General features: G+C 38.7%; 9 protein-coding genes across 9 annotated transcripts; 4 read left to right on the top strand and 5 right to left on the bottom strand.

Moving 5' to 3' along the window:
• The first annotated feature begins 28,828 nt into the window (after positions 1 to 28,828).
• On the top strand, positions 28,829 to 38,455 carry mier3b (mesoderm induction early response 1, family member 3 b). The gene is made up of 12 exons (XM_062417465.1): positions 28,829 to 29,079; positions 29,358 to 29,503; positions 29,857 to 29,979; positions 30,089 to 30,212; positions 35,186 to 35,259; positions 35,377 to 35,449; positions 35,583 to 35,731; positions 35,953 to 36,034; positions 36,669 to 36,763; positions 36,863 to 36,990; positions 37,139 to 37,293; positions 37,495 to 38,455. Exons 2-12 carry the CDS (start codon positions 29,405 to 29,407, stop codon positions 37,968 to 37,970), a joined length of 1,578 nt encoding a protein of 525 aa, XP_062273449.1. The 5' UTR covers positions 28,829 to 29,079; positions 29,358 to 29,404; the 3' UTR covers positions 37,971 to 38,455.
• Positions 38,456 to 39,419: 964 nt separating this feature from the next.
• Positions 39,420 to 44,519, bottom strand: elac1 (elaC ribonuclease Z 1). Its single transcript, XM_062417709.1, has 5 exons — positions 44,311 to 44,519; positions 43,209 to 43,415; positions 42,906 to 42,964; positions 42,438 to 42,648; positions 39,420 to 41,891 (listed from the first exon to the last, which is right to left on the bottom strand). The coding sequence occupies exons 1-5, from the start codon at positions 44,465 to 44,467 to the stop codon at positions 41,413 to 41,415; spliced, it is 1,113 nt and encodes a 370-aa protein (XP_062273693.1). The 5' UTR covers positions 44,468 to 44,519; the 3' UTR covers positions 39,420 to 41,412.
• Positions 44,520 to 44,958: 439 nt separating this feature from the next.
• Positions 44,959 to 62,335, bottom strand: me2 (malic enzyme 2, NAD(+)-dependent, mitochondrial). The gene is made up of 15 exons (XM_062418093.1): positions 62,230 to 62,335; positions 56,077 to 56,231; positions 52,577 to 52,710; positions 52,248 to 52,397; positions 51,950 to 52,025; positions 51,419 to 51,580; positions 51,106 to 51,319; positions 50,744 to 50,841; positions 49,978 to 50,091; positions 49,703 to 49,814; positions 49,449 to 49,591; positions 49,185 to 49,287; positions 48,955 to 49,025; positions 48,368 to 48,466; positions 44,959 to 48,073 (listed from the first exon to the last, which is right to left on the bottom strand). The coding sequence occupies exons 2-15, from the start codon at positions 56,188 to 56,190 to the stop codon at positions 47,912 to 47,914; spliced, it is 1,752 nt and encodes a 583-aa protein (XP_062274077.1). The 5' UTR covers positions 56,191 to 56,231; positions 62,230 to 62,335; the 3' UTR covers positions 44,959 to 47,911.
• A 3,793-nt stretch (positions 62,336 to 66,128) lies between these two features.
• mapk4 (mitogen-activated protein kinase 4) lies at positions 66,129 to 78,587 on the bottom strand. The gene is made up of 8 exons (XM_062417803.1): positions 78,221 to 78,587; positions 77,710 to 77,885; positions 71,577 to 71,721; positions 69,444 to 69,526; positions 69,114 to 69,192; positions 68,539 to 68,758; positions 68,168 to 68,333; positions 66,129 to 67,076 (listed from the first exon to the last, which is right to left on the bottom strand). Exons 1-8 carry the CDS (start codon positions 78,585 to 78,587, stop codon positions 66,129 to 66,131), a joined length of 2,184 nt encoding a protein of 727 aa, XP_062273787.1.
• Positions 78,588 to 89,644: 11,057 nt separating this feature from the next.
• tspan36 (tetraspanin 36) lies at positions 89,645 to 96,206 on the bottom strand. The gene is made up of 7 exons (XM_062417492.1): positions 96,047 to 96,206; positions 92,683 to 92,874; positions 92,267 to 92,341; positions 92,043 to 92,138; positions 91,210 to 91,359; positions 90,861 to 90,944; positions 89,645 to 90,637 (listed from the first exon to the last, which is right to left on the bottom strand). The coding sequence occupies exons 1-7, from the start codon at positions 96,104 to 96,106 to the stop codon at positions 90,560 to 90,562; spliced, it is 735 nt and encodes a 244-aa protein (XP_062273476.1). The 5' UTR covers positions 96,107 to 96,206; the 3' UTR covers positions 89,645 to 90,559.
• A 4,451-nt stretch (positions 96,207 to 100,657) lies between these two features.
• Positions 100,658 to 101,531, top strand: LOC133979100 (protamine-like protein). Its single transcript, XM_062417538.1, has one exon. It carries the CDS (start codon positions 100,734 to 100,736, stop codon positions 101,286 to 101,288), a length of 555 nt encoding a protein of 184 aa, XP_062273522.1. The 5' UTR covers positions 100,658 to 100,733; the 3' UTR covers positions 101,289 to 101,531.
• A 2,870-nt stretch (positions 101,532 to 104,401) lies between these two features.
• Positions 104,402 to 107,640, top strand: mpeg1.1 (macrophage expressed 1, tandem duplicate 1). The gene is made up of 2 exons (XM_062417680.1): positions 104,402 to 104,959; positions 105,331 to 107,640. The coding sequence occupies exons 1-2, from the start codon at positions 104,507 to 104,509 to the stop codon at positions 107,023 to 107,025; spliced, it is 2,148 nt and encodes a 715-aa protein (XP_062273664.1). The 5' UTR covers positions 104,402 to 104,506; the 3' UTR covers positions 107,026 to 107,640.
• Positions 107,641 to 109,395: 1,755 nt separating this feature from the next.
• On the top strand, positions 109,396 to 112,549 carry prf1.5 (perforin 1.5). Its single transcript, XM_062418068.1, has 4 exons — positions 109,396 to 109,665; positions 109,870 to 110,141; positions 110,883 to 111,024; positions 111,368 to 112,549. The coding sequence occupies exons 1-4, from the start codon at positions 109,396 to 109,398 to the stop codon at positions 112,253 to 112,255; spliced, it is 1,572 nt and encodes a 523-aa protein (XP_062274052.1). The 3' UTR covers positions 112,256 to 112,549.
• An 825-nt stretch (positions 112,550 to 113,374) lies between these two features.
• smarcad1a (SWI/SNF-related, matrix-associated actin-dependent regulator of chromatin, subfamily a, containing DEAD/H box 1 a) lies at positions 113,375 to 129,328 on the bottom strand. The gene is made up of 23 exons (XM_062418070.1): positions 128,891 to 129,328; positions 128,174 to 128,300; positions 127,949 to 128,078; positions 127,287 to 127,356; positions 126,957 to 127,045; positions 125,851 to 125,958; positions 125,284 to 125,362; positions 124,467 to 125,170; positions 123,119 to 123,315; positions 122,730 to 122,820; positions 121,459 to 121,558; positions 121,046 to 121,105; positions 120,738 to 120,813; positions 120,485 to 120,620; positions 120,156 to 120,287; positions 119,592 to 119,687; positions 118,570 to 118,687; positions 118,364 to 118,479; positions 116,497 to 116,685; positions 116,270 to 116,388; positions 115,896 to 116,078; positions 115,401 to 115,510; positions 113,375 to 114,746 (listed from the first exon to the last, which is right to left on the bottom strand). Exons 1-23 carry the CDS (start codon positions 129,000 to 129,002, stop codon positions 114,685 to 114,687), a joined length of 3,204 nt encoding a protein of 1,067 aa, XP_062274054.1. The 5' UTR covers positions 129,003 to 129,328; the 3' UTR covers positions 113,375 to 114,684.
• Positions 129,329 to 144,179: the final 14,851 nt, after the last annotated feature.

Below are 144,179 nucleotides of genomic sequence, written 5' to 3'. Positions count from 1 at the left end.
TTAACTTTCCCAAAAAGGAGTATTTTTCAGACTGAGCACTGCCAAAAATTTGTTTCCAGACTATAGTGCTTTTGCTGCATATACACAGGGAGCAAGAACGACTGGCATTGTGTGGCCAGTCGTTCCTGCTCCCTTACCCTTTGCAGACTGCTCTGTCCTCTTAACGAAATGGAGTGACATGTAATTACAACCAGTTAAGCTGCCCGGAATCCTCTCTAACTCTTCAGAGAGCTTGAAAAGATTGTGCTGCTCTTTCTAATCTACGGTCTGTCTACTAAAGGTCACACGTTCTGTTCTATGTGTTCCCTCTCTCGTCCATCTTTGTTTTTTCCTGTCTTCACTTCCTGCATAGTAACAACACCATAGTGTGTTTGAAGACTGACCTTTGTTGTGGGTAGAATCTTATCATGTTTTTATCACTACAACATCGAAGTAAACTTTTTCCCCCTTCATCTTACAGTAGTTGGAAAGCTACCGCAGCCAAATGGTTATTGTTTAAGAGACAACTTGTTTGACATGTTTATTTGCCGGCAAACTGGTATGTGGTTGACCGTCAGTGATACCAAACTGAATCAGGTACTTTCTGATGTGGTGAACTTTCCTCCACTAACCACAAGGTTCAGGACAACAAGCCCCTGTGTGTTGTCTAGCCAGCTGCACTCTATGTTTTAATGAGGACACGCGTAGCTCTGTAAACAGAGGTGGGAGCCAGATGATTGGGTTGAGGGTACAGAGGCTGCTCTTTCTCTCTAGTGCGTGGGTAAACACGACTGTGAGCAGGTCTGGATAATGCAGGCTCCATCAGGCATAGTAGGGGACAAATATTTACAAACCTGAGCTGAATAATTAATCAAAGAAATGAGCTTGCACCAGGAGAGTACAATAATAAAGCTATGTGGGATGGGGATATTGTGGGGATGTCTATTTCATTTCACTTTTTGTGGATTAGACATGCAACTGCTTAGAGAGATCTGAATAGATAATGCAACATTTATGTTATTTTAAAAATAATAATTTAAACAATGAAATATCCCACTGTGTTGGGTTTTCTATATCCATTATCCATGCCAAAAAATAAACAAAAACGTTATCCTCTCACACTGGCACACAAAGGTTATCCCATATTTTATCCAAGGTTGGAGTATTTTTTAGACTGACATGCTGAATGCTGTGAACAAAATGAATCAATCTGCAGTAACAAAAGTGCCTTTTTAAATGACAATTTAAACCAGTTACAGCCCATGACTAAGCATGATAGACTACAGAGAATAGAACAATAACAGGTTGTGACAAAGTGAAAATAACGACACACTTCAGTGTTGATCGCCCCGAACATTGCACCCTCCCCTCTCCCCCTCTCTCCACAATAGTTATCCTTGATGACTCAGAGCGACCGGAAGCTCAACTCAAAATTGAGGGATAATAACAAGAACACTGACTGCTAATAAGCTTAACTTCAGCTGCTGGTGATTTCACTTACATGTGTGGCTTGCAATGTCAGTGAAAGGACCACAGAGAAATATCTCAGAATATCTAGACTGTTGCATCACTATTGCACACAAGCAATCATTATTATTAAAGAGGCAGATATATAGAATAGTGGGTTCACACCATAACGTGACATTTATCCTCTCTGATTATTTATCTACAATGTATGCAATGCAGTTTGTGCATGATGTGAAGAGCAGCCATGCTAGCAGCTCTGTGAGGCTGTAATTACAAATAGCAGTGCTTTGTGACTACTAAAATAAGCATGCTATCATGCTCTTAATGATAATGCTAAAATGATGATGTTTAGCAGCTAAAGTTGACCATGTTCACCATTTTAGTTCAGCATGTCAGCATGCTAAAAGAAAGTACAGCTAAGGCTTATGGGCATTTGTCATTACTCATGCAGGTATTTGGTAATTTTTTTTTTTAGCAAAAACAAAAACTAGTCAGCACATTGAAATTTGGATGTGGTAATGAAGCTAGATGAAAGGTTGGGGGAAGTTATTTGAATTAATTCTGAGCAGGGCACGACTCTGTACACATTTTATGGCAATCCATCCATTATGTGTTGAGGCATTTCACTTAAAATCACACATATTAAACTCATGGTGGCACTACAAGGGCTTCAGCAAGGACAGTACTGTAGAGTTCCTTTTCTTCTGGGGACTATAAATGTCTTTACCAAATTTTACGACAATTTATCTAGTAGTTGTCCACTAGTTGATGAGACATTACGTTTTGGACCACAGTTGTGGACCAACCTGGAGCCAACCTGGAGCCATGCTAGTGTAGGCTACAGCTTTCCTCTTACCCTTCAGTAGAAACAGGTCTTGAAATTTGTGAATTCTGTTATCAAGATAGTTTCAAGTGATGGTTCTTCTTAAACACAGACTGTCATATCATCCTGCAGGTACTACAGGGAATTTTCCCGAGGGAGTGGTCATGTTTAGTCCTTTCACTGTTTGTTTCTCATTATTGTTTCGCTCCTACAGCTGCACAAAGTCAGTGGGAACCAAGGCCTGGAAGGTCCTCCCCTTCCTCTCCTCCCTCTCCTCTTTTTAAAACCAGCATCCCATCCCCCTTCCTCTGTGTTCAAAACATCCCTTGAAGAAAGGCCTCTTGCCTCTAAAAGTTACCTCATCCATTGTTTTGTGGGCTTAATGCTACAAATCTGTAAATCATTGACACATTAGATGACGTCTACTTTTTGCTTGTAAACAGCCAGAGAGAAAACCAGTCAAGTTTGTTTGTATTAAACATGCACTCAGTCACACTATACCTTGACCCAATTAGAAATGAAGGTTTTAGACTCAAGTTATGTTTGAATACAAACACAGCAATTCAAAATATTTAATTGAAGGATTTGTGAATTTTAAAATGACCCGGAATTAAATAGTGGTGATGCACAGCAATATTAAAAAAAAGTCTGTAGGTCAAAAACTGGATAAGCCTTTTTGCAGTTTTATTTCCCAAAATAGCTTTCCTGAGAAAAACAATTTCCAAACACAAAAGTCCATTTACCAAATTCTCATCCTGTTTTGTTGCAGGAAATTTTGACTTTCGCTATTACAGAGAATCATGAATAGGACCCTGGAGAGCCTGAGGGAAGTGAGTGTCACAGAAGGATTTGTAATACAGCAACTGTCCTGGCATGCCATCATTTTAGATTTTGTGGTGAGCAGTGTTCAGGGATTGACTGATATATTATGACAACAACTACAGCTATAGAATTATTAGTCTGTAGTTTGACTAGCATTTGCATGCTCTCTCCATGTACAGTATTTAAAAAACAAAACAAAAAAAGTGGGTTGCATACTCTGGGGTTGTGGGACAGAGGCTGTTTATTTGAGATAGGCTAATCACATCCCAGACCACTTTCTGCTCTGCACACAAACAGATACAACTGATATCTTATCTGACTGTGTGCTTGATGGCCAAAATAGTGCATTTCCTTCAACATAATCATAGCTGAACTCCTAGCAGTGTCCTGCCTGTTTTTGGATTATAAGAGAAGGATGGATCAGTGTTGGGATATAAGTCCTCACTGACATTTGCCCTCACTTGTTCTCAAAGGTAAAAAATCATTACAGAGACAACACAGGAATGACAACAATACACGTAAGACATTTACTGAACAGTCTCTTCTGTAATGCAGCATAATGTGTTAAACATGTCAAACTATTTTAGTCCTATTTTGGATGTTGTGTATTAAACATGTGCTGATGAGACTGTTGATATTGCTTCCCTACTTCCACTACCCTCCTACTACTTTCTGATCAAAATTGTGAGGCTGTCCTATCATTGAAGGCATTATGGGGTTTGTAGCTAAAAAATATTATACATGTGGGAAATACATTTAGTATTTTATTGTATATAATTTGATGGTTCTACATGGTGCACTATTCTACAAATTTCCAGAGCAATTCATTTTCGACAAAAACTGGGTGGTGAGCACACTTCCGGTTAAAACAGGCAACGCCACATTCAGCAGGCTTAAGAATGTAATGCCATTGTATTACAGTGATGCAATTTGAGTGACAGTCTTCATGCCACACAAAGGTGACTCTCCATTCACTTTTTCAATGATGGAATGCAGTTCTGGTTAACCTGTAACACCCAACACTCATCCATAAAGCAAAATGGCATTGTCTGTTTTGAAAGGAAAATTATTATGCACACTACTTGACATATTACTAGCCAGTTTATCACATGTTCATGACATACAGTATAAGTATTCAGTATTGAATGTATTGTATGTTGTTTGTACTGTATGTTCCTGGTTAAACTCAAAGTTATGTTCTTGAGCTTTTAGTACTTCCTTTCTATGTGCTCTCATATTTAGCTAATGTTGGTAATGACATCAGAGGGTTTTACAATTTTGGCTTGCCTCTACATGGGCATACACAGGTGTGGGAAAACTACACATTCACACATATGGTGGTTTCAAGCCATGGCACATTCACAAGGACATTCCCACACGTGTGAAAAAAACAGCATAAGTATCACAGGGAACATGTAAAGTAATGTTTAAAATATGTAAGGTCGTGTAGCTATTGCTAAATGTCAGAAATGCAGATAGGCATAGGTTTTCTTTGCACAAGCAGCACATGTTTAAACACGGCCTTAACAGTAGTGTTCTTTTTCCACTGAAATTCACATCTTTTCACTGGTGAGCCAGACCTCAGAGCAGACAAAGCTCCCGGCATTCATTTTTAATGAAGCTAACTCTGAAACTGGCAATGGGCCACTTGCTTCAGGTTATTTACAGAGAGTAGGCATTCTGGTGCTGCTTGACATGAGTGACCCCAACTTCATCCAAACCTTTTCAAACCCCTGACTTCCTCACTTCCCACCTTAAAGGTGAATCTTCCCCTGCAAGAGGAAGTTCCCTGGCTCTCACCTATTCACAGTGTGGGAGAGGCTTCCTCTGGAGCTGTTAAGGGGGAGGCCTCACCACCTCGTGCGTTCATGGGATCCCAACGATGATTCACTGAGCTTGCTTGCTCTCGAGCAAGTTATCCTCTCCTCTCTTCTCCTTGCCTGAGCCAACCAGTATTTCACACTCCACCTCCTCTTTCCCCTTAGTCAGAGAGCCGCTTTTTTCTCAGTGAGTCACAAGCAAATCAGATATAGATGGCCTGTGTGGGAGGATGGTGCCCCCCGTGCTCAACTGCTGTTATTGCAACTATGAGGCTCATCCAGCCTCCTTTAGCAATGAAAAAAGCTCACCCACATTGTCCTCATTTTAAGTGAAATATGTTTAATGTGAATTGTCTGTGCAAACAAACGAGATATTGTTTTATGGATGGAATCACTACACACCAATACACAGATTCATCTTTTAATAAAATGGTCTGGTCCCTGGACTATTACAGATAAAAATGTATGGCATAAAATTCAGGCTACATTGCATAAGATTAAACCCACAGGGGAATTTGATAAAGCTGGTTGCAATATTGAGACATCACTTTGTCTCAGAAGTAATGTGCCTCTAATAACTCTGAGGATTTAGTATTGAGGACTCCATTTCTCTGTCTGTAGGCTCTTGTATGCACAAACACACACGCATCCACAAACACTCACGCACAAAAATGTATAGGTGAACACCTTTTGTTCTCCACATTGAGATATGATGAGGACTTAATGTACTAATCAGTGCATTTATACTTCACACCCAATCCGGACTTCACAGTTGAACTTGACTGGGCGATGGGTTTAAAGTGAGGAAAGGGTGGAACCTCCAGAGTGGAGGAGGTGTGATGGCATCCTTCCTTAAAGGAAGCATATGGATGGTGTTCGAGAGGAAACCAGCTCCTCCAGAGGCTAAAGCAGAGGATATGGAGAGGAAGTCTAATTAATTGCTGGAATGTGAAAGATTTATTTACATTCTTTGAGTAAGCAAGTATCTGAAAGACAATATTTCTCTTGAGACACTCTTTTTGGAGGGTGTGTTTGAGGAATGTGAAATACCTTGAGGCAAGTTTTATCTTTGAAATGAAGAATACAAGAATACATTTTATTATATTAGTCACTGGTAATGCTTGTCATCGGATACTGCCAGTAAAAGTTGGTTAATTTGGAAAATAAACCAAAAAATAAACTTTTTTTAGGAGAAAATATCTTATATTAATATTAAATCTGAGGGGAAAGGGCATTTTTCTATTTGTGACGGTTTCTGTCTAATTAGCTTAGTTATAATTTGTCAGCTTTTGAGAAAACAAATGTGTGTAGGAAACAGGAAGAGAGTGATCATTATAATCATAATGAGATCCCACATATAAGTTTATGTTTTACATACAGTTACATGGTGGCATTATTGCCAAGATAGAAAATAATATGGTAAATAGTAAATTTCCTGTATGAAATGTACTTTCTGCAGCTTTTTCTCTTCTATGAGTAATCAAACATTATAGTCAAGGACAGCCTAATGAGAGTCTTAATTAACACCAAAACTCATACTGAAAGATCATTAAAAGTATGTCAAAATCTAATGTCAAAATCTAATGCTCCCTGTGTTTCACATGGGTTTTTTCCAAATCTCCTCCCACACTCCAAATCAGATGGATCATCTCAATTGTCCATAGGTAGATGAGAGGGAGTGTTTTCAGGGTTTTTCATGACCTGGCAAAATGTCCAGGGTGTTTTCCTGCCTCCACCCAAAAGCATTCAGGGATGGGCTCCAGCTGCCTGTGGCCTGGAACAAGTATGGACCAATTACATTGCAATTTTCATGTATTCAATCATGGAAATTTGTTCTAACAGGCTCCAGCAAACTGTGAATCTGTGAGCATTTCCAAATGATTTGTTTCTGGAGGACGTGTTACATGAGTGATAATATGCAGCAGATTGGTAACCCGGTGGTGTATGAAGCATTTGGCCTGCTCAAGTGTCTGGAAACCTTTTCAGTTCCAGCTGCTCTAGCACCCATTGACATCGCGCACAGACAATCTTGGAAGCAAAATTCATTGTTTTTGTGATTAGTGAATATTCATTGGTCAAATCTATCAATCTTTCTATCTTACTAGCTGCATGCTTAGTAAGCAGACTTCGGATATGCTAAATAGCCACAAGATTATCACTGTGCAGAAACAATAACCGGTGCAGATAAGATTACGTCTCATAAAATTATCTATGATGTAATTGTTAATGTCCAAATAATATCAACATCCATTGTTAAGGACTTTTTTCATCATGCAGACATAAGGGCATCAGCCTAGTAGGGGACAAGGTCATTAGGTATTTTCCCACGCTTGTATTATCGCCTACAACTCTCATTTATGCTATGGAAGAGGAATCCTGGGTTGAGAGATGAGGCTGTTTGCATGGCAAACAGAAAATTACTAATTAGTTTAAGAACAAGCTACTGGATAAATTAGGCATGAATGCAACTTGAGACAAATTATTGGTATATATCTTGCAAATAGTGAAAATATTTGAACCCTATTAGTCAACAGCATGAATGTGTTTTATGTTTCACTTATTCTGGTACATTTACCACAGGTATGTCTCCTGTTTGAGCTTGTAAAAAATGCATCTGCTTTATCCGTATGTTGCAATATCCTTGAGAATTGAAGAATATGTTATACACAAGCAACTAACATACATGCAGGGATTTTTTTTGTCTTGCTGAGGAAAGCAGACGTGCTCTTTGCTTCATCCTATCATCCCTTGGGGTCATCTCCACATTAGAGAGGGGCATCCTGAACTCAGGCTAAGGGGAAGCACGAAGGAAGAGGATGTGTGTTGACTGTGTGTGTGTGTGTGTGTGTGTGTGTGTGCCTGCAAAGACTCTTTGGTTCACAGTGCTGGGAACAGCTGCAGGCAGGACTTCCTGTTCTGGACAGGAAACAAAATGGCGGAGTATGGGAGGCCTGGAACAATGCTGTGAAAGTCGGCCACCACCCAGGTTAGAGAGCGAGGTGCTTGTGAATCAGATGCCAGTGAGGTGAGCAGAGCACGTCCCACTAGTGCTGCAGGAACCACGTGATGGAACACCTTCTCTCCCATGACCTTTGTGTAGAATCCAAAGCTGTCTTTTTCCATGGCAAGTATACATGAAAGTAAAACTATACAGATAATTACTTTTGAACATGTTCTAAACTCTTACTCATCTATTTCTAAACATTTTGTTGTTAAAGGATAGGCTCACAATTTTTCAAGTATGTCTTAAAACAACAGTCAGGTACCAGTATGAGCACTGAAAGATTCCTTGTCGTAATCATTACTCCTGTTCATACTGGCTATTAAAAACTCCCCTTCAAATGTGCTTTCAATGTAAGTGATTGGAGCCAAAATTTTATTTGAAGCTTATATGAGGCTTCAGCAGTCTGACTTAGTCATATCAAGAGGAGATCGGTCACATTTACAGTCTGTTTACAGTCAGTTTTTCAAATTCCCTCAAAGTTTCCCTGTTGAGCTTTGGATGAAGTATAGTAAAAGAGGGACTTTGGCACTAAAAAATATAGTATTATTATATTGAAAGATATCTAATTGATTGAAGCTTCACATTAGCTTTAGATATACTTTTAAATATTTTTGCACAGAAGGAGTCTTGTGGATTGGTGGATACAGTGGATTGGTGGAACAGGTGTCCACTGTTCATTTGGACACTGGAATAAGAAAAACTTGAAAAATTGTGAACCTATCATTTAAAGAACCAGTGTGTAAGATAAGATGGATCCATTGGCAGAAATACTGGCAAAACTGGAATATAATATTCCTAAGTATGTTTTAATTAGTGTATAATCACCTAAAAGTAAGAATTGTTGTGATTTCGTAACCTTAAGCTGCGTTCACACCAAAAGCGTCTGACGCGAATTGAGCAGCAAGTCTACATAGAAAATCAATGTAAATGGCGCGATAACACGCGATTTCATATCAGGCGGCGAGAATGAAGTGAATAAAGCGTCTGAAGCAGCGCGAATAAAGTTGGAAAAATTGAACTTTTCAGGCGACATCGCGCCGCAACATCCAATCAGCGGCGAGTTTCTCCCGACGTCACATCCGTGACGCAAGCGTGAATGAAGCGATTGATATTTATGATCAAGCGGCGCCATACAAGCGATTCAAGCGATTTTTTTTCGCGTCAGACGCTTTTGGTGTGAACGCAGCTTAAGAATGAGCCCTTTATATCTACGTAGGGAGTGGGTCCTCTTCCACAAAGGCCATAACGTTGCACGACCATATTTATAAAGTAGCTCAGAACAGACAAACCAGACACTGGCTCTAGAGAGGGTATTTTATTTTTTTGTGAGTCAGGGAATAACAACATTTCTTAATAGATATTATTAAGATCTTCATCTGTCATTGCTAATACAGCAGGTGTTCTTCCTGAGGTGCCAAAACATGAAACGTGAAAATCATATATTGATGTGAAATTCAAGTACAGTAACAAATTGCAGTCATCCTCATTCAATGCATGAATCATAGTTTGCACATGAGATCACGATCAAGCAAAACCATGATTAAAAAAACAAAAAACAAAACAAGAACAGATTACAGCAAAATAATAAAGCAAACAACAACAACAAAAATAAATCATACACATTCACACATATTTTCCTTTCACAGCCACTTTATGTCACAGAGAACCTAAGACCTGTGCCAAAAAATCTACAGTCATGAGCATTCTCACATTTCCAAACAGTGTAATAACAAGGAGGATGCAAGTTTACAACTACGTCTTTGTTTTCAGGATGTTGCACAGGCACTATATTTAGTCTGTTGGAGATATAATAATCGTTGTGCTTGTTTTGTATCCTTTGTGGATGTGTTTAGGTAACTGTCTTTCCTATTCGCCACTTTTCTGTGGCTGGAGACTTGTTCTTAAATAATTGACATTGATAGAGACTGAAAAAGAGTTGCTACCTTTTAGAGCTGAATTTGAAGCATAAATATACCTCTTTACTTCCAGTAGTGCATTAGGGATGGAGTCGAGGAAGAGATGGAAGTAATTTTTAGCTTAGAAAACCGAGCTACTGCGTAATGTATTACTGAATGCTACTCCACCAGAGATTTTACACTATTTTTCTTTTCCAATCATTACCACCTACGGTCTCCTGATAATGCCCTCTAAAATAGAGTTGTGATAAAGACAGGATTAGAAAACTCAGGGGGAGGTTACTCATTTCAAACATTATATCTAACTTCAAAGACTCTGCTTTTTAGAGTTATCAATGAGTTCTGATAAAAATAGAACTGTAATGTTATATTTTCTGGTAGACGTTATTATCAGTGTTTCACTTTGTTCACAGGCCATTGCAGAGATAATCAATTGGTTGTGTATGCTAACACATTTGGAGCCATTATCCTTATCCTGAAAACATTCCCTTGTCATTTCTTCACTCTGTTTTCTTCTTCGCAGTTTTACTGATTGTAAAACACAATCTCAAACTCCCTTAAAAAGTGACAATATAGCAGAGGTATTTTGTCACATAATCTGATATCTGTACAGCAAAATCATTCCCCATCAGACCTCTTTGTGAGTGAAATAATGAAACAGACTGTCAAAAGACTGCTGCACTGTCTCCCTTGGCTGAGAAGCCCAGGGGATACATTTTTTCAGGTGAAGAAATAGTTATAGACACTTCCTTGTTCACTTATCGCAGCTCACAGATGGCTCACACTTCCAGATACACACCTGTGGCTGCATCTAAGTTTTCTTTTTACATAACTGGCCTCCTATTCAGCATAGATAAGTGGGATTTGACTGTTGAATTTAATAGAATGTGTCACTGTGAAGATAGTTACAATTATTGCTGGTTCCTTTAAGGTCAAATGCATATTTTTCTAAAAATTCATCAAGCAATGCAGTACATTGATTTAAGTTCAACTGCCAGTAATAAGACATTAGTTTAAGTGAACTACAATGACAACCATCTATGTTTTTTGTTTAAAAAAAAAATAAAAGCCCCATCATAGCTTGGCTTTCATCCTTTAATCATAAATTTACTTCCAAAGAGAGCCAAAAGGCCAGACGTAAAATGTTATGTCAACCAGAACTATTTATTGGGTTAAAATTAGGCCAAAATGTTCTCTTTCACTATTCAATTTGCATAACTCCATCCTACATTTGTTTCATGGCGTTTTTAAACAGAATTATAGAAGCTCACAGTAGTTTTATACAATGTCCAATAGGTAGTATTCTGATATTCAGACTGGGAAATGTTGTATTAAGCATGCACATATACTGTAAAGTACAAACTTTAAGAAGCTTCATGCGGAACAATTTTTATGTCACACAGTTATGGCAATAAGTTTATCCTGGTCATGAACATGATTTAATGTTTACTTATTGTGTTATTTTAGTTTATGCAGATGATCTGACACCATGTCCCACAAGGAGATCAGGATAAGATTGACAACACTGAGCATGACTGAATAGAGCAACAAACTGATGAGAGCATCTGAGGAATCCAGATTCCAATATTTGTATTAGCTGAAGCGGCACAAACAACAAACTTTTCTGTACTAAACCATCTAAGTATGAAATGTATGATTGTGGGAGTGAATAATGCTTAATGTGTGCACACAGGGAAGAATACATTATGAAAGGGCAGTGACAGAATAGGAGAAGCAAAGGAGAGAGAGCACACACAGTTTCTCTCACTTAACCGACATTGGCCATGTTAACCTTAAGACATACTGAGTCATGCAGATAAATTCTTTGTACAGCTTGTTTTTTTTTCATGCATGCATTTGATTAATCCAAACAGACAGTAGTGAAATATTTGACTTAAATTACAACGTCAAGATTCCTAGGAACATGTCAGGTCTCTTGCAAGGATTCTTGGCATTTGGTTTGATAATAATTTAAGTTTTGAGCAGCACTCTACAAAGCCTTAGCAATTATGTCTATGTTAGAAATATTTCAAAATTAAGATCTTTTTTTTTAACTAATCACATTTTAAGACACAGAGACCAATTCACATGCCTTCATCTCATCACACCAGGATTACTGCAAGAGGTTGTTTACACTAGCCACCCAGTATGTTTTAAAGTTGATTTTAAGATCTTACTGATTACTTTTAAGGCTCTTCATGGCAGTTTCCCTGCTATTTCTGACCTCTGCATGCTCTGAGATCCTTGGGCAGAGGTCTTTTATCTATTCCAGGGACCCAGCTGAAAATTAAAGGGGACAGAGCATTTGCAATCAGGGCCCCAAGGCTCCAGAATGATCTGCCAGAGGGCTGAGTCAGTGATTTATTTTAAGTCTTTTCTTTTAACATACTTTCAGAGCTTTTCCTGAGCTTGTATTATATTTAACTGTCTTTTATTTCTGTTCTTATTTCTTTCAAATTGTATCTATCTTACACTAAATTGGGTTCATCTGTTGTTTTTTTATTCTAATGATTTTAAGATTTGTCTGTTTTATTTGCTGAAGCATGTTGCAACATGGATCTATAAATAAAGATTATTATTAATATTATTAACAGCCTAAACGTGCCCCAAAACTCACCAAAACTTGCAATCATGTCCGAAAAATTTGATATTTTAAGGATCGCGGAAATGGGCGAGGCAAAATGGATCAATAGCGCCCCCTAGAAGATTTTAAAAAATCAAGCCCCTCGGCTCAGATTGACGTAGACAAACGAAATTCGGTAAACACATGTATCGTGTAAAGACGCACTAAAAAGTCTCTTGGACCCATGACGTCACTCCAACAGGAAGTTGGCCATTTTGAAAAATATGTGCGATTTTGGCGAACGAACTTGTCCTAGGGATTTCATCCGACCGACTTCAAATTCACTCAGAATCATCTTGAGACATTGGAGATGAAAAGTTCAAAAAAACGTTCTGATTAGGGATTCAGTTTGGGCGTGGCGGTGCCGACAATTTCCTTCGCCATTCCATCCTTCGCCAAAAAGCAGGAAATCCTTATAACTCCTACAGACATCGTCCGATCTACACCAAATTGATCACGCATGTAGAGGGTCCTGCCCTGAACACGTCTATGCATCAATACTGTGTCATGTGAAGACACAAATGGCAGCATAAGTCATGGCGGCAGCGGCAGCGGTAGCGTAAGTCGCGTGTCTCCTTAACCCTCTAAGAATTGAAAATGGTGCTGTGATTTAGCTTCACTTGCGCCCATGTCCGACTCGATAGTGGAAGACGAATCCAAGTTGATTTTACGCTCGGGCGCAGTGGTAAATAAAATCATTGCAATAAAGAAACCTGCAAACAAAAGCTCCACCAAACAATTTGCAGCGGTCACTTCCCACATGGCGGACCAGAAGGACTTAAAAGATCTGCTGCTTGATATGAAACTTTCACTCTCAAAAGAAATTAATGACTTCAGAATGGACTTCAAGGTCTTTCGGGATGAAACGGTGAAAGATATAAAGATAATGATGGCGCAAATGACGGAATTACGTGTCGATCAAGAAAAAACAAGCGGCAGATTGGAGCAGGTGGAGCACCGGGTCGGTGAGCTACATGACACAGAAATATTGCACCATGAATCAATCAAATACTTGGTGGACAAAGTTTCGGCGCTGGAAGAGCGCACAGATTACCTGGAAAATAAATCCAGGCAAAATAGTGTGCGTATCTTCAATATAGAGGAGAAAAGTGAAGGGGATAATATGACTGCCTTTCTCAAAAAACTGTTCAATGAGGTGCTTAATATACCTGGCGATTTTAATATTGTCAGGGCGCATCGTGTGTACAGAGAAGGCAGTGATCATGCCAGACCAATAATTGCCACCTTCTTGGACTTTGAAACAAAAAAAAAAATATTACATGTGGCATGGAGGAAGAAGGAATTAATCTATAAAGGGAAGCGCATCTTCATTGATCACGACTTCTCCCCACGGGTGAAACAGCAGAGAGCCCAGTACAGACCTATCAGGGATCAACTTAAAGCCAGGAATATAAAATCGCATATCCTGGCCCCGGCTAAACTGAAGGTGTTTAATGAAGATGGAAGCTCGCAGATCTACGGAAACGCACAGTCGGCAGCCAAGGAACTCTTGGAGCGAGGACTTCTCTCCACGGCCCCAGAACTCCAGGAACCTGCACACCCAGGGGCGCACAGCGGGCGGCAGCAACGATGGGAGAGGAGCAAAAAACAAGGGGCTAATCGGAGTGTGCATGATCTGGTACAAGAGGCAGAGAAGAACCTTGTGCAACGTGAGTGATGAACAATCTAACAAAGACTTGAGTGACTTGAATTGGATGTGAACTTTCCGACGTGCAGAGTTGAGACGCTCTCGCTCTCTCTCTCGCTCTCTCTCTCTCTCTCTCTCTCTCTCTCTCTCTCTCTCTCTCTCTCTCTCTCTCTCTCTCTCTCTCTTCCCCCCCCCCCCCTTTTCCTCTGTCCTTATTAGATTTGATTTATTAGGTTATTGTTTGTTCTATTTTTTTCTATTGCTGTTTTTTTTTTTCTCTCTCTCTCTCCTTTTTTTATTTTATTTTTTAGGACTGGGGGGGTGGGGTGGTTCGAGCGGGACATGAGTCAGTGTGTGTGGGATTGGGAGTGGGGGACTGGGAGGGTTGGGGTTGGGAGAGGTGGGGGGGGGGGCTGCTTATGTAGCTGGGTTTTGATTGTTTTTTTGGTTTTTTTTGGTTTTGTTTTTTTCCGGCTGGATTGACATTATTAACCCTTGGGGGGCATTAATTTTTAGCCCCAACTCAGTGCCAATAGTGTACTAGTGATTTTTTTTTTGTTTTTCCACCATTAGACATTGATCTAGTAGGAGGGTTATAGGATGGCGCTTATGCTACCTGTGGAGGAATGATTAGGGAATACAGGCTGGTGTTTTTGTTTTTGTCTATGTATGTTATATGTATGTTAGTTAATGTCTTTTATGTTGGATGTATGAATTCAGGCTCCACTTTGGCTTACAATGGGTCCTTTTTGTTTTTGTTTGTCTCTGTTCTTTTCCCAAATTAAAGTATGACAAGTTGTAGTATCGGAATTGCCACCTACAACTGTAATGGTTTAGCGAATTTCCCCAAAAGAAATGAAATTTTTACTTGGCTGCAAGATAAAGAAAATGTTAAAATTTTCTGTTTGCAAGAGACGCACTCTCAGCCAGAAAATGAATCTCAGTGGAGATCAGAATGGAATGGGCCTATACATTTTTGTCATGGCCTTAGTAATAGAAGAGGTGTTATGATTTTAATTAAAAAGGAAGTACAGCACACAGTTCATTCAGTTTTAACTGATAAAGTGGGAAGATGGATTATGTTAGATTTAACGGTAGACAGTCTACGTATAAACATTATGAATATATATGCTCCTAATGAGGATAATCCATGTTTTTTTGAAGAAATACATAATGTTCTATCCGCTCAAGAAAATAATCAAAATATCATAGTTGGTGACTATAACACAGTGTTAGACGTAAGTAAAGATCGTACAGGTATGCATACATTTAATTATCATCCTCAAGCACTGATAGAAATTAAAGAACTTATAGCATCTTTAGATTTGGTGGATATCTGGAGGTTTCAGAATCCAGATTCTATTAGATATTCTTGGCGGAGAGGACAACAAGCTAGTCGCATTGATTATTTCCTCATCTCCTTTTCCCTACTACCCATGGTCTCTAAATGTAACATTGGTGACCGCTTTAGATCTGATCATGTAATTATCACACTCCAGGTCACCACAGCAAAGTATCCACGTGGGCGTGGCTACTGGAAATTTAACCAGTCTTGTTTAATTGACCCAATCTTTGTTGAAAAAACTAAAGAATTTATTGAGTATTTTTTTGAAGTTAATGAAAATTCCTCTAATCCGCATAATGTTTGGGAAGCATTTAAGTGTGCTTTTAGAGGTCACGCTATTAAGATAGGTTCTTGGAAACAAAAAATGTACTTGATGAGGGAGAAGACCTTAATTGGTCAAATAAATGAGCTGAATAGTAAATTGGATGAAATACAACAACCTTCATCTGAAATGATTTGTTTAGTTAAGGAAAAACAATTGGAACTGGAAAACCTATATTCTGAGCGTGTCAATGGTATCATTAATAGAGCAAGGGCCAACTGGATGGAAAAAGGTGAGAAATGTACTGCCCATTTTCTGAGGTTAAATCAAAGCAATGCAGTTAAGAAAAATATAATGAAGTTATATACGACGGATGGGGTTTCACTTATGGCGCCACAGGACATATTGCGTGAAGAGGTAGATTACTTCAGAACAATATTTTCTTTGGAAAAGGAGCCAGAGCCACTCGGTGGCCAGAATGTTAATATATTTTTTCCACATGCTTGTGATTATGCACTTTCGGTACATCAACAACAAAGTTGTGAAGGTGCAATTTCAGAAGAAGAACTGTTAGACGCTATTAATTCCTTTTCCTCTGGTAAATCACCAGGGATTGATGGAATTCCTATTGAGTTTTATAAAGTATTTTTTGAAGAAATTAAAAAACCTCTGTTAGAATCTTTTAATTTTTCCTATAATCTAGGATTTTTGTCTGAGACACAAAAAGAGGGCATCATTACGTTATTATTAAAGCAGGATTCACAAGGAAATTATAAAGATCCGGGATATTTAAAAAATTGGAGACCTTTGACACTTCTCTGCGTTGATACCCGAATATTATCAAAATGTATCGCATTAAGAATAAAAAGAATAATTGATCAAATAATTAAATACGACCAAACAGGTTTTATTAAAGGGCGTTTCATTGGTGATAATATACGGCATCTCCTTGACACTATAGAATATTATGATCAAGAGAAAAAACCTGGACTTTTATTTATTGCTGATTTTGAAAAAGCCTTCGATAAAGTAAGATGGGACTTTATCCAGAAAACACTTTGCTTTTTTAATTTCGGGGTAAGCCTTGTAAAATGGGTGAAGGTGTTATATAATTCACCAACTAGTCGAATAATTAATAATGGACATCTATCTAACCCCTTTACCCTTGCTAGAGGAGTTCGCCAGGGGTGTCCACTGTCTCCATATTTATTTTTATTTAGTATTGAAATCTTAGCCAATCGAATTCGAAATAATCATTGTATTGTAGGTTTAAAACCATATGATCTCGAAGCAAAAATAACTTTATATGCAGATGATGCCATCTTTTTTCTGCATCCAGAAAAAAGCTCCTTACACGCTTTGATTGAGGATTTAAAACTTTTTGCCAGATTATCTGGATTAGAGCCTAATTTTGAGAAATGTACTATCATGAGGATAGGCACATTAAGAGGAACAGATTTCAGTTTACAATGCCCTGCTCCAGTTAAATGGAGTAACGGCGCCATTGATGTACTTGGCATTCATATTCCTGAAAATCCGAAAGATCTAGTCAAAATAAATTATGAACGAAAAATAGAGAAAATAGAAAAAGTATTGCAACCGTGGAGAGGAAATATTTTGTCCCTACAAGGAAGAGTAATATTAATTAATACGTTGGTAATTCCCCAGTTTATTTATTTGATCATGACACTTCCCTCTCCGGAAGCATCCTTGTTTAAATTTATTGAACAAAAAATGTTTAAATTCCTTTGGAACAATAAACCTGACAAGATTAAAAGACAGTATGTATATAACTCCTATGAAAATGGTGGATTAAATTTGAAGAACATTGTAGCCATGGATCTAGCCTTGAAAGCATCTTGGGTTAACAAAATCTACCACAATACTCATTGGAGAATAAGCCGAACGTTAGCTACAGTATACACGTTTTTTGAGTGTAAATTGTTTCCTTTTTTTCAGTTGATGCCGCAACATGTGGACTGGCTACTAAAAGAACCACTGGGTAACCTTTCGCCATTTTTTAAAGATGCAGTCAAAGCTTGGTTAAGTTTCCAGTACTATCCCCCAAATTCATTAAACGAGATCCAGTATCAAATAATATGGATGAATTCTTCATTGTTAATTAATGGAAAACCTTTCTTATGGAAGCATTTCCAGAGTAAAGGAATTATTTTTATAAATGATCTTCTTGATAATGCAGGTAACTTTCTTTCATATGAACAGTTTAATAAAAAATATGGACAATTATGTGACAGTTATAATTTTAATCAACTGCTTTCTACAGTGCCATTAAATTGGAGGAGGAAATTAAAAAATTCTAGCAACAATCAGCAGGTTAGTGCCCCAGTTCAAAAATCTCTTAAATGGTTAACAAAAATTAAGATAAATAAAATGATGTATAATTTTTTCTTATTTAGCAGATGTCTGTCTCTGTTTCCACACGCAGCCTGCTCCTTTTGGGAAGATGAGTTTAACACTTTGATTCCCTGGAAAGATTATTTTAGGTCCATTTACACAAGAACAATTGATTCATATTCTAGAATTTTTCAAATTAAGATTTTCTATAGAATTACCGCCACAAATAAACAATTAAATATTTTTAATATTAACCACTCTCCATTATGTAAATTTTGCAATGAAGAAGTGGAGGATCAGTTACATTTATTTTTTTATTGTACACATGTAGTCAGATTTTGGTTAGACATTCAAAAGTGGCTAAGACCCAAAAATATTCACTTCGAATTTACACCATTAAATATTTTGTTGGGAGTACTGGAGATAAACTGCCCACAGATTGTGAACACCATCATCCTTTTGGGGAAAATATTTATTTTTAAGACCCAAACAAAAACACTTCTGAATTTGGCTTTTTTTAGAAATAAAGTGCGATGCCAATTTCTTTTGGAAAAAATTATCGCATCCAATCAAGACAAGATAGAAATGCATAACAAAAAATGGGAAAAACTTACTTTTGAATGAAGGTATACTAAGTAGTTACTGTTGATATAATTTTAGTAGTTTCACATCCTTTTTTTGTTGTTGTTGTTGTTGTAGTGTTTTGTGTGTTTGTCTTCTGTCGGTTTGTGTATTGGTCAGTGTATTGTCGGTTTATACATTGTATATGCCTGTTCCCATTAAAAAGAAGAAAAAAAAAAAAAAAAAAAAAAAAAAAAAAAAAAAAAATAATACTGTGTCATATACACAGCACCACCTACTGGACACAGGAAGTCAGCCTCATATGACAAACATTATCCAATTTATATGAAATTTACAGGATGTGTTCTCCACATCACATACTACAACATGACATATAATTGGTGGGTGCTCTCTAGCGCCACATAGTGGACACAGGCAGTGATATTTCACCACATCATGCGACGTCAAATAAAAGCCTGCGAATGAAGACGTGTACCTGCGCGCCCTCCGACTGCGCCACAGCCCGACATGCATGGGGGGGCGAGGGCCCGTTCATCGCTGCTTGCAGCTTTAATTATTATGAGTTCTGTGGTTGGTTTTACACAAAGGTATTGTTGTACCATGACAGCTAATGATTCAAAGGATTTCGCTTGTCATCTCATTAAAAAAACTTAATTGGCAACATAATAAAACAAGAGAGACGACTGTCTAATTTTTGATGGCCTAACTATTGTATGAACTCATTAAATGCCACAGTCTCTTTTTCTTTAATAGTTTTGGAAGCTGATGTGTAGGTGTCTAAGAGTGAGAGCAATTCTTTGTTTTTTGGCAACTGTAAGAATGTCTTTTTAAGAATGGGAGTTGGATGTGTGACATCTGAATTCATGTGTCTCAAAAAAAAGGGAGAATGTTCAAAGTTTTCATCCTCTACATCCTCTATTCTCTATCTTCACAAACTGTTCTTGTGGTTACCATGGAGACAGAATCACCCACATGTCTCGTCATGAGGAGCCTCTTATTCATGACAACACAGCTGTTTCCTCTACCCTTCACATTTGGTATGTTGCTCATCATTTTGCATTTTCTGCACAGTACTTGAATCAAAGGAGCTTCAGAGCTCTACATCCTGCCTAAACTGTTGAAGACCTTTCACCATCACTGCTATGATAAGTGGTTCTGAGTATTGTCATTGGTATCAAAAAATGTGTGAGTGATACAGCAAAATGCTAACAGGCCTTTGCTGCTTAGTGGTTGAGATGCAAACAATAGAATATTTTTAAAAGGGTCCATCATGTAAATGTGCCAGATATAGCCATACAGGTTAATCTTCATCTGCAGTCCATGGAAGGTTAATAGCATATATAAAAAAAGAAAAACATTATAAGAAAACACACAAGTGCAGATTAGCACACATAAATAGTAAAATCATGACATAACCACTACTCCAGATTATGACTGCATGTGTGATTGTCCAGTAAGCACTGAAAAATTTGATTCTGTGGGTATAGTGTTCCAGTGCTGCTTGATAGGCAAAGGCTTTTTCTATGTGGTATTTTACAGTCCTCTCTGGTAGAAGCTCAGGTGGATGTGCTTTGCTTTTGTAGAGTGGAGGGGGGCCAGTCAATGAAACATGTTATACTCAAGTATAAAAAATAAAATATCTGCAAATGTGGTCATCCCTGTTTAGGAAATCATATTTTGTTAAATTCTAAAAAAAGATTATAAGTATTTGACTTTTTATCCAATGTTTTCAAAGCCTGCTTATAAAGTCTTTTCCCTGCTACTATAACATTTGGGTTTGGCTCCCTATTTGAAGATTTGTAAAAACAAAAACAAAACAAAAAAAAACAACAACATATAGTTTTGCTAACATTGAGATGTAAACATTTCACTTTTCTCATAAAGCTGTATATAGTTGTTTGAAGTTCAGCCATGAAACTTCAAGCTGTTTATTTCTTTAATTGTATTTTCAAGATTGATTAACTGACTATTTAATTTAGGTCATCCTTTACCTACACAGGACAACATTTGTTTATGGTAAACAAATTGATGGGAATTTCATTTGTCAAGGTTAGGATTTCTTTGGAAACACATTCCAAGTGTTAACTTTGCATCATTTCCGATTTTCCACAGCTGCTGTTGAAAACAAGTCATTCAAAGAAGTAATCTCAAATAAAAACATGTGAGTGCACAGCATGACGCAAGCTACGGATATATACAAACACCTACACAAGAAGATACTGCGTCTGACTACAGAAAAAGAGGAAATTGCAGTGCCCACACACTGTTACTCCGCCTTGAAGTGAGCTCTCGCTGCTCAGTGTTCCAAGCATGTAGACAAATTAACTGAGCAGAGCCGGCACTGGCTTCTGCCAAGTTTTACTACAGGATTTATACAACATTTATGACCCCTTATACTGGCAGTACACTGATAAACAGTGTAGTAGGATGGATTAAAACACATTTGTCAGGCATTTAGTGTTTGTAGAGAAATATCTATCTATCTATTCTATCTATTTTAGTATTTTAATTTAGTTTTCTTTGTGCAACTATACAGCATATATGTAAATGTGTTATTTGTATCTCTTGTGAAATCCAATCTCTCTTTTACATTCCTTTTAATAACCTGGTTCTGCAGAGTGGTGGTGGTGACCTGCTCTCTAAAGGCCTTCTGTTGGCCTGGCAGCTACAGCCCATACAAGGAATAGAAACATCACTTTTCAACTTGAAACTCAATGTAATACACTTATTTTTTTAAAATCTATTTTGAGCAAAATTGTAGCATTGTAACAAATATATTTTGATTGAGAATTGCACATTCACTGTAGCTGTTACAGTAATAGCTTGTATGTACTGACTGCTACTATTATGCACCACAATAACACACCAGAATTACTTCTTCACAGTCTGAATAGGTGCATTTAAATTTAGACAACTATGTCTTTTTGGGGATCCGACATATGATTTCTGTTGAGACAGCAAACCATCTCATGTTGTTAACAAGAATAATGTGACATTATGGAAAATTATATGCTAAAACACAATTAGATATATATGTATGTATTTTAACAAGCAGATTCTGGCTGCTACACATCACTTTTTTTAATCGTGTAGTCACTATAGTAAACTAACTGTATATAATACGTTTACTGTAAACTTTTATATCTTAAGGAAACAGTGTGCTTTGTCTTTTTTGGGAATTCATTACCCTATTTTGTCCTTATCAATGCATCAAGAGCACCTGTTTTTGGTCATATTGTTGTCACATCTATCTTGGAGAGACTGCTAAGTGGATTATGGCAGCACTGACTCACTTTTATACCTAATAATAATTCAACCAAACACTCAAAGACCCAAAATTGGAGCAAAACATGTGTGTGCCTCTTACAGTAAATATGAAAATGTCTGACTTGGACGTGAGAAATGAGTAACAAAGAGCTAACTAAGACATGACCTTATTCACTAATAGACTGTTTCACGGTAAAACTTCTTCTTTCATTGTTCCTTATAGAAAAGATATATAGAAGCATTGTAAAATCACAAGCATTTATTTCCTATTAAGCACAGCAGCTTGTGTTTGTTGCTCATCAACTACGTAATACCTAAAACTGGATTTATTCTGCCCGGAAAAGAGCCATATTTACGTCACAGCTGCCAAATGTTTACTTTTATTCCATTTTCAGTGTAATATAAACATAGATGTGTGCAAGCACCTTATCATGCAAATTGCTTTATCTTACAACAGCATGTTTATTTTGCTCATCAGTAATATAAACTTCAGAATGGCTTAGCCTTCTAGGAAGGTTTGTTGACACCATATACGACTTGCTCTGCAGCTGCTGCCTGTTTAGTGATCCTTGTGAGGGAATAAATACTGTACTTGTAAACACGCACAAATCTGTGTTACTGCACATGTTGGAGTTTCACATGATTCGCCCAAGACTATCAACACAAAAGACAGTTGACGTTCATAGTCATTGTTGCAGGCTGACCAAGGGTGGTGTTTGGAGCACAGAGGAAGTGGAAAATGTTAAAGCTGAGTCATGAAGAACTCAAAGCTATCACACATTGCCATCTGGTGGCTTTTATACTCTACAAGGAACAGTCAGGAACAGTCTTGTCTATGTAAAGTACACTATGTTTTCAACTTCACTTGACTCAGTAATGGCACACAGTATAAGAATACTAAAATATGATGCAAGTATGCATTATGTTTTCAAATACTTAATACAAAGATTAAGATGTAAATAAGTTTAGATGTAAATGAGTCTTTAATGGAAATTAAACTGCTTCACAGGTGCCACCAGTATTTCATTAGTATTTCACCAATGCATCTGTTGTTCATTCTGTACATTGGGCTTTTGACTTAGATCTCTAGCTTGGGGTATTATCAATATCTCAGCATTATACAGTTATTTGTTTTCTTTATCCGCTCTTAATGTGCACAAAGACAGCAAATGTCCTCACGCAGAAAAGTGTTTTCCAACAAGAGTCCATACAACACTGTGACTCAGTTTCCACATCTTTGTATGTGCTTGGTTAAATAATGCTTTATTAATGTACTGATACATCAAGGACAATATCCACCACAAATACTAAAATGTTCTCAAGATTTCCAATTCACTCAGTGTGGTAGCCTGCAGTGAAACATCATATGAATGATCAATAGACATGCAGCTGATGTGTCCATCTGGCCTGAAAAATTATTTGAAAATTATGAGGAAGTTATTAGGAGTTCAATGTGTTTTCTACCTCCTCAGTTCCTCTAATGGCACATCAGCTGAGTGGGCCGTCGTTGGACAATCAAAGAACCAGTGTAGGTGTGGATGGGCCAATGTTAATCAGCCACATCCGTTTTAACACTGTAACAATGGACAGTGACCCTTTCTCACCCTCCTCTCCATTATGTACGTCAGAGGATAACTTGTTGACCTGACAATTTCGCTCATTAGGTGAGGGCCCACGTCTTCCTGACTATATTGTTAAGTAAAAGCAGGCTTCAAATGGGCTTTCCATTGATTGAGGTAATCATAAATTATCCGTGGAGAAAAGAAGCATGAGAGATAGATAGATAGTAATGGCTGCTTTTAAGTTACACTGCTTGTACGGAAACACAACGACTATTCATAAGTAGGAGAATACTTTTGCTGGGTCAGCCGCTCAGCTTAGATCTTACAAGTGTACAGTGTATGCTTGAAAGTACTTTTATTTGCTCCAATTTATGGTCCTTATTAGGGTACAACTAAGGACAGGTAAGAAGTCAACAGATGTGGCCTGCAAAAGGGGATGTGCTTCTGAACTACAGTGACTCATTTGTTTGGAGAGTCCTTCAAACGAAGCCCACGCTACATTTCCTACGCCTTACGGGGGACTGTTTTCCAAACACAGAAGTGTTTACTTGCTGCAACAAGATCAAAATATATGATTCTAGTGACAGATTAAATGGGACCAATATGTAAACAACAATAGCTTGTGACTCCTATGGTTTAACTGAAGAGTTGGACACCCACCACTTGAAACTCATGAGTCAGCATTGCTGATAGTTATATATTCATTCTGGTCTACATCACAAGATGAATATGTGTTTATATAAGAAGAGGCTACAGATTCAACAGTATACCACTTGCTATGTCTCTATATGTTTCTGGATGTGAATCTATACATGTTGAGTGAATATGAGCATTTTGGTCAGACAATACAAAATTGTCATTACAGGTTCAGCATCTGTGATATCTAGTACAATTCTGTCAGTCACCTTGTTCCTGTTTGTCAGTTGAATATTTTAAAGGAACCAGAATGACGCTCCCAAAACCAAAAAGCCCTCACCAACCTTTTGAATACACACATTGACAGCACATGTTTAAAACAAATGTATCCTGTTAGCAATAACACATGGATAACAGTTTTTTTTTTAAAGTTATGCTGCAGGAAGGATACCTACCTCTTGTCTTGAATCAGGCCAGGAAGCAGTTTATCACCAGCGCCCTGTGCACAGACATCTGCAGATCCTCTGACAGTAAAGCAGCTAGGACTCATCTTGTACTAGTAGAAATCTTTAGGTGTCTTTAGCTTTGTCTTTCCACTGTATACCATAGTGGGACTATTTCAAGAAGATACATAATCTAAAATACACAACCAAGCAATGAAACAGCAACAGAAGATTAGAACATTTGTCTGCTGCTAATGTTTTAGAGCGAACACTGAAGTCTTTTTGGATATTTAGATTTTGCAATACTATAACTGGGTCTTACTTCTACCTTTAACCCTACCTGCCCAAACTCTCAACCTGTTCCTACATGCGACTACTAGAGTATATGACAAGATGTTTCACACTGATCTATTACAGGAGTGGAGGGAGAAGGGAGTAGGATGTGAATAATGTGGCTGGAGATACCGTTTTACATAAAGTGTACTTTTGCCCCCTGCTGGCCTGTACGTTAAAACAATCCCACAACTGTAAAAACACACAAGAAAAGCAAAAACAAAAAGAAAACAAATAAACAAACAAAAACACTTTATATTATCTGAAAAAAGATTGCTGTATATCTTTTTAAAAATAAAATAATAATGATTAGATTAATTATTTTGCTTAATTTATCTTTTTTTGTATTTCCAACCCTTGCCTTAAAGGGATTTTTAAAAAACTTTTTACATGAAGTACTATGAGTCACTCACTGTTACTATTTCTGTAATTAGCTGAAGCTGTGGACCCTGTGGATGGATTTTTTTTTCAGACATTAAAGGAGTTAGTCAAATAAACATAATTTAGAAGTTGCAAACAACCACAACACAATGCAACATATAATATCTCTCATGCTTGATTCCGCCTGCAGACCTCTATGTATTTCAAAGCTAATACACAACGCAATATGTTTATCAAATATTTTAATAACCAGAACTGTTTTTGGTCTTTAGAATAACCAATTCACACATAGCTCAAACGTGTGTTTACATATAAATAGAATAGATATTTTGATGTAACAACAGCATTTTATAGAGCACCATATCCTGGAAGTCATGAATACCAAATCAATATATAAGACAGACTTGCACATGGACAAAACATCAATGAAAAAAAGATGGTTCTCTGTGAATACTGTCATCATTACTGTACAATATTCTGTCTGTACTCAATATCTGTCATTTGACAAATATCAGCTTACTAAATAAATTACATTTAATGACATTTTGATGTATTTTTACCCTGTTGCAACCATCCTTGATGATGATGCAGCTGTCTCGCATGGTTGGAGACAGTTGCAATATCTGACTTCTTCCATTCAAATAGATATTGTTAATGATATGTCACATAATCATCTTTAAATGGTTTATGTAATTAGCAGACAGTTGGCTAGTAGTTTATTTAATCTATCTGACGAAAACAACAAAAAAATTGTAGGCCTACTAAATGAAATAACTAAATATTATTTATTTAATATTTAAGATTTTTTTGGCAGAAAAAGGTGCTTTGTATAAATCAAAGTAATTCTAAGCCTAAAAACTAGTGTCCCAGATTTCAATACAAACTGAACCAGATGATAAAATCCACAAATTCTGAAACAATTTGCCACAAGGAACACTAATATGTGTGCCATTTTCCCTTTGAGTACAATATTTAAAAATTATCTTCTAATTTTAAAAAAGGAAACATCGTGGGGATTTCATAATAATATTATTTATTGATGCAATGTATTGGATTCATATGTAAATATGGTAAACAAGTCAGAATTGCAAAGTTTAATAAATATACATTTGTTTGTTCTAGTCAAAATAGTCTCTGAGTAACTGAGAGAAATGCAAGCATTCAACTGTCCCTATAGTCTCCCCTACAGTTACTTGAAATAATGTTTTAAACAAATGTCTTCATATACATCTGAAAAATGACAGCCAAACAAAATGATTATATAGAGACACCAGCCACTTCATTAGGTACACCTCTGCAATCTAATTCAATCCAATACAACAGTTTTGCTATAAATTCTACTTTTTTGAAGTTTTTAAATTTTCAGTTTTTGTTGACATTGTCATACTTTGTTTAATATTGAGGTCGTATTAAGCGGTGGTGGTTAATGGGGTGCATTATAATGACTGGTGTTCCTTAAAGTTTTGCCCTCCTCATGTATGTTAATGGAGTGGACAAAATATTAGGAAAATCATTCAATATAATGCACCCTAATACACCACCATCACCCACTATGACCTCAATATTAAACATAACATAGGATTGTCACCTTCTTCCAAAAACGGAAAATGTGTAAACTTAAAAAAGTAGAATTCATAGCAGAGCTGTTGTATTGGATTTCATTAGATTGGTGTACCTAATAAAGGGTGAGTGCAAAACCAAAACCAAAAAAAAGCCCATGGAACTGTACAACTGAAAATATATGGATCCCATTCCCATCCCACAGTTCCATTTGAAGACATTTTTCACCACAGTGATAAGTTCAAACAGCAATATAGATAGTGTTGGGAAGTAACTAGTTACATATAAAAGTGTTAAATCATTTAATTAAAAAATAAATGTAACTGTAATCCGTTGCCAAGAAAAGAATGTGTAATTAAATTACATTAACTTATGAAAATGAAGATGATTACAAAGGGGTTACATCAAAATTCAGACCTTTAAGATTTTGCTCAGGAGGAAGTTGTTTTCAAAAAACAATAAAACAATATAAGCTTAATCTTTTAATATTTTATAAATAAATCATGACGTGGGCTTATTTGGAGCACACATACTGTAAATGGTGTCACAGTACCAATTAAGCCCATGCCTGACTTTTGACTTTTTTCATAAAATATCTTTATTCTATATTCCAAGATATGATCTAATGATCATGAACATTATCTAATGAATACATTTTCAAATGAGAGCTAAATCTTGCTTTATAAGAAATGATCTCCCTTATATATCATGTCAGTGCTCATGAAAAACACCTGAACTTAAAAAGATTTTGGTGGGCTTAATGGGTACACTTACCCTAACAGTTGAAAACATTTGTTAGAAAATTAGAAAAGTAATCAAAATGTAATCAAATGTAATAACTTACATTAGCCTAGTTTGATTAAGTAAATGAAATAGTTAGCCTACCTGCATTTTAAATAGGGTAACTAAAAATCTGTAACCTATTACATTTCCAAAGTAACCTTCCCAATCCCAACCCTGAATATAAATAATAGAAACACTGATGTAAGTAACAGCGAGCTTTAAATGCCATAAATGTGATCTACTATCTACAGTACTGAGGACAGCAGGAAATCAGCTGAGATGGTCCGAGAACATTCTGGTATTGTTCCAGCAAAATATCATTGTGTATGAAACATTTACTGGGTCGGCATGATATTGGTGGGTGCATGTTAAAATAAGAAATCGTGATTATGATCTCTATATGGTTGTGTGTTTTTTATTTAAATGTTCATACCGTGGATTTACCGATTATAAATGGTTCCCGTTAGTCTGATCAGTGGTTGGTTTGAATGGCGTCACGACTAGAACGGTCACCTGGAGCTCTGATTGGCTGAGAGCGCTGATCCGGGTACTGCGCTAGAACGAGCCCATTAGCTAAAGGTACCAATATGGCGGAGGTAAGAGGGAAAACAGGGGAGAAGCAATCGATCTTAAATCGATATTTTTAAATGTTGTATGATGTATTTTTTATTTTTACGTTATCGATTGGAGAGATCGTGTTTTTTGCCTTTTGTATAGCGTGTTTCATGCCATAATTGTCATTTTTATTCCTCTAAAATATCCCTGAATGTCTGTACCGATCCTTCACTACAAGGCCGCTGCGCCTTCGCTCTCTCAGCTGCTTTGGTGTAGCGGCTGTGTAAATTGATACGTAAATTTAACGTTAGCTTGCTGGTTAAAGGAAATAACAGATTAAACCGTGTTTGTGGTAAATGAAAAAGAATATTTTTTTCTCGTAAAGGCTCAATTCGTGACACCTATGCTGTAACTGTTAAAGATATCTCGGCTCAAACGATTGTAATACCGCGCAAACGAAATTAGTGTTTACATTTTTCGATGGATAACGTTAACACTTAGAGGCTTTGAGGTTAGCTTACGGGCTAGCTCACTGTTAGAAAAGCCGACACTGCCTCAAATATACTCTTTTCCCTCGGTTTCCCACCTTAGTTTTCACTTCGATGCTATGTTACGACAGGAGCGGGTTTTTAAAACTACACATCGCTCACAATCCCAGTGTGTAGCTCTCATCTGCGGTTAATGTGTTAGCCACCTACTGTATTTCGTAGCGGTAAATGTAGTTTTCTTGCACATCTATTTTCGCTGCTCACAACACAGATCATTAAAGGTTTTTTTTATAAAATAAATCTGCCTAACTATACTTATCGTTTAAGTATATGTTGTAATAGCTGCATAATAGTAATCAAGTATTGGACTAATGTTTCCTCTGTTTTTAATATTTTTCAGGCTTCCCTAGGGAGTTCAAGTCCAGGTAAGAAATCGTAAATGTGTGTCAATTACTAGCCTTACTTGTTTTAATTAATTATTAATTAATAATTATTCTCACATAACCATTAAGATAACATTGCATACGTTGCACAATGTCTAATTAGTTTATAGGTAACTGCTTTGAAGTGTAATGCTTCTTTTAACTGAAACGTACCAGTATTAATGTGTATATTTAGATATTGGAATTTGTTCCTCATTTGTTTGCTAAGTTTAAGATTTTCATGTGTGTTTTCTCTTTCTCTCTTTCTCTCTCTCTCTCAGTTGGCTCTTTATCATCAGAGGACCATGACTTTGACCCAACTGCAGAAATGTTAGTTCATGAGTATGATGATGAGAGGACTCTGGAGGAGGAAGAGTCTCTGGATGGAGGCAGGAATTTCAGCTCTGAGATTGCAGATCTGGAGAAGGTAAATTAATTAACACTGAAAATGTTCTCAAACAGTGTTTACATATGTTGTTATGGTTTTAAGTAGTCAAATGTGAACTTGTGCATGTTTTAAAATGTGTTTTCTTTTGTAAATGTTAAATCAAAGTATTATTAATGCAGTTAAGCAGATAATATTGGACCTGTATTGCCAGTAAAACAAAAGTAAAAAGTTGGTAAATTGCAAAAATAAAAATGTTATATGTACACACACATACATACATACATACATACATACATACATATATGTGTGTGTATATGTCCGAGCCACCTTCTATAACTAAATTTAATCGGAAAAGTTTTTCATTGTTATTTCCCTCTTTTTTTTTATACCAGGAGGGTAATATGCCTTTGGAGGAACTGTTGGCCATCTATCGTTATGAGGCCTCAGCTGGTTCTAGTATAGACAGCTCCTCTGGTGACCTGACGGATGAGCTTCCTGACATGACTTTGGACAAGGTAAATATCTGTTTTAATGTGGTGATGTTACATAGGTAATTAAGAGATTTGAGAGAAGTTGGTAATTATAGAATTAATTAATTGGTCCCCTTTATTTTATTCATCCTAGGAGGAAATAGCTAAAGACCTGTTGTCCGGGGACTACGAGGAAGAGACCCAGTCTTCAGCTGATGATCTCACCCCTTCAGTCACCTCCCATGAGGCCACTGATTTCTTCCCAAGAACACTTCGATGTAAGTGACAGGTTACACATATTTTAAAAAGTACTTCTACTCTGTAGCTTTGTGGGATTAAGGCTCACCATGTATCGAAGTGGTGAAAAAATAAACCGCTGCATTAAAGAAATTAATACAAATATAAACATTAGGGCTGTCAAACGATTATTTAAAAAAATCACAATTCATTGTTGAATTTTTATAGTTTATCGTTATTAATTGCGTTCTTTATCACGTTTAAAATTATATTATTTTGCATTTCACAACAGTTTTTAAGTTCATGTTAGCAATGAAAAGCAATTCTACAACAACAGTGTGGTCTTGAGGTAGGAGACAACTACAAAGTATTTATTCTGTGAAACACTTTTTTTTTGCAAGGATTACACTGTTCCACATTGGGAAATATGCAGAAGTGCATGCAAAAAATGTTTCGTACATATAATATAGAATATAACAAACAAAAAATACTCTGGCGAATCAGTCATCACTGTGCAATAGTTTGCTCCAAGCAATTGTAACGGTCTGGCATACAGAAGGACGAGACTATGCAGAAACATGTGCCCAGCACTTCCCTGAAGTTGCAGAGTGATGGGAAAGATAAATAAAAACAACACGTTATGCTCGGCCCTTAATCGCATCAGGGATAACGCTGACAGCTTATAAAATAAAATATAAAATTGTCCAGCTAGACAAGTTTTTTTTTCTTTTTTTAAATGTTAAAATAGAAAATAACAACAACTTAGTACTTAGTACCATACCAAGTATTAGTACCAAGTATTTCGATAATTGGTCCAGGAAACCACACACAGCATTCATGTAGTAACAAAACGGCACTTAATTTCCAGAATAGTTTTTTAGTTCTCCCACCAACACAGTTTCTCAACTTCTCTTAATTGACAGCATAAGATATCAAAGAGTTCCACAATTGAACAGAAGGAGAATAATCCCCAACACACTTCATTATTACAGCCTTTCTATCCAACATTAAGAGATATTAAATAGTTTATTTGTGTACCCTCAAAGAACGGCTACGTCGTGATTGACAGGTTGATTGATTCACATTCAATCAGCGGCAAGTTTCTCCCGACGTCACAAGCGCGAATGAAGCGATGATCCAAAAATTGATATTTATGATCAAGCGGCGCGATAGAAGCGATCCAAGCGATTTTTTCGCGTCAGACGCTTTTGGTCTGAACGCCCCATAAAGGTGACTCATTTTACTTTGCGCATCATTAGGCTTCCATAGCTTCGCGAGACAACATTCAGTCACGGCACAAGATCTTGTCGCACCCCTATCTTTTACACATAGTGCCTGACTTGTAAATATTTGTAAGTCTTTGTAAGAGAGTCTCTGTACACTTTATCAGCAGAAAAAAGAAGCACACACTATTATATTAAAAGTACACACAAATGTAGGTAGTAATGTTAATTCTACTTTACTGATAAATCTGGATTATCCACCATTTAACGGGCGAGTTTTATTTAAAAATGTCCTTAAGCTACTCCAAGTCTTTATTATGTTAGTGATTAATAGGCAGTTCGCTAACTCGCTTGTCTAATACATTTCCAGGGGAAAGGGGTTTAACAGATCATTGCATCTATTGCAAGCCAAGCCAGTTTGTTCCACAACCCATAAATAAATAATGCAGAGATTGATAATACATTTCCATCTTGGGTAAACCCCAAACACCGTGTTATTTTGGGTTTCCTGCCTTCCCACACACAGTCTGACATTTCTTTATCAATGACTGGTTTTAAAATTACAAAAAGCAAAGATACTGTGTACTAGCCTGGCTAACGCCAGACCCTACCCATTTGAGGTAGGGTCTGGCGAGGAGCCGTTCATTTCCTCGTATTTAAAGTGGGATCAACGAATGTCCATCAAATGCTTCTGTACGCTACTGGACAAACTTACAGCCAATCATATCAACGATACACAATGACGTATTCAGAGCCTGTAGGGAGCAGCGCGAACACATCCTTTTTATGAAGGAAAAATCATGTAGCGCAAGTTTTTGTTCTATTTTCAAAGTGAACTTGCCTTCCAATTTATTTAGCACACAATCTACTGCTGCTTCAAACAGTTGCTGTGATTGGTTCCCTATCTCAGGCGAAGATTTTGTCTTGGTGGCCATGCTAACTTTCTGAGCGAAGTGGAATGTAGCTCGAATGATAGCATGGGTATGCCCAACTGTGTACATTATTTTAGGAAGAATTGTTATCTTAAGACAAATAAATAAGATAGATTCCTCCATTTCTTTAAGATGTTTTATCGAAGGGTTCACATTTTCAGTATACAGTTTATTACTTTTGATGTGATTTTTATTCCCAGATAATTAATCCCTCTAAGGACTGGCTTAAGAAAATCAGGTTCAACATGTCCACAGCTACCCAAGGGTATTATTTTGATTTTGCAATATTAACTTTTTAAGCAGACATCAGACCAGACTCTTTAGCACATTTTAGAGTTGGTACGGAATTAATGAGGCCTGTTAAGGTCAGGAGGAGGAGGAGGAGGAGGTGGTGGCCTAGAGGTTAGAAAAGTGAACTTCAGTTTAGTCCCCAGACTGGCTGGATAAATCTGGCTGGGTGAAGTGAAAAGGCATCGCTTCCCCTCATTACCACCACGGAAGCACCCTTGCGCAAGGCCCATAACCTCAACTGCTCCCATGGAGCTGCTCATTGGCCGGGATATCAGACTGTGGTTGTACTGGGCAGCCTCCAGTCCTGAGTGTGTGTAACTGTGTAAATTTGATCAGGGTTTTCTGCAAAAGAGAGGTTCAGTAAAACTCCCCTGAATAAATAATGGTTAAAGGACATCATCCACATATAATACAATTTTGTTGTTTTGTCACTATTATTGCTCCTTTTTAATATTTTGACTTTGTCGAATATCTATTGCTAACGGCTCTACAGCCAGAGCAAACAGGAGTGTGGACAGTGGACTTTAGTTTTAAGACCATTTGTTAAGACAGAGGCTGTAGGTAACTTACTAATAGTAAAGTTAAACCCAACGTAAAAAACATATTGTGTATTCCCATTCAATTTGCTGTTTTCAGCATGCGTAGATACCATGGCTCCAGGGACTTGACAGTGATTGAGATAATGAATAATGGTTAATCTTGTATTGTGATGAGACACTTTTTAAATCAGTATGATCTGCATCCACAATATCAGTCATCACATGCTCTAACATCTAATAATACCCTGGATAATATTTTCATGTCTACTCCAAACAGACTGATTGACCGATATGAAGAACATAACTCTGGGTTGTTGTTTTTTTTTTTTACTATCAACGTTATATTAGCCATATAGATTTTGCGTTTTGAATCCATATTGGATTTATTGAAAACTCTTCATAACAATTTATTAATCTTGCCTTTCAGTGCTTAAAACTCAACTGGAAGTCTGTTTGACCCTGGGGATTTTCCATGATTAGAGTGAGGATATAGCTGTATCAATCTCTAATAGAGAAATTGGGCCTTCCAATAAATTTCCTTGGTTTTATTTGTGATAAGGAGTTCTTTTTTAAGCTTATCTAAGTCAATCTTTGAGCTATATAATTGAATATAATACAGATTTATAGATATAGAATTATAGATTTTAAGTCTTAAGGGGCGTTCAGACCAAACGTGATGAACGTGAATTTGTTGCGCGACAAAACGAGAATCTGTCGCGCTATTGCTCGAGTTTCGACGCGTGACCATAATTTTTTTTCACTAGATAACAACAACATTGCTTCTTCAATCATCAACCATGGCTGAGATCACTTACCTTTTCTCTCATATATGTGTCCCTGAGGCTCTTCCATTTCCTGCGACATAAATCAACTGACAAAAACACACGTAAATTAACTGTTGAATCTAGTAAACCAGTAAATTTATGCCGGGAAAGCCAGCTATTTTTTTTTTTTCTTTCTTTCTTCGTCAACACTTTATAAGGGAAAGCCAGCTATGCTAACAGGAGCTATACGTCAGTGACGTAAGTGATAGGCTGTCCCGTCACGGCGTCACACGATGTCGACACAAAAGTTCACAATTTTCAACTCGCCCGGCGCGAATTCGCGTCTTTGCATTGACTATACATGTAATCTCGACACGCAACATTGCGTTTAGTCTGAACGCCCCTTTATATTAATTTGATGGTTATTCATTTGGCGTGATTATTCTCATTCGGTATAACAGGGGCATTATTTGCTAATTGTGCCAACAGGTGATATGGTGTATTGCCAGTTTCAAACTATCTTTGTCAAGCAAATTGACATCCTTTTCTGCTTTTCTTGTTATCAGATAATGCAGAGTGATTCTGCCTTTAGTTCAGTTAAAACTTCATCTGATTTTATTATATAATAGTTTTCTTCTTCTAAAAAAAAAAAGGTTTTATTTTCTTCTCAATTTGTTCAGCTATGTACTCTTCTCATGTGGCTTGTATATGAAAGAATCATGCTTCTCATATAAACTTTATATGTATCCCACACAATTCTTGGGGCAACCTCATTTTTGTTTTAAAAACAGGTCTGTTTGTTTTTTCCAAGAAGCAATTTGGCTATATCCGAATGTTCCATTAAATGAGTTTAACATCTTGATACAAATATGTAATTGATGAATGAGGCTGAGAATGAAATGTGTAACTTTTTGAAAACAGAATATAAATCCCTCCAAACATCCAACAGATCAAATTCCTTAGTAATTTTTGCATTTGGATTTATTACTTTGGGCTGGGAATCTGTCCAATATAGGACATAAACTACAATTAAAATCGCCTCCTATTATCATATTAAAGGAGTCCATTTCAACAAGGTATAGTTCTGCATCCAGTATGATGATTGGAGTAGAGGCATTTGCTAGATCACATATTACAGTACTAAATTTGACTCCAAGTTTAGTAGTTAAAGCATCAGGCCTTAGCAATTAACATGAGATCTGCTAATGGATTTAAATTGATATTAAAGGTATTTATCTGTTGTTGTTGTTTTTTAATTTTGGCAGCCAACACTATCTCTGACGGGGATAAAGAGTCAGAGTGTGATGACGATGGCCCGAGCCCAGAGGACTCCAGAAAGGTAAATGACACATTTCATTTTAGAGCACATTAAGACATGGACTCAGTACTAGTTTCCTCTTGCATTTAAATGTTGAATTTTGTTACAAATGATGTGTTTTTAAAATTTTTATCATAGGAGATAATGGTGGGAACACAGTACCAAGCAGACGTTCCTTCTTGCCTCTGTCACTACAAAGATGGGGAGAAAGGTGAGTGCTTTGTTTCTTCTTGGCACATGCACATATATATTCTTTAATTTGATTGTTTACAATGTTACTGTTCATGCACCTAAAGAAAAGATCACAAGGAGACTAATCTTACATTGATTTGCTTTACATGCAGTGTATGAAGATGAAGACGAGCTATTATGGAGCCCAGGTGCATTGCCAGAAAACAAGATTAGGAGTTTTCTGTCTGAAGTGTTGTCACGGACAACGGATGAAAAGACAGGATGTGACAAACCAGGGATGCACATCCGAGACAATGAGCAGGTTGGTCATTTATTCAGACATGTCTTTACTCACCAGTTCTTTCATGTTGTAACACAGTGGTATTGAAAATGTATGTGAGCATATACAGTCTGCTTAATTTTATTGAATTTAATTTTACCAAATCCTTTTGTAGCTGTTCTTTGAAGATTAAGATGACCTGTTTCTATAGAACAGGTGATTCATATCAGCTAGTCTTGACCGCTTCTTTCTTCTCCACATAGGCTTTGCATGAGCTTGTGAAATGCAACTACAACACCCGTGAAGCACTAGAGAGATACTGCAGCCGCATAAAATCCTCAAAAGGTAAGCAAAGGAAACAGCTTAGCCATGCCTGCGGTAGGAAACGCATCAATTCTTACATGCAGCAAATGTCATTGATTTTTTTTGATAGCAGTTAATACACTGCTCATTATGTAAACCTAACTTCTACTGTATGTTTGGCAGAGACAGTTACTGCAATACAACAATAATCACCAGATAACATTCTGTAGTAGTAATGGGTTAGATTTGTCTTACCAACCACAGTATCCAACAGATCTAATTTAATCAAATTTAACAAAAAAAACAATAAACAGTATAGATAAAGCCATACTGTTGTGTAATATCTCTACCTGTGTACTTTTTACACTGCCTACAACCCAAAAATTATCATGTTTCTAATATTTTATCCACCTTACTTCACCCAGGTATAAAATAAAGACACCACTCATGTACACAATTCAGCAGTAAACAATCCAACAACAAAATGTATACCTTAAAATTGCACACAAACTATAAAAAATTATAAATACTTGCAAAAAGAATATAAAAGCATCAAAAAAGATCCAGTTGTTGTCTTAAAGTCCAGTCCGGTGTTCTGTCTAAGCTTTTAAAAAAAACATCTGGTTCATTGGATTTTACTCCCAATACTGTATTTTTAAACTGGTTTTTATTTCAGAAAAATCGCCCCAGTGGTCCGAAGAGGAATGCAAGAACTTTGAACACGCACTACAGATGTATGACAAGAACTTTCACCTCATACAGAAACACAAAGTGAGTCTTATTTCATGATGGCAACAAGACGGCCACTCAAACAAGCAGAAAGGATACTTTACACACACTCACCCCTTTTTAATGATTCTTTTTCCTCAGGTCACAACACGAACAGTAGCAGAATGTGTGGCATTTTACTACATGTGGAAAAAGTCGGAGCGCTTCGACTTCTTCGTACAGCAGAATCGGTTCGGAAAGAAAAAGTACAGCAGCTATCCTGGCGTAACGTAAGTGGCAGAAGATTCGGTGAAGCTGATTGCATTCCTGTGTTTTTTGCATTTGTTTTAACATGATGAACTCTGGTGAAATGGTAAAAGTGCACATAATATGGGAAAACAAACCCCTTAACAGTGAAACATGTCTCATTGCATCCAGCGACCTGATGGACAGGCTAGTGGACGAAGCAGAGGGACTGGCAGTGGACAGTTCCTCCTCTGTGTGCTCAGGAGCAGGTGGCGGAGGAAGACTGGAGACCACCACAGACCAACAGCTCAGCTTGCTCAACTCCATCACTGCCAGCGATCTCACAGGTCAGTAATGGCAATTAATTCTGCTGTCATGAAAAATAAATGTAAATGTCATTGAAATGTATTATTTTATTCATATTTGTTTCTCTTCTTTAAAAAAAAAATGTTATGCTGTTCTTTCCCCTCAGTCATCATGTTTTACCCTGAGTCCCTTTTTTTGCTTTAAGTTATCAAATGTCAATTCAGTGTCCTGTCTCCTCTCAGCTCTGAGTAACAGCGTAGCAACAGTGTGCAGCCCTGCGGAGGTCAGTTGCCTGGACTCCTACACCTTTCCTCCCATGGAAAGTCTACATCGCGGTTCCCTGAATCACGAGGAATCCCTCGGCTTCCCATCCAACGGTGCAGACCCCGACTGCCTAAACATGCTCGACGCAGGCTTCTACCACTCGGACCTGGGTCAGCTAGGAGGAGTGTGTGTCAACAAGGACTGCGAGCGGCCTTCAAAGAGACTCAAGATGGCGCTGCCTGACTCCTTTATCAATGACGTCTCTGTAAATAACCTCGGAGTGGACTTTGAAGGGCGACGGAAAACGACGCACCACCACCGAATCACCGGCGCCAAAATGGCAGTGTCTGTCACAGACTTTGGGAGCTTGGCTGGCAGCGGTGAGCCTAACGGGTTCCTGGGAGGACATGCACGGCACCACACACAGCACACTGCAGCACTTCAGTCAGAGTGATCTTCCTTGTCTTCTTCTCTTGTTCTTCCCTTTTGAAACCCCTTTTCCTGCTTGTACATAAGACTGACCTCACTGGAGAATCCAATTTGTTTAAATTCTATTATATATATCTATATATATATATATATCTATATATAGATATATATAAAATATATGTATATGAATATACTTTTTTGTTTTCATTTTTTGTGTAATATGACATCAGTGATGTCTATCATATAAAACTAAAATCTTGATTTCTTTCAAGAGTTTATATAGCCATTTATTTTATTTTTGTTTTGCGGTCTTGAGATGTGTAACGTCCATGTACAGTGGGGCCCAGAGGCTGCAGTAGGAGAGTTGTGTATCTTCCTCCCTCACATCTAAACATAACATCTTTCAAAGCTACAGTATGTTATCCTGCCATACTTTTCGGCTGCCAAAATCATCTTACAGTAGTTTTCTGCCTTTAGTGTTTAGTTGCTTTGTTGTTTGAAGTGGTACTTCTTTTTTTTTTTTTTTATAATTTTTATTTAGTGTTTGGTTTACAGGTACTTTTCAGTAACCAGGCTGGTGAAAATGGTTTATATTTGTCCCCAAATAAACCTGGTTACATATTGTATGAAGAGCAACACTAGCATGGAGACGAGCTTGGAGACCAGGAAGTGTCGCAGCTACTGCGGCCTTCCAGTTTGCTTTTCTTTGCTTTTTTTCTCTCTCTCCTGTGGAAGCTTGTCAGTAGTTTGTCTGCTTGTTTACCTTTAAACTGTTAAAAGTGGCCAAACTGGATTACGTGAATGTTTGTAACAGTTCATTTTTATCCCACTTAGTCAAACTCAAATTATAGTCCCAGATTTATTCTTAATCTTATATTTTCTATCACCTTTTTTCAATAAGTAATCAAGAATACCTGTGCAGAGTAACATCATCAGAGTCATTTTATAGCTGGATATCATGTTTTTGATATAACACATATTCTAAAGGAGGATATCAGACTAGCAAACCATGTCACAGCAATATTGCAATGTAAAATATATTAGTTGGGTTAATAGCCATTGAAACACAGACGTACGGCACAGTAAAGTATTGCATATTATTTAACCTTTTTTGGAGATTTTGTTCAATCCTTTAACGCTTTAACACATGCTACTCTTAGGAAAAACTAGCTGAAAATGTTTATTGTAATAGAAATTTTGTTCAGAAATGTTTCTAAACCACATAGCGCCATTTTCAGACCACTTAGCAAGCTTGGGTAAACCTGCTAGCAGTATTATGTTTATTTAAAGCCACTCTGATATTGTATCCAAACCTCTGCCTCGCCTGTTCTGACTAGATGCTTTTGTTTAATCTGGTTGACAATTTCTTGGCGTCTAGTAGCAGATTTGGAACTGTTTCTCTTGACTGAAGTCCATATTTGTGAATTGTAAAAAACCAACTGACGATGACCCGCTAAACATTTAATGTTTAGCGGGTCATCGTCAGTTGGTTGGATGCAGTAGTTGTGTTTACTTAATTTATCTATGCATTGTGATATGAATACTTAATTTGTTTCAGGGGTACATTATGTTTGTCATGTCCATAGTTCTCACCATTGTGTGTGTGTGTATGTACAGACAGGATTCATGCCTATAAACCATAATTAAGTTTGATCAAGTAATTCAGTTTCCAAGCCCAGCATCAGAAAAGACGATTCACTTCTGCGTTTCATGTAAATAATTAGCAAATAGCCTTTAAAAAGTCTATTAACTGACCTCTTACACTTGTGAATCTGTGTTGATACAAAGGTTTAATTTTTTTCCTCCCCTTGTCCAATGGCAATAATTTGTAGATATGTACAGATATTTTGTGTTTTGCATTTGACTGGTTGACTTGGTATTTGAATAATTTTTTTTTTCTCCTTTTGGAAAGTCATGATACCCAGACACCAGGACGCAGCTGAAACCACGCATGCCAGCTGCGTCCCTTTCAAGTGTACCACTGAAAAAGGCTTTACCTGAAGACGTATTGATATTAATCAATGTTGCAATTTTACATTCAAAACTTGCAGCCATTTGTAAAAGACGCTCATCTTTCTTTCCTCGAAAAAAAAACCCAACTTTTTACATGTCGTCGTCTATATTTGTCTTGATGGTAAAGGGATGGCTGCTGCTCTAAGTATGTGGAGAGCTAGTTTCTCTTTTAATGCAATGTGCATAATGCAGTAGGTCCTCCAAGCTCTTCTAGCTTTAGCAGTGCAGTGATATTTATTTCACCTGTGGTTTGTACAAAGACTCAGAAAAACTGTCAGAATGTAAAGGCCATTAAGTAGTAGAAGTAGGTTTTTCACCACCCTGTGAACTCTCGAAAATGTGATATTTTATTGATATCTCTGGTATGAGACGTGTGTGCGAGAAAGCACTAAACACATTTATTTTCTATTTTGTATTGTTTTGAAGTTTAAAAAGGAGAAGAAAAACAGTATAGCAGTTGTGGTTTTGAAAAAGAAAACGAGTTCTTTGATGAAAACAAAAACACCTTTGTGAATAAAAAAACCTACAAAACTTAAATGTATATCCAGAAATATAGACAATCAAAAACTTCACTATGAGAAATGTTCAAGAAGCTATCTTTATTGTTTATAAGAATTGTACATAAACATTGAGTTGTTTCTTTTTTTCCCTTTGTTAAACATTATTTTGTATTTTCTGTTGTACTTTAATACCTTGTGTACAGATCCAGAAATAAAGCTCTGGAAAAGGTTCGGAGATGATCGCATGGTCATTACTTGTCATCATTCAGCAAACATCTTTTAAAAAACAAAAACAAACATCTAATTCATTCATCTTTAATTTGTTTGAAGTATGTAGAACCTGACAAAGTTAACGAGACCACTTAAGAAACTTGAATTGAATTAATAAGACTAAAAATGTGGTCTAAATTTTGTTTGGTATTATTTTGATTATCACCAATTACTGCATTATGGTGTGATAATTGTCTGTGCCTGCTTGACTTGTCATTCAGCTTTGCCGTTCACTCTGAAAACAGCATCTGACAAAATAATCTCAGCTCAAAGCATAGTTGCTTTTTCTGGAGCTTTTGACCGTTCTCTCAGTCATCATTAAACTGCAGTTTTCTTTTTTCTGAGCACTTTCAGCAGTTCGCATCCATGTCGCTTTAAAAATTGAGCTTCACATAACATCTGCTGATGAAGACAGTGTGATACGAACAAGTGAACCCCCAGCTGAATCTTTTAAGGCACAATGTTTGACTAATTCAACGACAACAGATGATCGACCAGATTAAGTGCATCTTTAAAATATTAGTGTCCATACATTCCAAATCATAGGATAGTAAAACAGGAAAGCTTATAATGGCCAACATGGTAACAACTGCCAAACGTACTGTTTAAAATGTAACCGTCCAATCAACAGAGCTGCTGTGTTTCAATCAGATCTACTATCAGTGATTTCATATCAGTTCTTCATTACCTTGGCCTTCTGAGAGGAATAGGTAGAGTCAGAAAGTCCTCAGCCAGAATCACCTCTACACCACTGTCCTGTAGAGCTTCTTCAGCCTGTCTCTTGAGCTCTGAGACGTCGTCCTCATCTCCTTCCTTCTTCAGGGAGCAGGGTTTGTACCTCTGACTGAAATGGTACAGCACCAGTCTCTGTGCACAGCAGGCCCGTGCCACTGCAGCCGCCATCTCAGGTGTGCTGTGTCCATGGTCCACCGCTTTTTCTCTGTGCTCATTCCCCAGGGTGGCCTCATGAACCAGAACGTCTGCCCTGTTGCAAAACCTTGGTGGTCCCTCCCCGAGCACTGAGCTGCAGTCCCCTAAAATGCAGACTTTCCTCCCTGGAATGGCTTCTTCCAACACCTCACAAGACAACACCACACGTCCGTTCTCCAGGGTCACCGACTCCCCTGCTTTCAAGCGCCCATAGAGAGGACCTGGTTTCACACCTTAAGAATAAAAAATGAGATGAGTCGCAGCAATCCACAAGTTGGAGAACCCTTTTTTCCTGCCATAGTTTTGTGTGACCTCTGTTTATTTGTTTATTTAGTCTCAATCAGACTCTTAGATTTGGGCATGTTAGCACCTCATTTTGGCAAAAAAACCCCACATACTACAAATCATCTTCCAATACAATTAGAACAACAATAAGCAATTACATGCAAAGTTTTACTTTGGCAAATGTATCAATAATACTTCATACAGTGAAACACAAACTATTCAAAATGTTGTGTCTTTACCTATTTTTACAAATTGTCTTTTAACCTATAATTTTAATTTTGACCTGCTTCTCACAACTGTATTTGGCTTGTTTTCTGAAAACAGTTTACACCGCTATATTTGCACGCCCAATAATATCACCAGACATGGGGCACTTCATTAGGGAACCACTTACAATATGTAACTGGTACTAACAGGTACACCTTTTTGTCTCTCTTTAACAACTGTTCACATCAACAAACAGGAGATATTAAAGAGGCATAAAGCACATTTACCGAGTTCTTTCAGTAGTTCTGTCTTAAGTCTTCCAGGTCGATCGTGCTCCTTAATGCAAAATCCAAAAGAGGGGACGCGGTGGAACAACCTGAAGGCCTTCACCACGAACTTCTTGTCTCGGAAGAGGGTGTAACTGTCACCGGAGTCATCCAGGTAGATCGTCCTTCCTGGCCGCTCCTGTGGGTGCAGAGGACCACACTCTGCTGTCATCTGAAGAGAGAGAAAAAAACATATAAGAAAAACCTTTAAAAATACATTGCATGAACTGGAAGCTTTTGAGTGTGAAATCTGCCAATATTCTATGGAATACTAAATGGAATCCAGATGCGATTTGAAAACAGGCTAATAATGCATGACAATTCAATACATCTATCAGGGTTATTGTACTGTCGTGTTAAGCACTACTGATAGGTAAAGATGATGTATTCATGTTTTACATAGAATTTATCACCAAAACCATCACACACCTCCAGACTGAGCTGCCCCTCTTCTGGACTCTGGTCAGGTGTGGGCTCCAGCTCATGTACTAAAGCAACATGCACAGTGTGGATGAGATCAGAGCAGAATATTAGAATTAACAATTAAAAACCATGAGAAGAATAAATTAAGTAAATTAGATTAAAATGCAGTTCCTGTTCTGACATAACACTGACATTATAATAATTTAATTTACACAAATCTATATCTGGATGAACTACAATATTCAGACAAAGCTGTCTGAACCAATGATTAACTTCAAAAGAGGGTTAAGACACACAGTCGCAACCTACCTGAATAAGGGAAGAGCAGTTGCGACCCTGTGAGGCCCAGAGACACCCTGAGAAAGTGCCGGAGGCCCCGGGGCCCATAGATGTCCACACAGCTCAGGTTCTGCTGGGGGTCTGGGTTGGAGTTAAGACTCACAGTGCAGAGAAGACCAGGCAAGCCAAACAGGTGATCTCCATGCAAATGGGAGATGAAAACCTTGGTGATTCGCCCTGAGTGGAAAACAGGACACATTATTGATGGAGTAGCCACTCTGTTTTTTTATTGTTCGCTGCATACACTGTTAGACAGTTAGACTGTGAAACAGCTGTTCACAAGAAGATTGTTAACATGATCTTAACAACTATTTAAAGTTATTTCATTTGCAGGTAAGCTGCGAAAAAGAATGATTATTTTCTATTATTGCTGGATTAATTGCTTAGTTGTTTGGTCCATAAAATGTAAGAAAAGTGTGATAAATGTCAATCACTGTTTGCCACATTCCATTAAAGAAACTAGAAAATATTCACATTTAAGAAGCTGGAATCAGAGAATTTGAATATTTGCTTTTAAAAAATGACTCAAAACTATTCATTTATTATCAAAATGATTAGTGAGTTGACAGCTCTAAAAAGGACTTCTTCTAATCTGAATTCAGAGGGAACAATGAGCTCATATACCCTAACCCTAACCCTAACATTTTAGAGGGCTTTATCAGACTGTCCTGATAATATCTGAGTGACACACTGAGGTGGTCTGCTGTCATTCTGAATTCTGAAGTCAGGTTGGTCTTTGGAAATGTCTTATTTATTATCAAGTTTCTTTATTATGAAATATACGGGAGGCAGTTATTATTTTTCTATTATAACTCTTATTATTTCATACTTATTCATATTACTATAGAATACATATTGGATATTTGTGTATTTTATTTATTTATTCATGATTGACAGACTGTAAAACTCTTACCGTAATGCCTAGTACATACACGCACCGCAAAACAACGTGGGGCTAGTTTGCCCGTTTGTTGCTGGCTTGACTGCAGTAACTTTAAATACATGGTTTGAGTTTCCTACACACTTGTTTAAAGTAGACAGACTTTATGAGGGGCAACAGTGAAGCACTCACCGGCTCTGAGCTGGCTCTTCATCAGCTGGGTCTGTGTCCCCTCTCCGCAGTCAAACAGCCAGCACTCCCCCTCTGTCCGCAGCACCAGAGCCGAGGCGCCGCGGTGAGGAGACGGGTAGGCCGAGCCTGTCCCGAGGAAAGTCATGTCCATGGTCATCTTCCCAATAGTTACAAGGAAACCACAGAAAACCCAGCTCACACTGGAGCAGCATGTCCCGCTCCCTGTAATCAGTCACACGGAGATGACGAAAGACGAGCGTCGGTGCGGCGTTCAGGTCAAGTCGGATTTCTTAGGACTTGTGCCATAAATTACATGGTTTAATTACATTGTTTTATTTGAAAGGTTACCAGCTCTGATTTGATTTGAAAATCCGTTTGAAACTCCTCTACTTGTCTTAACATCTTATCTATAACTGGCATACTAATTTAGTCATCAGGAGAAACTTTGCAGACACATTTCCTGTTCTTACAGTAAAATGTCTCAGGTTTAATTACATTTATTAGCCTAAATATATGCCATGTAAGATTAGCACCGGATTACATCAAATAGTGATTATTTAACAGCAGATAAAGCAAGCATCTGCCTTCTGAATACTTTGTTCTGTCCCAGAAAATATGGAATTAAAATCAGCAGGCAAGGGTGCATGTGTAAAAGTATTTATTCTGCACTTTTATCAGCACGTAAGTATTATTCAGCTGCACGAACATGCTGCTCTCTGCATACAAACGTAAGGCAATTTTACTGTCTGACAAAAATAAATTTCGGAAACAGACACAAAGTACCTAGCACAGACAGAATATACACTTGTGGAGAAATATGGAGGAAATTTGGGCACAGGAACTATCACATGACCAAACCAAGCAACAATTTCTTATACAAGACAATAAAAAACGCATACTGGATGATTACAATCAGTTACAACAACTGGATGAACACATAATGGAGTATTTAAAAAACTTTCTAAATAGTTTCTTTTAAATAAAACTATTTTAAAAGTTATGAGTAGAAAACTTTGCCTTCAACACTATACAGATGTTTCAGGCAAAGTTGAAGCTGCACAGTTTATCAGATCAAAAGCTGCATGTTGGATACTACACAATTATTTCATTTTGTACAATACAAACTGACAGCAGTGTTTATAATAGCAGTGCGTTCTGTTTTCCATCTGCTCTGCCTGCAGCATGCTGTGAGGTCTAAATCAAGGAGCATGGAGTGATTATGATCAGACATCACATCTTGTGCAGGCACTTCAATGCAGATGGTTGCAAGCTCCTAGTACACTATCCTGAGGTCAACTTAGACAGTGGCCCAATTATTTTCTCTCTCATAGATACATATGTAGTTTTAAATGAACTGGCTAACTTTGGAAGCATGAAACACATTTATGTGAGGGTGTGCGTCTGTGTTCAGTTTGAGGTCAGTTACTCAATTCTCACATTTTACACTAAATTGCAGGAGTCTGTTAGAACATGAAGCAAAAAATAAAGATTTTATGGACATTTATGGCATGGTCTGCCTACCACCGCTATATCATGTATGATAATTGTCACAAAAACAGTAGTATATCAAACAGATATGGATGTGAACTATTTGAAAAATATAACTGGAAAATAGTTAAGTTGCTCTACTTTCAGAATATTATGACCTTGTAAAAGGTACTATGTGCTGTAATGATACTACAAAAAAGAAATATCAGTATTGATACTTGATAGTTACGACTGACTTGTTACCATTATTAATGTGTTGCTAGCCCAATCTATCTGCGTAGCTTGTAGCCACCATTGCACTTAGCATTAAGTACATTAATAATGCCAGTATGGGTCATTGAGTCGTGTATTAAGGCGTATGAGGATGAAAACCGTATTAAAAAGGTCAAAATGTTTTTGACCAGTACCACAATCTGACATACAATATCCTCAAATTCTGAGTTGCCCACAGTATTAATTAGGAGTAAACTATTTAGCAATCTAGTAGAATGTCTCCTTTTATCTCCTTTTAATACCTAGATCTAAAGTTAGGAAAAAAAAGAATCTGTATTGTAAGTTATTATGAATAACATGAATAATTATGGAAGACCAGAACAGAGAATAGAAGCTGAGTCTGTTACCTTGTTATCTGGTTGAATATGTTGGAACAAGACTAACACACGAACCTACACACATAGACATACTTAGTACAACTTTATAAGTACTCTTTTAGCAGACAGTTTCCACAAAAGGTGCATAAACAGTTAACAAAATATAATTCTAATAGAAAATAATGTTTCTCCAATCATTTAATACAACACTTTGTTTCCTTAAATATTTAGGGTATGGTTTCTATTCAATTTGTATTCACACTTAAGCAAAAGTGTTACGTTTTAGGGATGGATACTTCTACCACAACTCATTAAAAAGGAGTGTTGATGAATACATAGCACAATGGCAAAACATCTAAATACATCCTCCAAAAATAAAATAAAATAAATAAAGTGTGACAAAAGCCTTCGAATAAACAAAATGTTGGACTGGATGCTGGTTCCTCAAGTACTGTGTAGCTGCAAGATTCTTTCAACATTTTTAGATATAATTTTCAATAGATTTCCCTTGATAAAATCTCATCATTTTCCATTAAGAGGTCTTTGTTTAAACAGCATTTAATTTTCTTTAACTTCATTTAACCCCTGAGTTACACTGTTCCCTCTCTTTCTTTCCTAGTTCCTAGCTCTTTAACCCTCTGCACCACTGCTACCTCTGATAACCACTGTCACCAATATATAAGGATGGGTTAAAAAAAAAAACCTGATCAGTGGAGCCACCAGAAACCCACCTGATGCCAGAAAAGAAAAGTGTAGAAATCCATTTGAAAATATAATAAAGGTTGACAGTAAGTGAAATGGTTATTGAATTAAAGAAGTTCATTCTTTCATTTTCTAGCAGAAGTTCTCTATCAGGAGTGCACAGGAAAGTAAAAATATTATCAGAGTCATCTTAATATTAAACATGGAGTGAAACACTAACTCTTCTAACAAATGTAACTTTTATAACCATTCATAACCATTTTAAGCAGCAGCAGTGTCACAGATGTTTTAAACATGTATTGTAAACAATGCAAGATATATTATTGGATATTAAATTCTTACGCAAGTTTGAGTTTCTGCTTGCCAGAGTATACTGTATGGCAATCACAGAGTTTCTAGTATATATAGTATAGCATATATCTCACTTAGGTAAGTTTATGAGAGGACAGAGAACTATTATGTATCTAAAAAGTTAATCCTGATTTCTACACTGTTGTTGTCAACCACCAGGTGGCCCCCAGGTGCTGTGCAGGTTTACATGTGACGCAGAGGTGATAGAGCTGAGATGTGAGGAGAAAATAACAATTCCCATTCATGTGCTACTTTCCACTCTATCTTTTCACACAGACTTTATAAAGACTGAATGAGTGCAAATGCAGTAACATGGCAGCAGTATGGAGCTATTATAGCCTATTTTCATAAGCTGGTGTTTGCACTGAGATAACTATGGTCATTTTAAAGATTATGACTAAGAGTTAAGTGGAAAACAAAGGAAGAGAGTGACATCATGACTTGGGACATAGTGAGGGTTTGTTGTACTTCTACTCAGTCTTGGGGCTGTAGCTGACACCTGGCCAGTCATAGGTGTCTGGCTCGAAGGAGTCATAGTTGGTGTTCCACACAGTTGCTCGTACAAAGCTGTCCTTGTCCAAAGGCTCAGGGTAGCGGAATGCCATGCCTTTAGCATAGACATACTCAACCACCTATGAATAGAAAAAGACTGTTTAGCATGGTTTAGCACTCACACTAAGAAGCACAGAAAAACAGAGATGACATAGAACAAATACTACAGAATTGAGATGTAATGTTATGGTTTACTTAGTTTGTCAGGCTGATGTGGAACAAGATCATATATTTGTAAAATAAGATAACGATAGAAAAGGCTAAATTAAGGCTCAGACAAGCATTAACAGGTTCATCATAAACAAAATCATCCAACTGAAGTTGAAGCTTTCAGTTTTGCTGAGAAGAGAAATGATTATTTCAAAGAGTCTTGCCTTGACAGCCATCTGGAGCGAGACCTCTCTGATGTGTGATAGAGGAGGGTAGAGTCTGCCTTCATCAAGCTCTTTATCTGTCACCTGCTCTGCCAGGGTCTAGGGGAGTGAAAATACTTTTAGGCTAAAGATGAACTTATAGGGTCCAACACACACAGACAGATCACAATAAGAAAACAATGGCAAAATAATATTTATAATAAGATCAGAAAAGTGACAAAAGACTGAACCACTACCACTATTAATGACAGTATGTTCTTCATGCAAAGCATTTCATTATAGAATAAACAGTGTTGGAATTTTGCGCCTGAGATTAATTTGCATTGGTTATTAAGTCAAAGGCAGCACAGCAAATGAGGGAAGAACACAGATAGAAAAAGTGCAAAGCAGGATCAGCCTTTTAAAACTCCTCATCTTGTTAGCTGCTATGGCAGAGTCTAGAAAGAGGGAACAGGAGACATCAAAGGGTTAACGTGGGTTTTAGATGAGCGTTAGCAAGAGAGTGCAGACAGGGTGAGAGTGAGGCAAAGATGAGTTCTAGCAAGTTTGAAGAGGAGATGTAGAGATAGTTAGTGAGGACTTCAAACCTTGGCAGCCTCTAAGAATACAGTGTCGCTGATGTGTCGCACTCCACTCAGGATCACAGCCAGGGCCACACCTGCAATGCGCATAGAGCATAGCATGTGTTTTTCAGACTGCATTATGTTTATCATCTAATGACCTTTGCTAACAGTGAAACAGTCAATGTTTTATTACTTTTTAAAACTATAGACTATTGGTAGTCATCATTTTGTTTCACTGTTTCTTTTCTCTTCACCTGGAAAGATGTAAGCATTGTTCCCTTGTCCAGGAGTGTAGACACGGCCGTCACTCAGAGTCACCGGACCAAATGGACTGCCACTGGCAAACAGACATCTACCCTAAGAGGCAAAAAACAAAGAAGAGGAGTGAAGAGAAGAATCAAACAAAAAAAAAGACAAATATTGATTTGACAATTATTTCTTAACAATGTATTAATTTACAAATTAGACAAAAAGAAATACAGAAAGAAAGATACAACATATAACAAAGAATTGTGTACATCAGTGAGTGTGTAGGCATCCTCTGCTGTGCACTCTGCTTTAGTGGTTGGGTTACTCAGGGCAAAGATGATTGGTCGTTCGTTCAGGGCTCCCATGGTCTTGATGACATCATGGGTGAACAGTCTTCCAGCTCCTGACACACCTGGAGGAAGGTGCAAGAGACAGGAGACTTGTAAACTTGCACTATATTAACATGTGATAATGAGCATGACATTACAGCAAATGAGAAGAAAAATGTGTACAAGCCCTTTACCAATGATAGCTGTGGGTTTGATGGTATTGACAGCATCTAGGAAGCTCTGTATATTGCCTGGACTGTCGTGAACAAATGCCTCCTGGTTAGTGTCCGTTCCCTGCGATCTTCCCTGGAGACAAATACAGTAAACGATGGCAACAACAAAATCAATAACAATGCAGTAAAACCTATGTTCAACAATTACAAAGGATACCAGCAGTGAACCAGACAGGAAGCCACACAGACAAATACTGTATGTTCTGGGTCCTTAATGGGTTCTCACTCACACTGACCTTTACTAGCAACCCATATTTGTCGAACATCCAGATCCTATCTTGAGCATCAGCTTGGCTCATTCCTGACTCCATCATAGCCATGACAATAAGGTTGGCAATACCAAGAGCAGCCTGTAGAGAAAAAGAACAAATTTAATCTAGAAGTACTTACCCAATATAATGCATAATAAAACGAGTTTATCTGAAGCTAGTTACAGCACATGGCACATAACTGCGATGTCCATGGTCTCTCTTTCTCCCCCAGTGCCTCCTGTCTCTCTCCACTGACTCAAATGAAGGCAAAAAGCCCAAAAAATGATCTCAAAAAAGGTTTGTCTGAAACTAAAATGTCCAGTGAGTCAAGTCAAGTAGATATCTTTCAATGTTAGTCTTTTTATTGCCAAACTGCCTCTTTCTGTTACTATACTAACTATTACGAAGCTCCAGACAAACTTAAAATACATTGTTGCCCAAAATGACTGCTTGCATCCACACTGTGGATTTTGGCCTCTATCACTTACACTGAACGTGCATTTCAAGGGAATCTCTTTAATTGTTCATTTTTCATTGTTCAAGAACTGTGAACTCATTTTTTAAGTAATATTGAACATTTTTTAATCTGTATTATCATATGTGGTCAGTAGGGGGTAGTATGACTCTTACTGTGGTCCTGCTTATTTATTTTGATCAGGGGGATTTTCACATACCAAATTGTAAAGAAGACAGAGGGAAAAAACAAACAAAGAAATAAGAAACCAGGACTGACTGATAAATATTATCTTACCTCTCCAGCTCCCAGGAAAAGCACCCGGTGTTCAGTGATGGGTTTGCCAACAGCTCTCTGAGCTGCTAACAGACCTGCTAGGGCTACAGATGCAGTACCTGGAAACATGCAGAATAACATAACATTTAACAATGAAGCAGACCAGCAGCTGCCTGGAAGGAAGAAAATCTAAAATCTTATTTAAAATTGGCTTCCAAAAATAAACAATTATGAGGAAAGTAATTTGTAGGTACTTTATGGGGAGTATTTTGGTGGTGCTATTGTCCTCCAAAAATGACACCAGACTGAAACTGAATCATGTGTGCAATATACACATAATATAAGACAACCCTCAAGTGCTGTGTGAAGAGTTAGACAAGAACCTTGGATATCATCATTGAAGGTGCAGTACTTCTCCCTGTACTTCCTGAGGAAGCGGAAGGCATTATGGTTCCCAAAGTCCTCAAATTGGATCAGCGTGTCCTGTCCATATTTTTCCACCACAGCCTCCATGAACTCATCAATCAGATCATCATAGGCTTGAGAGCGGTCTCGCTTCTGATACAGGCCCATGTACAGTGGATCCTTGAGGAGAGTCTGGTTGGACAGCAAAGACAAATATATAAAGGGTGATAAGGTGTTCTACTTTTCCTGAAGCATTTATACACATGTTACAGTATAAAGAAGCCTTCCTACCTCATTGTCTGTGCCAACATCTATCACCACAGGCAGACATCTCTCAGGTCTAATGCCAGCACAGGCAGTGTACAGGCAAAGCTTTCCAACAGGGATGCCCATGCCGTAAACACCAAGGTCCCCTAATCCTAAAATGCGCTCTCCATCAGTTACTACTACAGCCTACAGAGAGAGAAGAGGAGTGAAGGAAGAAGTACATCAGTCAGCAACATTGTGGATAAGTATTTTAAAAGCACACAGCTAAGAGCAATTACTAAACTCGACTGTGGCAGGGTAAATGGGAGAAATGCAGAAAGTAACAGTTCAATCAACACATCTTCCCCAGACTTCGTGTGATATTCAGATTTACATTCATAGTTTTATAGCCACAGAGTCCATAAGTGAAGATATTCATATTCATGATTCACTTCTAAGATCCTCAATCTGCGGGTTTTGAAGGGATGAATGGCTCAAGGAGTCTCTTGTATATCACACTGTGATATAGATTTTAGCTGAGAAGGTGATACAGTGGTATAGTGTTATGGTACTCACAGCAACGTTGGTCTCTGGCCAGTTATCCAGTATAGAGCGGACGTGTCCTCTGTCTCGAATGGAGATGAACAAGCCTCTGGTGAGAAAAAGAAGATAGTTTTCTAATTAATGGAACACTTTAGCATTATAGCTCAACTGATACTGGATCTTTGAGACCGACACAGATATTACAGAGTTAAAAAACACATACATGTGTATCAGCCATAGCAACTATAAATACATAACAAAAACAAGAAATGTAAATCCTACATTAAGTAGGAAAGTTTTGTAGTTTATTTTTGATAATCAACATCCTTACTTGGGTCTTCTAAAAATGTGTCCATAGTGTGTACAGGCCAGGCCTACAGTGGGAGTGTAGACTATCGGCATCAGTTCCTCTATATCTTCCATCAACACTCTATAGAAAAGCCTCTCATTTCTTTCCTGAATGCCCATCAGGTAGATGTACCTGTAGAGAAAAGGAAGAAACAGACAGGAGGAAAAGAGGAGAAGTGACACAGTATATATTTGAGTTGAGTGGGAGGAGGAGGAGGAGGAGGAAGGATGAATAGAAAACAATGAGCAAATTATGACGAGACCTTAAAATATCTAAAACAATATCCAGCTTTGAGCAAACTATGTCCTTACTTTTGAAGGGGGTCACTCATTTTCTTGAGATTATTCTGGAAGCGCATGGCCTGAACGTCTTGTGTTTCCACTTTGGGAGGCAACAGACCATGTATCCCCAATATCTGTCGCTCCTGTAAAGTAAAGGCCATACCCTGAGGAGAGACAGAAGAGATGAATGATTTTGGAAGACCTAACAGATTCAATGCTGAATCCTACACATTTTTTGTAAAGAAGATAAGGGTCTTGTCTGGTTATCTATGTGTTTATTCTACATATTAGTCTAAATTAAATAATGGTGGTGCATGAGTAGATATCTCTGCTAACAGGGCATGAAAAATCAAACCTTATAAGCGTAATACGAACTGTGGCAATGAAGTATTTACTGAAAGTTGGTCTCATAAATGTTAAATATTTTAACCCTGTCTTCCCCCATACTATAATAACAGTGTTGTGTGCAACATATGGACATCATTTTACAAGTATTTCTGTCAGTTTTGCTTCCAACATGTACAGTCTTAAAGTTGTATACTTAGAATTATTAATATTCATAATTAAAATAAAATATTCTGAATCACTGTGCAAATTTTCCCTGCTGCAGAAAATGTTCACATCCTCTAGTTGTCACTAGAGGGCACACTGCATCACTAATGAGCCTTTAGATCAGGTTGCCCTAGTGACCCTTAAAATGACAGCTGAGGAAAACGAGCAGACCACATGAAGCAATTTTGCTGGAGGGGAAAGTAAGGAAAGGACGTAAGAAGCCAATAAGGACGACTGAAGGCAAAAACTCCCCTTCTAAGAAAGAGAGGATGGGTGGGGGGTGAGACATGTTTACATGTCTGTGTGCATGTATGTGTATGTGACCCAGCCCTCAATGAAATATGGGCATAACACATGGAAGCCATAATGTCTGGGGCTGGAGAAGGGGCTGATTATATTGTGAGAGCATTGAATGCTGGGGGCTCCCCTGTCAAAATGCTGAGTCATGCTGATGGAGCATTTCACTTCACTCGGCTCTGGTGCTCAATTCCTCTCAACAAAATGTAACATGCTGCAAACCTCTGAAATCTTTTTTTTGTTCCCTTTCTAACTTGATTTGAATGTTTAAACACTTTTACTGAAATTGCAGTTGAACAATTATTTGAAAATAGCGATTTTTTCATTAATTGATTGTAAGGGCTATAAAAAATGTTTTAAAAAATAGTGAAAATGCCCCTCACAATTACCTAAAGCCCAAGATGACATGCTCAGATGTCTTGTTACGTCTGACCAACAGACCAAAACCCAAAAACCCACAGACCTGCAAAAAATGCTTCCAAATAACTGAAAGCTGTAATATATTTGGTATTTTTGTTATAACAATTCAGTTGGTTGCAATCTGCAACCTCACACCTAGATTCCAAAAAATCCTACACACTGGTTCTTTCATAAAATGATCAAAAACGATTCATCTAGAAAATCAATCAATCATATAATTAATAAGTAAAGCAGTCCCTGCGGCATACAGTTGCGGCCCTACAGTACGGCTCACTAAGACCATTAAAAAAGCCTTTGGCCTCAAATCTTCTTCCCCAGTGCCTTTTCACACCATAGTTATTTTTGAGCGGCAAAGCTAGAATAAGGTTTTTAACTAGATCCATATATATGTAATGAGCACAATGAGAAATCAGGCCAGAAGTGTAACGGGTCTCTACTATAGTTGCTGTGTGTACTCCAAGGGTCATCAGTCAGTTGTCCAGGGAACAGTTTACATGTAGGTTGGGACGTCTATATATAGCATGCGTCTCGTCTAAGTTAAGCATAACCTGTACAGTAAGGTCATGTCTCCTCAAGCATCACAAACCTCATATTACAAATGTCATTTGTCCAGTCTTTAAAAACCTGAAACCACCAGCAGCAGGAAAACTTCACAGCATGAAACAACGCCAAACGTAAGGCACAAAATAATAAATACATTTATAATATGTTACATTTCTGTAATGGGTTGTACAAATAAAATAGACAACAAAGTATTAAAAAAAAAAGTTGAATCACATTTTGATTCTTTTGCAGTGCAGTAATAAACGGTTACATATAGAAAGTTTGGAGATGATTCAACACTATTCCAATCCAACAGACACATTTCTATAAAGTTACTCAATCATTTGTCTATCAAAAATGTGAGAATTTTAGCTTCAGAAAGGAAATGGTGTTGGCTATGTCAGCAAATCTTGTGTAAGGCTAAGTGTTTAGCTAAGTGTTTAAGAAATCGTGTTCCTCTACATTAGTCAGCAGAAATAGCTCAGTATGTTTTTAGTTTATTTCACTTAAATGTTCATTGCTCCTGGATTTTAAAAATGACAAGTTGAACACAGCTAATTTGAATAGATTAAAATGATGTGATAAATTATTTAAGCCTTTCAGTTATTAGTTAAGCTTCTTAAATTCCTGAAAACCATCCCATTAAGGTCATTTAAGTGTTAGCTGGCCTGAGTCAGACAGCAGAGGAAAATTAACCAGTCAGGCCACCAGTCAGCTGATGGTAAACCTTTGGCTCTGATGCAATGGGCAAGTTTTTCTAGCTACTACCAATCACTGTGATACAAGTACAACTGCTACTAATACCTTCAGCATCTGCAAGTACGTGAGTGTCCACGTGATGTAAATTTTGAGTGTGTACGCCTAGACACTGCCCACGTACCTCCAAATTGTTGTGACAGAGCTGCAACACGCCTGTGGTGTCCGCAGCAGTCTATGTACATGTCCTCTTGGGATTATAATCTGCGTTTAACTGATGCAGCTTTTGCCTGCACTTTACAACGCCACATTTTCTTTACTGTAAAACACACACTGTTCTGTCTAATATGCTCCATGTGCTGGAGAGGACCAGGCTACATCAAAGGTTTGTACAATAGGCTTAATTAATTGGTAATGCTTACCTATGAATGCTGACTTAATCTATACTTCTTGTAAAATATGGAGAATCAATTAAAATAGCTATACTGCTAAAACTGACAAATATTTTTGTATATCCCACAGATATGTAGTCTGATGAAAGACTGTCTGTCAAACACGTCAGAGCCTCCACGTCAATCCCTGTCTGTCACATTACAACACAACTCCCCTGCTATTTTAATCCTGCGATATAAACAGAAATATTGTCATCTCCAAGGAGATAAAGGAGAGACAGGGCAGGGAAAGGTTGGAAAAGTGAAGGAGGGAATGTGAGGACTAAATTATTAACAGCCAAAACCTTGATCAAAAGAACATATTCTGTATAATCTAGCTGTTGATTACAGTCAGTTTCCTTGTATTTATTTCTCCATCATAACGAAATAATGTTATAAAATTCTGTCATTTTCCACCCTGGCACACCAAACATGTACAGTAATTAACCTGCCTGATTATAAGATATAATTGGCACAGATCTAAAACAAATGGCCTGTCATGCTGCAACACATGTTCATAAAGCTGCCATCTGCTCAACTATCATGTGTCAAATGTTCACACACACAATTAAAAAGAGGTGATCCACTCACTTTATTGGTGCGGGGGTTGAGCATGAGTGGCTTGCCTTTCTCTTTGGTGTGAGCCCATCTGCAAGCAGACACACAAGGCCGCAGGGACATGGTTGTCCTCAATCTGGACAACATGTTGGACAGTATCTGGTCTGGAAAGTGCACAGGTAATAAAGCTGTTGAGGAAGGAGAGAGACAAACATTGACTAGCTTTTTTTTTTTCAGTCTGGGAAAATTACAATGGATTCAGAAGCCAGCTGAGGTGAGTAGCTGTCCTGGGATAGTGAATATTACCAGCAGGAACTCTTTGCAAAAATGTGTGTTTTTACACTTTTACCTGTTTTTAATTCTTAAATGTTTCTAAACTATATAAACAACTCATGAGTTTGGGGACATCATAACTGTAAAACTAATGCTTGCTGCCATCTCTTACAGTTTGCTTCCCATGAGAAAAGATAAGAAAGAAAAGATAAGAAAATCCACTGTCAATTTGATGAAAATGAAACTTTTCCTTGCTATCAACACAGTGTTATTTATTGCTTCGAGGTTAAGCTACTCTTGGCCTTAGACAATCAAGACCTGAAGTACACTGCTACTGTAACCTTTACGCTTGTGACATCAGCAGCACCATTATCATATCCTGGTATGACATTAAGCTTTAATCAGGGAACGCTATTGGCCAACTGACACACACACACACACACACACACACACACACACACACACACACACACACACGCACACGCACACGCACACGCACACGCACACACACACACACACACACACACACAAAGCGCATTGGACAGTCGCATAGTCCAAGATTACAAACACTGACAGCAGTGGACAGTCATTAATCTGATTGTACACAGAAGCATTTTAGTGCATGATCTGAAACACAAAGCTTTGAAAGATTGTCATAATCCTTGTCGTGATGAGCTCCACATGAAGAAAAGGAACAGACTAGCCTAAATCTCAATGACATCAGTCGACAGACCGGAGGGATGGGAAAGACAGGCAGACGCATGTATCTTACATTAGTGGCAAAACTCCATCTAACAATCACAGAAATGTTACGTGGAAATCTGCATCTATGAAGCAAACCTGAAGGGAAAAAAGTAAATTATTTCAATTATTTTGGGAGTGAAGGAGACCAAAAAAAAAGTTATACTTAATACTGAATACTTAAAATCAACAATCAGTACTGCCTACTCACTTCACACGAGGGCCCCTACCCTACTTTTAGCTGCTGTTGGTGGCCTGGAATAGTACCATCATTGTAAGTGGTATGTCATGCATGTGACCTGTGCTTCACTGCTACATTATGTTGTTGTGTTGGGTGCAGGAAGGCAGCAGGGGCTGCCGAAATACCGGCAGCTACCGTGGCAGCTCATCCATCAGCTGGAGTTGCCACCGGAAGTGCCGAGAGTACCTGCCACTGCCATAAAATGCGCCAGCCCTCTCTCCCTCTGATACACCGTTGTAAGTTGTAGACAAATATATACAGCTTTGTTCCCGCTGTTGATAGTTATTGTAAGAAGAACCAGTAAAAAAACAGTTGCTTTCTGTTCAAACTTGCCAAAAGCTTTAAAAAAACAACTTTAAATCGCCACATACTAGAGATATATGGTCATGCAATCTTATACTGCTCAAGCAAAAAGAGTATAGGGGGCCACAAAGGATACACAGCTAAGATGACTTCACAATCCAAATACTATGCTTATGTTTGTTTTTTTTAAAAATCAACTTTATCATCTAGCTGACATTTCTTTTGGTAACACAAGTGGTAAGTTTTGCCTGTTGACAAGATCTGACCCAAGGGAAATGCAACTGGACCTGTAAGCACATTATGTGAGGAACAGGAACACAAACAAGTCTCTATTTTAGTTCCTTGTAGTTTTGTGATCCAGGCTGGAAGAAGTCTAAAAAGCGGTATTGCATTGAATTACAGGACACAAGCGAAAAACTATGGTCAAAGCAGTCAGCTGTAACAAATAGACAAAAACACCAGTAGGTCTGTAAGTAACCATTATTTTCTGATAAAAAAATATAATTATTATTTTGTCAGTTAATGGTGAAAAGGTGACATGATTGCAGTTTTTGTCTAACCAACATGTTCAGTTTACTATCATGTAAGATGCCTACAGAAGCACAAACCAGCAAATGATTCCTCTGAATGATTTTGCAGCCCGGACCATTGTGCAGCTGAGCTCAAGTGGTGAGTGAACAAAGTCAGGGGCCAGTTAATGCAACAAACTGCCCTTATCTGCACTGTCAAAGCTCTTCCTTCCCTTCTCCATTCCTAAAGGCACTATTCTTGCTTGCCCACCCATGTTATCAGAGTCATAATGACCCACATAAAACCACAAGATAGCATAAATGGGGATAAGATAAGCAAATATCAGAGAGACAAGGCATTCAAAGATGTTACACACATAGTCATACACTACATAACAGTTGTCATGTTTCTTTAATCACACCACGCTAGCGTAGATTAGTTACAAATTGACCTTATAAATTCTTGGCAAACTGATGCAGTGATTTTCATTTGGCCTGGTCTTGTTTCTAAGCACTGTGGTCTCATCATGTGCTTCGACCAGAATATCTGATGAAAGAAATTACAAGCATAGCCAGCCAGTTGGCCGTGTCCATGCTTACAACTATACATCCAAGAAACATTGCCTAGAAAGCAGAGTTAAGCCTGTTTAAGTGGCACATAGAGTACAATCAACTATTTCACTCTCTGTAGATTTAATTTTCAGAGGGGAAAAAGCCTTGATGCAGCCTTAGTGAATTCCAGTCTTTATTTATACACACTGTGCGAGACAGTAGATCTGTTAATCCAGATCTACCTTTGGTTCCCGATGTGTTTCTCCAACATGAAAAACCTCAACGGTACAGATGATTTAAGTTTCTGATTCACAGGAAATGACTGAAACCTTTCCCCATCAGAAGATTTCTATCAGCATGTCAACTCGAGGGAAACAAACATGCCGAGGTTTTCAATAATCTCTTGCATCGTACTTTTTGTGTCTGCCAAGTAGCACAGTAATTGTGGCATAGAAACGGTAATGAGACGGCTTTGTACCAGTATTAGTGAGCATTCACTTCCTGAACACTTTCCACAGCCAGAAAATGGTCTTCCTAATTGATATTTAAAACCTCATCAAGTAGAATCATTTAATAATGTGGGTACGCTACAAGAAATGAACTTTCTTTCATCATTAAATATACTTTGTCCTCATACTGTAAATACTGCACCTGATGAACTCAGTTAAATTATTAACAGACATGGCAACAAATAGGACACACAGTACAATATAGCCAAACTATTGAGTTTTTCATTACTTGGTATGGAAGTTCTCTTAAAATAGAAACATAATCTAAAATTAAAGCCGCAAGCAGCGATGGCGGGCCCTCGCTCACCCATGCCACCGCGGGGCCTGAGGCATGGCGGGGCTGTGGCGTGAAGCAGAAAGTGAGAAAAAACCTGGAAGGAGGCCAAAAATGCAATGTTTGGTTCATCCAGTAGGGGGCAGTCACAGGTAGTTACACATATGGTCTGGTGTTTTCAGGGCGGCCACTCATCAGTCATGTGAAGTTTGGAGTGAATTGGACAAAGCATGAAGGAGTTATGAGAGGTTGATGGTTCATCCACCAGGGGGCAGTAGAGTGTAACAAAACAAAAGCGGTTGCGTTCAGGGTGGGACAGTGATTACACATGTGAAGTTTTGTGGAAATCGCACAATGATGATGTAAAATATGGCACTTCCTGTTTCCACTAGGGGGCGACACGAGTGAGATCGCCTATGAGCGAATGGAGACGTTGAGGTCGGCACCCTGGACCTGTGTACCAATTTTCATGATGATACGAGTTCAATAAAGCCATCAAAAAGCCAAACGTATTTTCATGGCGAGGAATTGATGGTCGCCGCGTCGCCACACGGACGCCATGACTCGTAGCTTCACAGTCTTCATAATGTAGCTTCACCAACTGGTTCTGAATGAAGTTGATGGGGCAAAGTATGTAATTTTAATGAATCTTAGTTAACTTCCTGTTACCACCGGGGGGCGCTATGAGTTACGTGGGAAGTTAATATATCGGGACGTTCAGGGCGGAGCCATCATCATGTCCAGCAAGTTTGAAGCTGATTGGATGAAGTATGTGGGCGTGAGAGCCACCGAATTTTGTGAGCATAGGACAAAGTTAGCAAAATTCCCTATGGGCATTTTTGGACTTTGTAGGGGGCGCTATTCCGCCATTCTGCGTCCACCATGTGCGATCACCCAAAAATATCGCATTTCGGATGAGGCCGGACGTCCGTGCAAAAGTATAAGCATTTTCGCATTTGGGAAAGGGGCGAAATTGGGGCACGAAATGTCGGAAGAATAATAATAATAATAATAATAAACATTACAATTTCAATAGGGCTTTCGCCAGGCGACTTGCAGTCGCCGCTCGGGCCCTAATAATAATAAACATTACAATTTCAATAGGGCTTTCGCCAGGCGACTTGCAGTCGCCGCTCGGGCCCTAATAATAAAGTTTGTATTGACTGAACTTGGCATAATGTAATTACCAACGATTTCACTCAGGAAATTACTACGACAGAGAGCCAGCCCACTGTTTTATATTTTGCACACCATGTATTCTGTTTCAATGAAAGCGAGCCACCACACCCACACGCAGGCTGTCATGTGTCATTTTTACGGTCTTAGAGGTGAATTCTGCCAGTATCAGAGTGCACAGAACATGAATGAAAATGATCCTAAGGAATGTCAACAATCTTACAGAGTATCTGTACTTATGTCACCTTAAATCAACAGACAGACATTAATTACAGTTATTAAACACCTGGGTGTGACTTTGTGACAGGTGTTATTATTCTCTTTCTCTCTAACACACTGACTTGTTCATCTTGTTGCTTTATTTGAAGCAATATCTAGCAGTTGATTATTTCTATAGCTGGAAGGAACTAGTTACATGTAATGGCATTATGTAATTTAATTACAAAATAAATGTAATTGTAATCTGTTACAGCTACTGAAAAAAATGTGTAATTAAATTAGTTTATTACAGAAAATATTGATAATTACAAAGGGTGTTACATCTGAAGTCCTACCTTTAAGATTTTGCTCAGAAGGGTTTTTTCATATTTTTTTAATTTTTAACATTTTACTGAATACATATATTGCTGTTTTTAATTCTTTGAAATCAATATTTTCTTTTTTATATATTGTAATTAAATCATGAAATGGGGTTAAATTGTGTCATTGTACCGATTGAGCCCATGCCTATCTTTATTCTATATTCCAAAATCTACATTAACTAATGAATACATTTTCAAATGAGAGATAAATCTTGCTTTATAAGAAATGATCTCCCTTATAAATCATGTCAGTGTCCATGAAAAACACCTGAACTTCGATTTTGGTGGGTTTAATGGGTACCCTGTTGAAAACATGTGTTAGACAATTGATTGAAAATTAATCAAAAAGTACTCAAATGTATTAAGTTACGTTACTTGGATTAAGTAATTCAACTAGTTACGTTACTAATTACATTTTAAATAGGGTAACTAATATTCTGTAACCATTCTGTACATTTCCAAAGTAACCTTCCCAACCCTGATTTATAGTAATAACATCTTTGTTGTTAGTAATGGTTGGCAGAAGAACCCAGCTGACAATATTCTAGCTGACAATATTGTAAATGTAATAACCTCAGTTACCTTTGGTCAATAGTGATATCTGAGTATGTTTTCATTCTGCTTAATGTGTAACTGATACAATGAAAGAATGATTCACCCTCTCCCTGTTTCTACCTCAGTGTGGGAGTGGAAAGAAGTGGCAGGCTACTTGGTTAGCTTAGCAATCGACCCCACACAGCAGCTAACAACTGCTACAAGCGTTTGGCTAGCTGATAACTAAAATACACCAGGCGATGTCGTTATTTGAGCATCAGTTTCTATGAATAACTTGATAAATGAATAAAAAACAACAGCCAGTGTTTGTGAAGGCTTGCTGAACTGACACGATATTACGCAACACTTTTTTAGCCTGATGCCTTACTTGCTGTCATTCATTGAGATCCCCCACTTGTCGCAATTCAGAAACGGGAAGTTCTTCAATATCGACCTAGACTTTCCCCTTTTCAAGAAGGATGATTCGGCTTACCTGCTCTTGAATGTTATAACACTGCAGTTCGTTTCCTTGGTCAGGTCACAGTTTTTTTCAAAGCATATTTCTTTTCACGCCGGACGACTGCTCAGTGAGTCTCTAGCCCAGCAGCTACTGATGCGGAGTGTCGATAAGGAGACCCTCACGCAGTGTAGAAGAACTTGGCCGCTCGTCCAATCACATGCTGGGATTTCCTCCTTGTTTACCGTAAATACTGAGACATGCGCATTTTGTGACCAGAGAAGCCTATCGGTCGTAATTACTGTAGTAGTGGGGGTTTCTCGTTTCAATTGGTGTTTTTTGGCTTCATAATTAGAAATAAACGTTATATATTTTGACGCTTAGTCAGTTGTTCTGGTCAGGAGAGAGACAAAATGTATTAAACAGTGTTTTAAGGTGGAAATTACAAATACACTGAGAGAGGACCCCCCCCGCCCCCCCCCCACACACACACACACACACACACACACACACACACACATACACACACACACACACACACACACACACACACAAGCTATATTTAGACGTTGTTGGCTGTGCAAAAAATGAGCTAAGTAAATAACAACGGACAGTACAGCACAAAAGCAGAGGGCAGCAAGAGTATGCATTACTAACTAAACAGGGCATGAGATTGGATTACCAACAGTTGGCAAATTCTCCAAAATGCTGGACCTTAAGGGCCCGCATACACTGTTCTTGTTGTTTTGTAGCATTTAGTTTTATTGCAATTTGTATGTGAATATGCACCAACAAAGTACAACATCAGCTCAAATGAGAAGGGACTGTTGTAGGGGTGCCTACTGTCAAAATTTGAGATGATGTATATTCCTAAATAAAATTTGTCTTTAAAACACATTACCACAAAGAGTGGGTTAATGATGATGAATCCAGTCATTTAAGAGATCTGCCCCTTTCTAAATAAGGTGATAACAGAAGCAGTTTGACCAGATGAAGATCGACACAAGTTTAAACAGTTTTTAAAGAAGGATCAGTCATATGATAATGGATGATACGGTTTTGTTTGTGTTTTCCTGTTGAGTTGTGTGTATTTGTATAAAGATCTATCTAACAGACTTAGGCTATATGTTGTGGTATGTGGCCTTAGTCCAGGCTATGTTGCCCGTACAAAAATAAAGATTAAACAAATAGGAAGTACCCCTGAATGACTAATGTGTGCAATTTAAAAAAAAAATCATACCACAAAGACAATTTATAGAAAACATGATGTCAAATAATAGTTTCAGTATTGTTTTAATCATTTTTCAGCAAAAATAAGCAAACAGAAACTGCAAAAGAGATATTATCAATCAATACTGAACATTTAAAAACTTCACAGCTTTTTGCAAATGAAGCGTGAGTACGAAAGAAAAAAGAGACCACAGAAATTATAACTATTTCATACAGTGATTCATAACAAAAACAACAAAGTTTAAGTTATCTGAATAGTTGTTAAAGGCATGCAGGAAGGAGAGGATAGGTTACATTCAGCAAGCTGGAAGCATCGAGGTGTACTGAGGCACATTTTCTACATTGCTTTACTCACTTAAAAGAATTAACTTCGGCTCAGTGACCACATGTTATATTTGTGTCATTGGTAAATTATGTTATTGCTGGCTTAGGTTACCTGCAGAGGAAACTGTACAATGCAAAATGTGATCATTAAACCTGGATCAGTTAAAAACTATATTCCTTTAATTAGTTTGACCGCAGCTTATATGCATTTTCATTAATACATAAAGGGCTCTGGATCAAAAAATGGACATTCACTTTTTGTTAACTCCAACACTTTTGATGGTCAGATAGTCCAGCAACCCAGCCTCAACACAGGTACCTTAATGGTACATTATTGAGCAACTCAGTTGTTTTCTGAGGAAAATCAGCATTACTAAGTGTGCTAGTGAATTTAAATGTGCTTTATGTCTGTTGTGAATATAAAAGAATGCACCTGGCTTTGCTGTTTCATACTGTAGGTTGTACTGTAAGCAATTCACACGCTGAGTTTACGGTATGTATGGCTCAATCCTTAGAAAGTCATACTATGTTGTGCAAGTGATGATCTGCTCACAACCTGTGTATGTTGGCTACAGTGTGTATAAGATATGAAGATATTACAGGACTCAGCCTTTTTGGAGCAATAGTATGTGTGCATTAACACTTGACATTTGCAAGCATTACTAAGAAACACATTAAACAGTTAATTTTTCAGCCTTAAACTTTTCAACTGTGGTACAGCCGAGAAAAAGGATAGAGTTGCTACATTGTGGGATGGTGAATTTCATCCTATCAACTTTTACCACACTTCAGCCACCCTAGATTCTGAATGTAGACTGACAATTAAAATTAATTTGTAAGGGAGCACACAAGACTTAAGTGACATATATCAGATACTGGACTGAAAGATGACTGACAGATAAAACATGATGTGCTGGTGGTGTTTCTTGTACATCTGAAGGCTCCAATCCTCCCTCACCAGGCCTGTCTGTATGTACAGCCAGCTTAGCTTTACTTTTTAAACAGTAAAGCCAGGGATGATGTAAGACTTTTCTTTATAGGTTTGTTTAGGAGCAAACCCAGCACAATATTTTATTGCTGTCTAAATTTGTTCACAATCGCTTCTTAGCTTGATAAGTGAAGTCAATTTCAAATGCACTTGATTTAGAAACTACGAGGCCCAAGCACACGCTGTATATGATGTTAATTAACATCTCACTGTATGAGGAGACATTGAGACATGCCAGAATAAACAACATTCTGACACCCTGGATAGAAAATGTTTCAAAATATATGTTTGATTTCATTTCTATTCCATATATTATGTAATATGGTTACCGGGCAGTACTGAATCAGGATTTATTTCCTATAAAGATTGTAAATGATCCACATTCTTCAAAATATAGGTTACTGTTGAATGAAATACAATTTCTGTGGGTAACAAGTGATCAAAATGGAGACAGATCTCTGGTACAGAGTGAATACTATCATCAAAGAGACAGTGAGATCCCAGCAGATGATGACCTTGTTCAGTGCATCAGGCAGACAGAATATGAACTTTGTGAAAACCATCTAACTAGAGCAATGCTTGCTGAATAATTAAACAAAATACACTCCACTCCAAATTAACATAAAATTTGCATTCAACAAAAAATACAAGAATCTTTCAAACATAAGAATAACAGTAACAACAGTCTTAAGAAATATACTATAGAATTACATATGACAACCGTTGTACATTTTATACAAGTTTACAAGGCATATTGCAGTGTCAGAGCTCATTCAGTTACTGTGGGGGAGGAGGGGTTAACACCCTTATGATTCATCATGTAGCATAATTTGACTGATTATTTCTCAGTTAATACATTCAGAGAGACTTGACAGAAGCATGTTCTGTGTCACTGTCATTATTTGGTGAACATCATGTTTGGAAGACATTTGGGGGAAAAATAGAGCTGAAGCAAACATATACTGTACCAAACCACAAGATCCTCATCCTACAGGTTACTGTTATCAGTACACAGTCTACGCAACTGATCGACCAATCTTTTACCTCTTGACATACAACAGCAAACCACAAAGACCTCATTCATTGACTAGCTGAACATTTCCCAAAAAAAATCATATTTGCAATGTTAAGCATGGTTATTTTCATTTTAACCAAATGCTTTTTTACTTCTTATTGCCTGAGAGCACCTTTACAAAGCAGCATGATTGCTTGTGAGGGTTTTAGTCACAGCGAGGAGTGTGTCATTGCAATAAGCGGACAACAGCTGCTAAGACTAAGGTCTAATGATTAAGCAGCATATTCAACCACGGACACCCTTCATTATGTAAAGCAGAGCATTTGGAAATGCTACCCATGATGATGCTGTGATGGACCTTTTACTTGAACCTCAACATCAAGTCTGCGGTGGTGGAGTCCTATGCTCTGGAAACCTGGGCACCCGTTGGTTAATGTTGGGCTGTTTGCTCTCTTCCCTCCACCCTCCTTCTTTTCCTTTTTTCCCATCTCCTTTCTCCTTATTCTGCCTGCACAGTTTCAACGCTCGAGAGATGAACACATCCAAGTCAAACAAACGCTCTTTTGGCTTTACAGGAAGTGATTCAAGCGAATCATCATTTACTGGCTGAGAAATCGAGGAAGTAGAGGAAAGAGGTGGAAATTCTGAGGGAAGAAGAAGAGGTGAGATGGGTGGAGACGCTGTGTGAGGTGACTGTGGAGGAAGTGGAGAGGAGGGAGATGAAGGGAGAAGTGAAGGAAGAGAATGAGAGGATGGGGTGACAGCCGGACGTGGACTGAGTCTATCTTCATCGTAGTCAGCGGATGGTTGCCGCACAACTTCCGTGTAGTGGAATACTGGAGTCGGGAAGTCAGTGGGAGAGAGGGGGAGAGGGGGAGAGGAGGTGTAGCACAGGGGTGAACGTTGCTCCAAAGACAGACTGGGACTGGGCGAGTGCAGACGAGACTGGGTGCTCTCTACCCAGCGAGAGATCTCCTGGAATAAATTCCCTGTTTCCTCCTCCTTCTCCTCTTCTGTTTCCTCTTCCTTCCTCTCTCCCAGATCCTCCAAACTGCCACCAAGGGGCACGATGGGCACAGGGAGGCTGTTAATGTTATGCTTCCAATGAGATAGATCCAGAATCAGCTTAGGTTCTGAGTAGTGTTGTGGTTTTCCTTCTCTCCAGGCAATTTTATCCAGGTATGACGGAGAGCCCACTTTGTAGTCACAGGAGCGTCCACAGTCTAGCTCCCCAAACCCGAAACCACAGGCCCGGTCCAGAGAGGAGTGAGAGTTGTCCAGGAAACGTTCTGCTGAGCTGCTATGGGAATATTTGCGTGGGTCGACCTGTATAAAATGAGGGATGGGGGGCAGTGGTAAATGGGGAGGATAGTGTTAATTTCAGTTATAATATGTGTTTATATAGATGTAGAATTATAACACATTATGTTTCAAGACACTACTGAAGACTTCCTAAAGACCTTCAACAGACACATAAACAGTGTGTGCAATGTTGCAAGAAACGTGCAGGATTATATCATGGCAAAAAGAAAAAACAAAACATAGCACATTATATCATAATTATATGGTACATAGCTGTTTTTATATAGTGCTTTTATCCAAAGCACTTTGCAGTGTGTTACACTCACATACACCAAAACTACCATGCAAGGTGCTGACACAACCATTAGGAACAATTTGGTGTTTAGTGTCTTTCCCAAGGACACTTTGAGGAGGAGTCGGGGATGGAACCACTGATTTTGTGATTAGTGGACAACCTACTCGACCTCCAGTCAAAGTTGCCCCAAATAAGGATTATCTTCATTTGGTAAGTTTGGGAAAAAAATGTCTGTCATGCCAGTCATATCTGATAATGATTTAATTATGCAGCCCATACATCAATGGAGAGAGTAGACAGGAGTCCAGGATGTCTTGCATTGAAAAGGTTTATTTACTTGGCCAAGGGGAAATGAGCGAATGATCAGTACACGTTATGTTCTGATGCTCCCTTCAATTCTGAAGTTTCTCTCCTCCGGGGATAGACTTTAAACCACACAGATAATGCCACAGGTTGAGCCATGCCCAAATATGTGCAGACCAACACATCTACAATATACAGAATGTAGTCTACTGGTCTATAGCCAAAACATTGCTTAGACCTCACTCAGGACCTTTGTCCTACATCTAACACTATATCAAACCTCTGACTCCAGTTACCTTTACCCCATTCAGGGAAAACACATATCTGACCTCGGCTGCTATAGCAACACTATCAGAATGCCTCCTGTTTTCCCCAAAAGGAGCAGACTCACTGCTTACCACTATCTCAAGGGGAGACAGTGTCTTAACCCAATATTTGGTGTGGCCTTGCTATGACCGCAAAGCCTAGTTTGACCCAGTGCATATTAGTTATGGAAAATTCCCTAACTATATCATACCTGAGCCTCCTCTAACAGTGAGGCAGAATTGGCCCGGGGATCCCTCTGCACTTCCTCATCTTCTGTGGTGTCTCCCACATCGGAAGTAATGTGGCCAGAGGGCATGCAGCGACACCTCCCACCTGAGTGCTGCCAGCACACGTCAGTAGATAAACTGTTCCCGTACCTGTAGAAAGCGGAGGAAATATTGATACAATATTAGCTTAGCAATCTTAGTTCTCAGTCTTGTGTTTGCTTCGATCAGATTTTCTGTGCTTCATGTTCACAATATTGGGAATCCCTGGTCTCTCTATATAGCACTGTCCAGGTAAATGATAATATGGTACAATGCAGTAAAGTGATTCAACTGCCCCACCAGTAAATCTACCCACCTGTCCCAGTGAATGCTGGAGGCCTGACTGTTGCTGTTGCTCAGACTCTGCTCTGTGATGAGGCTGTCCTCCAGTTCATCCTCGATGCGGAAGGGATGTAATGAAGTGGGCTCATCCTCTGGACAGGAGTACTGCTGGAGGAAGGAGTGAGACAGTGCTTCTTCAGCTGTCAGTCGATCCATGGGGTTAAAGGTCAAGATACGCTCAAGGAAGTCCACAGCTGAGAAGATGCAAGAGATGATGAGAGTGAGATGAGATGAGATGAGATGAGATGAGTTGAGATGAGAGAGGCAAATCAAACACTTTCAAACCTTGTTTATATGAATACAAATATTTAAAAATGTAGGGGCCAGTAAAAATATGTTCCCTAAAAAATAAAAAATAAAAAAAATCTACAAATTGTCTCTCTCTGGCTCGACTCAATTATACTGCTGCTCCATACAATCATCATCCTTTACTAACATATGTGATTTTTTCCTCCTCACATCTTCAATTACTCTGATTTTTATCATGTCCTTCTCCTTCTAACTCCTTGACGCTCCTCTTCTTCCAGCCATTCAATTCCCTCTACTCACCCAGAGCATCCACTTCAGGAAGCAATCCAGAAAAGGGTTTCTTCACTTTCCAGCCATGACTGACACATGAAGGCATTACCTGGGAATGAATGAAAGGGAGGTTTCAGTGTGCAAATCATTTAGTTGTGGTTATTTATTTATGTCCATTTCTTTACAGTATTTACAAAAAGATTCTTGTTGGAAAGAGTTTTGTACACATCTAACATGACTTCCTTGTCCTAGACCAGTCTAAAGGTGCAAACACATGCCTTTCATAACATGACAATGACACCATATTTCAAGAATCAGCTTGCAGACATATAAAACTAGCAGGAGTCACTGAAATGTCACCTGAATCAGGTCCTGCCTGTCCTCTTCTCTCAGCACGGGCACTGTGTTGAGAATCAGCTGCATCTGCTCCAGCTCATGAGCTCCTGGGAGAGAGAATAAACCAATCACAGATAAGCATTGGAGAGACAGAGGATCAGTTACATAAGCAGAAAGAAAAAGGTGACCATTTAAAATCAAACATAAATAACTAGATATATGAGCTGTCAAGTAAAAGAAATGGTAAGGGCTTAAGGATGAATTTAAATTGTGCATACTGGACTTTAAAGATGTCGATATTAAAGATGAAAAAATACTCTGCTTGGAACAATAATGTGTGTGATATGTTTATTCTACAAAACAGGATAGTTACTGGTTAAATCCTTAAAATGGCCCCTACTGCCTCTCCCTGAATAGAAATTCCAAAGTCTATGACTATGCAAATATACAGTATTCCATTTTATTTCATTTCCAATTGCTGGATTCAAGATATCCCCTACTCTACTGCAAGTTTTGCATAGGGGACCAGGGTTGGCTTTCAAACTAGAAGTGATGTCACGAAACTTTCCACTCTCAGAAGATGAATGTAAAAACAGCCTTTCAGTTTTAAAAATCATTCTGTACAAGGAAGCTAAAACATCTGATTGTAAGAACAAAAACAGAAACAATTTTTTTGAGTGCAGGGGAACTTTAAGTATCACAGCCACTTCATTTTCAATGCAGTTAGTTGAAACAACATCATCACTTCATTTTCTCTCACCGCATCTGTATTCTGATTCAGTGTAAATCCACCCTGAAAGGTTGAGCTGAGGCATGTTGTTCTTCTGGTTACACCCAAACTGTGATTTTGTGCAACAGGAAATTTCCCTGCTTAGCCTTTTTTGGCAACATTTTATTTCATGTATACAAATAACGCCACCTTCTAAAATTGGAAGACATTAAGCCTGAAAATTACCTCAAAATATTGCATGTTATTTGTTATATTTTGTGAGTAAAATCTGAATCTGCGACATAACCAGTAACATTATCTGGCAGGTAAATGTAGTGGTACAATGTGTACAGTTAAATACATTTTTAAAGTAATTTGGAGTTTTTTTGGAAATGATTTCTTGTTACAATGATTTAGTAGTAGTAACATAATTCAATAGTTTCCATATCTAAATATCATGATAAATCTATAGCTTTTTGGGGCTCTTTTCGTTTTGCCTAATGGTAAAGTCTGCCTCTGCCCAAACCTTTAGTTTTTACCTCTAAAAAATATCTGACTAAGTTTATGGAGCTCTGACCAGCAGGTGGTGCTATGTCAACACATTCACCACTCTAAGTAATAAGCAAATAGTGGCAGCTCACTGTATTTGGAAGAAAGAGCTTTGCTTCCCTGCTGGTGAACAAAAACATAATGTGCAACCATCTCGTAAACTCTGGTGCTTAAGTGAAAATCAAACATCTCTAAGGCTTGTGAAAATCTGGCAGAGAGGAACACCAGGGAACCAGTGACGCCATTGAGTCTAAGGCCTGTCTCTCCTGTGGTGCAGAGGGCTGGTGGAGGTCAAATAAGCCTGTCAGGAGGAAGTACATCTGTTCCAGACAGTGCAAATTTTTCTGTCATCATTGTTATTCTGGTCAGGCAAAGAAGTAGCCTGCAGAAAGAAAATAAAGTGTCTTTGGTGGAGGACACTCTGGAAAGAAAAACTCTGCTTAGCTCTCACTTGATACCACCTTTCCCACAGTGATGCAGTTTTTAAACACCTCTTTTGCATGTTAAAAGATGGAAAAGAAATAATAACTTTGAATAAGTTAACAAAAGACACAGATGGTTTGTTCTATTAGAAATGATTGACCTTTTACTGATTACCTCAGCCACTCAATCTTATTCAACCTTAACAATTTCTATTCTATATCTATCTTTCTTTTCATCATTTATCACAAATGAATGGGTAGGCAAACTACATTTTAAATTTGTATCTTTTAACATGCAAATGCCACTGTCCTTCATTGAAGCAAATTCCATTTTCAAGCAAGATCATGGGGGATGTAAGAACTTTTTGCCCAGTACTAGTGATAAGCATATTTTATTACGTCATAATATTTTTGTCAGACATCAAGGTCATGATGACAGTGTCTTGGTGGGATCTGAATGAGAAATAAGCAAGGTACCTGCAAACAGCATGCGTCCAGTGAGCATCTCAGCCAGTATGCAGCCAGCAGCCCACATGTCTATGGCCTTGGTATAGTTGTTGGGGGACAGGAGGAGACGAGGGGAACAATACCACTTAGTTACCAGACCCTCGGACAGATAACCCTGAAGAAGTAGTTGAGAGGGTGAGTGAGAGAAAAAAGGGGAAAATGGAGAGAAAGAAGTAGCCTAAGTTAAAAGGCAGAGCATTAAGATGATATGCTGTGGTTGAGGGGCATGCAACAGATTTAGTAGCATATGTGTAAGTGTGCATGCATGTATGTGTTTGAGATGTTCACATCACTCTTATTTATTAAAACCAAGAAGGCAGTTCGCTGGCATTCATTTTAGTTGGTCTTCATCATTTTATGTCAGCTACATTAATGTGGGAACTGGCTCCTGCACCACTGTGGAAAATGTTCCCTTGAATCTCTACCTGCAGTTACTGAGTTTCACTGAGCCTTTGATGCTTCACTGTACAACAATGCACATCCCCTCATTAGGGCCGCTCTGACAAGGTTCCTGCCTGCCTTTTACTTTTGTACATGTTCACCTTGTGAATAACACTGAAGACGCCATGAATGGTGATAAACCACAGGCAAGCTTGTTCACATACAAACCAACACTATTTATAATGGGAGTGTTTTGCCTGTTGCTATATTAACACTCTCCTTACCTGTTACACAGCGTACAACCTCTTATCCTCTAGAACTGCTGCACTCACTGACCTCACTAAATCTCAAAATCCCTGCACTTGCTCGATGATATTTCTACTCTTGCCATGACCTCATAAATCTCTGCTGAGCCATTTTCAATATCCCAGTCTCTTTAACTTCTTCATAGCTGTGATATTAGACTACTATACACTGCACCATAAAGTATTCTTATAATTAGACTGTGAATTGACTGCTGTGAATTGCTTCTCAATGACAGTTTCATTGCCCTGATTGGCTGACTGATATATGCGATCACTCAGAGTAGATAATAGGGAGACTGTGGTCATACAAAGTGCACTTTGTGTGAATGACATACTATCTTTTTTCACTTTTATCCTCAAAAACATGTACAATTTTCATGGTTTTAAAAGGGACCACTAAAATGAAGTGGTCTGATCTACCTACTGTGCACCCTTCTCCCGTCCTTTCCTTCATCTCTCCCATTTTGTCCTCACTGCTCTGCTCTCCCCTTAGCTGCTGTTTCCATGTCCTCTCTCACCATTTGCCTCTTTCCCTCTCTATCTTGTACTTCTTGTGCAATCACTCTATTTAATCTCATGCATAACTGTAAAAAAAATAAATAAATGCCATATAGACAGCATGGGATTTAGCTTGGCCCAGAAGAGTTTCCATACTTTAAATAGATGCCATAAATTGCTCTGTGAGCTTTTTCACACCATTTAAATTGTCTCGTGCCATGGGTAAGACCAACGTAACATTACAGTTAAGCAGGACTTAGTTTTGTCTGATGCTTATGCTCAAAGTGCTTTCTTTACAAATGAAATGCCAGTTCCCTGTGTAAAAAAAAAGGAAAAAAAGTACAAAATGCTTGAGAATTGTGTTTCGATCAGCAGGTTCAGGGCATGACTCAAGGACTGCAGCCAAGCTGTGACACTGATTTTTTTTTTTTTGAGTTACATTCCCCCTAGAATACAATATGTGTTAAATTGATAGTCAAGTTGCACTGCACTATTAAGTAGCTGTGAATGAGAGGCAATGTATTGGAAAGTAACTTCAGTTTTATAGCTCTATTCATTCTATTTACTCTTTTTGCTCCTTTGCCTCCACTCCTTTCCACTCTATGTTTTTCTCGACTTCCCTGCATCACGTGTGCAGTTAACCAACCCCCACTAGTGCTTTTCTGCTCACCTCTTTTCTTCTGTCTCTCTTCCTCTCCATGCCTTCTCTGCTCTCGCTGCACCTTACTTACAGCCTCTCCTTCCCCTCTATTCCCTCCCTCATCGCTCCCTGCTCTCCTCTTCCTGTGTGCTGGCAGATGACAGAGCATAAACTGATGCCGAGTGCTCAGTAATGAACTGACAAACATACACTCACCTTGTCTTCTAACTGTCTGTCCCTCCCTCTCTTCCTGGCTGATCTTTCTCTGCATCTGAGCTGTCCTTTCTGCTTCCTGACAAGCGTTTGCTAGACAGTGACTTTTAAGGAGTGTTCATGTTTAAGTCAGCCAAAAGAAGTAGAAATCTTTCTGAACTTGGAAACAGTAAAAGAAACATTTAGGTCTCAGTTCAACTAAATGAGGCACATATTTATTTTTATAACTATTTTTACAACAGTTTTCAACATTGAAAACAGGCCTTTGTGTGACACCTATTCACCAACATAAAAGGTTTGTCAGATTCCTTTACTTCCTCCTCTCCTTGTCTTCTCTCCTATTCACCCCCCCCCCACCCCCCTCTGTCATCACCTCCCACTTTCCTCTCCATCCGTTTCCTTCCCCTCAGCTCAGCCCTCAGTTTTGTCTACGTGTTTCCCTTACTTTCCTCTTTTCTTCATGCTTCACCCCCCCCTTTATTTTTGCCACCCTTCTTGCTTCACCTCCTTTCTCACCTGCTTCATCCCTTCTTCTTCTCATGCCGGGTACAGTTCCCTTCTGTTTATTTTTACCCCTCATCTTTGACTATATCTCTGCAATGTTGTTCTTCCTTTCCTCTCTTTCTTTCTCTCTGTCCTTCATCCAGGTCATGAATAATTTCTGGGCAGACTTAGGGCTGTTATCAGCAGGTGACGGGGTTCATTCACACACAGTCACAGTGAACGCTCGGTTCCTAACGGTGTAGTCTGTAAACAACATCACAAATAATGTTTTCTCTCCCTGTTTTCCTTCTCTTGCTCCTCTCAACCTCTTTGTCATCTTCAACATCTTTCTTCGCCTTTGTCTGTGTAGTCAGACGGAAACTTTGTGGCACCTCTTCAAACAGCCTCATTTGGATACACTGCAGAGTGACAGTGTGCTGACAGAACATTTTTGATCACACACTGACCATGTAAGATACATGTAAGAAGTGCTATGAAAAGATAAAAGGGATTTTTCTGTAGCAGTTATTGGTAATGGTAGGAGAGGGCATGTCATTCATTAGGGAGAGCTATAAATCTCAAATATGACATAATGTGAAATCTGATTAGGGGTGACTATGATGACAATTTTAAGCAATATAACTGTGACATAAAAACCCTTTTGTGGCTCAATTTGAAAGTTAACACTGTTATTTCCATTACAGCTGAAGCCCATGTCCATTACCACAACATGTATGAAAAAGCAGTGCTTTGGATCTGCATTATTAAATAATAGAGAGGATGCTAGCACATCCACTGCAGGCATCTGCTTTGGTGTCAACACTGCATCACAAATAGCCTAGGATCATCTTACACACAAGCGTGCGCGCGCACACACACACACATATGCATGCACGCACAAACACACACGCACACACACACACACACACACACACACACACACACACACACACACACACACACACACACACACACACACACACACACACACACACACACACACACACACACACACACACAATGCTGGTAATGCAAATTTATGCTAATGAAGAATGACCATCTGATGCACTGCTGGCTAACAGACACATCAGCTGGGAAACACTCTTAACTAATTCCTAATTTCCAACTCAGAATAATTCGAAACCATGTCAGCAGTCTGTCAGTACATTATTAATGCATCCCTATCTATCTATCTATCTATCTATCTATCTATCTATCTATCTATCTATCTATCTATCTATCTATCTATCTATCTATCTATCTATCTATCTATCTATCTATCTATCTATCTATCTATCTATCTATCTATCTAATCCACTTTGTGTGAGTGCAGTTCAAGCTTGAACATTGTGTTCTCTGACAGACAGAGCATTGCTGTAGGTACACAGTGAACAGCCACAGTGTGGGGAACAGAGTGAGTTAAATGTAAACTTTGTTTCTGCTGTCCTGCACAACCCAAACTACCTTCATGTCTCTCTGTTTGATCTCTTTTATGTCCTCCGTCTCTCCCTGTTTGTCCTCTTTGCTCTTTTGCTCACCCTGCATTTTTTCTCTCCCTTTCTCTGCCTTTGTACTTTTCACCTCACTTTCTCTCACCCTTCCATAACACAATATTTCTCACCCTTGTTCCTCATCTGTTCTCTGCCCCATTCCCCACACCCCCTCTTGTCTTCCCCTCCAAACACACCCCCTGTGTCTGCACCCAGCTGATCCCCAGTCCCGTGTTCTGTGCTGACAAAGATCACCTTTCACAAGAGCTCCTCTCCACATGCACAGACCCAAGAAACACACAAACCTACAAACACACACACACACATCCAGACCCTTCTAGTGTTACAGAAATGCTGTGGGATCTTAATGCATAAAAAAGCAGCACAATGTGGCAGTAAATTGTCACATTCATGCCTTTATCTACAATGGGCAGGCTAATCACAGGGTTTGATTAGCACAAAACCTTATACTAAGTTTGGGAAGCAATAGAAGGGTTTGGGCTAGAGAGTAAGCCTACTGTAAAAAACACAGTTCAGCAAACATCAGTCATGAGGATTGGTAATTGGATGAGTCAATCACAGAAAAAATGACACTTGGCTACAGTCGCCACATGTAGAATCCTTCTAAGAGATTTACAAACTTTTCAAAGTTGGAGATTTCAAAACTAGTTGTATTTAGCCAGCATACTTTTTAAATATTCCCCACAGATATGTTTGAAGACATAACCACACTATAAAAAACGGTGTCTGATACGGTTTTTCCATGAACAAAAGTTCAAATACCTCCCTATAAATCCTTAAAATGACTCCTCCTTCTTCCTCATTGAACAATACAGGAACTATGATTATACAAAGATGTTTTCATTTCAAAAGTTTAACACTTGATAACAATAAATGTCTCATACTTCACTGTTGTCCATTCTTAGTGTATGTTCAGGTTTCCATATCACACTTGTGAAGGTTGCCTACTGGGCCACAATTGGCTCCAATATTATGTGAAGTTGTGCTCGTAGTTACGGCTTAAACTCAAATTTAAGGTGAGGAACTTTCAACTTTTAGTAGACAAATGTAAAAAATGTACAGAGTCAAACTCTGCACATACAACATTCTGAACGGTTGAATATCCAAGTGAAGGAATGAAAAGATAAATACATTTTTTTAACTCTAATTATCAGACTAATCTTTTAGATAAATTAGTCTGAGCTTTCACAGTAAGGAGGACAATAACTGTGTGCAAACTAAATAATTTTCTGTTGAATGATTATTTTGCAACAGTATTCCAACCCATTGTGTTTCCACTGCTACACAAGGACGAGGGTTTTTTGCACCACTGTCTGATAACCACACAAGGCCAGAGCCTGAGGAGCTGCTATCTTTTCCTTGATAACCACCCTGCTTCAATGAGAGGGAGAAGAGATTATGTTTAATATTACAATACTCTGTGTAGATGAATCCATCAGCAGTACAACAGCCCACACCACTTCAGAGTAATGAGGAGAGTGGAAAAATCCTCAACTTCCTTTATTAAAGTTTTTTCTACATAATTAATTATTGCATGGTTAGTTTCTGCAGAACAAGTATTAAAAAAAACACCATTTTGAATAAGACAAGATCAGTGCAGTCAATACCATGTGGACAGACATCTAAACTGGCTTGTCCTTTGAAGGTTTTGGATTTATAAAACTTGAGCGAAAGGAGAACAAAGATCACAGGAATTTGTTGGCTTCTAGTCACAAGTAAAACTTGTCATATTGGCCACATTTCCATGCCCCAAAAAAGACTCAAAAAAGTGATTTGATAAAGGCTGGAAGCATCGTTGATTACCCTAAAACTGTCATGTTTGGTCAGTAAGTGTCTTCCTTGCAAAGAAAGAAAGAAAGTAAGAAACCAAAGTACTGACATGTGTATGTTGCCTGGAAATAAGTGTATACTGCATGTCAACAGACTGACTGTTTCAATATTTAAAGCTATTTATCCTGATCTATAGGCCATCTTTCTGTTACTACTTAACACTCTGTGTATGTGAGTGTAAATGACCTTACATATGTGTTTGTTTGTGAGTGTGGTTGGTTTCCTATGCGTCTCGTGCATACCTTATGAGAATAGTGAGGGTCGACTATCCTGGCAAGCCCGAAATCTCCGATCTTGAGCAGCAGTTGGTCTGTGTTGATGAATATGTTGGCAGACTTCAGGTCTCTATGCAGGACGTTTGCTGAATGAATAAACTTGAGTCCCCTCAGCAGCTGGTAGAACAGTAGAGTAGCGTGACCTGATTGAGGGCAAAAATCAGCTATTAGGGTACACTACAATTCTTCTGCTCTCACCTTGGTAATCTCAGGGTTTCTTAAGAGAAAATAATCACGTAAAAGCATGAATGAATGAACACAGTCTAAGTAGAAATCTAGTGTGGTTTTCAAACGTGTGACTTGTGTATGTTGATGATAGAGTACTGTTTCAGTAAGAGACTGTCTCAAAAGGATTGTCCCACTATCCAATAAATCAAAATGTAAACAAAGTCAGCAGTGCACCTAAATGCAAACAAGTAGTGTTTCAAGATGAAGTACCATGCTGTAGCAAAGAAAAAGGCTGGCTTGTTTCCCATACCTGTGGGTAATGGTCCTTGTTCCAGCAGCCGAGCAAGATCTGTCTCCATGCATTCCTGGATGATGTACAGGGCGCTCAGCTGGGTTGGGTCTCGGGGCAGAGGTCGTCCATAGGGTGCTAAAACCTCATGGACCCGGACTACATTCTCATGGTGCAGCAACCGGGTGATTTTGACTTCCCGCAGGGCATGTTTCACCGTCACGGCATCACGCATAAACAGTTTTTTAATTGCAACACGTTGTCCAGTGCGCTGGTCCACAGCTGACAGGACCAAGCCAGTAACGCCCGTTCCAAGAGGTCGAAGATCAGTGAAGTGACCACTGAGGTCAAAACCATGGAGACAGAGAGGTGTGTCTTGTCTGGCCATGATAGCTCAGTCTAGATTAATTCGAGATAGATGACAGATACCTCAAGGGATCCCCACAATATCTAGATATGAAACAATTCTGTTTGTCTTACACACACAGAGTCACAACTTGCTGGTAAGTCAAGGGCCCTGATTTTTCTTCAGGTAGCTGGTGCGTGTGGGTGTCTGTTTTCATGTAAGGACCCAAATTTAGTACTTCGTCTATTAGTCTAGTGAAAGGTGATGGTTATTTTCACTGTAGAGACCCAACATTTTGAGCTGCACTGAATATTGTAAGGTGGCTAGAAAGATAATCATTTCATACTGTCCTAAGAAGAAGTGTCTTTGTGCATCGTCTTCACCACCCCATCCTATTAAATCAAGCTTTTACAAGCCATCTGTTGCTCATGTTGTCCTAAATTAAGGAGCCATTTAGTAACACATTTTAAATGAGCTTTGAGTTGTTCAAGACAAGGAGGGTCTGAGCAACAAACTGAATCTCAAAAAGGATCGAAATAAATTAAACCAAATGGAAAGAAATCTAACATTTAGCTTAGTCTGTGTACTTAGACCTACATATTCAAACATGTTGGTAAAAAATCTACAGTACATATTCACCATTTTCCTCTTGACACTTGATAAGGCTGTGTTTCCTTGCTCCACAGATGCTGATTGATGCTGTCTGCTGCAGGGATGCACTTTCTAATGTCTCTCTGTATCTTCTTCACACCCAGATAGTCAGGATATCAGTGAGTATTATTAATACTACCCAGGGCAGGGGTATCCATAGAAACAGCCCTCTGTGTGGCTGATCCTGCTCTTACATGTGTAGATGCATCATGGGACAGCAGCAGGCGGACGGTCGGCTCTGCACTCCTCCCTCTCTTTCTGCATGCTTCACTGTGTTTATTATAAGTCAGTAATCCCCATCGACCAGCCAAAGCCTTTGATACTGAAGCGGGAGAGAGAAGGAGGGGTTATGTGAATTAAATTCACTGAGACTCTGTTGGCTCCTCCTCTTCTTCCATGGTAGCAGAGGGTCTTAGTCAGTCAGTCAGTCACTCAGACAAGTTCATTCAGAGTGAGATCCACTTTTGGACAGCAGTCAAATCCTGGAGATGTGGTATCCTCTGTGCATGTGAGTGCGCATGTGTGTTTATGTGTGCATGCGTTTAATCCCTCAGTAATCTTCTTCCTGTTGCCTCCTCATGAATGTAGGGATTTCAGCATCAGGCCATGGTCACTGTGGACAGATACTGCCATTAGCTGCGTCGCTCAACACATGCTGCTGCTGGGCAGGAAAAGAGTGTGAACAGAACAGAGAAACACAAAGAACACATAGATAAAAGTTACAATGCAACAGAGCCTGTGTCACAGGAAGGTTTCAATTACATAACACTGAATGGCAGTGTAACCTAATCTACACCAATAACTTAATGTGCTTAGAGGATAATCACATCAATTCAATGATGCTTTAATATTTTCTGTATGACGCTGCTGAGCTGTTGATATTCCAGAGAAGAGAGACTATTTGACAGCATGGAATGGATTAACATGGCAGTATTTTTTTTTAAATGAAAAGTTATCCTTTCAATTGTTTTCTGTTGCATTTCAGGATAATACAAAGAAAATGAAATCCATCTACTTTAAATTGTGGTCCTTACGTCCACTCGTCAAAGGTCATATAGTGGTAAAAAAATGAAAGCATTGACTTTATTGAACCTCTAGACCCCTAGGCTATAAGAACACAAATACTCCATCAATCCATAAAACAAATCTCTTTGCTGTCAAAGGCCTGAGGGAAGTCCTGATTTAGCTTTTCTATTTCAGTCCTTCTTTCTAGAAATGGGTGCACTCAATAAGTGGACTACAGCGAGTCTTTCACAGCCTTCAAAATGATCATAAACACACTGCATGTTTGCATTCACCTCAGTCAGGCTGACTGTCAGAGCCTGTGCGAGTGTAAGGTGAGAGCAAAGAGACAGAGAGGGAGCGTTGACAGTGGTACTGGCTGGGAGGTGCAGCACTGGGCTAACTTTATAAATAATGCATAACCACTGGAGATGGCGCTTGGTGCTCTCTCTGTGAATTTATTCTCCATATTTCTTAGGTTATGCAACAAGAATACATATTTTTAAACAAGAATAATTTGTAGTTTCTTAATGCCATTGCCACCAGGATCATAGTTGCTTAAAATCAAATTTAACTATGGAGGAAATATGAAACAATACTCTTCACTTCATATGAACCGAGATGCTGTTAACACAACAGGGTGATAGCAGATGGGAATACACAAAGGCACATCCTGTTGTACTCTGGCTTTGTGCAGCTGCCTCTGCGTCCCTCACTGTGTTTTATTTCTTTTTTCTTTTTCTTTTTCTGTTTGTTTTAGTTTTACTCTATTTACTTCCCAACAAGGCAGTTTTAGTTTAGATGGTAAAGGCTTCATCCTCCCTGAACACTGGCTTCATGCAGCTGCCTTTGTGTGTCTACAGTACATTACAGTAACGCCCCTTTGACAGAACAAAAACACTGAAATTGAAATGCATCTAATGGAGCATAAAGACCCATTTCCAAAAAAGAAAAAAAGTATAGACATACTAACCAGGCCTGTGCTTCTTTTCTCTCCTAAGATAGCTTAGTCGTTATCTTATCTATCTCAGTATCTGTTCGGTGGAGAATTACAAGGGGTAGAATAAAAGAATACACGCAAATATAACAGCAACAACCATCGGTACCCACCGGAGCATTACGCATCCGCAGCCGACCGTCCAGAGACAAAGATCCGGGGGAAAGATGTGAGAGATACGGGTGCTTGAAGGCAAAGAAAGTGAAACACGACCGCATCTGTGAGTATATGTGTATGTGTGTGTGTGTGTGTGTGTGTGTGTGTATGTTTGTGCGTGCGTGCGTGAGATTCAGATGATACAGGAGGGGACAGCCGGTACGGGTCGGCACCGAAGGCGATCCGTGGAGATGAGATAAGCCAGCGGCTACTACAGAGCAGGTTATTGTGGGCGACTGTCCGCTCGCTGTCAGCGCTGAGGAGTGATCACAGAGTGGGGGGAGAGGAGGGATCACCCCCATTCAAATACATCTATCCGACCTGAGTGGCTTCACACACTCACACTGCACCACAGATGATTAAGTGCCCCATCTCTCTCTCTCTCTCTCTCTCTCTCTCTCTCTCTCTCTCTCTCTCTCTCTCTCTCTCTCTCTCTCTCTCTCTCTCTCTCTCTCTCTCTCTCACTCTCTCTCTCTCTAGGACTCCCAGCAGTACCCTGACCTAAGTTAAACCTGGGCTCTGCAGAAGTGCTGGACTCATTGATCTCTAAACCTGCTGAAGCAGACAGTGAAAAGAAAAGAAGATACAATATCCCTCCTTCAGCTTATTCTGATTATGATAGCTTGATCATGGCTATGGTCATCCATCATCCTGACATGTGCAGGGTTTATGAGAGTAAGCCAGAAAGGAGCCTTTGTTCATATAGTGAATGAGTATTTTTACCCCAACAAGATTGCCACTGCATGTATGGACCCACAATGAGGTGGTAAATAAGTTTATCCAAGTGCAAGAGATTTGTAGATATACACACTGTAGGGAGATGACAGAAGGCTTGAAGATGAAATGTATAAGCTTGTATAAACACATCATCCAGGAGCGGATTTGGGAGTTGATAAGATCCAGGGCTTACATTTTTTTTTTTTTACATGCACAGAATTTAATTTACTGCATTGTATGACTACTGCAAACAATAAGTAGTAGTGATTTATTTTGGTCCTTATGAACAATTTTCCAAAACCAATGCACATAGGAATAAATAAATAACATTTGAAAATAACATTCAGGGCTGCAGTCCCAAAAGCCACCCCATATCTCCACCCCTGACATCATTTCTGTGAAAGTATGAATATGGCTTGTTTATACTTGAAATCAGGAACCTGAATTGACTGGACATTACTGGACATTATGTGATACAATATGCCACTTTTTGCAATATCATTAAAAAGAAAAAAACAGAACATTATGAAAGGTATTCATTTATATTGTCTGTGATTATTTCTAACCACTTTGAAACCTTGACATTGGTTAGATGCAACTTTATCTGTCAGCAATTCAGCTGTCCTGTCACACCACAAAAGTCTACATGTTCACAAGGTCACATGACAAACAAGACCACACTGTAAAACTTTGACATTAAAGGGAAAATCGGCTGTAATTTGTTTGTCACATTCAGACAATTTTGCAGTGAAGTCTTGTAATTCAGTATGTAGTTTCTTACATTCCTCAAATTCAGTCTTGACAACCACTGAAAACAGTATGAACTTTTTGCATTTTGTGGGCTGAAGGCCATTTGTGCATGGGGAGAGCTAAAAAGTAGCAAAAAAACAAAGTTTATCCAGTATATGCAATATCTTACAGCTGTTTGCATTATATTCTGCTGCCCAAATCCCATAGCCTTTGGTTAAAAAAATGTTAGAGATCTTATGAGAGTGAGTACCAGTGAGGGGGAGAGAGAAAGAGAGAATCAGCTCATGGTGAATATAATAATGACTACACAGAGGTGTTACAGCTGCTGGGATTAACCTAGAGGACAGAGTCAGGAGTGAGAACAGGGACCCAGGAGTCACCTAATGTAATGAACCCAGTGTGAAATGCCACACTGAGCTTATGACTCTGTCAATATGAAGAGTAGAGTTACAGGGGCAGTTCTGGATCTCATGTCCCATTCCTGCCCCATTGAATTCCTCATACAGTACATGTAAGATACAAATATGGGACTCCATAGCATCCTGTCTCAGTGATGCGCTCTTTCTCATTCTATGTCATCTTTTAAGATTTTGTTGGAGGCATAGACTGGAAAGCAAAGGTCAATGGGCCTTTTCTGTGTGGGCTTTAAGACTCAAGAGCAATGTAGTCCAGCTCTCTAAATCTGTATCTTCATATTAAATTTTTTGAAACTCATGTTTAACGGTGAGATTTTCACATTTTGTGAATGACACTTCTTCATATTTTGCTTCCACCACTATTTGTTGAGGATTTTATAGTTTTCATTCTTATTTACTACTTTGCAAGACACGTGGTATGTTTTAAAAACTGTTCACAGAAATCACTGTGATGATTAAGTCAAGATGATTGGCTATTGCTTCATTTGTGATTAGAGATGTGGGATTGAAATCAGAGCCCAAACAACAAATTCCTTTATACTGTATGATGCCATGAAGTTGCTTGGACTCAAAGAAATATTTAGCTTTACATCTTTCTTCTTTCTTCTGGGCAAGATGCTGTAAGACAGGTTTGCAGACGGAATGTAGTGAAAAGGAAATTGTCAAATACTTTTGTAACTGTAGAACCTAGAATAATCTTTTTCTAGATATTTGGTGGCAGGGAGGCTTTCAGTAACAAACACCTGCTTAAAATAAATGATTACATCTTTTATTTCCCTTTCAACATTGCTCAGTATTCTTAAAATTACATACTTCTGTCTTAAAGCTATGTTATATTGTCATCTAGGTCAAAACCAGCCCAGTGTGACAAAAACACTACTTGGTGTCGCCTGTGCGTATTTTTAATTTTACTGCATCGACACAGCTTGCCTTTTGTTTTTATACAACAGAAGAAAGCAGAAATTCAACCTGTGAAACCTCAAAAAAAAACCTTTTATAGCATTTTTAAATGTTTGACAATATCTGTGATTTATATTTCTAAATCTATTTCCAGGGGAGTTTTAACATGGGTTTGTACCCAAGGTAAGAGTACAGCAATTAGACACTGAGCTAAAAACTAACAGCAGAAAAGAAAAAGGGCAAAGACAGTGAAGAAAATAAGGAGGAAAAGAAGATGAATGGGAGAAAAAAGGAGCCAGGCCACTTGAATATCTGTTAAGCTGTGAAGATCAAGCTCAGAGAATTACAGATGTAATGTAATGGAAAATAATATGGATAATACTATCATACTGCTGCTGCTCATTTACTCCATTTGATTCTTTGTTCTCTGTGTCTGCAGTGCGTTTCTGTTCCTCTTGTCTGGCTTCCCTCTCTAATTAACACTGATAGCATCTGACAAATGAAGACATCACAGTGTTGGTGCTGGGTGGCTATTTACAGAAAAGACACACACTCTCTCTCACACACACACACACACACACACACACACACACACACACACACACACACACACACACACACACACACACACACACACACACACACACACACACACACACACACACACACACACACACACACACACACACACACACACACACACACACACACACACACACACACACAGGGGCATGTATGTTGTCAGCAGCACCTGCTCCTAGTCTTGACAATATGTGGTCATTATTTATGGGTCTGCCCTGAAAAGAAAGTTGAAGGGGAGAACTACAAATAAGACCTCAATAACATGCTAGTGACCTATTTGTTTGTATTATTGTTTAATAAAAAACAGATAAAAAGTCTGTTGTTTTTCTTATCATACCTAGGAAAAGCATGTGATGCACTTCAAACGCTTGGAAAGTTTGCAGTAAGCAGGGTTCTTTGTTGCTTGTTTGATGTCAAACCTGACATATTTATAACAGAACATTACAAATTCAGAAAATGCGTTTAGTAATAGAGATGTTATGTGGGTCAGATGAAGGAATTCTCTGGACAAGAGTTATTGGATCTCTACAAAGACAGAAACTGCCTGTCTGCCTCTTTGTCTATCTACCTTCAGCACAGAGTGAGCAGCAGCACTGTTTGTGTGTGTGTGTGTGTGTGTGTGTGTGTGTGTGTGTGTGTGTTCTCCTCAGATTACCTCCCTCCTACAGATCCCTGTTTAAGTAGGAAAGGAAATAAATAAATAAGAGGTCAGGCTGAAATTTCCCTGTGACGACATGTGGCCTCGGCTCCCTCTGTGTGTGTTGTGCTGAATGCTTTTCCACAGAGGTGACAGGGCACATCTGTAGGTGTACAGAGATGACTCATAAGGGAATAACAAATGCTACAATGCCACATCTTGCACACAAGCAACTCACACCCCAGCAAATTCAATGCTTTTCAGTTCTTTCTTTTTTACCTTTAAAGGTGACAAAATATGAAGACTGAACACAATGGTTGTTATAAAACAGGGGATAAGATCCGACTCAAACTTCGTGCAGTCTGAGCCAAATGTTTCTCTACAAATAGAATAGAATAGAAATAGAACTACAAAAACGATATTTAAAGATACACTAATTTACTCATGAGGCACAGCTAAGTTGTCACGAGGAGTACTACAACATCTGAAAACAGTCGTACAATGTTTTCTGTAATGTCTTCTCTGGAGGGAGCTTTCCAAAGCTTAAAATATTACCCCCATTATACTGTCATGCTCATCTTTGATTGGAATTGAGACCTCACATTTGTAACAGGAATCCTGTGTTACAAACTGTAGGTGTGGGATTTGGGAAAAATTGACATTGAGGAGGTAGGGAGCATTGAATAAAAGACGATATCTATGGAAAAATAGGATTCAATGTTTTTAGAGTTTCACCAAGTGGCAACTACCTCAGCTTGAGGCTGAGGCCAATGTGGAAGTATCCTAAAATGCAATGTCAATGTCTCCCTGGCTCCAATTGACTCCCATTCAAAAAGTGTCAACTTCTCTCCAGAAGTACTATGTCAGTCATTTTCTTCAACGGGTCATTATGGTCTCAATCGCTAAATTCAAACCCTCTAATAAAGTGTGCTGGCTGTCATTTTGGAAATTATTGCTCCTTTTATAAGAACGCGTGGGCGTTGATTGACAGCTGTGTTGGACAATTTGCTCACACTGACTACAGCACTCCTACTGAATTGTACTATTGTGGCAATATTTTGGTAAGTTTAATTTTACTTGATTACTAGGATATCTGCTCTATTAGCAGATATCATAATCATTAAAGTCTGTGTAAAGTCAATTCATTGATCTACTTCTAAACACATTATACATGTTGGAAAATGGTTACAGAAAACACGTGAAAAGGCTGATAACTATGCAGTTGTGAATTGTGGAGATGGAGCCTTAAACTGTTTCTCATCATTTTTCCTGATTTTCTGAGCCTGCAAAAAACGGCTACACCGTGAAGTAGTGGCATTCCCAGGTGACCTTGGCCCCTCCCCTACTATATAAAATTGAGAGGCCGCTCTCCTCAGTGGTTAACCTGCCTAGTGGCGAGTTATTGTTACTACATCTAACACTACTACTACTACAGGCCACTCACCTCAGTGGTTAACATTGATCAATGTTCCATGCTTGATCATAAATATCCTTTTTTGGATCATCGCTTCATTCGCGCTTGTGACGTCGGGAGAAATTCGCCGCTGATTGGATGTCACAGCGCGATGTCGCCTGAAAAATTACATTTTTCCAACTTTATTCGCGCCCCTTCAGACACTTCAGATGCTTCATTCGCTTCATTCGCACCGCCTGATATGAAATTGCGTGTTATCGCGACATTTACATTGATTTTCTATGTAGACTTGCCGCTCAATTCGCGTCAGACGCTTTTGGTCTGAACGCCCCTTAACACTACTACTACAGGCCGCTCTCCTCAGTGGTTAACCTGCCTAGTGGCGAGTTATTGTAACTACATCTAACACTACTACTACTACAGGCCGCTCACTTCAGTGGTTAACCTGCCTAATGGCTAGTTATTGTTACTACATCTAACACAACTACTACTACAGGTCGCTCTCCTCAGTGGTTAACCTGCCTAGTGGCGAGTTATTGTTACTAGATCTAACACTACTACTACTACAGTCTACAGTTTGCCAGTTAGCTGAGTTAGCAGCTGAGCTAGCAGCAGAAAGCTCTCAGACATAGCGTCCCTGTTTCAGGTAGCAGTGGTGATTTTGATTGACAGGTGACACTTGGTAGGGGGCGGGATTCTAGCGAATTTGGTGGACAGGCCCACAGCGTTTGGGAGCAGAGACAGAGGCTGATTTTTACACAACTTTGAGGCCTAATTTCATATATCTTTTAAAAAATCATTCAAATTGGGTGGTTAACAACACACTTCTGTGGTATGTCAAACTCAGAACACATATTTATTCTTACTTTACACAGACTTTAAATGAAAGTAGCTAGCCCAAGTGTGCACTGCTCGTTGTTTCCAAGGTAGCAGGGCATGTTTCCAGAGCCTGATAGGCAACGCCCCACTTATTTGGCTCCAAAACGGAAAAGATGGCACCCACCAGAAGCTGCAATTTCTAACCATCTCCAATGCAAACAAATGGGTGATATCACGCCTCTCTACATCCATCTTTACATACAGTCTGAGTTTGACTTTTACTAGGGAAGGACTAAAAGCCACAATAATTCAGCCTCTGCTGCTTTAATTTTCACCATTCTTTTAAAAATGTGTCACTTTGAGTGTCCTAACTTTATAGATGTGCAATTCTAAATCACTGAAATACCTCTTTTATTAAAGGTCATGAATGAGCTTTCTGAGCTTCTCTGATAAGTTTGATTGAATTCCCTACATATTCTTTGACAATTTTACGTAAAAAAAAAAACCCATAAGAAACCCATTCACCCAACACAGAAACTATTGACAAATTAAAAAAAATCTTAAATCATAATTGTCTTTACACTACAGCTACACTGCATTCATTGATTTGCATTATTGACTGTATGCACCATTACTGGAAAACAGCGCTATCTTGCTTGCTGCACCACCTGATATCATGGGTTAACACTTGGTAATGTAAAGACAGAGCGAGGGAAGTTGAGGAAACCAAGAGCACAGAACAGAAGACAGATGGGCGGTCTAGGAAAGAGATAGAGTTGCAAATACATCTCAAGTGTAAAACAGAAACAGGTAAGAAGTGAAACATGCGTGACAACAGAGGAAAGGTGAGCCGAGACAACAGACACAAACACAGAGATAAACAGCCATGAGAGTGAAAGGGGGGGGGGGGGGGCAGACAGTTGGGGAAAGAGGGAGGAAACAGGGCTCAGAGCTGACAAGGTTATCTAGCTGTGTGTGTGCCAACTCTGAAAAGGACTGGCCTGTCTAAATGTCAGCACAGCCTGGAGCAGTGAGGATATGCACTGAATAAGATATGCAGTCAAGAGATATGAGAGGGACACAGAATGAGACAAGGCAGCGGGATCATTTATCACTGGACGTTGTCGATAAGAACCACACAGAAATGTTAATTGCATGTAAAACGAATAATTGAAACCCTCGAATGTGAGCAGCAAGTGACATAAAAGTTTAGTGAGAGTCAAGTGAATAAAAAAATTATTGATGAAGGATGTGATTCCTCAAGTTTGAAAGCATTTTGAAATCCTATTTCTGCCAGTTTTTAGACTTGCAGCATTTTAATCTTCAATATATAAACATAATAACTGCATAAATGAATCAACAAAATACGAACTTACATACAGTACAGTGTCTTCTACAACCACTGTAGAAAGTGCTTTAGGGCCTCTTCGCCTCTATGCTCTTCACTTCTACCAACTGCTGGTTTTAACTTTTGACTCTAGCACCCTCTGAAGGAATTTCTTGATTACTGCAGCTGAATACTTTTTTTTTTTTTTTTTTTTTTTAAAGTGATGACTTTAAATTTTGGGGGTGATAGTATGGGATATTTGACTGTTTAAAGGATGTGGACTATGTGGAAGTAACAAGTGTATAAATGTGGTTGGTGGTTCATTCTATCATTAATGGAATATTTTAAGGGATAATTCAACATATATATATTTTTTAACAAACTGAGGGTTAAAATAAGTTTTATCTACAGCCTCATCAATGTGTGACCTTTCCTCTAATCTGTGCTCAAAGATGATTGATGACTATGACACTGCTGGAAGGGTTTGTGTTTTCATTTATCAATATAAATACTGACAAGGCCTGTGTTAGAAGAACACTCCTACTTTCTACAGTATGTGTATGATACTGAGGGCCTCTTTATCAGCAGAGTCAGAAGGTGAGAGAGAGATAACCAACATAGGTCATGTTTACCATGATGTTCTGAATGTACACTGTTTAATAGATATGTGTTGGAAAACAACCCGAAACCAGTAAAGTTTGACCATAAAACACATCATGGTGATATTATCACAGGATTAGACAGATTTATTTGGTTTTCCCATTCACTTTATAATAAAAATGGATGCAAAATGTGTGCATCCCATTTATAAAGACCAACTGAATATTGTACGCTGAAAAATGTTACACGTACATAATGCTATACTAGAGTGTGATAGAACTACACCAGACTTTCTATTATTGTGAAATGTTTTAATTTAGAAACACAATAAACACAACCAAAGTCAAACTATGTATAACTGTAACTCAGTTCAGTAGAGATAACTGACCTTTATATATATATATATTCAATCATTCAGTTAAGCTATACATATTGCAACCCTAAATAAGGCAATAAACCGCTATTCTTTTGTTGACCACCAAGAAAAGCTTAACAATATAGTTTGACGTCCATCATTATAGTACATTCCAGAGAATAATACCATGTAAAAGAATATTTGCATGATGCAGCAGAGTGATAAGGCTCTGCAAAATTTCCAAGAAGACTTCATGTCCAAAATAGTTTTCTGCTCTGTCATATGTTCTCTCTTTGGATGTCATAGCAGCTGCTCTAGGCTTACAGTCAGCATTAAAAACTAAAATCTGAATTTTCAGAGAGTAAACAAAACCCTTTAATGGGGATCAACATCTTCTATTATTTATTTATTTTTAAATGGTCTCATATGTTACGATAAAAGGAGGTAATAGGTGGAAACTTCAGGAACTGTGTAATAAAAATAGCACAACGACAGGTAAGAGGAACATTTGTTGCCGATTTGGTGCTTTAGACAAGGTTTGCCACTTGTGTAAAGTTTATATACCATTATTAAAACAAAACTTGGATACTTCAAGACATTGCAGAATGAGGATGTCTGTTAGCTCCTAACAAGTGCTCAGCAAACCTAGTGGAGAAAAACGAGAAAGTGGTAGGTGGTTGCAGGGAGAGTCTCAAGCATAAAGAGGCTGGTAGCCGCTCCTCTGGCTAGTTTTACAGGTGATCACACATACGCTCAGCATCCCAAAGAACTGCAACATGAAAGACAAAAGTAATCAGACACAAACCCTCAAAATGTAAAAGCTCAAAATGGTATGTGACGAGATGAAAAAAGTTGGGGGTGTAAAGACAATATAGAGTATAATGCGAATCCTCATTCTTTTCCAAAAGAGGCTCAATATGTTGCATCGACGTGATGTGCAGCTCATTGCGCTGACAGCGTGTGCTGGTTATACTGACAGGTGTCGTCCTTACCTTGATGATGGCAAAGCCCAGAATGACCAGCATGGCATAACCCAAAACACCCTGTAGGAGGCGCTCCAGCTTGGCCTCACAACCCTAAAATACATGAACAAGCACAGTGTGAGAACACACCAACCCACTACAGATGGAAAATAATAAAGGCTTAATGTTAAGTCATAAAAACATAAAAAATGGTAAAAAAACCCCCAAACAAACATTAATTCAACATAAGATAGGTCATTTTGCAAAGTCTCCTTAGCAGAAACATATACACATAAACAATAATTAATCCCAAACACAACAATAAATATGAAAAGGTTACTTAAGAATACAAAGATCCTGATGATACAGTATGATTTACCTCTACATTAAGCAGGTCCGGCTGATCCACTCTGCCAGTGCACTGGGTGGTGCTGTTCTTACAGCACGACACAGGCACTGTGTTGTTGTGGCTTCTAAACCAGGTAGTGTTGGACCAGCTGGTGTAATTCTTAATACCACAGCACTTCAACTGCATAAAGTGAGAACAGACAGCAGTTAATATAGAACCCAAAAAGAGTCCAAAATATATGACAATGAAAAAAGTGAAAAGAAAAGAGTGACACTGTGTGAGAGGGAGTTGCAGGGAAATAAAGACATTATTTCTCTATAATGTTCAGTGACTTATAAAGGTGTTTTAGGGATGTGTGAAGTCTCATATATATTTTTAACAACAATCAACTTCCTTTATCTTCTACTTCAGTGAGTCATTTCCTACATGTCCCACAATGAAAACCCCAGACTTGTGAACGTGTTGCATGTAGAGCTTGCACAGGTAGACAGCAGTAGCTTTTGTTTGCTCACATTATTAAGGACTATTCTCTCACAATTCATTTTAGCTATTGCAAATATTAAGGCATCACACAATATATACATCATAAAACTTAAAATATTTTAGGAAAGACTGTACCTTTTCCTTTATTTTTTTGCATTAACACACAAGACAACTTTGAAAAACAGTAATTTGTTGTGATAGTTGTTGGTGTTTTAGATTGACCTTTTTCTCTGAAAGCAAGAGACAGAAAGACGATGTTGAGTAAAACGAAAGAACAAGAAAAGGGAAATGAAAGCAAACTCTAAGGGCGCAAGCCAAGCAGATAAGGTTGAAGAGAATGAAAATCAACATGAGAATGATTTGTCAGCTATAACACTAACCTGAGTCTGAAGGTAGTCCACAGCTGTGGTCTCAGGATCCTGTCCATCGTACTTTGCAAAGGTGTCACTCATAGAGTGCTCCAGGTCTCCATTTATCTGGACAGACAAAAGAAAAATACAAATAGTATAAAAATGTTCCAGAGCAGATTTAACATGATGGTTTTTATATAATTTACTGTCAGCGGTAAACATTTTGTGACAGAGTACACCTATATGTGACTCACCTTTCCTTGGTAGATGAAGCTCAACACCAAAGCGGCCACCTCAGCTGCAAAAATCACCATGATGATCAGAAAGAACTAGACAAGAGAGAAAGAGAAAGATATGTGAGAATATCAAGTAAAAATACTATGAATCAAAAGTAAATTTCACAAATTAAGAAAACCAAAATGAAACATCAAAGACAACAACTATAGTAGTAACTGAAATGACAAGTTTTCTTCTGCATTTCCATCTATGGACTCAACAGTTGTCCATGCAAGAGTAAATAAATTCCTCTTCTCAATGCTTCACTCTCCTTTTCCCTCTGGCTCACACACACACACACACACACACACACACACACACACACACACACACACACACACACACACACACACACACACACACACACACACACACACACACACTTCTCACTTACAAAGCTGAGGCCGACTTTGGATTCTCGGAGTGTGGCACAGCATCCAACCAGACCGAAAATGAACATCACCACGCTGACGCCGATGATGATAGCGGCAGGGATCAGTGTGTACTTGTCCTGGATGAAACTGTTAAAGTTGTCATAGCTCCTGATCACATAGGCACCAACGTAGGCCAACGCTGCTCCTGCAGCCTGCCAGGGTAAGAAAAAAGCAACACAATATGTCAGAAGTGTCCCATTTATGATTGTCGAGTTAACATTATGGTTTACAGAGGGAATATTTAACATGGCGAATAAAGAAAAAAGTAATGATCCCACTGAAATAAAGATAATTAATGCTACATTCACTATTAGATTGTTAACATCTGAATGTGCTGACCTTTTAAAATGATAAAACAGAAGGGGGACTTTAACTACAGTCTACTGTCCTATTTTGGATGTTTTCGACTCTAGCAATTTAGGTTTGCACTAGATGATTCAACTTAAAACCTCAACATACATTGAGTTCACTCTTAACAAAGCAAGGTACTGTAGAGATTTGTTGAGAAAGAGATTTGTCGTATATCTGCTGTTGTATATCTGCTGTTTCTTCTCTCTTCGTGCAGCTGAAAGCATTGCGTTCATATTCTGTACGTTATATAGCAAGAAACTGAGAGAAAAGAGCTATGTTTAACCTTCTGCAGTAGGGTCCGAAAGACTGAGACCACTTTTCCATTCTTGAATAGCACACTTTTGGACTCTACTGTATGAATAGGGATTTGAGAAACACACATCAGTCATATGGTCCTATTCTGTAAAAATGACATAGTTATAGAAGAGAATGGTAGTCTGCCTGTAGTCATGTATATCATCAAATTAAAAATGAGAACAAAGACCCTTGTTAGAGATTTGTTACCTCTTATTATCTGCTGTGATCGCGTGATGAACACAAGTTGTAAAGGTTACCAACAGTCCCAGTTAAATCACACCATCATCATGACTTTTTTGTCATGCCTCAGTAATGAGGTCATCAATCATGAGACTTCATATGTGGTATGAAACAAGTCTGACCACAGGGATTGTTTTAAAAATCTAATTTTATTACATTTTATTACTCATTTTGTAACATGACACAGTTATTTATTCAGTTTACAGTATCTGTCTGCCAATCTAATCTCTAAACCCTCTTCAAAAATAAAAACAGCTGTTACAAAAACAAAGTCTGAAGTATTAATCTCATTATCGGTGCTCCTGACTTCCCTTTGCCCTTTGAAACTCCCTGTCAGACTGGATTCCAATACTGGTCTGTGATAAAAGGAGACAATGAAAAATAAATGACGAAAAAGCAAAATCTACAACTGATTTCACATATCGGAGGGGGGAGTGATGAAAGTTACAGAATTAACAGATATCATATGCAAGTAAATTATTGTTTTAGATGAAGCCACTGTTTTTCTGTTGAAAAAGTCAGAAATACCCCTCCATGTGTGACTGCGAATCAGCGTCACTTTCAGTATTACTTCCCGTTTTACATTATGTGCTTTTGTTTGTTCTTAATGATTGGGAATGTGTATTTTACTTGGCCTAACAATCATTCATCCTTCAGTTCTGTCTCATGACTCACTTCTCTTAATCACTCCATAGTCACGGGATCCCTGTGGGGTAGTTACTCCATACCCCCCCCCCCCCCCCCCCCCCCCCCCCCCCACACTTCTCACCCCTAATCTTTCCAGAAACTCTGATCTTGTGCCTAAGAAGCAGCACAAAGAGGCTTACACAGCGTATAGCGTTCATGCACTGTGCCACCTCTGTGGAATGTGAAGAAATCTCTGTGGGTGATATTTCTTGAACTGCAGGGATGACATTTGAGTGTGGCAAATGCACTGGAACTATATTTTAGTCCAGGTTTCAGGGCAGACATTATGTTACTTTTGCAAATTTGAAAAAAGAACAGCCATAGCATATATGTTCATGTGCTTAGGAACAAATTAACTTCTTAAACTCTAGATTTTCTCCTTAAATCACTTCTTAGTTTGTCCAATTTAGAAAAAATACATATTTTTCCGCCCAGTATTGTAGTTGTTCAGTTGATCTTTTTATACTAATTTTCTCTATATTCAGGCCTCAGGTTTGGTAACTTTGGGATCTTCACTAGAAGTTGGTTTACTCAGTATTTAGCTAGAATAACTTGGCTTTCAAAATATGGACTTGCCAGTGGATCAGACAGTGCTTGAGTGGTTAATTTGATATTTTCAAAGTTTTCGAACTAATCTGTCTTCTGCTAAAGTTACAGTCAGTCCTCTTTACCAATGAACTCAAGTCAAGGCCAGTCATTCTGGCAGTGATTTAAAAAAGCCCCAACAATAAAATTTGATGATGAGCAGTAGGGGCTTTCCCTATTGTTAGTAGAGAAAGTGGTAATCCCACAACACACTGATGTTTAAGACTCTATGTACTAATACATGGACTTTGGTTGTCCATGTATGATGTGTGCCCTACATTTTTCATTAACAGTAAGTAAACATGACATACTACATAATTGGGCTACAACTTTATGAGTTTCTACTTTGAAACTAGAAACCTTTGTTGTATGTGACATATTTTTGCCATATGGTAGGGAAATGCTGTGTGTCTATTACCTAGCAAGTTAAAAAAAACACAAAAAAACAATAGCTGGACTTTGGAATATGAGTAGGTGATAGCAAACAAGAGAGTAGAAAGAGATAAACCGTTACCTGTATTCTCCTTTGCAAACACACACAGACACACATACTCTCTCACAGTAATCTAATTACAGAGATACACAAGTTTACTGGGCTTTTTGAAAACCAATTTTTCCTCTAAATGACAGACAGGAGGGCTGGCAACTGTTTGCCAGTGGGGTCAAATGAGGAAAGAAACCTTGCATTAGCAAACATTAGGCGACTCTACATCTTACCTTGACTAAAAGCCACAGACTAAATTAACTCTGGTCACACTTTGATTGTGAGTCAGAGATCACACCCGGCTGTCTCACAGTGTTACAGTAAATATCCGGTCAGCTAATATTCCACTGAACTGTGCTGGACTGAAATTCACATTAGGCTACTGGAAAATGTTACACATAGCTTTGTGTAATATGAAGAATGTACTTGGCAGATGAGGACTATGTTGAGGTACAGTCAAAATGAGGAAGTGCAGTACAGTGAAGGCAGGCAATGAGGCAGGCTAACATGATGTTTACCAAAACGTTTCATGTGTATGGTGTAAAACTTTATACACACATGATACAATAATAATAAACAGCGATGATTTACATAAAATGACAAGTCACCAAACCCGCATCCTAGAAAGCACGTCTGTATAAATTAATGTATCTGCAGGTGGAGTAAATGCCACAACTTACCCAAAATACCAAGCTGAGAAAGAGGAGGACGGTCTTTGATGTGATTATTCCGCAGTCCATGTTGCCTGACAGAGGTGAAGGAATGAAGGGATGTGGAGTCGCTGCGATCCAATTTTTATCTGCAAGACGCCGAGCTGCTGCTGCTGCGCTGGTCACAAGTTTTCTCAATCTGTCTGCCTACGGTGATCACATGGTCACATGCTTCGTGGAGGAGAACAGAACAGGTTCTACATCATTCCTGTTAGGGGGGGGTCACATCATCCCACAAACACACCACTCCTACAAAGAGAAAAAATCCACAGTAAAAGAATAAAATTGTGATGCGTGTTGAAAATTATTTATTGTGGTTTAAGTGAGCTTCTTGACAAACATTTAAAAAATGTTAATACTGAGACATTAACACACTTTTTGTGTCAGTTGTTAAAACTTCAACTATGGCCATTCTCTCTGGTGAATTTAGTCTGTTGAGGCGTTTTACTTCTACAGTAAAAAAAAAAATCCTAGTTATTCATTAGGCTACACAAGAACATATGACTCTCATCACATGAATGTAAGACTGTCATAAACCCGTGGATTCATTGAATGAAAATGTCCTGTGGACAGTCAATGACAATGAAAGAAAAGATTCAGATCTTCATGAGCACCTTCTGAGAACACTGGAGGAATAAATCACAGTAGATACTTATTGTTACAAAACAACAGCTTTATAGGGGCAACTAGGGGCCTTTCATCTGTTCAACTGAATGACTCAGTTGACAGTGGCCCTCACTGGAGGATGTGATGAATACTGTTGATTTAAACCACATTTAACAGCCCATTTACTTACTACGGAAGTTTGAAGGAACACAGCGCAATACACATATAAGTTCCTTGCCTTATATGCCCTGCTACAAATTATACATATATATATATGTACATATGTATATAGGACTGTAGTAGTAGTACTGGAAGAACTGACATTCAGATACTGGTCTACATGCTAGTCATGACCTTATTTCTTTGGATATTAATGCAGCTCTCTGTTAACATACATCTTTGTACTTGAATACTTGGACTGCTTGGAAATGTACAACATCAACAGGATACTAACAGCCAGTGGCGTGCACAGACTTTTTGAAGGGCAGGGGCAAAAAGAAAAAAAAGGGCACATACAGCGCGCTCTCGCCACTGAAGAGGGCACTTTAGCGAACGTTTTTGCCACCCAAGAGGGCAGTTGTATTTTGCCAACCAGGAGGGCCCCTTAGCACGCGTTTTGTCTCCCAAGAAGGTACTTTAGCGCATCAAGAACTTCATCAAGAACTCAATGGGGCTGTGGAAAATGACTCTGGACATCAATTCAAAGCAAAGTGCACAAGTTGCCATCAAGTGCGGCATATACAGGGATGCAAACAGGTAAGGACTAAAAAAGCTGAGTACATAATGCGCGGGGGCGGAGGGGCACTCACACTCACAGCATATATATAGATAAAGTTATTTAAATTATTATGATTTATAACATATTGCCAATAAAATAAAAGTAAATTGCAAGAATCCTATATCACACAAGTAGAACAACACACTTCTAATTTGATATTACAAATCCAGTGATCCAATGTTTCCTACAGAATTTTGAGAGACTATGGTCATTGGACCTCAGTCCAACCCTGTAGGGGGGGCAGGGGGCATGCTCCCCGGAAGAAAATGTTGTACATTTTTAAATCAAATACATAATTCTGGTGCACTCTGAGAGCAACATTAAGAGGTTATATCTATAAAAAAAATATTTGTGCTTTAGTAATTTAATTACTGTATACAACCAAGATTCAGGAGTACATCAGAAAAATTGCCCCCAAAGATGAGATGAATGCCTTAGGCAGCAGAAACCCAATAATGCAGAGGAGGAAGATGAACCATCATGGAGGGACAAGCCCCTGCACGGTATGTACCATCGGCAGATAAAAGAAGTGGTTATTATCAAAAAATCGTACCAGTGGCTGGAAAACGCTGGTCTGAGAGACAGCACAGAAGCACTAATCATGGCAGCACAAGAACAGGCATTTAGTACAAGATCAATTTGGTGGGGTTTTACCACACCAGACAGGACCCAAGGTGCAGGCTGTGCAAAGATGCTCCTAAGACAGTTCAGCACATAATAGCGGGGTGTAAGATGCACGCAGGAACAGTGTACATGGAATGCCATAACCAAGTGGCTGGCATAGTGTACAGGAACATCTGCACTAAGTATGGGCTGGAAGTCCCTAGGTCAGGATGGAAGACACCTCCTAAGGTGGTTGAGAATAGCAGAGTAGTGATCATGTGGGACTTCCAGATCCAGACTGACAAACTGGTGACCGCTGAAATCCTGAGTGAGAGCAACATCAGGAAGAAGGAATACGACAAGCTCGAAAAACATCAAGGGCTGAATGAGGAGCTGGAAAAAGATGTGTGAACTTTCTTTTACTCTTACTTTCATTTCTTTCCTTTCTCTCTTAAATATACAGTAGTTAAATATAGAAACCTCAACAACCTGAACTGAAAACAGTTTCAATAACTCTTTTCTCATGGAAGTAAAACTTGTTGTTTTATTATGACAATATGTCAGTCACACCTACACCAAACCTGAGCTGTGTACAGTATAAACAGTGTTAAAGCAGGTGAAACGGTTTAGGTAAAGGAGTTTTTCTCTTGGTTTTCATTAAGATTACAGATAGATTGCAGATTAAATGATTATAGATCTGAACTAATACTCTTCTCACCCCAACTCCAGTGTGAGCTTTCTTCATTACATATTTATTCAGTGAGTGCCAAAATGTAAGTCAAGAGGGAACTGACTTCCCGCTGAAAATCATATTCATCATGATGTTGAAATATGTGCTATGTGTGTGTACGCTCATTGGATGTTTGTGTGTAACAGGAGGAGGCGCTATCAGTGCACTACAGAAGGCAAGGTTTGACAATTATCTCCCTCCCTCACACATACACAAAACACACTCTACTTTTCTTTATAAAAGAAAGAAACAAATAGAGGAAAGTTTGCTTATGCAATAAATGTGTTGTTTTACAATATTGGCTGTTCTATGACAAAATAAAACCAAACCAAATATAAATCCATCTCTATATGTCTACTGGTCATTTCGAATTTGAAACAAATAACATCAAAGATATTGTTCAAGTTTTCAGTTTAATTGTTGCATCAGAATTTAATAAAAATGAGGTTAAAAGTTTTTTAAAGGCATCTGTAATATGCATAACATTGCAACCTGCTATTTGAAATTAATAAACAGGCTATAAAGACTTCTATTACTGCCAAACACTTGATTTCATCAATAATCTTTGTAAATGCAACTGAAATCAGGCCTTTGATTACATAATATATGGAAATACACCTCAAACTTGTTGATTGTGCCTTCAGTTAAACAATTAAATATGCAGCATTAAACACATGCAGAAGAACACAACATTTCTAAATAATATAAATGCTATTTTATGTTTGGAGTATGATTAATGAATTAATGGTCTCTGACTGAATACATATTTAAAATAGTCTAAAATCCTACATCATACTATTCATACTAAATGCACTACATGGTGATCTGAATGTGTAGTGCAGTTTGGCATTAATGCATTGATTCCTTTGCGCTTGATTTAATTAATCTATTTTCTACGAAAAGGACACAGTCCATTAAAGGCTCATAATGAAATGATGAAGTCTTAGCCTTACATGTCACCATGTCCTGGATAAAGCGATTACAATGGCTGTCAAATCGTAGTCTGATCTGGCGTTTTTAAAGTAATAATCAGATTTTTAAAAGAAAATATACGCATAAGATGAATATATCCTTCACTGGTGATTTCTTAAATAGTGGGAAGTTTAAAAAGGCCCGCGAATTTATATCTTAAATTCGTTTTTCCTGTTGCCCCTCCTCACAGGCTGATAACTCTTGTTTTGGCCGAGGTCCATCTCCCTCCATACAGCAAAGACAAATAGTACAATACAGCAATACCAATGGTAATATTTTATGCGTATAATCACATAAAAATGTACTTTTAGTAATCAAACGTCATCATTTCACCTAAAAACAGTCCTGCTGGAATCCTGGAATTTACTTTTATTTTGAGTTCACTGTATAATGGGTCTGATGGACAACTGTGTTTCTTTGGACAACTTTAAATTAATTTAATTAGCAAAAACAGCTTAAATTAAATTAAATTCTGCAGGCAATATATCAGACACATTACTATTTGTGCATTTTTAATTTGAAAAGTTTGTACTACATTGTTTAGATGGTGTACTCTTACTGAAATGTTCAAAATACACATTCTAAAATTATGCTTTACAACTACCAGTGTTTAGTTAAGCCACAAACTTTAATATAATTGATAAAATCCCCAAACTATATGCATATATAGGCAAATAAGTTCATGCTGATTCTTATTATGTGCTTCTCGTATGGATATTAAACATTTTAAGCATGATTTTTACAGAATAATCCAGCTGGAGAAAACACAAACTGTACCAAGTTTGTGGAAGAAGAGGAGAGTCGCACTTTGGTGGCGGGGCTCACCCTACACGGTTCTCATCAGGGCTATATAAACCCTGAAACTGTCAAGAGGGCAAACAGAGATAACACTCTGACCCCCGGCGCACTCTCTCTCTCTCTCTCTCTGTGAACCTCACTCACTGGATCCTGGTATTAGAGCTTCGACAATGTCTTCAGCTGTGATTCCTTATACCTTGTCGGCTCCGGCCAAATCTCCCAAGAAGAGAGCCAGGTCTCAGAAGAAGAAGACTGGTCCCACAGTGTCAGACCGGATACTGAAGGCCGTGTCCGCGTCCTCAGATCGTGGTGGCGTGTCCCTGGCAGCACTGAAGAAGGCTCTGAAGGCAGGTGGATACGACGTGGTGAAGAACAAAGCCAGAATCCTCACCGCTATTAAACGTTTGGTGATCAACAAATCCCTGGTCCAAATCAAGGGCACCGGGGCATCGGGCTCCTTCAAGCTAAACAAGAAGGCCCCCAAACCCAAAAAGAAGGTGGTTAAGAAGAAGCCGAAGGCGAAAAAGGTCAAGAAGACAAGAGCCAAGAAAGCAGCCGGTGCCACACCAACCAAGAAGTCACCAAAGAAAAAGAGGAAGGCAAAGAGTCCTAAGAAAGCCAAGAGGCCCGCTGCAGTCAAGAAGCCCAAGAAGCCAAAGAGTCCCAAGAAGACCAAACGCAAGGCCGCCAAATCTACCAGAACCAGGGGTGCAGCCAAGAAGTAAAAACTCTCAGACTGAACTCTAAATGCTGCCCAAAAGCGTTTCTGGTTGCTTTTGATTTCTATGTGGACTATACCTCTGCATTCCAAGAGCTTGAGTGTGCTTTTTTTTGTTTTGTTACAGTTTTTCTATAATAGAAAAATATTGAACCGCTGTTTACACTCCTCTCGCTGTCCCCATCTGCCATGGTCTTTACTGAATTGACATTGCATTTGTGTGGGAAAAATAAAACTATTTTAATTTGAAGCACCTGTCCTCTGACTTTTTTGAACAAAATATGACGGGATATACATTCACTGTCCTGGAACTCTTTGGAAAATAATGTTGTACACAATATGAAACTGAGAAAAGTCAAACTTAACCGAGCCTTTATACATCATGTTTCAGCCAGTATTTAATTTTTCATTTCAGTTCATTTGTCTTTTCCAGTAGTCATATCACCACTTAGTTCAAGGTCTCAGAGCTAAAAGAGCTGTTTTATTGTATTGAACGCAAGGGTTTGTTAACATGTGACTAATCATGCACGTTTTGTGTACTCAAACACACTATTTTGGCGCATGTTTGCTTAAAGTTTAATCCGTTTGATTACGTCACGTAAGAGAACGCCCAAGAGTGCGCGTAACGTTTTTGAGTGATGCTAATAACAGTGTCATTACGCACCGTTACGCACAGGGAGCAAAGCGTCTGTAGCCCTGTCTATTCACACATACGATACAAACAGCAACTGTGGTCACAAATTACCTTGAATATAACACGTCTATGTGGTTGAACCTGCATTACAAAACCACAAACTAATGTTGTTGAACATCTGGTTTGTTTGTTTGTTTTGTTTACAGAGAGTCCAATCATAGATGGATATCAAAAGAAGATAATTGGGTGGGACCAGGTTGGTCATACATCAGCGAGTGATGACACTCGACAGCTGGCAAAACGCAGCTAATCATCACTGACAACAGTGAGGCTTGAGGGGTGTGACAAGCTGTGTTCGTTGGGTTTTCCTCTTATCTTCAGCAGAAAAAAACAGAACTGGGGTTCAGCGCGGGTGAAGCAATGGGATTGCCCAGCTGATGACTATTGACATGCCGTCCTCATCCAAGATTATGAGGAAATTAAAGACAGCAGAAGAGTTAATAGTGCTTTCTCTGAGTGAGTTTTTGGCATGAGAAAGGTAGTGGTGCAAAGAGATGGAGCTACCACTGACAATAGGTGAAATCAATAAAGCATATACGAAAAAGGATTAACGTGTTATGATCCATGTTCATACATAACTGATAATCGTGATACTACATGCTGAAGTAGTGGGATGTTGAACTCTTGAGTGAAGGTGTTTTATACTGAGTGTATGTGGAGTTCATCAGTCGTAAAGGTTCATATTGCCACCTACTGGATGGATTCAGAAACAATTAATTCACTGGAGAGTCAGGAAGGAGTGCTGGCAGTTGACATCCTCATAACGGTCATATTTTACTGTACTGTAACAAGTAAAGCGTGGCAACCATTAAACTATTTTTAAAAAAGTATGTTCTTTTTATATCCAGCCGACCCATTGGAGGGAAGGGAATGGTCAGAGGTAATCTTTTATTGCCCATGATTGATTTATGCAAAATCAATTGCAAACAAAGTTCACACAGGTGATATGACAAAACACTTCAGGTAATTTCTTAGCACAGTGTTCTAAACTAACATTGCACTTTGATCTAATTCCTCAGTACTATTTCATGGTTGGAAAAAATGTATGGTTGGCAGTGACTCAATCAGAAATTCTCTGGACATTCCGGATGACGGTGGCTCATGTGACATAGTACAAACATGTGAAAACACCGCCACTTCCTTTTTTAAAAAATCAGGTATTGCTTTCATATCTGCTTTTAGGTCTCTTTAATAAAAGGAAGTCAAGAGAGCAAAAATGTACCTTGAAAAACAAACCCTGAAATAGAATACCAGTATACTTATCAACCAAAGTGTTAGCCTGGCTCCCTCAAACTCTGCTAGGTCTAGGTTAAGCTGTTTTCTTTTCTTTGTTTAAATCAGGCTTGCTTTAATATCTGCTTTTAGTTCTCTTTAATAAAAGGAAGTTAGAGAGCGAATTTTACTTTGAAAAAAAATCCTGGAATAGAATACCAGTACTTATCAAGTGTTAGTACGATTCCCTCAAACTCTTCTAGGTGTAGGTTAAGCTTAAATTTACATTTCAGTTTTTCTTGGTCTTATCACCCTCACTCTTGTTGGGACGCTGGCTTTCTTTGTTTCATTTTCTCATTTTTCTTTAAAATGATAGTTTATTTTTTCATAGGGGAATACAGAATTGCATTACACCCAAAATAAAAATATAGTTACTGTTCATGATTTTTTTTTTTACAAGTGAATGCACCCCAAATCCTCCAGTGTGCACAGTGTGTTCTAATGTTAAAGTTTAAAAACTCTTGGCATAAGAAGTTTCTTATGACTTCCGCATATTACTCTCAGGTTATTTCAGGACACTGTAGTTTTATCAGCAAAGGAAACAGACAGAGAGAGCAGACACCATATCACAATGCAAGTTCCACAGAGAGCTGTGTAATAATAATAATAATAATAATGATAATAATGATTGAACTCAGTGCAACGTCGGAAGTCCCCTGGTAGTCCAGACCTATGGCAGCATAGCTTGGGGCTAGTCTAGGACAAAAAGGAAAGTGGCAAAAAGGAAAGCCTACTCTTAAACATAGACAGGGTGTTTGTCTCCTGGATCAAAACTCGTTTTACAGGAAACCAGTGCAGATATGATCTTTTTTCCTGGTTTTTGTTATGATGTGTAGCTGAATTATGGCTAAGCACAATAATGTCTGTTTTGTTTAGGTTTAATAGAAGAAAATTGCAAGTCATCCAGGTCTTTGTGTCCTTAAGACATATTTCAAGTTTAATTAAGTTTATTACACTTTGAAGATCTGTGATAAAACAAGATGAGTCATAGTTGAGTGAAAGTATTCTGGTTTAAATCTTTGACAGATAATCCCATTTTGGCCAGCTGATTTATTTTACTTTTTCTGTTCTAAATAGGTAGCCTATTGTATTTATACTTTGCAAATGAAATGAACATGCAGATGAAAGCAAAATCACAGCCACACCTTTTTACACCAGTTGTTCCGGTTTGTCATATGATAAATAGCATATGACAAAGAAGGAGGAACTTGGCTTGAACTTTATATTCAATCATCCTAGCCTTCAATTCTGATACAGTCATGATGAAGGGAGCAGTGACCCTCCTGGCTTTCTTTCTCCTCCATGTCGGCTTGTCAGTCCCTGTCAGCCGCCCCACAAACTGGCTCAGACAGTGTCGTGCCTCCACCAACCTCTCCATCACAGCACTGGAGGTGCTGCCTGGAGGAGGCTGGGACAATCTTCGGAACATGGATATGGGTCGAGTCATGAACCTCAGCTACCTCCAATGCCAGACCACTGAGGACGGGCTCTACCTCATCCCAGATGAGGTGTTTGTCATCCCCTACAAGGAAACAGGAGTGGAGACCAGCTCAGAGATTATCAACTCCTGGCTGGAACAGAAAAGCACATCATCTCGAAGCATAAATGCAGACGTATCATTTCTCTCGCTGCTGAATGGCAAATATTCTACTGAGAACCAGAGGATGAAAACCCACCAGGTCAAAGACTCTTCAACCACAGCTAGAGTTCAGGTGAGTTTTGTATTTTTCATAGTTTGAATGTATGAAATGAACAAGCACATAGTCATAGGCAAAGTTTGTTGATCAAGAGCTAAAACATCCAAATCATTTTGTTTGAGTATAAATTAAGTACTACTAGTACCATGGTTCACTCATATATTTGTTTATTCTGTTGTGCTTCAATATTCCTATATTTATTCAGTTTATTTAAAAGAGGCAGTGTGTATAAATAAACCATGCTTTAGGCTATTTTTATCTGTAATGAACAGGTGTTACATAGTAATTTTTAAAAGGAAATAAAAAATAAACTGCAACATGTACAGCAAAAAACTACAAAAAACTAAATTATAACAGTTAATGATGTTTAATGATTTCTTTTTAAGGTTCGTAACTTCATCTACACAGTTAAGGCTTATCCAGACTTCAATCTGGACTTCCGCTTTGCTCAGCAAGTCAAAGAGATAGCTGATGCCATTGAGAATAACCAAACAAGGAATGCAGCCTACCTCTCAGAGAAGATGGTGCTGGACTATGGAACCCATGTTATCAATAGCGTCGATGCCGGGGCTACTTTGATGCAAGAAGACTACCTCCGTTCTTCTTATGTGTCAGACAGTGTGTCCGACAGTTCCACTGTCAAAGCACAGGCTGGCTTAAACTTTTTTGACAAACTCAAGTTTGACATAAGCAGTCAAACTACCCAACAGAGCTCATTACAACAAAAGTATCAGTCCAATATTGAGTATTCCATTATTCAAAGCCATGGAGGTGGTACACCTTTCTATCCTGGCATCACTCTGCAGAAGTGGCAGGAAAGTACCAGAAACAATCTGGTTGCTATTGATCGGGCAGGATTTCCCCTACACTACTTTATAAACACCAACACCTTCCCTGACCTGCCACAGCCTACAGTTGGCAAAGTAGCTGTTACAGTGATTCAGGCCATAGAGCAGTACTACAAGGTCAACACCCGCCCTGGCTGTGTTGACATAAACTCCAAGAACTTTAACTTCCAGGCCAACATTGATGATTCATCCTGTGAGGGCCCTGCCACAAACCTTAGTTTTGGGGGTGTCTACCAGCAGTGTATTCCTATCAACCGAGATGCAGGCCCACTTTGTGAGGCCCTGGCCGAGAAAAACCCAGATACCGGTGACTTCTCCTGTCGTCCACCATACACCCCCACTTTACTGAGATCAGAAGTGAGACAGCAGGGTTACACCTTGTACCAATGCCACAGAGAAAGCTATCACTGTGGGTTTTTGGGATGGTCCACTTGTCATGAATCAGTGTGTCAGGACAACTACTATGTTCGCTCTGCTCAGATCAACACCTACTGGTGCTCTGTAAATGGAAAGGCTCCAGACAACTCAGGGTATCTATTTGGAGGCATATACAGCCCCTCTATTCTGAACCCCCTCACCAACACAAAAAATTGCCCCCCAAACTTCATTCCAGTGAAGTTTCTCTCAGATGGCCAAATGATCTGTGTGAGCAATAACTATGAAACTGGCACTAGATTCTCAGTGCCATTCGGAGGCCTCTTCAGCTGTCAGTCTAACAACCCACTGGCAGGGAATCAACGTCGCTGCCCTCCCAAGTTCAGTCAGCACCTTGCTACAGTGAGTGATGGCTGTGAAATTCTTTACTGTGTCCAGTCAGGACTGTTCACAGGTGGAGATCTGTTACCGATCCATCTTCCTCCTTTCACTAAACCTCCACTTGTTAGCATGCAAGCCACTAACACTGTTATGGTGATGACTGAGGGAGAAAAGAGCTGGGTCAGAATAGGGCAGACCAAGATGTGGAAACTGGCCACACCAGAGGAAATCAAGGAGACTGTACGAAAGCTTAAGCTAGATTCGAGTCAGATGTCTAGTGCAGAAAAGACAGGGGTAGCTTTTGCAGTGATGGGTATGGTGGTGCTGGTGGTTGTAGGAGCAGTACTGCTGCTAAAGAGAAGGAGGAGGCTGTCTGGGTTTAGGACAGCTAGAGGGTATGAAGAAATAGGCGGAGAGGTTGAGTGTACTGAAGGGGAGAGGGAGGCAGACAGGGAGACAGAGCAGGTTGAGGCTTGAAATATACCCAAAGCATTGACACTCAGAGGTAGAAGTATCTGGTGTCACAGATATTGTTTTTAACTTTCTTGTTGATTTTCCATATCACCCCAGAAATCACTGTTATGTAGCTTCTATTTTTTTAAAATGTTTATGTAGTCAAACTTCTAATGAGTTGTACTTTGCATTTATTATTTTTTCTTGTGAAATGTTTATGTAACCAGTCAGCTATTCACATTTAACAACTGCTAGGGGCAGTAAATTTAATAGTTTTAGAGAAAAATGTATTGCTAGAATTTTTTCTGATAGCATAGTGTGTGTGTGTGTGTGTGTGTGTGTGTGTGTGTGTGTGTGTGTGTGTGTGTGTGTGTGTGTGTGTGTGTGTGTGATAGCAATGTTTAGCATGCAACAACACATTATTTTGAATCCAGAGCAATCTGCCACTGAAATCACCAAATGCAACAGGGAAAGGCAAAGAGCTGGTTTCCAAAGGCCACAGTTTACAAACACTGCCCCCTTGAGGTCAAGACTCACAACAGCATGTAACATTTTTTACTTTGCATTTAATTACTTGAATATTTTATGGGATGTTGATTGAATGTAGCATTTATAAAACAGTTTACAGTATAAATTTATATAAACAACAGAAGCATAATGATGATTTTTTAAAATGTCTTGTACTTTGCTTTTTATATCATGTATGTCAATATTAAGCACTTCAGTTCTAATTAAAGCAATGTAAAAACAATTTCATGAATATGTGTCAATATTTATGTTGTATTTATCCTTGTTTTGTCTCCAGATATGAGACATTTAGAAGTGACCTAAATTCTCTATAAATACCCTGATCAGTGGTCCCTTTGGTACACAAAGTGAAGACCTTGTAACAAGAACAGGTGTGTATGATGTGTATGAGTTTTGGTTTTGTGCTTACACATTTAACATTTCATGACTGCAGTTATATTCACATCATACTGTTAGGGTTAGTACAAAATGCAAGTTACAGTTGAAGTGAACTCACAGGAAGCAAGCATGCACAAGTCTGTAAATGTGGCATTAAGTCACATATTGCTTGCCTAAATAAAAAGAGCTAATCTGGGCTGAAAAACAAAGTTTCACTTCCACGTCAAAGAAATGTCTTAGACAGAGCACAGAGATGCGCATTTATCTTCCCCAACTTCACTGAAAAAAACCACCAACATCCATAAATAGACAATGGCAAAGCTGACCTCATGGTTTGGTTAAGGTTATCTGTACACAGACAGGCTGGGTCAGACATTATATAGACAAAAACACACACAGTCACTCCAACAGTCACACATACATACACACACACATACACACACACATACAATACACTCACATGCACATACAAACACATAAGTAAATCCATTTCCTGTAAAGAGTGCCCCATTTTGATGTTCATCTTTACTCTTGTGACTATACAAGAAGCTCCCTCCCCCACACATGTGCGCGCACACACACACACACACACACACACACACACACACACACACACACACACACACACACACACACACACACACACACACACACACACACACACACACACACACACACACACACACACACACACACACACACACACAGCTGTTAGGAAAACAAACCCACTCATGCTGAGGAAATTGGTAAGACCTTGGGGAAGAGAGACAGAGAGAGAGAGGGAGCGTGTGAGAATGAGCCAAAAAGAAAGACAGACACACATAGCCCTGAAGCCAGGGAACTCCCTCCTAGGTCTTTTTCATACGGCGAAAGACAGACAAAAGAGTGCACCCGCCTGGATTTTAATGCAGTCATGCCAGTAAAGCCAAAGCTCTCTCAACAGTGATTTCATTTGCAGCAGGATCAAGAGTTTGCAGTTCACAGCGAGTGGTGCCATCAATGGAGTTAGTAGAGAGGGATAGGCACGACAAATGTATTTTTCTTGGATGTTAAAATCTGGAGAAGGATTTTAGCAACAACAAAAAGACAAAGACACAATCTGAAGGAAAATAAATCAAACACAGTCGAAGGTAAGAAAGCATATCTCCTCTTATATCGTGTTGTTTTAGTACATGTCTCTATTGTGCATGAGTTTTGTGTTGACACAGCATCTGTGCCAGGATACCATGCCCCAGTTTATAAAAAAGGGCGGATTAAAAGATCATCTACATCAACTGTGTAACAGACAATAAGATAATTCGTCATCTATTATGAGACAGTTTCCTACAAGCAGCAACCCTGCTGTTTGATCACTGTTAAACGTGTGGAAATGTGGTTCAATTTAAAAGCAAAATAAGGTAGAAAATTAGTATTTAATTACAAAAATGTATATACAAATACAAAATTTTGACTTTACTGAATACATTTTCACCCTATTTTTAGTTAACCATGCCAGCTGAAGGATTCCAAAGGGGCAAATTTGTTCTGTTTATGTTGGCTTTGCCGGGCATTTTGGATGTCCACAGGGTCCAGAGCTGTCGGATTGGCTCTGGGCCAGAGTGTGAAAAAGCCTCTTTTGTCCCGGGCTACAACCTGGCTGGGGAAGGTTTTGATGTGGTACGGATGCGTCGAACAGGAGCATATGTCATCAATGTTAAAGGTCATCTGGCTGACAACCACACCTGTACACTGTGTCCAAACCCATTCCACATGGGACAGGTAAGTACTGTAGAATTCAGCCTTCTCTCCACACTCCTTTTCAGGGTGTCTTCATTCAGTCTAAACGTCCTGCAGTTATTTCCATCAAACTGTTTTCCTCTTTTTGTGCCTTCTGCTCCGTCTTTTTTACATCACACTTCCTCTAAATCTTTTCTTCTGGCACCTGCATCCCACTGTACATCCTGCCTTTTTTCTCCTCCATAGATTCAGAAGCTCCCAGCTGCAGTACTTGACTGGCGTCCCTTCAGCCGCTGCAGTAAGCAGCTTTCTAGTGCCCTCCACCACTCTGTAGACTCTCTGCTGCGCAGCTCCAGTTCCTTAGTTAACAACAACTGGGATCTGGGTTTGAGCTTAGATAATATTGGCAAGGCAGTGATGGGAGGAAGCCGCTCAGACTTGGCCAAGTTTGCTCGTTCGCAGCACAGTGTGGATAAAGCCACTTTTGCCATCCATGAAATCAGTTGCACCTATTACAGGTAAAGGATAGTGGCATGGTAAAAATGGGACATTGCCATTATATATTAAGTGTTGATTGATATAATATTACTGGGATTATTAAATCCAAAAAATGTGGTTAATGTCATGTTATCTTGTGCTTTTAGTGTGTTTTTATGATCCTTTTAAATCATGTATAGTGTCTTTGAGAACCCTGAAAGGCACTCTAGAAATAAAATGTAATATTATTATTATTATTATTATTATTATTATCAATCAGACTGATATTTGCACCATTGTTACATACTAGTATAGTGCAGCACGTGAGAGTGTAGTTAACACAGGAATCCCGTTATTAAATTTAAATATTATCCCATTTGGCTAAACACATCCTTATTCCCATATTAATTAAGAACAGCAATAAAACTCAGTGGTGGCTCAACCAATGTAATATTGATATATGTAATAATAGTAATGCTTAAGGAGTAAAAACCATCTGCTGATACCATCTTTCTCGACATACTATGCATGTTAAGGAGGCAGATGTATTAGTGGCAAAGGTCACAGCATAGAGTGGTTAAAAAGTGAAAGATAAATATAAACGACAGCTCACAGATGTTCCTCAGGGAGCAAAAGGTTTGAAATTGATTTACAAACTAATAGTGCACAAAGGAAACGCATTTTTGGCAAAGTTACAACAGCTTCATATGAACTCGACAGCTTATTGTGTTTGCAACATACGGGTCAAGATAATAATCTGTTGTTGTCTTTTGTTATTACAGCTACAGGCTTGCTGACCATCCCCAGCTGAGTGCAGAGTTCATGAGGCATCTGCAGAGACTCCCACAGAGTTTAAATACAAGCCAGAGCAGAGCCCTGTATAGACGGCTGATCGACACCTATGGAACACACTACATACACCAGGTCCTCTTTCCTGGCCTCTCATACTGTCGTTCTTCTGCTACAGAATGTCTCTCTGACATGGTCTTGAATCCTTAATTTCTATTTTGACATCAATACAAACCAGTGTCTTTGTCTAATTGATTTGAACATACACTTTTGAAGAACTCAACTCTCAATCAGCACTTTCTCTGAAAAATTAATCATCTTAAATAAATAAGAGGTTGGAAAATTTAAGATTAAAGATAGACTAAATTAAAGATAGGCTGGAAAAGTTTCTGAAAGGTCATAACTATAAATTGAAACTTGACAAGATGATGAATTTAGCATCTGACAGTTATTCTATAATATCATTTGTATTTCCTAGGTCCATCTTGGTGGTAAAGTGAAGCGAATAACAGCATTTAGGACCTGCCTGGCCACATTGAAGGGCTTCTCAGAGTCTGATATCAAAAACTGTCTTAACATTGAACTCCGCATGGCTCTGGGTTTCGTCCCTGCCAATGCATCCTTCTCCAACAAGTGTGACAACCTCTTGAAGGGCAATATGAGCATGGGTTTCTACCAGGGCTTCATGACCCATAAGATCGAGGTTATCGGAGGGGAGAGGTACTTCCCTGACATCCTCTACCAGCAGGATCTGTCCGAAGCCTACCACAGCTGGATGCACAGCCTCGACGACAACCCTGATGTGGTTTCATATGCTATCTTCCCTCTGCATCATCTGGCGGAAGACTCACAGATCAGCGCTAACCTTAGAAGTACTGTCACAGAGTACATTAAAGAGAACCAGCTGAGGGACGGGCAGATGGGTTTCAAGAACTGCTCCCCGACCCCCAACTTGGACCACAACTGCTGTCCGCTTCGGGCAGGCAGAGGAACTCTAAGACTGGACATCCACAGAGCTGCTGGTCTGAGGGCAGACACCTTCACGAAAACAGATGCTTACGTTAAGATCTTCTACAACGGTATGTACGAAGAGACGGAGACCGTGATGGACGACAATAACCCAGTATGGAATGCGACTTATAACTTTGGTTCAGTGGAACTGGGTCAGGAGTTGAGGTTTGAAGTCTGGGATCGGGATGTGCTTTACAATGACTTAGCAGGGAGGTGTCTAATCTTTCCTGAGCGAGGAACTCATTCCTTAAGCTGTCAGCTGAAAAGAGGAGTTCTTTATTTCACCTACACCATCAAATGTGATGCTCACTTGACTGGCTTCAGGTGTGGAAGATACTCACCCAACGCTGAGTAGATTATAAGATAAAGCATGTTGTAGATGATGTTATAGTAGCTTTTTCCAAACAGATAAGTACAATTTGTTTGTGTGTGTTTTTTTTTTTAAAACAAGTTTGTAAACTGTAAATTCCCTTACATTTTCTCTGAATTGCTTACAGACATTGCTGTATTCATACAAGCCAGCCTTGTCCCTTTTCTTTTTATCTCATAATGTCTTGGTAATATTTAACCAAAGTCAAAATTCTTACAACATTTGTTGTACTTCTTAAAATAAAGAAATTTTGACACAGGATGCTGCTATTTTCCGTTGTAAGCCACCTTGAGTTCATCTTAGGTGGCGGAAAAATGAAGTCAAATATCACAATATTTTTTACCAAATACCTCAATATTGGTATTTCGACAATATTGTAGGGGACAGCTAGAAAAGTCTGGTAAGTTCAGAAAATTACACCACTTTGCTGTAACACAGCTATTTTGATTATTCCATTTAATACAATTTGAACTACTTATAATGAGATCTTTTTAGACGTATTACACCAAAAATGGCAGTTTTCCACTACCCATTTTGTACATAAAAACAAGTTTTACATTTTCACCCAAACTTAATCCTAATTGAGTCGAAACCAGTTCAAACTGTGTACCACAGACCTTCTTGTTGCCAAACACCACCATAAAAAGTCTCATTTGCTGTCAATGGTTTGACAGAACATATAGAATTAAAGCCGCAAGCGGCGATGGCGGGCCCTCGCTCACCCATGCCACCGCGGGGCCTGAGGCATGGCGGGGCTGTGGCGTGAAGCAGAAAGTGAGAAAAAACCTGGAAGCAGTTGCCGCTCGGGCCCTAATAATAATAATAATAAACATTACAATTTCAATAGGGCTTTCGCCAGGCGACTTGCAGTCGCCGCTCGGGCCCTAATAATAATAATAAACATTACAATTTTAATAGGGCTTTCGCCAGGCGACTTGCAGTCGCCGCTCGGGCCCTAATAATAAACATTACAATTTCAATAGGGCTTTCCCCAGGCGACTTGCAGTCGCCGCTCGGGCCCTAATAATAATATAATATAATAACATATAATAATAGAATATTCATACATAAAAAAGACAATTTTCCTGTTGGCATCCCCTCCTGCTGACCCACTGAAAGCACAACTACAAAAGTATTTATTGAAATCTTTATTATTTAGTTCAAACTTGAACCTAAAAAACATACAAATTACTTAGTAAAAGCTTTTACAGTTACACATTAACACTTACAAGACATTACGCAATCATACAGTGCATGAATGTAGCAGCTGCTTCCTCAAATCATCATCTTTGCGTCTCCTGGATCAAAATATTTTAAGGAATGAAAACAGCAAAGGAACTAGTCAAGAACATTTCCTCTTATATCATTTTGCACTTGAATACGGTTTGTTTTTCATACTATAAAACTGGAATAATTGTATGTTAAATGCATCGAACACTTTCAAACAACTATGTCAATAGAAACTGATCAGGCTGCCTTTGTCAATCATTTTAATGGTAACAAAGTCAGAGTTAAACTATCAGGATGAAACTCCACACGATACACAAATGGTGACAGTGAATACAATTTCCTAAATACTTGGCTGACTTTTTGATGCAACCATAATTGGCAAAAAATGTTGGGTATTGGTTGTAGTGGAGGAAATCAACACTTTGATGTTGTTCTACCTGCTGATCTTAAAAATGCTGCTGTGGATAACGGCAGCAAAAACATTTCGATGTAAACAAATACTTTTTTAAGAAGAATTGGAAAGATTTAACAGTCATATATGACGAATGGTAAAACTCTACTTTATTCCTTGCACCACATCTTCAGGTACGCAAGCACAATTTCCATACTAGAATTTGTAATATCATCTATCAGAGACTGAAGGTAAGCTTTTCCTGTCAATATCATTACCAGCATTCAGTACCTTTATCTGATCGTGCATAATAAAAGACCGAATCCACATGACATGGATTATGTAAACTTAAATTACGCTACTTCTCTGTCTGATACTGTTTCAGTCATAAGATCCAGAGTATCAAAAATTCAATGCCGTCCTCCAACAGTGGCTGCATTACTGGTTGTTCCATCTTCTAAAACACCACATTCTTTTTACAATATGAGACCCTCATATAACATGTGGAGTGCTGAATATATAAAAGGCAAACTTTTTGCCTAGCCTATGTATACTGGTTACTTGGTCAAAGTAAGAGCAAAACCTGTGTGCATGTAGAAAGTGTTTAGGCACAGCTACCACGTTACACAGATCTCAATATCAGAATGTTTTGTTTCATGGCAGCATATGGTTTTCAGTAATTTTCCAGTTTAGACACTAAAGTGTGTGTTCAATCCGAACACTCAAGTCTGCCCAGAATCACAAAAATGCCTTTAAAATGTAATTGTACAGTCAAGTTTCACTTGTTTTTATATCACATTCCCAGTGAAGCTCTGAGCAAAGATGCCATATCTTCAGGTATGTTCCCCTCACCACCTAAAGGACAAATTATGTTTTATTTTTTTTGCATTTGGAAATCAGAAGGTTATAGTATTGTATGTTATAACAATAAACTTTAATTAAAAAAAAAGAAGGTTATAGTAAACACACGTGGGCTATTTCAGAAACCAAAAACATGGCTATTGGTAACTCCCCTTAAGCTTTAGATATATATTGCCATAAGCACTACACCAGTGCTTGGCAGAACCTGGATGATTCATGATGTGTTCTCTGATTCTCATTCCTCAGATGTGCCTGTACTTTATTTACAAAATAATGTAATTCTCTTTCTCCACATTGTAATTTCTGTATAGACATCTACTGCATGTCTCTGATCCCTTCTTTAATACTCTTCTCAAGCTGATGTGAGTAGTCATTATTTAAATTGTGGATTCCAACAAGTTAGTCTGTTTTTAAGAAGAATCCCCAGACATTTTAAATATATCATAAAAATTAAACTGTTGCATCAACTATTTTGAAGAATATATTTTCTGTACTGTCTGTCAAGCCATATTGATGCAGATTTTCATGGTGTTTTATATTTTTTTTAAAAGACATGTAGATTGACAGAAAAAATGCACGGCTGAGAGCGAGCATGCACATACAGTTGAGAAAGTGTGTGTGTGTGTATATATGTATATATTTCCTCACCCTGTTCAGCGGTGGTCATGTCCTGCTCCAGTTTGAGTTTCTTCTGGCCAAGTTGCAGTATGCAGTCCTCTATGCTGTCCTTACTTATCAGTTTAATGACCTGCACAGTCCTGACAAACACAAAGCGAAGTTCATTAGTCACTGTGCTAATCTTTTTTTCTAAGTGGGGGAATTTTACCTGAAGAAAATCTGTAATTCCAACTATTATTAATTACTACTCGTTTTACTGTTTTCTTTTTCAAAATTCAAAATATTGCTGTGCATTATGTAATGCTAAAAAACAATAGCACATATTTAGGGAAACACACTGTATATCCTGTATAATTCAAGTATTTGTCTGAGCTTGTCTTAGCTTATTTTTGGCGTAATAAGTAAAAATTACATTTATAGTTATTTCACACTCATTAAACTTTTCTGTTCAATTTTTACTCTAAATTCTGAATAAATGTGTCTTTTTAAAAATGTGCAGCCTTTGATCGAATGCCATGACCTCACCTGGTCTGACCTACACGGTGACATCTGTCCTCAGCCTGTTTGTCATTGTAGGGATTGCAGTCAATGTCATGTAAGATCACAACATTAGCTGAAGTGAGGTTGATGCCGAGGCCGCCGGCACGTGTTGACAACAGGAACACAAATATGTCAGGGTCCGTGTTGAACTCATCAATCAACACGATCCTGCAGGACAAACACATTTACAAGATTACTTTTGACATAGTGTATGTTATGTTGACTACAACAGATTTATTATATTTCATTGTGAATAAATCGCTAGAGTAACTGAGATGCTTAACTCACTGATTCAAATTAGGACCATGTGTGACGGTTATGTTGCTAAATAAAGCAGCTATTTACTATAAAACTCTGACCTGTCTGCTATGGGTGTGGATCCGTCCAGTCTAACATAGCGATGCTTGAGATGTCTCAGCAGTATTTCCACAATGTCCAGCATCATGGTGAACTGACTGAATAAAACCACTCTGTCTCCCTGTACAATGAGAGGAAAGTTATGTTACATGATTTTAAAATCAATAGCATTCTTCATTTACACATTCTTTATTTGTGCAAAGGCATGGTTTGGCACATTTGTGGTTACCTTGTCCTTGAGTGAAGTCAGCAGCTCCGTGAGGTGATGGAACTTCCCAGAGTCGAGCAGAAGATTGTTTTCAAGCTGGTAGGAGCCGATGGAAGAGTACTGCTGGCACAGACGATGCAGCTCAAAGTCTGACATCACTTCCATGTCCTCCTGGATCAGAGCAGCGTCTGCATCAAAGTGAGTTGGCTCCTGAGCAGGTTGGGAGAGAAAAATTCAATAAAGATTGGAGAAATACGCCAAAAATATTACAAAAGGAGGGAGAATGAATGAAGAATTAATTGATTACACCTACAGAAAATACAGTGTTCAACCAAAGAAATCAAAACATTAATGAAAACATAAATGGATGCTTTAAATGAAGAGACATACAGTGTGCAACCTTTAAAGTAATTTGCCGGTCAGTTTTAATGGTGCTTTTACTTGTATTTCATATTATGCTATTGCAGAGTCAAACAAAGTTGAATCTTACAATTTACTGTTTGTTAGATTTGATCAAATCCAAGGTAAACAAGATGTTAAGTAATCTTATTACATTTCAGCACTAAAAGTAGGGTATCAGGACAGTTTGATGGATATTTTGATAACACTTAACAGTGATAATTTGGGCCACAAAATATAGCATTAAAATCTCCCTTCCACAATCCAAATATTTACAAAAATATATACATGTAAAGCACTTTGGAACTGGCCTAAGTGAATGGAATTCATGCATGAATTATTCATTCACAGAGTAATACTTTTATTGTTTGTTTTTACTCTTAAACAAAATCATGCTAATATATTTTTTCTTTGTTATACTGTATTTTGAGGGAGTTAGACATGTGTCCACTGTAGTGGACACCATGCATCAACGATATGAAAAGTGATTAAATGGAAATCAATGGAGGTAAAAAAAAAAAAAACATGTTTTATTAAGATATTAACATTTAGTAAGATCATATGGTATGAATACACACAGTAACATTAAATAACAACAAAAATAGAGAGGACATTTGAAAAGTATGTCATATAATGCTTAGAAAGTAAACTCATTTTATTCATTTAACAATGCCATGGCCATCGTTTGTGCAGGCTATCAGAGTTGGTGGATGAAGGTATGATCTTTGTTTTTACTATTTGTTTTTTAAAGGTTGTTCACTTCTGTGGCCCTGCTATTGCTGAATGAATTAAAATGAGTTTCAAGAGACAGAATGACTGTTTTCAAATATATTCTATACCGTTATTGTTATTTAATAATATACATATTCATACCATTTGCTCTAAGTAAATGTTAATATCTTAGTAAAACATATTTTTGGTGAGCACAAATACATAACTACAAACACACACACATATATCATAATTTTAAATAGAACATACAAAATAAGGAAAAATCCATATATAGGCCCAATAGGCAAAATATAACGTTCACTGGAGTGGACAGATGTATTTTCAGTCCCAGAAAAAAATGTACAAGAAATATATTATTAAAAACTTGATAAACATGTTAATAACATCCTTTTCAGTTGAAAAATATATTTTTTTAACCAATTCTATCTCTGGGAACAAAATGATTTAACAGATATTACTGAGTTAATTGGTGTATCTCCTCTACCCTCCGCCATTTTGAATTTATAATGCAATATTCCAAAATGATTGAAAAAAACAAAAATGATATTGGGGGTTTACCACCTAGGTGGTTGGGACATGGTACTACAACTTAAATGGTTCAAAATGACTTGTAAACATCTGTCCAGTGTAGTGAACACCATGCATAAACTTGCCTTGCCTTAAGATGGCACAGAAATGTGAATGCTTGGTGTCATTGACCAGCTACGTCTGGCAGCAGAAATGGGAGAAGACGAAAAGACAAAGGAACAGGACTAACCTTGAGCATGAGTTTGCTCATGGCTTTGAGCTTCTCTGTGGTGTAATACTGTCTGTGAAGCAGAGGGTGGTTAGCCATCTTCCTCAACTGCATCATCACATTACACAGTTCACGCTCTGTGGGGAAAAAGCATCAAGGTAATGACTAATCACAGTATTTCCACCAACATGTTAGTTGTACAATATGGAGCAGTAAATGAGGCTTACTCTCGCCATTGGTGGAGGCCTTGAGTTTTTTAAGGAGCTTCTGGTAGAGAACCTGCTGTTTCTCGCTCATTGAGCAGAACTCTGTTTTCTCTTCCTTGGCAGGCAGCTGCTTGAGGACCTGTAAAAAAGAAAGACAGAAAATTAGTTCACAATACTGACACAGGGTTTCAACTAATTATTATACCTATTAGCACTAGCGCGATATTAGATTTTCACTATACCATTATTGTGGCCCAAAGATTTCATGATCAGCTACATTAATCTTTAACTTTGTTTGTGGTGTATTTTGTCTCCTTTCTTTTTTTTTTCCTTCTTTTTTTAAAGATTTTTTTTGGCTTTGACACCTTTATTCAGCAGTAGACAGGAAACATGGGAGAGAGAAAGGGGGGTATGACGTGCAGCAAAGGACCTCCAGCCGGGATTCGATAGGGGCCGGCTGCGTATGTGGCATGCGCTCTAACCACTCGACCACCTGCGCGCCTTTTGTCTCTTTTCTGGCTAATGAATTACACTCTAAATACAAGCTTAGGGAGGTGGGGTGATAGCCTTTAATCATAAATGTACAAAAACATACGATAAGAACAATTACATTCAATGGAGAGTGAAAAAAACAAATGGGCTGTTGTGTGTGTGTGTGTGTGTGTGTGTGTGTGTGTGTGTGTGTGTGTGTGTGTGGGGCGAGGAGGAAAGAGGATACAAAGCAAGACCGTAAAGAAACGGAGGCCCTGGATTATTACACAATATTATTATTTGTGTATTTTTAACACAATATCAATATGTAATTTTATAAATATCATGGTTATCATCAATATAGATATATACCCCTAATTCCTATTATGAAAATAACTTGGAAAAAGTAAATGTCCAAGAAAAACTGTGTTAAGGTGCAAAAGTGCCAGCCAGTTAATGAAAAAACAGAAGTGGCAGAAATTAAGTTTGTCAAATGTTTTTAATGGAAATGGATTCTTTGGATTAAATTATGTTTGCAGTTTAACATACTGTGATTACATATGTTAACTCACCTCACTCTTGACTCTTCTGAGGATAAAAGGCTTCATGATGAGTCTGGCCTGAGAAATACGATCCCTCTCAAAGCGGCTCTGCTCCTCGTGGGATTTCTGGAACATAACATGCATTGGTTACACATTTTGATTCGGATGGGCCAAAAAATAAACAAAAAAAAGCATACAATTACTCTGGGATATTTGTAGATGTTTGTTTATTTACTGGTTGAGTACTGAAACTGGACATTTCTGTTTATACACTTGTGAAAAAAATAATTTGAATGTACTGAAGTGGAGGGCCAGGAGATACAATTAAGGTAAGAGGTCAAACTGTAAGGGTCTTCTCACAGTATCAGGACAAAGTGAAGTATGAGAACATTTTTAAATCAGGTCAGTCGTTCGGAAATTCAAATTCATGATTTTATACCAGAATATCAGATTGATAAATCAACACTTGAAGAGGGCAGGCTTAAATTTCCAGGTGATGTTCATGTGGTTATTTGGTGCCATCAACTTTCAAATGATTACCATATGTCCACACAAACTGAGATAAAAACATAAAACACACAATTACACACTTACCATAGAAAACATTTTGGAGAGCTGTGTAGCAGAGTTGGAGAACATAGAAGGCATGATGAAGTTCAGGAGAGACATCAGCTCTAAGAGGTTGTTCTGTAAGGGAGTTCCTGTCAGCAACAAGCGATGCTCTGCCTACAAAGAGAGAGAGAAAGTGGCATCCTAAACTCTTATGTACGCCAGGTAAGAAATGCAGTAAAGCTGATGGCTGCTGGGGGGAGTCACAATAATTCTGAATATCAAGAGTAGAAAGGAAAAGAATTCTGTAGACAGATGAAAATACCACAGAAATGAGGTGGTGTTGGAAGAAAATACAATGTTAGTGAACTTACGTTAATAGCCATAAGGTGGCGGTAGCGCAGAGAGTTCATGTTCTTCAGCATGTGACCTTCATCAAACACAGCATACTTCAGACGCAGCTTACGGAAAAGGCTGCGGTCACTGTCGTTTCCAATGGCCAAGTTATACCTGGAAAACACGGGAAGAGGAGCTCTCAGTCTGTGTGGAAACTTGCTTCTGTACACTCAACTGTTCTTTCAGTAAAAAAAAAAACCTGATACAGTGTGTGAGTGTGCGTTTGCTCACGTGGTCACAATGACGTTAAACTCAACTTCATTATTTAAGATGTCATGTTTGAGGTAGCGGCGGTCCTCCACAGATCCTGTGCAGAACATATGAACACACACTCAAAACAAAAAAATATATATCATTGTGCATTATCTAGGGCTGCCCCCTGAAATTCACCCTAAGTCCAGATTTCACATCATTATATAGAGCAACATTGTGTGACAAGAATGGCAGGTGGTAAACTTTTACAGATTCTAGTCTATAAATGACACCAAACACCAAAAAGTAACAAATTCCAACGGGAAAAGATGGATGAGAAGTCTTACCATAATAAACTAGAACTTTGAGGCTTGGACACCACAGCTTCAGCTCTCTGACCCAGTTATCTACAAGAGATAAAATTAGTTATGCATAAATCACAAATAAACAATTGATTTATTTAAGTTCCAATTTTACAAAGGCTTTAGACAAATGAATGTAAACCACAAAAGATAAGAGGATCAAAAGTGTTTGTCAACTAATTGAAAGTATGTTTCTGGTAAACTGAATTAATGTTTTTTATAACACACATACAGAGAGGGCTACTAAATTTTAGTAAGTAGAATCTATAGTGTAGCCTTACACAACATGCAACACTACTTGCCATTCTTCAAAGCATCATTACCTATGTGTTGTTTGGTCAGATTAATATAATGCAGCGTAGCAAAGTAGAAAAGTGTGTGTGTGGGGGGATCATTACCCAGTGTAGACGATGGCACAGTGATGAGGTGAGGGCCATCTATTCCATCCTCGTACAACTGGGCCAGAAACGCAATAGCTTGGATTGTTTTTCCCAAACCCTGAAAGACAGAGAGAGACTCAGTCAGTTATCAAACACTGACACAAAAAGATCAAGAGTAAACCAGGTTGACAGACAAAAAAGTGCTTTTCAGATCACTCACCACACAGCAAAAATACTGACAGAATTTCAATGACACCTTTACTAAACAACATAAAAAAACCCTCTCATTTCTCTCACCATCTTTAACTCTTCACTGCCTTTACTTTGTTCCTGTCTTCCTAGAGGTTTCTTATTGTTTATTCACCTACAGGGTGGTTACACATATACACAAAACACTCTTTGATAACGACTCTCTTGGTGCAAAGCCTAAGAGTAAATCATTCCCTGGATAAATGTGAGGATGAGTAACACGCAGAGCCCAGACCCTTGAGGTTTGTGATGCAACTGGCTGGCAGAGTGCCTCTTCAACCCCTGTACTTAGTACAACACAGCATTGGACAGCTGCAAAAGGGAGCACCAACTACAAACATCCCCAACAACAGAGTGTGCATCTATAGAACAGATTTGCTACACTGTTGCAGGATCCAGGATGTTCACACAGCAGACTAAGCACTGAGAGTAATTTAGAAAGTAAAAGGCAACAAGGAAAGCTAACGACTGGGCTTCAAACTCTCATTATGAGTAACTTTGCTGGAAAAGATGTAAGACTGAAGTGCAAAAAAACAAAATACAAGTTCCCAAGGAAATGATCTCTGACAGAAGGAATCCGGAACACTGTGGCTTCTGCGAAAAACATCCAATGATGTGAAATAGCAATCTGAAGTGCTGAAATGAGACTTTATTGGTCTGTTGGACACAGTCAGCTCCTTGAATGCTGAAGTGTTTATTGGTCAGAAGAGGAGTCGAGAGATTTAGCAGATTGTTGTCACTGAACACATGGCTCTCAACTGCATGCACTGTACATTCACATGCACTTTGACAATTTCAACTTTTTCTGGGACAGCAGACATCTTTTTTAAGGCAAATGGACTTTGCCTTAACAAGTCAGTAGTAAAATTGTTCACCTCTAAACTATTTCACTTCTTGTGCCAACCATCCTTTTCCTCAGCCAAGGAAAATAGACAAAAGGAATGAAAACAGCCGTTTTTGACTTTCGGCTCACGGCCAGCACATCACAAATGTTGGTGGTGTACCCTCTCTTCCCCCTGGTTGTAGCTTAGTTGCCTTACCATTTCATCGGCCAGGATACCACTCAGGTTCTGATCGTGCAGCAGAAGCAACCACTTTAGGCCAATCATTTGATAGGGTTTCAGCTGATTTCTGAAAGACGACAAATAAAATGAGAATCATTTAATTATTTCATAAAACTGCTGGTTAACAACTGCTTAGCCCAAAAAGTATGAAGAAGCTTTGAAATCTGCAATTATTTCCAATCCTTCATTAGCAAAAGCTCACTGAGATAATGTGACTCAACATTAACTCTACTTAAACCAGGTATATTTGTCTTGGGACATGAGACCATGCTGCTACAAAAAGTACAATACATACATACAAACAACTTGTTTCATCAGTTTATGGACTATTCATAACAGTATGTGTATATGTGCGTTTCACTTACTGGCTGTTGAGGACACAGGGTTGTTCCGTGGCCCCTGTGCCCTTTTTCATAACCTCAGTGACCTTTTTGATCATTTTCGAAGAAATGGTCTCACATTTTGACATGAGCCCCAGGACAACCTTGCGCTCTCTGAGGACAACTCTACAGCCCAGCAATAAATCCTCTGACAGTCCATACTCTTTAATCAAGATATCGATCTGAAGAGCAGAGAGCAAAATGTCACACAATATGTCACAAGGCTATAAAGTTCCCTTTTATCACTCACACACTATGTTAGTACCTTTTCTGATATATCAGTAAGTGGAAAGGAACTAAACAGTTGCGTTAAAACAAAGTCAATAAGAGGCAATGTTGATCACAGGCCAAAATAAACTAAACTATTAGGTTAATACAAGTTGTCAATGATTATCCCTAGAAAACTGATTTATAGTGTTAGTCTAAAGAAGTCAAGAGTCGAACATTTAAAACAAAGCTACAAGTGGACAAGCATCCACAAAAAGAGACTAAAATCATGAGCACACACACCACAAAATAACTTAAATTGTGCCACAACATAAGCAGCATGTTTCTACTTTGCCAAGGCCGCCTATCTTCACTGATAGTTACATAGGCCTGTTTAAGTTATACTGTACTCTTCTCTATCTATATTATGGGACACTGTGTGGAATGTTTTAGTTAAGCACAACAGTCATTACAGTTGCACATGTCAAAGTGTGTTTTCCAGTTTTTATCCTTTATGCTGATGTTTTGTATCTACAAGAATGCAGTGGCCAGATAAGCTGCTACAAGCAAATGTATTAAAAGTGTGATTTCAAATATTTGTGTGCTTAGTCTTGACCTTTTAAACCAAACACACATGATGAAAAGAGGCAAACAACCCTACCACATGATTGTGTTTGACATTAAATATTTCACTTTGCTATTATTGCAGCATGACATCCTATGATGATTCATCGTTAGCCTCGTTAGCAATAATATTGACTGTATGATGACAACCTTTCAAATGTATAAATGGACAGAGGTTTGGAAAATGTAACTGCTGTTATTAAGACCATGCAGTGAGGTCAGGTGGTGAAGAGTTCTGCTATTCAACAGATTGTAAGGAATGTCTTGTCTCTAAAGAACAAACATTGATGTGCTCAATAAGTGAATAAGGTGTGAATGAAATGTAACAGGCCACAGAGTCGTTTACCAGGTGTTCCACTATGATTGACTGTGGCCCTTTGTTTTTAAAACTTCCCCCACTGATAACATCTGCACAGTTATACTTGGCATAATGGAACCACCAGTAATTTATTGCGGTCGCATTTGTTTAGAATAACACGCACATGCACACACGTTCTCTCACCAGGCTTTGCCATTCATTATAGGGTCTCAGTTCGACAATCTTCTGTGCTTTTTTCACTGAGCACCCAGAAATGAGTGACAGCTCATCTATTGATGCCTCCTGGAAGAATGTGAGGATCTCTTTCTTCATTTCTGTCATGCCACCTTTAGAGTCCAGCTCTTCATCCGAATCCTCAAACTCACTGTCACTAACTGTCTCCTCTTCATCATCATTTTCCCCCTCAGAACTGACATGTTCATCAGAGGCTCGTGCTTTCCTCTTTCTCTCTGCTGCCTCCTTCTTGGCTATACTAGTCCCACTGGCAAATTTGGACAACATCTGGGCAGTAGAGGAGGAAGAGGATGAGGAGGAGGATGGCTTCTGGGAGGAAGAGGTAGTTGTCTTCTTCACAAAGGAGGATGAAGACACTGAATCAGTACTTTTTTTAAGCCATGTATTCAGGGTAGACGTGCTATTTTTGTTTTTGGCCCTGTCGCTGTCTTCTGAGTCTGTGTCCTCACTGTCCCTTGTAGCATCTGAACTGTCCCCATCTGATTCACTGGCATTCGTGTGATGTTTGGAGCCCTTATGATCTCTGTTGTTTTTACTGTCTCCATGATCTTTGTGGCGCTTCGACTTTCTGTGGCCCCCATCTGACTTGTCTTTGCTCTTTGATTTGCTGGATTTCTTCTCTTCTGACTCAGGTGAGCTGAAGCTAGTATTGTCTGTCAGACAAAAAAAAGACAGCCAGACACAGTTAAGATGTTGAAACTTTACAGGAAAAGAACACATATAGGTGATAGAAAAGATGTCCAGATACAGATGGCTTTGTTCAGACCTGGATCTGAGAACATTTGTAGAACTTGCAGAGCATCCTCGACGTTCCAGTCGTGTTCCTGCAGCACCATCCGCAGCTCCTGTACCAAGACAGACATCAGCAAGGGTGAGATCTAACACATTAGAGCCACTGTTTCCTTAAACAGCCTAAACAAAATCCACCTATAAGTAGTTTGTGTGTTTGTTCCTCATTATGGTCTGGCAAGTCATTTTCCAAAGTCAAGCATCATTTCAAACAGTGGTAGAATAGATGATAGACAAGTTTTCTGCTTTGCTTAGGAATCACTGAACAAATATGTGTATTAGGCAATCACTGTTTTTTCTTTTCACTGAAAAGGATATGGCAGATATTCTTGAACTGAATGTTTCTGAACAAGTTTAATATGATAAGTAGACCTAATTGCTAGTATGCAGGGTAAAACAGAGAGCAGTTGGATATCATCACATCATACTGTTTCCTGCAACATCACAACCACACACAGAAAATACAGTTGTCATGTTATTTAATGCAGTCTAAGAGAGAGGAGAAGTGTCAAAACTAATCTCATAATGAAAAGTGTGTCATCACCTCTTTATCCTGGTCTGGAAACTTTTTCTGCAGTCTTCTGACCATCACCTCCTGCTTCTCCCAGCTTGGTTCTTCCCCATCATCCTCTTCTTCATCAGAATTCGTATTCTTCACAACAAAGATAAATGCAAAGCTAGGAAGGAGCGCTCAATTCCATAAAAACTGAGCTGAGCTGTGGATTTAAATCTCTAAAACACACGTGCCTGTGTCTGCATTCAACCGAAGTTTGTTTGCAGCTGAAAAGAAACATCGTTCTCTCAAACCACTGTGCGACAACAGTACGCCAACAGGGACCAACAGAGTGGTGACTCGTCTCTTGAGAAACAATCAGCTGATCACCTCATGTCTAATTCAGAATCTGTAATTTAAACTTGGATTCATATCATATCAGCATCTTAGTCTCATCAGCTTCATTAGTTCTGAATCAGGACCACCGGTATTTGAAGTAAGTCGCTGCTGAAGCACAGTAGGCTGCAGCTGTTAATTGAATGTGACAGATACTTTTAATTAACATCACAGTGGCTGCAGATGCAGGTAGTAGCTACAGGTTATGAACATTAATTAGGCCATCACTTAAACCGTAGTGTTTCTGCCTTCTCAGCCACTAGGACATCTTTGAGTAGTAGCGATTTAACCTTAAGTCACATGCAAATGTTGACAGGCAAATCTAATGAAAGGATTCATACTTAAAAAGTAGATTGAGCACTATATAAAGACCCCATCCCTACCCCTTAACACAAAATCAATCTGATCATCCTTACGAGGAACCTGCAGTTAGTACATTGTGCATCCGGCCTAATAAGAAGTAATCAATTTTTTTCTCTCATAAACAGCTGCGTATTCTTGTTTTTTCCTGTAAAAAATGTCTTATTTTTTCAACTGCTTTCTGGGCATAAAGCACAAAAACCTCACCTCCAAAAAAAACGGTTAAGTGTTTTTATGTGACTTACATACAACATGTCAGGATACTGGAAAAATGTATCACAGCAAAACAAACAATTAAAATGGCTCTAATTGTAAATATAATAAAACGGCACAATCTTAAAAAGGTGTACAAGTTATGATAATATCATTTTAAATCATTACAGTAGTATTAGTAATCTCACCACTGATGGTCTTCTCTTCTTGCTGGGTTGAATCTTCTCACTGTCCTGAGAACTGCTGGATCCATCCGCTTTTCTCTTTCTGCTTTGGTCTGAGGCGACAAAACAGACAGTGTTTACATAAAATAGCCAGCTGACTGGGAAAAGTGATTTTTTTTTGTCTTTTTCATAGCATATTCACTGACAATAATATTGTTCAGCATATTTGGTGGTAACCCAATTAATTACAATATTACAGAACGTGAAGAGAATATCAAGAGTTTCCCAGGTAACCACAAACACCAGGCCTGTACAACTACAGGGAAACCACTTGTGAAAAAATTATATTTTTACCTTCTTGATCACCAAACTGCAACAAGCATGCAGCTACAGCCCCCTCCAATGTGCTCGTACTTCTAATGACCTGTGAACATTACAGAAGAAAGATGAACAGTGTCCAAGGTATAACTGAGTGTAGGGTTGGGATAAAATCAAATATGACAATATTTTTGAACAAATACCTCGATATTGCAACAATTTTGTAGGGAGCCAGGGCTATTTGTGTTCTCACAAAATATTTACACAATGAGATTTTTGATAAATAATAATCAGTAATGTGGATATAATGAAAAACTAGTTAAAGGCAAATAATAGAACAGCTCGAACAGTCTGGTCAAATGACATCACTCTAATGTAATACAGCCTTAAAAAGCAAGACAAAACAACACTTATGCCAATCATGATATTACGATATCGAAAATCTAGGATGATATCTAGTCTCATATCACAATATCGATATATTATTGATATATTGCCTAGCCTTAGGTGGGTAATATATCAATTTTATCAGTAGAAGACATTAAGTTACAATCATTAAATCAGTCAAACTGATCCAGAGTAAATAAAACAGCAATTAAAAAAATGCACTCATAAGTCCACCTACAGATCCCGCCAGAGTCAAACTAAGGCGTTTCCGTCAACTCAACCTGCCAAACCTCTGCTATGTCTCAACTTGCCTCCAGTAGCTCCTTCCTCTTCATCTGAGGAAACATCTCTTGTAGTCTGTTCACTTTTTCCTCCAGCTCGTTGTCTTCATCATCTGTATGATCTGTTACCACATTTTTAGATGATTTTGCAACAGGGTCCCTAAAGAAGGCAGACAACCGATCAATATATTAGTATGAATCAGCATGAATGTGGGGGGTAGGGTTTAAAATGTTGTCATTTTAGATATCACTTACTTGGATTTCCTTGTTAATGATATTTTGGTTTTTGGCTCATCCTCCTCCAAGTCAATTGTAATGACTTCCTCAAAAACCACTCCTCGGGCATGGGACTTTGGTGTGCCTTTGACTGGTTTCATCTGAGCTGGGAGAGCAAAGTAGAAAAAACAAAATAGATGCATCCTAAGCGATTAGGCAGGACAGCTACAAGAGTAAAGCCTCAGAACAATGGTCCATTACAAAACTTCCCATTTTCACAAGCGTCATCTTAACCTCATCCAAAACACCCCTGAATGTATAAATTAAATATAGTGGCTTTGTAATGGACCAAACACATTTTTTCCAGACCAAAACGTACTCAGTACGCTTTGGCATCATGTGTTAATTGCTAGATTGTGTCATGTCTCTGAACTGTTGCCACTTGTACTACAGCTGAGTGACACATTAAGATGTGGGATCTAATTGTATCCCTGTTAGGCTATATACCTATAGTGTAGCACTCTAAGGATTACATTGGTTACATCACAAACCCGTAATCTGACTATGCCAATTAATAAACTGAAACAGTGTCTACATCAAAAACTATGATGCTCCAGGCTCTAGTACAGTCATTCTTGCCTAGAGCATGAAAAAAGCAATGTATTCACTGACTGTTTAAAGATAGCATGCCTGCAGCCTGACACATCTGGCTACCAGCCTTGTGAGCTAGCGTTAACATCTACTAGTTAATGTTACCTGGCTTATTTTCCTTCTCAGACTCGGGACTTTTGGACCCGCTCTCCTCTTGTTTGTTCGTTGTCGTCGCTGCCTTATCGAAACGAAAACGGTCTAAATTGAACATGCTCATTTTAACCGTCTATTTCCTGGCTGACAGTCGGAGCCCCTTTGTCTCTTTTTTTAGTAAGCAGCTGTATCTGCGCCGTAGCATGAAGCACAGCGTCCCTGCTAGCCAATGTGACAACCCTACTAACTAGCGTTCAATGTTAGCATAGCACTCAGCGGGCAGCGACGTTTTAAGGCTATGTCACCGCTTCGTTTTTAATCGGAATGGTGCACAATAGATTAATCAATGACACACAGATTTAGCAATGTAGGTAGTTATTAAAATCACGAGCCCGTTAAGGATTGTATCCCGACTACAACCGGTTTCCCGCGAACTCGCGGCCCCGGAGCGTCCTAGTGCTGGCTCCTCTCATTGGCCAGAGGACGAGGTGGGCAGGAACTCACAAGAGAGTCAAGATAGTTCACTGTCATTCACTTCCTTTTCTGTCGACATTCGGTTTAACAGGCTGAATCGCCAACAGCGGCCAAATGTCCTGCTTAATCTATTTGTCCCTGAGGTCCCTGTCATGCACTCAGCAACGTACAAGTAATTTATGATCTCCTTAACGTATACCTTGTTATGGTCTCACGGGGTTACAGTGTGGTAGGTGGTGTTTTCCAAGACTGCAAACAGGAGTAGGATGTGAAGTATCTTGACAATCAGTACAATATTCCTTATGAAACCGATGACGTGGTGACGTAATAAAATCCATCTGGCTAAAATTAGCTTGTAGGACACGATTAACAAATGATATAAGCACATAATTTGTATGAGTAGCTCATTCACCGTATTCTTGCTTTGTTTTCCAAGAAAAATGCCTTCTTCGAAGTGTGGGGGCCTGTTGTTGGAATAGTGCTGTCAAAGTGGCTGTAACTACCCCCACACTGGTCTCCAGTCAACCGCATATTTAATTACAGCCTATAGAAATTACAATGCGTTATTGCATGAACATATTTTAAGACAATGCGTTTACGTGAATTATGTATGTAATGTTCATCGGCAGTCCCAATTTAAACATATTGTGTAACAGTACAATAACTACAGAGTACAATAAACAGGACACACACAATGTCGACTAGGAATGACCAATATATGCTATAATGCTTTTAATTAACTATCTCCTGGCATCTTTGTCTTTTAGTAGTACCTTTTTTTTCTTTCTTTTGTTTCTTTTTTCTTTTTTACAGCAGATATGTTGCAAGTAAATCACAGGTATTAGTATTATTAATATAACAGTATTAGGCTAATGGTTGCCCTGTGGGTGCATGAATGGCCCATGGTCATGAGCCAGCATTATGTTATACAACTGTGGTAGCAGCATGTTTTTTAATCTTAAAACACTCGCCAGGTCTGCATCAATGCTAATTTCCCCTTCTTGTTAATTTACTTAAATTCACCTGAGTCTCTGCATTGTCCAGTAGATGCCACACTTGCATGAGAAACTTGCCATCTTCTGTGGGTGAGTTGAAGAGACGGTCATACATGTATTGATCAAAGGGGGCAGCAGATACACATTCTCTGACCTGGGATGAGGTATGTTGTGAGTAGGTCTACTACTCTTTTGTGATTCCTTGACTCCTTCTTATCTATGTGAGTGTGTGTTTACTTTTTGATGTTGCTGATTTATTGAGGACAAATAGAAACTTTTACTGATATGAACAACTATGATTTTACATGGTGTCTGAGATCCTATACTATTCCCTAGATAACATGCATTGTGTAAGCTGTATCCTGCACTGGCTCATAGCAAGGTACAGTCTTCTTCATTAGATAAAAAGTTAATCAGGGTAGAGCATGTCCCACAGCAGGACAGAAATTCCACATTTCACACATAAAGTTTGTTGATTTTGTTTCCTTCATTTTAAAAAAGTTGTTTCATTTCAAACGGTCATTCATGCATTACCTCATAAGGTTCTCTTCACACATTGTCTGGCTTTAGGAAAGAGTTGTGCAACAGATATTAATTTGTCAAAGATTATAAAGAATGTAAAATGTTGTAATGAATAGCATTGTGTTACACAGAAATGTATCAGTGTTACAGTTTTTATTGTCAATTGTCACAGGTTCATAATAATGTGTTACTTTCCCCAGCAGCCATCAAAATCATTGTAGCTCTTCTCTATATTTGATCTTGATGGTCAAAGTCAATGGCAGACACCCCTTCACCATCTCTCTCTCTCTCTCTCTCTCTCTCTCTCTCTCTCTCTCTCTCTCTCTCTCTCTCTCTCTCTCTCTCTCTCTCTCTCTCTCACACACACACACACACACACACACACACACACACACACACACACACACACACACACACACACACACACACACACTCACAAGCACTCCACTTTGCAGTAGTATCACTGTAATTTCACAAGATTCCAAAAATTTTAAATAAAACCTGCTTAACTTTTGTGTTTTAGTAGCTGATGTTAAAAACATTATTTTTTTCTTTGTTTGTTTAATCTGGAGTTTGTCTAACAAGAATAGTTCATAATTTCATTTTTTAACTAAATTCAACCTTGTACCATGCATGATAGATATACAAAATCAAGCAGAAATACAAACACTTAACTTTTAATATCCATTCCTCTGGAATAACAAACTTTAAATTACCTCACACAGTGCCTTAAAACATAAATAATGGTATATATCACATTCATTGTATGAGCTCTTGATGTTGTTCCAGCCTTCTTTTTACGGATGTGTATACACTTAACCACATAGTGTACTTACACCTTAAGATTTTGCTCAGATACAGTGAATATATTATGATGATTAGGTTGGGTCCTCTCATCAGAACACTATAGCGCCATCCTGCCGCCTCACTGTCGCCCCCGCCATTGTCATGGAGACCATGTAAGTTATAGGATTGCATGTGTGTATGTGTGCGTGTGTTTGTGTGCTACCCAGGGCACAATAGGCAGACTGACACAGAGTCTGATAGGGGTGATGACCTCTCACAGCGGGATGCTCAAACTGTGGCTCCTTGCCTTCTCCTGTCCTCCTGGTCAAGGTTTTTCGCGTGCATTTGTGCGTATATGTGTGTGTGTGTGTGTGGGTGCATGGCTTACATCTGCATTAGGATAGATGTTTTTTTGTTTTGTCAGGGTCTATGTAGGTGTTTGTGTATACGGACTGGACATGCACACAGACAAGTAGGCGCATATATGCAACAATACAGAAATATAAATCACCAGGCTGTCCCTATGCAGGAGCAAGTCAATAATACAAACAAACACACACACACACACACACACACACACACACACACACACACACACACACACACACACACACACACACACACACACACATATACACTCACACAAACACTCACACAAACAAACGCACACACACAGTGATAGTATCAAGAAAAATTAATTACTACTGTGAATATTTTAATGGATGTTTTTGCTGGAGGCAATATCTAAGATAAAAGCTGGGAATCGTTTACACTGCAAAAGAAAGCACACATACACACACACACACAAGCGCTGACAAACACAGATCCAGTGGCTCAGAGTTGAGTGCATACTGTATGTGTGTACACTTCTCAAACTGCACATGTACATACTGTACATGCATGCATGTAATATATCCACTGTTTGCATCAGTCGAACATATTTGTTAACTTTGTGTGCCTGAGTTTGATATATTTAGTGCATGTGTACGTGCACGCTTTGCATCCATGTCTGCATATGTGTGTGTTTTTAAGGGTGACCCAACCATGGTGTCCCAGCAGACTCGTCACAAAGTCTGTCACCACCCAGTCACCATGGCACCCAACTTGGCCGAGACCCGACGGCGGCAGGGAGCACCTTGTCACCGTGGTAACACGTCTGGGATGTAGCCCCCCCTCTTTCGACAAATACACAGAGACGCATACACACACCACTCCGCTCTCTGAAGAACACATTTCATGTTAAAAATTATTATAACCATTGACTCTGATTGAGTCTGAGAGATATCGACAATGGAGACAAAAAAGTTCACTGTGTAATGAACTGATAACTTTAACCAGATGACGACTCATTTCAAACCAGTCTGACATATCCATTTATGCCAAATTAGCCATATTTCATAACACTTGCCCAGGCACATGTAATTGGTGTATGAACATGCAGTCTGCTTGCCTAGAATAGATACTTCCTGATATTTGGTGCCAATATCCAACATGTATTGATGCCAGTACAACCTGTGCTGTTTATTTTATTTACTTTATTTGTTAGGGACAATGCAAATTAACATAGTACAACTTCAGATTGTTACAAACGAGCTGCAATAACTGATGTTCTGCATATAGAGATTATAGCTATTGCTAGTTCCCATCTCCTGTCCCTAGTTAAGCTTTATAAGAACAGATATTAATATTACATACAAAACCAATAATGATAAAAAGGAAAAGAAAAAAGAAAATATTTAACCCGTCTTACATACGATTACAACACAGTCTTAGTACATCATAAAGTAATTAATTAAAAATGCTTCGCTTCATCCAACACTTTCAGTGTTGAGCCCATGTATTATGATAACAATGAATGCCACAGTCATAAGAAGTTCAAAAGGTGAAACACTGGCAGCTGCATCTATCATCATTTTTATATTACTTATATACATTTTTGAAGGGGACTGTTTGTTGAGTTGAAACATCTGTATCATAGTATAGTAGTATAATAGTGGTCCTTAGAATAGTCCTTCTCATTACATGCTGTGAAGGAATACCACTTTGAACACATGAACAAATGACAAGAGCATGCACATACCAAATGTAATAATAATCCATTGTCCCATAAGCCTTTCTGTGGCAGTTCTAGAGTCTTCCATTTTCTGGCATCGTCACAACATTAAGCATATATATCCTTCAAAATATTTCAATATCATATAGAGGAGAGTACCACCACGGACCAGATCAGAACCTATAAAGTTGCAAAAGCATACAAACATATGTGGCTGGACAATATGTTGTCCTGTGCTGCATTCTTTATGAGCATCAGGGGTACGTAGAAGTCATTGAGCATAGACTGGATGTCTAGCATATCCAATGGTCTGTAATTTTTGTTTTGTTTTGAGGAAACACTTTTTTGTCTAGTAGATAGTAAGTAGTAAACAGAGAGGACACAATGAAAGAGACAGGGGAATTAATTGCAACACAGATCCCAGGCTGGAATTGAACTGTAGATGTGGTCTTGTGGTTTGCATGCACCTTAACCTGAACTTAGACCAAAGAGAATTTCACAGGGGTACAACAAGTTGTATATAACTATTATTATTATGCCAGAACCGCTTAAGCCACAGGAGTGGGGTGTGCCACTAGCTGTTGCCCAGATGGCAGATTTGGTTTACATTTTGACCCAGTAGACTGGATCAAACATGGGACCAGAGTATCTAAAATATACAGTGTTGATAATATTGAACCAAAATAAGAAGCACATAAGGAAAAATTGGGTTAGGGTTAGGGTTAGGGTTAGGGTTAGGGTTCTAACAAATCCTACATGTTGAAAGACATCAGCTTCTTTTACTTTTCCAAGGGATCCACAAAGAAATACAGTATATTCAGCTGCAGTAATCTAAAATTAAATCATAATCTCATATTTCAGGAAACAAAAGTATTGTGCAGGTGTGGTTAGATTATTGATCATTATTCAAGTTTAGTTATGCGTAGCTGGTATATTACCATGATCTGTTAATTGACTTATTTTGTTCCAATAGATCATCAGTTTATGTATCTTATAGTTAAACATAATTTACATAACATTGACTTTGCTGTACACTTGTAAGTGGACAAAGATTAGTGCATGATTAATCTCTATACATGATTTTACTTTTACACACAAAGCTGGCCAGAAGGACTTTGGTCCATTTATCTAATTTACAGTATCTCAATGCATGAACAAAGACCAAATATAGAGAATTTGAAGACTGAAGTAATACAACATGTGTATAAAGTTGATTGAAATAGAAAAATACTGCTTGGATAACTCCAAATGTTTGCACACTTACATGTTAATATTAAAAGATTCAAATTCTCTATGATATCTGCTGTCAGATAAGTTGTCAAACCTTCATTTGCCTTCTTTTGATTGTCTGATTTTGGTTTCAGTCATCACTCATGTAACCTTTCTCCTTCTCTCTGCAGGCAAAGAGAAACAGCAGCGGGGGAGAATTCCCATGTTGCTGGAGGTGATGGCATGGCGCAGCCGAGACAAGCCACCAATCACAGAAAGACAATGACTGATCCTCCTGGCTGCTTTACAGAACATCAGTCAAACAAGGCTTTGTTAGCGCTGCATTCCTCTGTATTGTCCTCCTGTTTGCAGTCCTTAATCAGACGATGTTAATTTAATCTATGTCATAAATGAGACACCTTAAATTATTTCATGCATTCATATTTTGATGCTGTAAACTGCTCATAGGCTTCATCGTTTTAGCATCCTTTATTATGACTGTGTTTTTTTTTTTTTGCAATCGCTACTGAGAAGAAAAAAGCGAACTGCCCTTTGTTCATCAGTCCTTTTCTGTAGTAGCGGCGATCAGCGGTTGCAGTCAGCTTTGCAAAGGTCTGTCACATTATCACAGTATTTTAATTAAACTGAAGGAGACGTGCAGAAAGACAGGGGGACAATGACTGATCCCCAGGCTGTCTTACAGAACGTTGTTCAGGCCGAGCTTTGTTGGCACCACATGCCTTTACATTGTCCTCCTGTCCAGAATTGTATGAATCAAATGATGCCAATTATCTCTCTGTCATTTGGTCGTTTAATATTGTATGATTAATTATTCTGTTTTGTCAAGGATTAAAGTGGTATGGGAAAATTATAGTTTTGAGCCAAGCAATAACTATACTCTCAAATTATGAGCATTCGAGGTATTACTACAAAATTACACTCATTTTGCCTCAGTATTACTTATAGTTTTCTAGTTTTTTTAATTTTACAGGTGGAATGCAATAAAACATAGCTTTGGTTTGGCTTTGTTCACTGCAGCGTATGAAGACTCACCACCCAAACTTTATAAACCTTCAACAGCTTTTTGTCTGGAATTAGACTCTAACATTTGGAACATCTTATTGTCCTCTTTTATATAAACTTTTATTGGGAGTTTACTGCCAGTCTAATACACATTAAGGTTCACACTGTTTCACTCAAATTGCATATGCAGATGCACAAAAACATTGACAAAGAGCAGCAAAATTCTGAACTCATTTACAAAATCTAAAAAGGAGAAGCGAGATTTGAAAGGATGACAGTGAATAACTTGTTACGCTTTTCTTTTAGCTGGCAGACTGAGACGAGTGTGACAGTGTGTGTGTGTGTGTGTGTGTGTCCTGGCAAGCGGTTGAGACGACGGAGACGGGAATGTCAACACGGTATCAGCATCCCTGCTGGTGGACACCAGTTGGGGGTCTGTCTCCTCTGGGAGCCATTGCATCTAAATGTGTGTGTTTGATAAGGCGTATGAATGAGTGTGTGTGTGTTTGTGTGTGTATCTTGCCATATGTGTGTACATCATAAATATGTGTGTGTCTGTGTAAATGTTAAGGGCCAGTGTCTGGGCCTTTTTGAGGGCGGGGAGGGAGGTTAGCGTGGTGACAGCCTCAGCTGTGTTGAATTGTGGGAGAAAAAGAGCTGACGCGACGGGAGTTGATGTCTGACATGACCCCTCTCAGCAGGCACACCGCAGGGAGCTGGGAGCTGCCGCTGACTGAGTGTGTTTGTGTGTCTTGTGCGTGTGTGTGTGTGTGTGTGTGTGTGTAAGTGGGCAAGTGAAGGAGTGTGATGCATCGACTTACTTAAGTGAACCATAAAAAAGTTATATTAAAGTTTAAATAAAATTGAGTCAACTGCAAACCCTGATTTTTCTGAGACTTTATTTGTGAAACACCACCTTGACGGACGTGACACTGGACTTCTCCTGCTGTGTAACCAAATCTTCTCCGGTCCTTTCTCTCCTCAGCCCTCTTTTTTTCCCTCCCTCCATATCATATACTTTTCCTTGACCTTCTCGCTCTTTGTTGATGTCCCTGTGCTCCCTCCTTCCCTCTCCTTCTCCCTTCCTGAATTTCTCCTGAAGGTGCATTCAGGTTGGTAAAGTGATCTACATGTTGCTGCGCTACTGCTTTCTAGGCTCCCTGTTCTTTTCCCTCTTTCTTCATCCTATTTGCCCTCCACATTTTCTTGTCTCTTCCTCCTCATCTCTCCTTCTCTTGCCTTTCCATCTGTCCACCATCACCTCTCATCTCTATTTGCATGATCCTTCCATTCTTTCATCCCTCCCAATTCTCTACATCCCCCTGTCCCTACACACACACACACACACACACACACACACACACACACACACACACACACACACACACACACACACACACACACACCCCTCCATCCCTTTCTATTCACTGTCTCTCCTCTCTGGGTCCAGTGCTTTGCCATCAGTCTCTGATAAGTGCCCACAAAGCCCCCACTGTCTCGTGTGACCCTCTATTCTTCCCCCATCCCCTCTCTCTCTCCTGCTCTCCCCGTCCTGGAGCAGCCAAGCATGAGGTAAAGAGGAGGGGCCGTTTATCTTGTGCACACACCCCAACTCTCTTTACCTTTCCCTCCTCTTCTTTCTACACTTTGTTTCCACTCGATTTATGCTACTGTCACATTTGCTTATGTTGTTGAAGTATCTGTTGCTCTCTCTATTTCTCTGCTCTCTCATGTTTGTCTAACATCCCTCTGTTTATAGGGAAAACTCGCCCCTTGCTCTCACAATGGACACTGCTGCTTTTAATGTGGGACAATAGGACAGATCTGAAAGGTTAGCCAGCCCTTTGCACTGTATCCCCATGCTCTCTCCTCCCTCTACTGATCCAACTCTTTCTTCCCACTGCCACCTACACCTCCATATCACCTTTCTTCTCCACCCAAAAATTCTACTAAATTTCTTACTTTTGCTATTCTTGGTGCATTTCAGACAGTTTGACTTGAATTTTTTTTTTTCATGAAACATACCATAAGAGTGAGAGTCAGTTTAAATGTAACAAGCATAAAGAATAGCCACTATGAGACCAATTATACAAGTGCCTCATATCAAGCAGAATCCAACTCCAAGTAAATTGTAAAAATTATGTCCAAAAAGACTTTTAAAACCTTTTTGAAAAGCTAAACATTTCAATCACAACACAGCGTTTCCATATGATACAAAAAACCAAAAGGTTGTCCAGAAAAAAGTTTAACATGGCTCAACTGTTGCAGCTATGTGATGTAATTAAAGAGTGCACTACACTGACCAACGTAATAAATGGAAGCACATTCAAGGCAACATACTTTTTGTTTACAACTGCAACAATAAAACAATTGTCACTATATGATATTTTCCACTCTCAAGAGTTGTGAAATCCTACTTCATAATTAGTGTTATAAGCTGTGCATATCTGATAATCCTTCAAATCTATCTCATTTTACTGTCACAATTTCAGTGTCTCACTTGTTCCTGTATTATCACACCCCACTACTACAGCCATGTGTGGTTTTTAATGCACAAGTTTGGCATCTGTATCTTTAGATATCTTTAATTGGACATTTGAGGAAATACACTTAATAAATTAATTTCTTGCCAAAAGTTAGATGAGGAGATTGAAGCCACTGTTAAAAGTAGCCAATTTGTTAAGCATAAGCCTAGAAATTAAGAAACAACCATACTTTGGCACATATCCCTTGTAAAACTGCAACTTTTTGTATGGATTAAACAAACAAGATATAACCTGTTAATTTGTGAGCTTCAGAGGTGCTGTAGATAGATTTTGACATGAGAGTAATATCAATCTTCCAATCCAAATTTTGGAAAGAAAGCAAATAAAAGTGTTTCTCAAAATGATGAATTATTGCTTACCACCTTATTTAATAGTCTCTCTGCTCATTTACCAGTCTTCCCTTTTTCTTCCCCCTCCCTTTCACCCCATCCAATTCTATCAATCAGCAAGCTGGTCAGTCAGTCAGCCTATCTTGTCAACCACAGCTCTGAAAGTCTGAATAGTTCTAATGGGTCTTGTTAGCCACTTACCTACCTGTCCTGTTCTCTCTCTCTCCCTCTCCCTCTCTCTCTCTCTGAGTATGAATAGAATAACCCTAATGGTGCTTGTTTGCCACTCCACTGCTCTCCCTTATCCTCATATGCCGTTATCATTGCTGATCAGTGTACCTGGAGATAAGTCTCTGTGTGGGCGTGCAGTATCCTCTTCCTTCAGCTTTTATCAGTCCTGATCAGTGTACCCAGAGTTCTCAGTTAGAGACCCCGTCTGAGAAGGTCATGTTTTCATTCCCCCCAATCGGCTCGCTGACCGATAAGACAATTTGTCAGGTGGAAATCAGAGAGGCCTTTTCTTGGTTGTCTGGGGCGACAAACGGAGGAAGGAGATCAAGAGGTGGAGAAGAGAAAGAAGTAATATGAGGTGAAACAAGTGTAAGAGCAGAAAGAAAGAAATACATATGTTTTGATGGGTACAAGGAAAAACTACAACTGAGGACATGTTTTTGAACTGAAAAAGCTCTCGAAAGTTGGTATATTTGAAACTGTTGATTTCACATTGTAGTGTTAACATGGGGAACAACGTTTTTCAAAAAAACTAACTATAGTTATCAAATGTCTACTTCAATGCTAGCAGCTCTGTGAGGCTGTACTTGGCTGGCTATGAATCACAACAACAGTTTTACTCTTCTTTCACGTAAAGCTGCTTGCTTTGCTCCAGGTAATTTTGTCTTTACTGTCTGTCAGGTTTTATCTTCATCTAAAAATAGTAGCAGCCACTTTTACACACCTTTGGGTGTAATGTGTAAAATAGTGTGAACAGTGATAAAATTAACCTGTGATGGCAAGCAGTTTCAATGTAGGTTATTACAACTATTATGTATGAATATAGGATTCATTACAACAAGATTGAAGATGTGTTTTTTCTGCAGAACAGAGGCAATATTTCTTTTGGGTCAGAATTCTCTGTTTCCCCTCTGTGCCGCCACTCCAGGGAGCTGCTGAGACATATGTGGTTTCTTTCAGTCGTCTTTTTGCACTTCTGTCCATTCTTTATTAATGCAGGTGAAGTTTCTGTCAATTATTTTTCAAATAGAGGTACAAATATCTCTCAACTAAACCTGTATCTCACAAATAACCACAGTGTTCCCTGGGCCTTTAGATGTTTTCAAAGAGAAATGAAACAAAAAAAATATTGCATGTGGCAAAAAGTGTTACTTTTCAAGTGGTTACTTCTGGATCCTCTCATCAGTATTCACTCCCTCTCCCCCAAGCTTCCCACTCCAGTCCCTGCTAATCTAATCACCTCCTCTGCAGACTCACACAGAGCCTCCAATAGTCCAGCCATGGCCTCTTTAATCGACATGTTATTGCTCACAATCACATTTACAGCACAGAGGCAAATCTGCTCAGATGCGATTGTGTCAGCAGCTAATCCAATATGTCTCCGCTCACATTTCTTTTACTCTGTATCTTTCATCTTCAAAAACAAGGTGACAGTGTTTTAATTTTCATTCTTGGGTTACTCTCCATCAATTTAGCTCACGGTGTGTGCTGGAGTTTATGGAGCAGGACACATGTACGTGCTGGTTATTGTACAAGCTTTTATTTCTCTCCTGTGGGAAAATGAAGAGCTGGACTTTTATTTTAGATATGATTAAAATAGCAGCTTTCTGTTATTGTTTATTCACAGAGGCGGTGTCTATTGGATCATACTTGTGAAATCTTTTCTAGCTTGCCGGTTTGGTGCTGATTATTTTGCTTTGATAATTGATGTTGGTCAGAGGGGTCAGTGTAGAATAAAATGTTTTTCAGAAGGCAAAGACCCTGCTACGCTAGTTGTGGTGGGAAAGATAGACAAACTAAGCAGGCACAAAATGTAACCTGAACAGTGGGAATGTGATCAAAAGTGGTGGTCTTTATATATGAGATCATAAATCATTCGCCTCATTAACCCTGAATATAGTATATCTACAGTAGTATCCAGATTGCTACAAATTGCAGGGAATATATTTGCTGACACATGGACTGACAAGAGACAAGCACACAGCGTAACTTAACCAGCCACTATAACATGGAAGTATGTTAGGCTGGTTATTTTCTGCCCCTTGTCTCTTATAGTCTGACCAAAAGGACCCCAGCCCGGGATGTCCATTGTGCTGCCTCCAAGATTACTCAATCTCCCTGGGGTCCTGCCTCTCTCAGTCTCCACTCGTCACAACGTCCCACACACACAGGGACATCTGATCTCCAAATCTATCTCTTAAAACCCATAGTTTTTTTTTATCTCACGCATCTCCTTTTAACAAAAGTTGATACCAACAAACCATACATGCATATGTTTACTTTTTCCATTTCAATCTCTTATAACCCCAGTTGTTCCTAAGGGGAATATACATGAAAAGCTATTTTGGCAACCTGTGCAGTTGCTTAAAATACTTACTTTTGTGAACAAAGCTAAATATCTCCACATATGTTGTAGCCATACAGAAGGTGGACAAAAACAACAAAAAGTCTTTCTCTGAGAGTTTCTAATAGATAGCTTACTTTTTTAGGATTACTGTTTGGTCAGCAAGTGTGTGCGCAGACACAGAACAAGATACACATGCTGACGGACACTCACCTTGTCCTGGTCAGCAAAGTGGTTAGTCAGATGGCCAATGGACCATCCATGGAAGGTCCTGGGTGGACTCCCATTGGGTAAGAATGTGTTTGTGTGTGTATGTGTATGTGTGTGTGTATGTGTATGTGTATGTGTATGCGTATATATGTGTGTGTGTGTGTGTGTGTGTGTGTGTGTGTGTGTGTGTGTGTGTGTGTGTGTGTGTGTGTGTGTGTGTGTGTGACCCAACCCCAGGTCTCTGGGTCAGAGTTCCTGACACACACTCACACCCAGCGGGGCGACGAAATAATTAACTCTGACTGTGATTGACAGACAGTTCATCACACTGACACACACACAACCCCACAAACACACACACACACACACACACACACACACACACACACACACACACACACACACACACACACACACACACACACACACACACACACACACACACACACACACACACACACACACACACAACAGAGGGCATAACTTTCCCATAATCAGCAACGTTGACAAGACAGATGACCTGTGTACTTCATTGTGTCTCTCCCGGTAAAATACTTTTCTAAAATGAATGACTTAACCAAGTAAGTCAAATATCAAATCTAAAGAGAAAGGAAGGTTAGGAAGACTTTCAGTCCTTATGTACTGAGGGTGTGGTCAATACCAAAATCACTTATAGTTTATTTCTTCTGACAAAATGTTAATCTTGGAGTAGCCATCACTTACAGCTCTGGAGTATGCTCTGTTTTTAATAATTGTTTAGGCAAATATGAGTAATAACTTTATTTTTGTCAACAAAAAAAAGTTCTCATATTACATATGAAGCAATTGAATGACTCACAACCTCATCATTACCTACAAATGTCAGAAAATGTCTTCACACTCATTTTTGTAATTCATACATGTAATACATATCACAACACATCTGTTAATCATTGCTTAAATCTGTAATATCCATTACTAAAAATATGACACATCCTATCTAAACATAATACAAATGTATTCCAAAAAAGTAATTTTAATCATTTCATGTGACTATTGCCTATTGCGTTTAGAAGCAAGAAAATAACATTGAGTAAATTAAAGTGGTTTAAGAGAGAAAAAAAATAAGAGAGAAGAAAAGAGAGAGTATCTTGTTCTTAGAGGTACTGCAACACAGACAGCTCTGTTTCAGATAGCATGTTCACCTTTGAAGGGTGCACTTAAAAATGTGGGTGTGTGTGGGGTGGAGAGGAGAGAAGGCAGTAAAAGCGGGTCTGGGTGGGTGGATAGGGGGGTAACCTGTGGATATAAATGGTGTGCCTCCCCCTGCCTGCCCGTCCCCCCCATCCCCTTGATTCTGAGAGGCCGTTTTTCTCTATGGCCACAAAGGAAGAAGGGTCGGATTGCGCCGGCACATTCACCGGCCCACTTTGTTTTCAAATGGTTTTGTTTAGTTGTGACACTGTAGACACCCAACACCTTCCAAGAATCCGAACTCTTCTGTGGGGGAGTACAGAGGGCAGGTGGGTGGTGTGTGGGTGTGAGGGGAGAGGAAGGGTAAGGAGGTAGCAGAGGGCAGGTATGAAGGGACCAGAGAAGAGAGGATTTTTGGGGTTGGAATTTTCTTTATGGGAGCATCATCTCCCTCCTCTCTCATCTGTCCTCATGGTTTTCTGTCCTGACTCTTTCCTAAATGTTGAGTGTTTCATCTTTTGCCACCCCCGCCTGCTCTGGCTGCTGTGCTCCACCCTGTTCCATACTGCTTTCTCCCCTGTCTTCTCCTCCAGTGCTCCCTGTGCTCCCTTATGCCTTCAGGCATTCACACTGTTTAATCTTTTCTACCCCTGAGTGTTTAAACAGCTTAACACAGCAGGATCTGAACTGCTCAGCCTAGAGAAGGCTGATGCTTGACAGCTAATACTGGGCTAATTCTAGGCTTAGCCATCACTTTTACATGGCACTCTCTGCCAGTCTATTGATGTTTGTGACTCCCTACATCCACGAGAATGTGCATAAGTATGAGTATGACACATACTCATGCAAGCCATTCTACTCAAGTATGGAGAAGTGCTCTTCAAGATAACAAGTGTGGTTGATGTTAAAGGGGTTTATGATTGAGAACGCGTGGAGAGGTGGTGTACTCAGGACAAGTATTCAGAGATTTCTCAAGAGTCAATAATGAATATTTAAAAGTTATAATTTCTAGACATGCTTAAATAAAACATGTCAGTCAAAATCTGAACTATTCAAGAACTGTCAACAAACTTTTGCTACATATTTGCATAGATATTAAGTTTATGAATTACCTAAGTCTCTCATAAGAGGCCACCACCTGAAAGCTTTCATCATGCACACAAAAGAGGAGGTAGGAGCGATTTCCACTCTTTGACAATCAGTTTTTGGCTAGTTTGTCTGAATCCAACTGGCATCATGGGAAGCTACAGGATTTGAGTGGAGATGGATGGCAACACATACAACACACTAGTATGGATATTATGTGCATGGCTTGAAAACTCCTTTATTACTGAATATCCCCCTAAGCACTGCTGTCAGTCTAAATCATTTTGAGTTAGTCTAACAGGTTTTAAAATGAATACTCT

The sequence above is a fragment of the Scomber scombrus genome, chromosome 4 (assembly GCF_963691925.1).
Source record: "Scomber scombrus chromosome 4, fScoSco1.1, whole genome shotgun sequence".
NCBI classification, from domain to species: domain Eukaryota; kingdom Metazoa; phylum Chordata; class Actinopteri; order Scombriformes; family Scombridae; genus Scomber; species Scomber scombrus.
The sequence above is the reverse complement of the archived record's forward strand: the minus strand, read 5'-3'. Positions and strand labels throughout refer to the sequence as shown.

Bases quoted from the DNA above. Each gene is read 5' to 3' on its own strand.
- mier3b (XM_062417465.1), top strand. From the start codon at position 29,405: ATGTTAGTTCATGAGTATGATGATGAGAGGACTCTGGAGGAGGAAGAG. The intron at 29,504-29,856 runs GTAAATTAATTA...TTTTTATACCAG, and splicing joins AGATTGCAGATCTGGAGAAG to GAGGGTAATATGCCTTTGGA. The intron at 30,213-35,185 runs GTAAGTGACAGG...TAATTTTGGCAG, and splicing joins CTTCCCAAGAACACTTCGAT to CCAACACTATCTCTGACGGG.
- elac1 (XM_062417709.1), bottom strand. From the start codon at position 44,467: ATGACCATGGACATGACTTTCCTCGGGACAGGCTCGGCCTACCCGTCT. The intron at 42,965-43,208 runs GTAGGTTGCGAC...ATGTTGCTTTAG, and splicing joins ACTGCTCTTCCCTTATTCAG to TACATGAGCTGGAGCCCACA. The intron at 42,649-42,905 runs GTGTGTGATGGT...CTCTCTCTTCAG, and splicing joins AGGGGCAGCTCAGTCTGGAG to ATGACAGCAGAGTGTGGTCC.
- me2 (XM_062418093.1), bottom strand. From the start codon at position 56,190: ATGTTGTCCAGATTGAGGACAACCATGTCCCTGCGGCCTTGTGTGTCT. The intron at 52,026-52,247 runs GTAAGGATGTTG...TTTTCTCACCAG, and splicing joins CACATTTTTAGAAGACCCAA to AGGCTTGTTCATCTCCATTC. The intron at 49,026-49,184 runs GTGAAGAGAAAA...TGCGCATTGCAG, and splicing joins CAATGCTTACATCTTTCCAG to GTGTGGCCCTGGCTGTGATC.
- mapk4 (XM_062417803.1), bottom strand. From the start codon at position 78,587: ATGGCCAGACAAGACACACCTCTCTGTCTCCATGGTTTTGACCTCAGT. The intron at 68,759-69,113 runs GTGAGTAGAGGG...GCATCTTCTCAG, and splicing joins TCCTGAAGTGGATGCTCTGG to CTGTGGACTTCCTTGAGCGT. The intron at 67,077-68,167 runs GTATGATATAGT...CATTTTATACAG, and splicing joins CACTGTTAGAGGAGGCTCAG to GTCGACCCACGCAAATATTC.
- tspan36 (XM_062417492.1), bottom strand. From the start codon at position 96,106: ATGGACTGCGGAATAATCACATCAAAGACCGTCCTCCTCTTTCTCAGC. The intron at 92,139-92,266 runs GTGAGTCACATA...TTGTCTGTCCAG, and splicing joins GCTTCATCTACCAAGGAAAG to ATAAATGGAGACCTGGAGCA. The intron at 91,360-92,042 runs GTTAGTGTTATA...CACTTTATGCAG, and splicing joins TGGACTACCTTCAGACTCAG to TTGAAGTGCTGTGGTATTAA.
- LOC133979100 (XM_062417538.1), top strand. From the start codon at position 100,734: ATGTCTTCAGCTGTGATTCCTTATACCTTGTCGGCTCCGGCCAAATCT.
- mpeg1.1 (XM_062417680.1), top strand. From the start codon at position 104,507: ATGATGAAGGGAGCAGTGACCCTCCTGGCTTTCTTTCTCCTCCATGTC. The intron at 104,960-105,330 runs GTGAGTTTTGTA...TTTCTTTTTAAG, and splicing joins CAACCACAGCTAGAGTTCAG to GTTCGTAACTTCATCTACAC.
- prf1.5 (XM_062418068.1), top strand. From the start codon at position 109,396: ATGCCAGCTGAAGGATTCCAAAGGGGCAAATTTGTTCTGTTTATGTTG. The intron at 110,142-110,882 runs GTAAAGGATAGT...TTGTTATTACAG, and splicing joins ATCAGTTGCACCTATTACAG to CTACAGGCTTGCTGACCATC. The intron at 111,025-111,367 runs GTCCTCTTTCCT...TGTATTTCCTAG, and splicing joins GAACACACTACATACACCAG to GTCCATCTTGGTGGTAAAGT.
- smarcad1a (XM_062418070.1), bottom strand. From the start codon at position 129,002: ATGAGCATGTTCAATTTAGACCGTTTTCGTTTCGATAAGGCAGCGACG. The intron at 128,079-128,173 runs GTAAGTGATATC...TGCCTTCTTTAG, and splicing joins TCATTAACAAGGAAATCCAA to GGACCCTGTTGCAAAATCAT. The intron at 121,106-121,458 runs GTAATGATCCCC...TATCTCTTGTAG, and splicing joins TGTGCCATCGTCTACACTGG to ATAACTGGGTCAGAGAGCTG.